At 57.2% G+C, this 122,100-nt stretch overlaps 1 protein-coding gene across 3 annotated transcripts; it reads right to left on the reverse strand.

Moving 5' to 3' along the window:
- Nucleotides 1-32,199: 32,199 nt before the first annotated feature.
- Nucleotides 32,200-94,942, reverse strand: SPSB1 (splA/ryanodine receptor domain and SOCS box containing 1). 3 transcript variants are annotated; one of them, XM_058304465.2, is made up of 3 exons: nucleotides 94,778-94,942; nucleotides 40,033-40,875; nucleotides 32,200-34,172 (listed from the first exon to the last, which is right to left on the reverse strand). In XM_058304465.2, the coding sequence occupies exons 2-3, from the start codon at nucleotides 40,724-40,726 to the stop codon at nucleotides 34,045-34,047; spliced, it is 822 nt and encodes a 273-aa protein (XP_058160448.1). In that variant the 5' UTR covers nucleotides 40,727-40,875; nucleotides 94,778-94,942; the 3' UTR covers nucleotides 32,200-34,044. The 3 variants fall into 3 exon arrangements, with proteins under 3 accessions (XP_058160448.1, XP_058160449.1, XP_004470656.1); XM_058304466.1 differs by lacking the exon at nucleotides 94,778-94,942 and adding an exon at nucleotides 85,581-85,598; XM_004470599.3 differs by lacking the exon at nucleotides 94,778-94,942 and adding an exon at nucleotides 58,476-58,657.
- Between the last annotated feature and the right edge of the window lie 27,158 nt (nucleotides 94,943-122,100).

Below are 122,100 nucleotides of genomic sequence, written 5' to 3' on the forward strand. Positions count from 1 at the left end.
CCCGGGCTCCTGGGAAACCGCTGGCAGGATTCCAACGGCCTGCAGGACTCTCACGCCCTCAGGCTGGGGACCGCCGCCCCGCCCCTTGGGCAAGAGATGGACACCCCCGTCACTCTTTCGTGCACTTGGGGGGGCAGGAGGTGGGGTCTGAGGACCCGTCCTGTGCACAGCCCGTTCTCAGCCTGGGACGCCCTCACCCGCCTCCCCAGACCGTCCTGTGGCCACATCTGCCCCCATGAATAAGATCCTGTGATTCAGAACTTCTCTATTCCCCCTCGGCACCCCGCAGTCCCCCACCCCCACCCCGAGACCGCTGAGCAGCTTTCTGATAACCACAGCTGTGTTTCCTTCTTGGTCAGAGGTGAACGGGAACAAACAGAGTCCCCAGGTTCTGCCCTGAGCAGACTTTCCTTGGCAACGGCCTTGTTTCCACTTAGAGGGCAGAACAGGTCAGGCTGGCCGAGCCCTCCTGGCCGGGGGCAGCATGGGGGGGGTGGGGAGCAGCTGGGCTCGCGACCCACCCCACCTGGAGTGGGTGGGGGCGTGGACAATGGCACCCAGAAACTGCTGCCTCCCTCGCCGGGGGCGCTGCGGCGGAGCTGTAGAATGTTCTTCCCGAGCCCCAAGGGGATGCAGCAAAGGGATGTGGTCATGTTTGTTTCCTGCGCAAGGGAAGACCCACTTTGGGTCCCTCCTCTAAAGCCCAGATCAATTCAAAAAACATTAGCAAGCACCTGCTGAGCGCAGGGTGTGTGCTTCGTAAAAGAAAACAAGGCAGAAAACAACCTTGTCATCCCACCCCTCAGCCCACACCCCGCACTTCCACGGTCCCCTCCAGTCTCACGGCAAACCAAGGCCCTCGGTCCCCCTCCCACAGAGAGGGGGCTGCTTTGCAGACCTGGCCTGGTGAGCTGGAATTTAAAGAGAACCTTTTAAAGGAACATTTCCTTTAATCCATTAAACATTTATCTGAGGTTGCTGTTGTATTTTTTAAATCCTTGGTAATGGCATAAGGGGGCCTCAGACTCCGAGGTGCCCCCGAATTGATGGCGGTCTGCCAAGGCAGCGGCAGGGCCTGGGGGGGGTGGGTTGCGGAATCGCCCTGTTTGTGAACTGGCCTGACTCTGCTGGCTGCAGGGACAGAGAGGCCAGCTCGGGGTGCCTCTGGGACGGGGGCTCCCCTGGAAGGGTAACCATGGACCTGAAGATGGGGAGCCTCAACCAGGCCCCCAGGCCCGCGGAGGCCTCCCCGCCCGCACCCCAGGGCTGGCAGCACCCGGGGCTGCCCCAGACGTGTCTGGCTGTCCCCAGCGGCTCTGCCCTTCACAGGCCTCAGCTGACCCCCTCGGTCCCTGCACATCTTCCCACTCCTCCCACTCTGTTCCCAGGAGCCAGGCCCTTTCCAGGCACCTGCAGACGCCCGGGAGGGGAAATGCGATTGGCCTAGCTCGCGGCAGGCGGCACCTTCCCTTCTGGGCGCCCCTCAGGCTGCTCGTGGGCCCAGCTTACCGTGGGTCCTGTGCCGCACGGGTTCCATTTGAGGACGCCCTGCTCTTGCTACGACCTACGTAGGGGCCCCTCCCCTCTCTCTCCCCCTCTCTCTCATGAGAAACTGCCCTGAGCGTTCTGAGACCCTACCTCCCGCACCTCAGCGGAGGGTGCAGGACTGGACAGAGCTCGGCACCTCGGTACCTATCCCTGCCCCCCCAATCCTGACTACCGTGATTGGTTTAGGAATAGGCACATGACCCAAGCTGGCCAATCAGAAATCAGAAGACTCCCAGGCACTTTTCAGGCAGGTTCAGTGGGGAAGCATGGCTCTCCCTGGCAGCTGCTGAGCTGGGAGGAAGTGAACGTTGGTTTTCAGGTAACCCTCACACCCCTTTTGTAGAGAATACCTTATGTCAGACATGTGGAGAACCACGGAGACCTGATGATGTCCTTTGAACTCCTGGATCTTGCTGTACCTGAAGCTGGCCCATCTGTGAACTTTTCAGATACAAGCCAATAGTTTTTTTTTGTTTTTTGCTTTTTACCTCCCTGAAGTTAACGTGGGGTTTCTGGCAGTTTTAAGTAAAAGACAACCCCACAGGGTTGTTGCTGCCACTCCACCAGTTGGGTATGGCTTGACATGGCGCGTGGGGTCTTCTATAACTTGGCCCCAATTCTTTCTGCAGCCTCGTGGCTCCCGGGTCCCCAGCACCCACTCCCCCCTCCCCCCCCCCACCCCCCAAGCTTCCCTTTAGCTGTGCTCAGTGTGGTAGACAGAAAGCTGGCCTCCTGATGGCAGACGTGTCTTCGTCCCTGGAACCTGTGAGTATGCCACTTTACATGGCCCGTGTTGCTGGACATGATGTGATGAAGTTCAGAATCTTTACATGGCCCGTGTTGCTGGACATGATGTGATGAAGTTCAGAATCTTTACATGGCCCGTGTTGCTGGACATGATGTGATGAAGTTCAGAATCTTTACATGGCCCGTGTTGCTGGACATGATGTGATGAAGTTCAGAATCTTGAGTTGGGAGATTATTCTGGATTATCCAGGTGGGCCTTGTGAGAGTGAGGGAGGAGGAGCCACAGGGACAGAAGCGGGCCACACAAGGCAGGTGCCCTGTAGAAGGAGGAGAAGTGGGACACGGGTTCTCCCACAGGGCCTCCAGAGGGAGCGCGGGGCTCCCATCGCCCTGATTTTATTTATTTATTTATTTTAAAATATTTATTTATTTCTCTCCTCTCCCCCCCCCCGCCCCAGGTGTTGGTTCTCTGTGTCCATTTGCTGCGTGTTCTTCTTTGTCCACTTCTGTTGTTGTCAGTGGCATGGGAATCTGTGTTTCTTTTTGTTGTGTCATCTTTGTGTGTCAGCTCTCCACGTGTGTGGTGCCATTCCTGGGCAGACTGCACTTTCTTTCACGCTGGGTGGTTCTCCTTACGGACACACTCCTTGCACATGGGGTTCCCCTATGCGGGGGACACCCCTGAGTGGCATGACACTCCTTGCGCACATCAGCACTGTGCATGGGCCAGCTCCCCACGGGTCAAGGAGGCGTGGGGTTTGAACCGCGGACCTCCCATGTGGTAGACAGACGCCCTATCCATTGGGCCAAATCCGCTTCCCTCATCGCCCTGATTTTAACCCAGTAAGACAGACCCTGGACTCCTGATCTCCAGAACTGGGAGATAATAAACAGGTCTGTTTTGAGCGGCTAAGTAGTTCATCACGGGAGCACGAGGCAAAGAACCTGCTCAGCTGGCTGTGTGCTCTCGCGCACCTTGACGTCTGCACCCGTGCTGGGCCTTTGGTCTAGCGTGCCCTTGACCGCACTGTCAGCTGTCCTTCAGGACTCAGCCCAGGTGTCCACGAAGCCCTCCTCAGCTCCAGGCAGCCACCGGCCCACGTGTCCGCCCCACTCCCACCCCCAGCGAAGCTGTAAGCCCCCACCTCCCTCTCCTGCTCACTGAGCACCTGCTGCAGGCCGGGTGCAAGCAACAGTCTCGTTCTCCTGGAGCTTTTGTCCTGGAGGGGAGGGAGACACAGGGGTCAGAGGGCAGGACCTCTACTCTCTCACCAGGGTGTCTGCAGACCTGGTGGTCAGGCGCACGGCAGAGCGAGGGCGGGGGTGGGCGTCCTGTCTGGAAGAGGCCACAGCTCCAGGCCGGGTCCTCCCCCGAGTCCCAGCACTGCCCCCACGTGAAGTCACAGGGTGTGGGTCAGTCTGAGTGGGCTTTGCTGGCTCTAAGCCCGGGCCCTCCCACACTGGCCAAGTCTTCTCATTGTCCCGCCAGAGCCCAAGGCACACTCTGGGACCAGAGTCACACAGGCCCGTTCCCCAGTCCACATCCTCAAGGTGTTCCTTCCCAGCCAGCCTGCTACCTGCTCACTCCCTGTCCCAAGCACAGTGGTTCTGCTCCAGGGGCGGATCATCCCCCAGGAGAGAACAAAGACACAAGAAAGCGATGGACAAAATGGCAATGTCAGGGGACCTTTGTGGGTGTCACAGTTCAGGGTGGCGGGTGCTCCTGGCATCTAGGAGGGCGGGGCCAGGGATGCTGCTGGGCACCCTCCAGGGCACACACAACGAGGAAGGGTCCAGCCCAACAGCAAAGCCCCGAGGCTGGCCTCGCACTTTTCACCTGTTTTTGCGGGAGAGTTTTGGTATTTGGGTTATGGAGGTTTGGCCCCTGGTTTCAGAGCTCCCCCGTTTTATGTTATGGGGATGTCCTGGCCAAGGGGCTCTCTGGAACGTGGTGTCTTCTTTTGAAGCCTCGTCCCATCCCCTGTGCCTTCGTCCTAGCGGATTGTACAGGTTGGGGCTGTGATATCTGGAGCAAGGTCAGAGTGGCAGAGAGGCGTGCTGACCATGGGCTGGCATGACAGTAAAGTCCCCAGACACGATCCCAGGTCGGTCAGCCCCTGCTCACCGCGGCCCAACTCAAGCAGTGTGAGAAGGACCTGAATCATCCTGGCCCCAGCCATCCTGTGTCCAAGCCCCTGTCCTGTGGCCACTGAGTCTCCACTTCCTGCTCTGCAGAACAGGAATCCTGAAGCCCAGGCCGTGGACCCATGAGGGAATGAAGTGTGGCTTCCTGCGTGTGCTGGAGTTGCTTTGAATCCCCTCTCAAGGGTGGGTGGCCAGCTCTGCAGGAATTTTGCGGGCCTGTTGTTGAGCACGGCCATCAACAAAAACGTATCTCAACTTACAATTAAATAAGTTATATTAAAACAGTCTCCTAAATACTCAAAGCTCATCCCTTCCTAATTATGTAAACATTTTACCATCTTCTTCATTCGCCACGAGGCTGCCGATGCCAAGGACCAGAAATGGGCTGGCTTTTATAATGGGAATTTTATTTAGGGTAGAATTCTCTGGTTTTGAGGCTGTAAAATGTCCAAATCAAGGCATCGGTGCAGATGCTTCCTCAGGGTCCCACCGTGTGGAGAAGCAAGATGCTGTGGGCACCGGGCATAAGGCTAGACTCTTAGCAGGCCTCCTCTCTCAGTCTCGGCCGCTCCGCTTACTTCCCGAGTCCTCTCTCACTTGGCAGGAAAAAAACGGCAGCTTTCCTTTTTCTCGGTCTGTCTCTCTCTGTGTCTCCATCGATATCAGACCCAGCAAGAGGGCAGAGACTCAAGCTGGCTCACGCCTCACTGCCTAGTCCAGTCAAACACCCTAAATCGATCTCATCATGTAATCTAATCAAAGGCCCCACAACTTAAATGTAATGCAATCAAAAGACCCCACACCCACAGGAATGGATTAGTTCATGAATATAACCTTTTCTTTTTGGGATTCATAGAAGAACTTCAAACTGTCGTAACTATTCTCTAGGCTCTTGAAGTTCTTTAAGGCTATCGTATCATTTCAAGATGGTGTGCCACTCCCCATTCAGTGATGTCATCTTGGTAGCTTGAGATCAGCCATGGCAGAAGTATTTACACCACGGGAATAGACAAATGGCTGCAAGTCAGACCTTGGTTTATTGTTTTGTTTATCTTTTAGACTTAAGACAATGTTGGAGAAAATGTTCCTAATGCAGATTAAATGTGAAAGTGGGTTGTGTCCATAGCAGTTACAGTGTGAATAGCACAAAAAATTAAGGAAATATTCTTCCAGGATTCAAAACCTGTTATCCAGTCCAGCAGGAAAGTAAAGTTCCAGTGTACGTCTTCGTTGTTTAACCTCTTCTCATTCTTTAATGAAAATGTAAGTCAGCCTTCAGAAATGCACTTGTTCATCGTTAACGTGAGATCGTTGCTGAATCAGGTAACAATCAAGTATTTATTTGTAGTAAGAGTTATACTAAACCGATGTATGCGTATTTATGGTTACATTTCCCCCCAGAGAGCCAGTTGTTAAACATTTACTCCCACAACCTGAATGCGGCTGTGCAGGTGAAAATTCTTAAAAGAGGATTCCCAGTGTCAGCCCAGCCGATGGTCTGGCAGTCAGAGCCTGGTGGGAAGGTGGTGCCAGTCTGCACGGAGGCAGGACTGGTCCTGGCGATGACGGCCTGGGGGTTCCACCTTCCTGCCCATCCTGACACTTTCAGTGGGTGTCCTTGGGGCCACATGACCTGTACAGACCATGTCCTGGGCACAGGGGAGCCACCTGAGAACTCCAGGTAGGAGTTTAAGTTTTGGGAAGGTCCAGTGCCCACTCATCTTGGGATATGGTCTGGAAACACTAGGTTGGGAGGTCAGAGTTGGGGTGTCAGCAGGCTCTTGGGGTCAGGGGTGGGGTGGCCTTGAGGGGCACGCTCAGAGTACAGCCTGGTAGGCAAAATACCGGGCAGTGGGCCATTTGCACTGAGTCACTCATTCATTCAAACAGCCTCCAGGAAGCACCCTGTCTATGCGTGGTGCTGGGCTGGGCATGAGTCATACATTCCATTCCTTTTTACTGAGCATCTACTTTGTTCCAGGCACTGCCCGGTGATGAATGAGGCCTTCATGGACTTACACTCTAGTGGGGGAGAGTGAAGTAATCAGGAAATTACAGCATGAACGTGGGGGTCGACGAATGGGGTGGGAGGGAGGTCTGTAAATGGGCATTATGTGTCTGTTTCAGGAGAGAGGGCTGCCAGGCCAGGACCCCTCACCCCCAAAGCCCAAGCACAGACCTTGTACACTAATGTTGATAGCAGCATTGTTCCTGAAAGTCAAAATGTGGAAACCACCCAATGTCTGTCAACAGATGAGTGGATGTGATGGTTAATGAAAAAAAAATTAGAGAAGTTGCAGGTTTCCAGAAAAATTAAGCAGAAAGTAGAGTCCCCATTACACCCCCCCCAAGTTTTCCCTATTATTAACATTTTGTTTTAGTGGGGACCCATTGTTACATTTGATGAAACAATATTGTTATAACTATAACTGTAGTCCATAGTTTACACTAAGGCTTATTCTTTGTATTGTACAGTTGTACATACATATTGTACAGTTGTACATATGGTCTTTTCAAATTTTTATTCTGTTAACATATATACAACTTAAAATTTCCCATTTTAGCCCCTTTCAAATAAACAATTCAGTGGTGTTATGTTCACAACACAGTGTTGACCTACCTACCGTCACCACCATCCATTACCAAAACTTTTCCACCCCCCCAAACAGAAACTCTACCAATTAAGCCCCAACTCCCCATGTGATGGTTAATTTTAGGTGCCAGCCTGGTCAGGCTATGGTGTCCAGGTGTTTAAACACTGGCCTCCTTGTTACTGTGGAAGTATTCCGTAGATGGGATTAGCATCACAATCAGGTGACCCTAAGTAAGGAAAGGACCCTGCATAACATGAGTGGGCTCCATCCAATCAGCTGGGGGTCTTAAGAGCAAGAACAGAGGGTTCCAGGGATCAGAAAAGGGTTTGCTCAAAACCATACCCCTCCCTGAGTTTCAAGCCCAAGGAACTTGGCATCAAGAATTCAACATCATTCTTACCAGAATTCCTGCCTTCCAGCCTGCTGACAAATTCAAACTTGCTAGCCACAAAATTGTGTGAGCCAATAACTTATAACAAATCACACACACACACAAGCACACACATCTCCTATTGATCCTGTGCCTCTGGAGAACCTGACCAACAAAATGGATAAGCAAAATCTGGTATATCCATTCAGTGGCCTATGATTCCGTAAAAAGGAATAAAGTTCTAACCCATGCCACAAGGTTGAGCCTTGAAAACACTGAGTAAAACAAGCCAAACACAAAAGGACAAATGTATGATTCCACTTACATAAAATATCTAGAACCAGAAAATTCATGGGCAGAAGGTGGCTGAGAGCCTACCAGGGGCTGAGCTGTGGGGGAAATGGAGAGCTAGTGCTGAATGGACAGTTTCCATGTGGGGTGATGAAATAGAGTTGGTGATGGATAGTGGTGATGGTAGCACAATGGTGGGTGTAATTAATGCCATTGAAATGTACCCTGAAAAATGGTTAAAATGGCAAATTTTATATTATGTATATATAACCATGATACATTTTCTTCCTAAAAAGTGTGTTTTGGACATGCTGACAACTTCTCTCCTACATAGTTAAACCTGTACCTTTTAAGATCACGGACAATCTCCTACATGACCAAAATTCTATTTTCCTACCTGGGAATTTAACTTTGATTCAGGGGTATGATATAATATTCCAATCATATTTAAATTCTCCAATAGTCCATAAAATTAGCTACTGCCCTTATTTTGTCTCAATACAAGGTGCAACCGAAAATCATCCCTTGCCTTTGGCCACAGGCCTCTTCAGTCTTCAGGCCTTCCAGCAGGGCCCGACTTCCCCTGCAGAGCCCTCATCCTGCTGCAGCGGCTGGCTCTTCCACCGTCCGACTAGCAGCTCTTTGAGGGCAGGTCTGAGCCTGGTGTCTAGAAAGCATGCAATGAACACTTTTTTGAAGCTGCATTGAAGAGACAGCACAAATCCCGTGTGCCCCTAACTACCCTTTCCCTTCACGGTAAGAACCTCTCGCGCCTTGGAGGGGGTGGTAATTGAGGAAATCCTTTCAGCTCAAACTCTTCCTCAGTGTAAATGTGGAAAGAGTGGACCACGGAGAGAGAAAGGGCAGCTCTGCCGGGCACATCGTGTCTGCCTGAGGCACAGGACCGCCCCTTCCCAGTTGGCATGGGGGGTGGGCAGGGTCAAGGTTGGGCAGCTCCCTGGCTCGTGGTGAGCTGTGGTCTCCCAGGGCCGTTGTTGCTCTATGTGCTGGGTCACCAGGCCCCAGGAGGGCTGGGTGTCCTGGTTAAAACGAGAGGGCCACGTAGACGCAGCCAGTGCTTTCTGGGTGACCAGCTCCCCGCCGGGGCCCTCTGGCTGGCACAGAGAGCCATGAGCTGGCTAGAACGATGGCCAGGACGGGGTCTTTGGAGGGGCAGGAAGGCCCGGCCAGCCTGTGAGGCAAGGGGTCATTCAGTGTCACCGCTATTTATTGACACAGCCGCGACTGTTCCCGCGACGGCGTGAATCAGAGGCACTGCCGGGAACGGTCCGCCAAGGCCAGACTCGCCCCGTCTGAACAGCTGCCTGCCGGCCCCTCACCCCGCTGCCCCAGCCCGGGGCACCAGCCCACCCACGGCGGGGGCGGCGTCGGGCACTGCAGGCTCAGGAGCGGGCGGCACAGGGCACCTGCATTCGTGGACCTGCTGCAGACAAACGCCCTTCCTTCGTGTGTTCAACAAATGTACACTGAGCTCCTCTTCTTGCCAGACGTGGTTCTTGGCACCGATTTTGGTTACTCGTTCTGCCATTTTTTTTTTTTAATTATTAATTTCCTTTTCCAGATGAGGGATTTTTTTAAGGATACATAGATCACACAAACTGTTACATTAAAAAATATGAGGTTCCCACATACTCCACTCTATACCCCCTCCCACTCCTCCCACATCCACAACCTCTTTCATCATTGTGGCATATTCATTGCATTTAATGGATACATTTTGGAGCACTGCTGCACCGCATGGGTTATTGTTTACATTGTAGTTTATACTCTCTCCCGGTCCATTCAGTGGGTAATGGCAGGATATATAAATGTCCTGCATCTATCCCTGCAATAGCATTCAGGACAACTCCAAGTCCTGAAAATGCCCCCATATCACACCTCTTCTTCCCTCTCCCTGCCCTCAGCAACTCCCGTGGCCACTGTCTCCACATCAATGCTACAATTTCTTCCATTGCTAGAGTCACAACAGTTCTATAGTAGAATACCAGTAAGTCCACTCTAATCCATATTTTATGCCTCCATCCTGAGGACCCTGGCATGGTGATGTGCACTCCATCTCTAAACCGAGAGGGGTTTTAGATCCTACGTGGCTGATGGGTGCGATTCTCCTGCTTGCAGTTGTAGACTCTCTCGGTTCCCTGGTGTGGTGGTTCATCATCCTCACCTCCCTGTTAGTTGACCTGGGTAAGTCCAACGAACTGGAGAATAGGTGTTGCAGCCCTGCTGAGGCTCAGGGCCCAGCTGGCACATGGGCAGTCCAGAGAGTCAAGTCTCCTGAGTGTACACCAACCCCAGCGCCAACCACAGGTTCAGTAAAAGTGACAGAAGAGGGATGTGTAGAGAAGTCACATCTGAGTCCAGCTCCATCACACTCAGGAACACAAATTCCAATGTAGGCCCCACCGGCAAGGCACTGAACTCCAGAGCCATCTGCCATGACCGTAGGACCTGGGTGTCTCCATAACCCTCAGGAGCGCCTCTACCTGGGGTTGTATCTACCGTTTTTGTGCACCTACTGTGCACTAGCCAGTGTTCTACCACTCCCATTATTTGCCCTTTGTTTTTCGAGCACCTCCTATGTGCAGGCAGGGCATGAGGATGCCCACTCAGGGCAAATGCAAAGTAAAGCGTAGATCCAGACCCTGGCCCTCCCTCCCCCTGGGCTCCTGCCACCCAGAGGCTGTCAGCCCGGCGGCTACACCTGCACGGGGCGCCTCCCTCCCTCCACTTAAGCGGCCTTTGTTGCTGGGAGACACATGCAAAACACTGCCCGCAGCTAGGCAAACCTGGCCTCCCCCCAGCCCTGCGGGCTGTTGCAAGGAGCAAGTCTCCTAATTAGAACCGGCCGGCCTGGCCCGCGCCCTCCCCAGGCCCCAGCCGACTTCAGTGGCCGTAAAACTTGCAAACTCTTTCCTGCAAGCTCCCGGGGGATGCACCCCGCAGGAGCTTGGACGGGGAGTCACTTCCCCTGGCCACGGGCGGGGCAGGTGCAGCCTCAGCTTCCCAGCCGCGGGTCCACGGCTGCGGGGTGCGGGCCTGGCCCACGCTCCTGCCCTCCCAGGGCCTGGCACACTGTGGGTGCCAGCAAGGGGCAGATAAACGAGGAGGCCCCCAATGTCAGGGGGCGGCCGCCCAGCAGCCTCACCCCCTTCCTGCTAAGTCGGTCCACACCAGCCTAGCTTTGCGTCCTTCAGGGTCGGGTCGCCGGTCTCCAGGGCTCGCCGGCTGCGTCTCTGGGCTTCTGTGACATTGACACAGACGCAGATGTGGTCGTGGTCCACCTGTCTGTCTGGAAGTGATGTCTATCTTGGTGTCTCAGCCACCCACTCTCCTCCCACGGGACTCAGCACAGAGCAGGGTTCTGGGGTGTTGGGCGGGTGGCTGGACTGGAAGCTCAGCTGGGGGCACCCAAACCCCGCTGGGGACACCCAGCTCAGTAGGGAGCCGGGCCCCTCTCCTCCAGAAGCCAGGGGTATCAAACCTGAACTCCTTCTCCCGGGGCACCCCCAGAGGCTGGCGTGGCCTGGGCCATGATGTCCCCAGCCAGGTGGACTGGGCTGATTCCAGCTCACACGGCAACTGCTGGCCAAGCCTGGGCCGAGGTTTCCACTTGGAGAAGGTCCCCATGGTAGGGCTGGCCGAGGACCCAGCTCGGAATCTCTGACGAATCCCAGCTGTCGGGCCTCTGGTCCCCGTGTGCAGAGGGAGCGGCTGGCACTGCACGTCCTCCCCCAGATTCCACCCTGCTCGGCCTGCGTGAGAGGAGGCCGGTGCCTGGCGCACCCTGATGTCTTCTGGTCCCCCTTCTGTACCCCCAGGCCTTGTCGGTTTGCAGGAGACACATCCCAGCCCTCCGAGCTGCGTGCAGGGGCTTCCAGCGGGAGGAGAAGGACTGGATGCTTTCTAGCAAGATGGCTATTCTTTCCTGAGCTCTTGGGGTGTCTGCCCGCACCCGAGGCAGTGAGATTCCCGGGGGGAAGGGCTGCCAACGGAGACAGGGACTTCAAAGGCCTCCTCAAGGTCCCCTGCTGGGGCCTCCTAAGCTGCAGGACGGGCCGAGCCGACAGCCCGGCAGCTGGTACAACAGGGCTCTGCTTGCAAAGGACCGTGCCCAAAGGCGGTTCACCAATCAGAGACAGCTGCAGAGTGGAGGGCAGGGGGTGGCTTCAGATGGCCTCCCCCGGGCAGGGCAGGGATGTCCCTTGTCCTCGGCCACCTCCCCAGGGGCCCTGGCCAAGTTCTTGGGAATCATTTCGTTCCTACTTTGTGGCAGTGCCATGCTGCATGCCCACTGGGGCAAAATGCAGACCTGATAGGGCTCTGGGTAACGACACTGAGCAGAGGAAACCAGCATTTATTAAGCACCAACCGTATGCCAGGCTTGGTGCTGGATGTCAGGGGGAGCGTGAAGGAGCTGGTGGGGGCGGTGGCCCCGGGGCTGGAGGAGGGCTGGAGGAGAGCGGGAGGGAGGTGAGTCCAGGCCGGACCTGGGAGCAGCTGGAGCCCGGAGGCCCTCTGTCCTGTGGGTGGGGCCCGGCGGAGCTTCCAGAGAATGAGGTCTTCGGTGGGCCGCGTCCCTGGGAAGGAGGGAGGGGGGTGGGAGAAAGGAAGTGGTGTCTGGGCCCGCGGCTGCAGCTGTATCCTCCTCGCAGCCTTTCCAGGTTTCCCTCGCCCGCCTCCGCCCGTCGCGCCTCTTGCCCCCGTGTGGTCCTAGCAGGGGCCCCGCGCTGCCCTGGCCCCTCACCTGCCCCCCGGTCTCCAGCGTTCCCGTGTGACTCAGGAGGGTGGAGAAGCTGCCTGGAAGTAGCCCAGCATTCTCTTTTTCCCCTCCCCGGCCCAGGGCCAGAATTCCCGGCCTTGTCCAGGGGACCCGGATGGCCTGGCAGGCCTCTAGGTCCTACAGGGATCTGAACCTGCTTCCACTCAGGAAAAACCTGGCCCGTCCCAGGGTGTGGCTGGGGGGCCTTGCCAGGGCCTCGGGCCAAAGGGGCAGCAGCCGTGGGGCCCGGGGAGCCCGCTTGGACTGAATTGAAGGTATTTTCAAACCTCCCCACTGCTGGGCCGTGGGGGGGTGGACAGAAGATGCTGGGCCCGGGAATTCATCCCAGGGGGTGAGTCTGAAGGAACTAGGGGCCCACTCCAGCCCCGGGCCCATGAGGCGCGTTCTCCGTGGAGCAGCCAGCTGAGGGCTTCGAAGGAAACAGCAAGGGCTACCCCCGCCAAGAAGCCCGGGGAGGCCTCAGGCCCCAGAGCCCAGTTTAACAGGGCTCACGAGCTTGATTCGGTCGCATTTTATTGTGGGAACATAAATATCACATAAAAGTTGCCATTTTAATCATTTTCAAATGTGCAACTCCTTATATTCACAATGTCGTGGTACTGTCACCACCACCGGTAACCAAAACTTTGCATCACCCCAAATGAAAACTCTGTACCCACAATTGTTAAGCAAACACTCCCGCTTTCCCCCAACATCTGCCCCTGGAAAACCCTCATCAACCTTCTGTCTCTGAATTTTCTGGTTCTAGATATTTCATGTCAGTGGAATCTTACAATATCCGTCCTTTGGCATCTGGCTTATCTAAAGCAGCATAACATCTTCAAGGCCCATCCATGTCGTAGGACATATCAGAACTTCATTCCTTTTCATGGCTGAATAATATTCCTCCGTGTGGATGTGACACAGTTTGTCCATTCGTCTGTGGATGGACTCTTGGGTGGTTTCCACTATCTGGCTATCGTCAACAGTGCAGTGGTGGGCAGTGGTGCATAAGTATCTGCAGCTCCCGGTTTTCGATTCTTTTGTGTCTACACCCAGGAGTGGGATTGTTGGGTCAGGTGATCATTCTGTGTGTAGCTCTTTGGGGGACTGCCGAGCTGGCCCTGGGCTTTTATGGAGGGGTACTCAAGGATGGCGGGTGGTGGCCCAAGCAGCTGGCCTCCAGGGCACCTGCCACTGCCTGGGCACTGCCTTGGGTGGCATTTTCCTTTCTTTCCTCTTCTTGGCTGGGACAACTCCCAGGAGGTGGCAAGCAGGGCCCAGCCCCTTGTGGCAAACAACCTCGCCAGGGCCCACGCACTCAAGCACTGGTGCCAGCTCGCAGGGGAACAAGCCAATCCCGTAGGCGCCAATTCTGGGAGGGCGAGCTGTGCCAGAATCAACCTCTCCTCTCCTGTCGTAAATCATTTATCTTTTTTTAAAATTTCTTTCTTTTTAAATCTTAAAGCTCTTGGGTGAGTCTGGACTTCTGCCCCAAGAGCTCCATAAGTGCCCCTGAGGAAGCGTGGAAGGATTTTGAGTCCTCTCTCTTCTTCCAGCACATTCTGCTCCCTGGTTTTACCTTCCTTGTGACTTCCTGGACATTTGCGGCTGAAATTTGTCCAGGGCACGGGGTTGCCTTGGTGTTCACTGCAAGCCAGTGGGCCTCCATGCCTACACCCCCCTGGCCCTTTGGGGGAAGGTTCTCTGTCTGTCCCTGGACTGAGCGCGGGACCCCGTGTGCAGAGGTCAGGGGTCAGGGGCCGTTTTCTCAACTGCAGCTGTGTGCTGTGCAGCTAGATGGTCCTCTGGGGCAGGACTGGACAATTTGCCAATAGTAAGAGTCAGGGCTGGAAGGTACGTGCGTGTGAATGGACGTGAGGCTGATCCTGATAGGGGAGGAGGTGGGCAGGATAACACGCACTGCCCGCGTCCACGTCCTAGTCCCCAGAACCTGGACGTAAGGACCTTACGTGGTCAAAGGAAATTTACGGATGTTACAAGTTGGGGAGCTGATTCTGGATTACCCAGGTGGCCTGGTGCCATCACAGGGTCCTCAGATGATGGAAGCAGCTGTCAGAGAGAGAGAGATTCGAAGATTCTGCGCTGCTGGCTCTGAAGAGGGTGGAAGGGGTCACAAGCCCAGGCCTCTAGAAGCTGGAGAAGGCCAGGAAAGGGCTTCTGCCTAGAGCTCCAGAACCATAGGAGAAGGAATGTGTACTCTTTGATGCCACCGGGTTCATGGCAGCTTGTTACATCAACAAAAAGAAATGAAATGGGGCCCCTGAGGCCTTGCCTGCCCTGCCTGGCATTCTTCGCCCTGGCGACAGCTCCTTGACCTTCCCCTGGGAACTCCCCCCACTTCCGACACCATGAGGGGGTACAGCTGACCACACCCCCAGCACCCAGCTGCTGGGTGGACAGAGGCAAGGAGCCCCCCCATTCTGGGATTTTTTGTCTAAAGTGTGGGGAAGGGAGACTCACTGAGGCGGGTGAAAGGAAATGAAAGCCTGGAGCTCCCAGCAGCCACCTGGCCACGCGGCAGCGAGAGCCGGCCTTGAGCCCGAGCACGGCTTGGGAAAGCTGGAATCCAGAGCTGGGAGACGTCTCGGGCCGTGCCCTAATCAAGCTGATCCTGAACTTTTCTGATACGAATCACAAATTCCCCACTTGGCTTAAGCCTGTTTGAGGTGCATTTCTGTCCCTTGCAACCCCAAGAGTCCTGTAATAGTGGCAGTTTTCCCAGGTGGGAGGGGCAGGGCCTGGGAAGGACCTGCCCGGGGTTAGCTCGTTGAGTCCCACCACAGCCATTTCAGTGCTCACGGGGGGTGGGAGAGTAGGGGGGGTGGGTATCTGGAATTATTGTGCTAGTCCCCAAACAACTTAATTTGTGGGGCTTCCATCAAAGTCTGAGTGGGGGGAAGCGGACTTGGCCCAGTGGATAGGGTGTCCGCCTACCACATGGGAGGTCCGCGGTTCAAACCCCAGGCCTCCTTGACCCGTGTGGAGCTGGCCCGTGCACAGTGCTGATGCGTGCAAGGAGTGCCATGCCACACAGGGGTGTCCCCGCGTAGGGGAGCCCCACGCACAAGGAGTGCGCCCCATAAGGAGAGCCGCCCAGCGCGAAAGAAAGTGCAGCCTACCCAGGAATGGCGCCGCACACACGGAGAACTGACACCGCAAGATGATGCAACAAAAAGAAACGCAGATTCCCGTGCCGCTGACAACAACAGAAGCTGACAAAGAAGAACAGGCAGCAAATAGACACAGAGAACAGACAACTGGGGCAGGGGGAGGGGGAGAAGGGGAGAGAAATAAATAAAATAAATCTTAAAAAAAAAAAACCCACAAAAAAACAAAGTCTGAGTGTGAACGTCCCCGTGTGAATGTCCTCTGTTCATCTGTGTGTTGCAATGGAAGAAGATGGAGATGTCTAGTTCCAGAGGCCCGAGAATTCTCCAACAGGCTTTAGTCTTCCCTTGGCGCTGAGGGATCAGGAAACGCTTGCAGGGCCCCCCTCCCGGGCCCCACGCCTTGAGCTCTTGACAGTGCAGCCACTTAGAGGTGTGTGACCCATGAGCACGGCGCTGGAGGGGCCAGGTGCTCCTTCACTGAAGCGAAACTCTCGCCACGCTCCCAGCATGCCTCTTCCCAGGGTGAGCGCCAGCCTTGATTCTCCGGGACACCCTCTGCAGATGGAGACCCTCCCCCGACCTTTTAGTCCACGGTGCTCTAGAGCCGACGCCGTGGGCGTGTGGCAGAGAAAGCCCGTGGCGGCAACCTGGAGAAGAGATGTGCCAGGGGCTAAGGGCGCGGCGTCACCGCAAGGGTGACCCCCTGCTGTCGCGTTCACCGGCGCTTCTGGTGGGCTGGGTCTGCTGCAGCTCCCCGTGTTCCTTTCCACATCTGGGGAGAACAGAAGAGCTAGCGCTGCCCCCGGGGCGCCTGGGGTGGGCGTCACCGCAGGGACCACCGGGCTGGGCTTCTTGGGCTCGGCCCCCCAGGCCCGTGTCCACCTTCCCTTGTGCTCGACCGTGGACGCTGACCTGGGTGGACCTCATGGGGCTCCCGTGCCCTCCGCCTTCTGGTTGGAACAGAGGGAGGGGGGAGGCCGTAGACAGGGCCCGTCCCTTGAAGGCCTGTCTTTGGGTCCTGGCGCTGCCCTCGGCCACAAACAGGGTGGCTCCAGACAGCCGGGCTTTCTCCCTCCCATTCAGGGCGGCAGCGGGGTCGGCAGAGCCACTGTCTCCCCGGAGGCTCGCAGGGTGCTCCTTGACCCTCCGGCTGCTGGCGGCCGGCTGCTCCCTGGCTTGCGGCAGCCTCACTCCGATGTCCCCGCCCTCCGTGTGTCTTCGGGCTGCTTCCTCGTCCTCGAAGGACACCAGCCGTCGGACTCGAGGGTCTGCCCTCGGTTCAGGGTGCTTTCACCTTGAGGTTCTGGGCTCACCCACCTGCAAGGGTCCTCTTTCCAATAAGGCCCCATTCTGAGGTTCTGGGTGGACATGGGTTTCAGGGGACACTAGTCACTCTGCTCCAAGCCCCCGTGTCCCCTGCGTCCCTTGACTGAAGGCCACTGCCTGCCTGAAGGAGTCCCACTCTGCACAGCTGCCTCATTCTGGGTTTGGGTTTTCGTTCTCTGGGCCTAGGGGTGGTGACAGCTCTGCTTCGGGCAGCCCTGGCTTCCTGCACCCCCCTTGAGCTGCCCCCACATCCTCCTTGAGTTATCCTCAGGGCACCACCTGTCCCCTGCTGGGACCCTGGTGGGTTTAATTCGACCCTCCCAGTCATCATCATTCCCCTTAGACAGGAAACTGTGGTGCAAAGAGGGTGCATTACTTGTCCTAAGCCGTGCCCCCGAGGTACATGGACCCTGGGGCTCCCCTGCCACGGGTGGCGCCCTCCCTCTCCCAGCCCCCCAGGGAAGCCCAGTCCTTCCCCCGAGTGCAGAGACGTGGAAAGAAGGGCCTGTCCCGGGGCTGCAGGGGTGGGAGCCCAGCTCCAGCCTCAGCCAAAGGGAGGGTTGATGGGCTTGGGCACCCTCAAAGCCCTGGGGTGGCCTGGCTGAAACACTCGAGTCCCGTGTGCAAAAGGTGGCCTCAAGTCGGCATGTGTCCCTCTCCATCCCTGGGCTCTGTGTCTCCCTGAAAGGGGCAGGGTGGCTCCCAGCTGCTCCCGGCTCACATCCTACCTGCTGAAAGGGAGCTGCTGAGCTGCTTTGCCATACACGTCCCTGGGAGGCGTCAGGGCTGGGCATGCGCCTGGCAGTGGTTCCCCAAGGGGAAATCAGGGTACTGCTGTAGCTTCCAGAAAGAGCAGGGCAGGGTACGAGCTGCAGGACTCCAGCCTGGTGGGAAGGGATGCTGAGGTTTCACCTGTGACCAGCGGTGAGGGGCAGAGGGAGGGTAGCCCAGGGGAGGGGGCTTCTCCCTCCGTAGCCCAGAGCTTCCCCGGCCCCAGAGAGGGAAGGAGGAGGCGGGCATCAGAGGCGGTGGGGAGGGGCAGCGAGCACTCTTGGGAACTGAGGGACAGGGGAAGAATTGCAGACTGCCACCCGTGGCCCCCTCCCCGAGGAGCCCCAGGGCCCAAGGAGGCCCTCCCCAGGGTGAGGGAGCTCAGATGGGCCCCAGCTGACAGCTCCTTCAAAGCCCGTCTCTCTCTGGGTCCCAGAGCTGCTGAAAGCAGCACACACACGGGGTGCTGAGAGCAGTGGAATTGATGGTCTCCAGCTTCTGGAGGGCGGAAGTCCAAAACCAAGGAGCAGCAGGGCCGTGGGGCCCCGAAACCCACAGGGGACGGTCCTCCCTGCCTCGTCTGCCTGTGGGGTGGCCTCACGCTGCCCTCTGCCTTTCGTCCGTGGCCTCCTGCCCGCTGCCTGTCCCTTCTCTTTCATGAGGACACTGGTCATGCTGGCTCGGGGGCCAGTCTTGTCCAGTTTGGCCTCATGTGGTCACATCTTCAAAGATCCTACTTCCAAAGAAGTTCGTATCCCTAGGACCGAGGGTTAGGGCGTGTGTGTGTCTTTTGGGGGAACACAACTCAACCCACAGCACTGTCCTCTTGGCCTCGGGCACCACGGCCCCCGGATCTCCCTGGCTGTTCCCCCAAAGGCTCCGATGCCGTGGACGAGCATTCTGGAAACCTGTCTCCCCCATTCTGGCCATGCGCCTTGGACCAGCCCTTCCGTCCTCTCGGCCTCAGTTCCCTCTGCTGTAGAAAGGGGGCCCTGCTCCCTCCTTGAGAGGAGGGAATGGGACTTGGGAGAGGATAAGGTTGCCCAGTTCTCAGCAGGCATTCGGCCAGGGCTGCGCTGAGCCTAAACTCCCGCCCCTGAACCTGTCTCGAGCTGTGGTGGGGGGCTGGGGCCGCCCCCAGTGCTTCAACAATCGGGTTCTGTCCTTAAGGGTCCCTCCTCGCTTCCTCACTGTGCAGCCGGTTCTCAGCCCCGTCGAGACGGGGACGCCATTCACGGGGCCCGGGACCCCCGTCTTCCCCCAGAAATGTTGCGGGAGAGGCTGCAGTGCGAGGCGTGCACGCTCAACCCGGGTCCGGCGCGGGGGGGGGCTCCGCTTCCTCCGGGCCATTCAGTGAACAAACACGGCTTGTGCCAACCAAGTGCCAGGCGGTGTGGGGCGCGGGGAGGGAGGGGCGGGCGGGGGCCTGCAGGCAGAGCGGCCTCCTTCTGACCCGGGCTCTGCCTCCTCCCTGCTGGACTCAAGGCTTTATCGCTCCCCGGGCCTCAGTTTCCTCTTTTGTAACAGGACAAAAGTCCAACCTCGTGGAAGTGCCGTGGGCGCCGAATGGGATGGAAGGTTCCGGGGCTTCGCCGGGGGCTGGTGCACAGGGACAGTCACAGAGTCGGGGACCTGGTAGCCAGTTTGTTTTGCAGCCCTCCCTGCCCCCGCTGGGCTGGGTCAGGTGCCCTTTCCCGGCCCTTGACTCACGGAGTTTCAGACACTTTCAGTTTCACGACGCGCAGGCCTGCGCAGTTTCGTTTTCTCTTTCATCTCTCCCTTCCCTCTTCCCCGCAGCTCCTGTTGCTGTGCTGGGTGAGGAGGGGCCCAGAAGACACGAGCCTCGCCCGCTGGAGCCCATTGCCGCCCTTGTGGGCCCCCTGGGGGGCATTCTCCCCTTGGCTCCCACCCCTGGCACCGTGCCCGCTGCCCCTGCTGCTGCCGCAGCCGTGCCCCAGAACCGCCCGGGAGCAGGTGCGGTGAGATGCCTTGGCACCTTTGCAGCCTGCTTGCCCCGACCAGGCCAGCGACGGGTGGGCGGCCCGCCCCCTCCCCCGCCGGGCCCCGCCCCGCCATCCCTTCCAGTCCTCTTCCCCGCGCCCGCGAGCGGCAGGGACAAGCCAGGGGTGTGCGCACGTGTTGACGGGGATGAGCAAATGCCGTCCTTGGTCCGTGACTCACCTGGGGCTCCCCAGTGACTTCCTTGTAGCCTGGGAAAGGCAGACGCCAGGGGGGCCATTGGGGGCTAGCAAAGCCGTCCCGCTGCCTCTCAGTAAATGGCAAGGGGACGCCGGCCCCTGCGGTGGGTTCTCTCTGAGGCCCTGGAGGCAGATGTAATTTGGGGGCAGCTGGAAGCGTCCCCCTCATTTCCTCTTACAGCGTCACCCGTTCAGTTGCATGCTGGGAGCAGAGACGTCCTCTCCTTTCGTGCCCTCTGTCCTTGCGTGGGGGCGGGGGGCGAGGAGGAAAACCCCAGTGTGTGCGGCCCCTCTAGGGTCTCCTTACCCGAGAGGACCCCAGGAGAGGCCGTCCGGAGCCAGAGGAGGGGAGGCAGGCCTGCCTCTGCCCGTGGCCGGCGGGCGGGACATGATGTGGGTATCGACACCGCCCCCCTGGCCTAAAGGGGCGGCTCAGTTGGACTCAGTGAACCCAGGCTCCATCCGCAGGACCTCCGACTTGCCCGGATGCTCCAGAGCTGCTGTCTTACCTGCTGCTCTGTCTTACCTACTCCTGTCTTACCTGCTGCCCCTTTGCTCTCTAGCTCAGTGCTCAAGGGCCCCGGGCCGGGTTTGGAGCTCTGCAGGGTCCCGTGGGGTTGAGCCTTCCCCTCCACATGCACCCAGAGCACTGGATCGGGAGCCTGCAGGGTGGAGGTGGAGGCCCAGGGCCCCCGGGATGGGAGCAGGAGCCCACCCCAGCTAGGCGCCCAGGGCTGTGAGCTGGCACTACGTGCATGTCCCTGGGCATCCGGCCAACAGTCCTAGGGGCCCCACGCCCTCTCTTGGTTCTGGGTCCATCTCCCTCTGCTTGCCCCCCGGCCCCAGGGCACCCCAGTCCATGCCAGAGGCTGAAATGAAGACTCCACTCACTGAGGAGGAGCCAGAGACGAGATTGGACTGGGTCTGGGGGAAGGGAGGGCCGGGGGTACAAGGCTCCCTGTACAGGCGTTCAGGCTGTGCACTGCACAAGGGTGCCGCCCTTCGTGGCACTGTTCCACCGTAGGCACAAACCAGCCCGAGTGGAGCACGCGGGCAAGCCTGGGATTTCAGACCAGGACCGGGGCCTGCCAACAGCTTGGGCGTGTCCCTCCACGGGGCCCCACGCTGGACAGACGCACTCAGGAGGGCACCTGCTCACCTGGACACGTCCCTCGCACACCCCTGCAGATGCGTACAGCCGTGCGTGCCCGCCCAGCTCCGGGGGCACCACCCGGTCTGCTGCTTGCCTTCTGCCCTCAGACCTGACCCCAGCCCCCTGTGGCTCCTGGGCAGCTCCTGAGCCCACGCCTCAGGAGCCGGGAGAGAACGCATAAATGAAGGAACGAACAGTGGAGCAAATGGACAACGGAAGGAGCGGACGAATGGTGGAAAATTCTGGCCTCGGTCTCATGGGCCGAGCAGCACTCTAGCTGCTGTGCTGGGCACAGGGGAGCACCCTTCGTGATCAGATTTCACCCCACACGTTCCTGGGGCTGGGTCCTGCTTTCCCTTCCAGGCCTAGGGAGTCACGGGTAAGCACTGACTTTGGAGGCCAAAGCTAAGGCCCCCACGGACCGCCTGGGCGTCTGCTGCCCAAGTAGCCCGTTCAGGCCAGGGGGTGGGCTGCTGTGTCCCGGAGGGGCAGGCGTTTTAGCCACCACAGACCCCAGCGGGGCCGGCGGGCCCCTCCGGAAGAGCCCAGGCCTCCCCCCACCCCCCCACGCCAGCGTGGGCTCTGCCAGGCTGCCCCGGGCGCAGGCACGTCCGGAGCTCTCCAGCGGAGCCGCCTCCCCCTCCGGGCCCTGGCGTGAGGCTGGAACACAAAGCTATTTTTATTTATGATCGAGTCCGTGGGCCTGCGTCTAGACAGCTGGTTTTATCATCCGAGGCCATCCTGGAATGCATGGCCCCATTTATTTAGAACAGAGGACAGCGTGGAGATGAAACGGTTTGTAAAAATAAGCCGGGAGGAGGCCGGGCGGGGCCGCCAAGGTAACCCCGGCCAGGTCGATGGCCCCTGTTTATTTTGGACGTGGGGATGTTTTCAGAGAAAACAAGGAGCGACGCCGCCCCGGGAAAGCCAGCCTGGCCTTCCCTCAGCAAATGTGCTCAGGGAGGCCCAGTGGCTGGCTCACGGGGGGACGACAGGGACGGACAAAGGAGAGGCCACCCGGCCGAGGACAGGCCTTCCGGAACGGCTAGGACTCTGTCTGCGGAAACCTCGGCCTCCCTGGGGGCCGGGAGCCAGGGCAGGTGGCCACAGGGGACCCAGCCGTCCCTCTGGGGGGCGCTGCCCGTGGCATGGAGACGAGGGTCCCTGGGCCAGACGATTGCTGGGCACCCCTAGGGATCAGGCCCCGGGCGACTGATCAAGGAGACACGCCCTGGTCACACGTCTACCACCTCATTCATTCATTCATTCACTCATTCATTCATTCATTCATTTTCATTCACTGGCTCCCTTGCCCCACAGGTATATACTGAGGATGTACAATGTGCCCGCGGTGACTCAGGCCTCGTTTACAAGGGGCTTCTAGACAGACAAGAGGGAAATGCTCGCAGACACAGACCTGCATCCCAAGGCAAAACGCTGGAGATGCCCAGGTGCTCTGGTCTTATCAGAGCCTTTGTTCAGCCCCCAGAGGGCCTAGCCCCAAACCGCCGGACCAGGGTGGCACCCCGCCCTCCCTGCCCGGAGCCTCTGTGCTGGACGGCGTTCCCAGGTCCCATGGGGCACAGCTGCCCAGATGCCAGTCCAGACCTGGCCTTTGGGTGTAGAGGCTCTGGGGCCCCTCCTGAAGGTCTTGGAAGGCAGGGGCTGGGAGGCTGGGTGGTGTGTGCCCCCGAGCCCGATGGATCTGGGCTCAAACCAGCCGCTCTGTCTGGGGGAACCAGAAGCCTCGGTGTCCCCATTCGTCCAACGGAGATGAGCACAGAACATCCGGCCCAGGGCAAGGGATGGGGGCAGAAGGTGCTTGGGGCAGTGGCCCCCGTGAGGGCATCGCAGCGTCAGCGTCAGCTCCACGTTGTCGTTTCCACGCTTCCACCAGGCCTGACCCAAGGTGGACGTCCCCAAAACGCTTGCTGACTGCACGGCCCGTGTGAGAGGCGGGCTGGCTGGACGGCGCCCCCTCCATGCGCATTCTCGGGGAGGACTGCTGGGCTCTGGTCAGGAATGTCAGTTTCTGGAAAAGGGTGGCCTTGACCCAGCCCTTCCCCAGGGCAAAGCGGCTGCAGTTAGGACTTCTGTGTGGACCAGAGCCAAGAGGGGGCGCGGAGGCGTGCAGGGGAGGGGGAGGCCAGGCCCCGTCGGGAGAGAGCTCCGGCGGAGGACAGAGAGCAGCCCAGCAGGACAGGAGGGGCTGCCGGGTCAGCGGGGTGCCCAGCCCGGTTCTTCCCCTGAGCCCCAGTTCCTGCCTCTGAGAAGAAGGGACAGCAGCCCTGGCAGGGTACGGGGGGCTGTGTGTGCTGGGCAGGGGCTGCCTGCTGCCCCAGCGGTGCTCAGGGCTGCACTGGAGGCCAGGCTGGCTCCTGGTCCCACGTCTCCCATGAGCTCGAAGTTCAGGTGCTGATGGAGCCCCTCTTTGGGCAGGGGTGGGGGAACTAAAGGAACGGGGCGTCTCCCAGAAGCTGGTGCAAGCCCGTCCTGCCCTCCCCTCTGCCCCGCTTCTGGCTGCAGGTTCAAGTGCACTCTTCAGCACTGCCCTGAAGGTTGCCCTGGCCCCTCAATGCCAAGCCCTCCACCCTAAGCCGAGACCTCCTCCTTTTCCCTTGGAAGAGCCCAGGGGGGTCCCCTGTCGGTGGCAGACCCAGCCGCAGCCCACCCTTGCGCCATTCCGCAGAGGCTCTCCCAGCCGGAGCCTCCTCTTGTCCATCTGACCCGCATCTCTCAAGCACCGGCTACATGCCAGGACCATGGCTGGCAACCCATGCCAGGCGACCACACAGACGTGGTGCCCGCCCACGCAGAGGCCCCATTTCTGCAGCTGAAGAGCCACACCCAGGGCCCAGCTTGGTCTCCTGACAGAACAAGGGCTTAGGAAAAAATCGCTGGGTGAGCTGGAGCAAGCCTGCTGGGTGCCCACACATCTGTCAAGGGACAAGGCCCAGCATGGGGCCAGGAGGCCAGGGTGGGGTACCCGGGAGGCCTTGTTGCAAGTTCCAGCCGTACCACTTCCCCGCTATGTGACCTTGGGCAAAACGAACGACCATCTCTGAGCTGCTGAGGTCAGAACAGCGCCCACTGTGGGGGGCTGCCAGGGGATTACACCTGACAATGCTTGCAACGTGCTTTTGCAGCGGACTCTCATGACGGGCTTATTCCGACAGCACTGATGCTGTTGTCACGTCCACTTCAGAGGAGACGCAGAAGCTCAGCGAGGTGGGGTCCCCGTCCTCAGACCCCAGATGAGTAGCAGGTCTTGGAGGGCGGGTCCTTTTCTGAACCTGCCGCCCCCAGGAGGAGGGCCCGGGCCGTGGGGCTCCTGCCAGGAATGACTCTTGGAGGAAGGAAGGAGCCTCAACCGGCACTGGGGCGGTCTGGAGCCTGGGATGGAGGAGACTGAGGCTCGGTTCCCCCAGTGTGTCCCCTCACGTGCCGGTGCCCCCGGGGTGCCAGGCAACAACAGGAGCAGATGCCAGGTTGGCCGCTCCCCCCCCCCGCTGAGCCATCGCGGCCACTCTGAGAGAAACAAGACCCCAGGGTGGGGCTCAGGGAGCCACGGCAGAGCCCCCCCACACGAGGCGGGGCCCGGCCTCCCCAGGGAGCAGAGTAGAGTGCACACAGCGAGCGGGTTTTGTGGCTGGAGCACCGGGCGAGGATCTATCTGGGCAGAGTGACCTGGGCTCCTGGAGCCTGGTTTAGGTCTCCTTCCTTGGCCGGGGGAGCTGGGGGTTGGGGGCTCGGTGGCACACGGCCTTCCTATGGTGCCCACTGGGGCCAGCACCTTACACAAAGGAACCCGATGAGGCAGGCCCTACGGCACCCCAGCTGAACAGAGGAGCCTCCATAAATGGTAAAAACGTTCTCCCCTGGCAAACTCCTATATTATTCAAAACCCTGCTTGGGCAACCCTCCTCGGACGGCCAGTGGAGTCCACTGCTCCCTCCTCTGCCTCGCTCTGAGCGCTATCTCCACGGTCCACTGGTCAGTGTCCTCCACTGAACTTGCTCAGGGGCCTGGGCTTCATAGCTAGAATCTTGGGGACACAGCCTGGGTCTGTACCCTCTGCAGGACAAGCCTCGGCTACGTTCCTCGTTGGTGGCCCAGGCCTCCTCGGGATGCGGGGCTGGGCTCAGCTGCTCCTCTTGGCTGCCCTCTGGGAAAACAACATCCCCAGCGACAACTCCCAGGATCCCGTGTGTGTGGGGGGGGGCGGTGATCAGAGCGGGCTCCCGGCTTCCAGGGACGCTGCAGGAGACCCAGGAGGCGAGGCCACGGGGCCGGCGGGGCTGCCCTCTGCCAGAGGCGGGCCTCTCCAAGACACTTGCCCACGAATATGTGCAAGTAAGACCTTGGCCGTGGGTGGGCACTGCCCCTCCCCAAAGAACCGTCGCACACTCAGGTCTCATCCGGTCTCTGTGGCACCACGAGCTGGGCTGGAGGGCGTCCTTGTTCCCACTTAACGGAAAAGGAAAGCGAGGCGCTTGAAGGGGGCGGCTTGTCCAGAGCATGGTGTGCCCAGAGCCCGACCCCCCAACCCCGGGCTGAGCTCGCTGCACGTCCACGGGCTGCTGCGGGCCTCACCCCTGCAGTGGGCCAGCCCGGGGGTGCCCCGGCTCCACCATCCTTTCTGGGCCATTAAATGGGCTTTGGGGAGAGAGGGCCCAGCTCGGAAAGAGGTGATAGCCGAAGGGAGCCAGGAATGGGGGGTGCAGTGACGTCACGTTCCCGGGGACTGCCAGGGAGGCAGGACCCCCAGGGCTCAGGCAGCCCCCCACCCCTCCTGGGGTAATCCCACCCCCCAGCCGCCAGGCCCCACTCCTCCCAACACGGGCCTCAGAGGCGTTCTCCCTCCAGGGAGAGCCAAACCCTCACACGGAGGAAAGGATGTTTTCCTTTCCAGTGGACAAAACATTTCTGGCGCGTTCGGGAGGGACTGAACGCTCTGTGCACTTTGGCGGGGTTTGTGATTCCTGGACGGACACAAGTGTGCTTCCCATGCGGCGGGACGGATTCCGCAACCCCCTCCCGCTCCCACCTCGCCCCACCCTCGTCCCACCCTCGTCCCACCCCTTCTCCCGTGTCACCCGCTCTGCTCCAGCGCTGGCTTCCCGGGAAGTCTCTCCCAGGGGCCTCAGGAAGTGAGACTTTGAGTCATGGGCCTCTGGCCACAGGTCTCTGCTTGTAGGCCTCCCTGGCAGTGGGAGGGACCAGGAAACGCCCCCAAACCCCAAGTCCCGTGAACCCCAACAGTCTCGTGTTAGGGAAATCCCAGCCTGCCTGACGGGCTTGGCCTCTGGTCTCACGCCGTGGCCTGGATCCAAAGGTCGGATCTACTGGTGCCTCCCGAGGACTCCTCGGCTCGCCAGCAGTTCCAGAGGCCTGGGAACCTTCCAGAGTCCCTGGCTGAGCTGTGCTCCCAGCCCTAGTGTCCTGTGGCCAGAGGGCAGTGGGTGGGTGGGACCAGGCCAGCGATGGAAGGACAGAAGGAAAGAGAACAGGATGCCCACTCTGTGTCCAGAGCTTGAGGACAGCCTGTCACGTAGGAGCTGCTACAGGGCATGCCTCCTTGCAAAGCTGTGCAGGGAGGCTCAGGACCTGTGCTAGTCTCTGCCTATCCCAGAGGGCCCAGCAGAGAACATTCCAGAGGCTCAGGGTCCCTGACAGACACCTGCCCTCGGGGCAGCCACCCTGGGGGAGCCGGGATGCTCCAGGAAGCAGGCTCCCCTGCGGCTGCACCCGGGGCAGGACAGACAAGGGCGATGGCAGAGCCCTGCACCCGCCGGGGCAGACTGAACTCCCGAGGGAGGCAGCCTGCTAACCAGTAAGCAAGCTGTAAAAACCCAGCTCAGACACAACATCTGGCAGCGGCTTCAAATAGTTCTCTGTCTGAAGTTGGAGCTGCTCACGGCCCTCCAGTAAATCAAACCATGTGCGCAGAGGAGCTCGGAGGGACCTGAGGCACCTCTGCTTGGCCGAGCCCCAGCCACGCCTCCCAGCCTCTCATGCTCTTTAAATAGCTGGGACCCACATTCCATCTCCTTGTACGATTAGCAGGCCTGGCGGGAGAGCTGCGGGGAGCCAAGCCTACCTCCCTACGCCCCGAAGAAAGATGGAGGGTGACGGGTGCTGGGTTGCCACAGGGACCGGGCACTTGGGTGCCATGCTCCCTGGCCCAGCCTGTATTTCCAATGACCTCTGTGTAACGCCCACCCTTCCCAGGCCTGGGGACCCACTCACGGCAGCCGGTGAGAGGGCAGATCAGGAGAGCGTCCTAGTTGCCCGTCCACTGGCCAGTCGGGAACGAGTTATGAGTTCTTCTCACCGCCTGGTCTCGGCCTGGCCCTGCGGCTTCCAAGCCAACCCTGGGTGCCCACCCTGTCAGAGGAACAACATTCTAGAACAAAACTGTTCTTGTGGGACTGACTGCAAGAGGTCAGGGCAGGAGGGGAGGTGGCACTGTAGCTGATGACGGTGACAATCCTTGCCTTCCACGTAGCACCCACCGTGGCTCTGGCACTGGGCCGCGTTTTCCGTCTGCATCCATCGTTTCGTAAATCCCCCCAGTCAGCCTACAACCCTTGCTCTAAACACGTGTGACGCGGGTTGAATGGTGGCCCCAAGGAAGATAGATGTCCACGCCCTAAGCCCTGGAAGCTAGGAAGGCGGCCTCGTTGGGAAATAAGGTCTTTGCAGGCGTGATTAAGTAAAGGCTCTTGGGTAATAGGATCCTGGGTTTCCCAGGCGAATCCTAAATCCAAACACAAGGCTCTTTGTGGGACTGACCCAGAGCCCCGAGGAGAAGCCACGTGGAGGCAGAGAGCGGAGGGCGGTGGCCACAGGCCCGGGGGGCCAGGAGCCATCGGGAGCTGGGCGAGGCCGGAAGGCGCCTTCCCAGACCCTTGGAGGGAGCCGGCCCTGGACTTCCAGCCTGCTGCTCTGGGAGAGGAGGAAGTCGTGTGTTGGAAAGCCACCTGGTCGGTGGTAATTTGTCACAGCAGCCCCAGAAAATGAATCGGAAATTGGGGCTCAGCGAAGCGGACCAGGGCTGCCGCTCGTAACGGCCCTGCCCTCTCCTCCCCGGTCATGGGGCTGAATTTTAGAAAACGGAGGGACGGAGGTTCCGGGGCCCGCTGAAGAGGCCCTCCTGGGAGTGTCGCCTGCAGAAGGTGGCTTGGGTGGACGTACAGGCTGTGGCCCCCCAGGAGGCGGGAGAATCTTCATCACCGCTGCTGTGGCCAAGCTCTTACGGGCCAGGCGGCTTTCCAAGGACGTGAGCGCCCCACAGCCAGGGCTCTTCCCCCTCTGCTTGACGGGGAGAGTGTGGGTGGGCAGCACTTAGAAGGCCCCTTGGAAGCCTGACACCAAAGGCACCTATTGGTTCCACGACCATGGGGCGCCCGGTGTCGGGAGAGCCACAGGCTGGGGAGGCAGACTGGGGGTCACCAGCGGCCGGGGGGAGAGGGGACAGGGGTGGCTGCTTAGGGGTCTGGGGTCTCCTTTAGGGGCATGAAAGTTATTTTGGAACTAGATAGAGGCTGTGATTGCACAACACTGGGAACGCACAAACTGCGTCCGAGTTGTCCACGTTAAAAGGGTTGATTTGATGTTACGTGATTTCCTAAAAGGAAGCCTTGTAGACAAGTGCGAGGGGCGAACCCTACCCCCGGCTGCCCGGCATTTGGCGTCTCAGCGGATCCCTGGCGAGGGAAGCGTGATGCCCGTGTCACCTGTGAGGACAGCGAGGCCTGTGGGGCATCTTGTCCAGCGCCTTCAGCCGGGTGGTGAGGGGGGGAGCTGGGCAGCAGGGCCCGGCTGTCCCCACTCCCGAGCCCGGGCCCCGTGTCTCGGTCACGCGGCCCCAGCACATGGCACAGCTCGAAGGCGAAGTCCCTTGGCTTTTTCGCCGCGTTCATGCCACGAGGGAGCAGAATCTCAGGTGGCCAGCGCTCACCGTCCTTGCTGAAATGCTGGGAAGGTGCTTCCCAAATGTGTTTTGGTAGAAAAGTCTTCCCAAAGGTGGGGCCGGGGGAACGTGGCGGGGTGGCGCGGGAAAGCTCGCTCCCTAATGCTGCAGAGAGATGGAAGGAGACGAGCTCCGCAGAGAGACGTGGCCCTGGGGGGCACCCTGTCCCAGCAGGCCATGCGGAGGCTGTGGGAGACACTCAGGAACAGGGCGCTTGCCTGAGCGACAGCAGGGAGACCCGGGGGGTCACCGAGCTCCCGGCTCAGCGTCCCGGGACTCGTTTCCTTGGGTCCACTCTAGCACTTCCCCTTGGGCTCCCGCCTTGCGCATTCCTTCTGTGCTAGGATGGGGTGCTGGCAAGGCAGTGCTCACTCAGGGTCGGAGGCACAGAGCAGCTAGAACTGGGTGGGTGTGGCAGGGGAGCCCCTTCTCCTCTACCATGTCAACATTCCCACGGAACCTTTTATGCCAGTGCTCCAAACCTCTCTTGCAGGACATCGAAGGGCCGTGGGGAAAAACCTGCGGGTCCGAATGGGTACAACTCTGCATATAATTCTGGGGGCCCCAGGGACCCCAGGGGCAATGGCCCCCAAACACCAGCCCCATCTAGGGGTGTTCCAAGAGGCAGATTCCCAGGCCCCACTGATTGCTTCAGGATTTCTGGGCGTTTGTTTTTTCCCAAGTTCGGAGGACTCGAATGCAGGAGGCATCAGTGAACATCAGGCCAAGATTCAAACCAGCTCCGGACCCCCAAGCACGCCGAGAAGCCCCCTTGGGGTCCGCCGCAGGCCCACCCTCCTGAGTGCTTGGGGGGCAGGCAGCTGGGGGAGATCTTTGCTCTTTCCACTCACTGAACACACCCCGAAGGTGCGGTGGCCGGGGCTGCGCAGGAAGCCAGAGCCAGGGCCAAGGTCAGGGCCACCTTCCGTCCAGCCAGTGGCCCTTGGCCTGTGCTCTTCCCCCAAGAACATTCCCCCTGCCCAGGAAAATCCTTATCAGACCGGCAGCGACAGCAGCAGCTGCTCTCCTGCCCGGGAATAAAAGATTCCAGTAAAGCTTTCTCTTCTAAAAAAAAAAAAAAAAAGAAAAGAAAAAAAAGATCAGTGTCCAATAGAGGACACGGAAGGTCCCGGGCTGGGCCGTTGCCGCCTGCCAGCAGCCCCGAGAAACCCTAGGAGAGCCTGAGCGGCTTGACCAGGGCTTGCTGGGGCAGGGCATCCTTTGTTGATTCTAGAGCCTGATCCCCGGCTCATGATTTCCTCCCCGGTTGCCATGGCCCCGTACAGAAAACACAGCAAACTCCTGGCCCCAGGCAGCTCATTTATTTCAAATATTCTTTGCAGCTGGAATCCAACCATGTTTGGGTGTCTGGACTGGAGCATGAACTAATTGCTCTGTCTTCGGCCCCCTCCCCAGCTGCCCCAGCCTAGTTTATGGTTCAGTCAAGTCCACATTCCTCATCTCGCAGAGGAGGGGAGGAAGGGCGGCGGGGGAGGCAAGCCGTGTGCGGGAGCCGGAGGGAGCCAAGCCCCGAGGCTGCTACCTGCTGAAGGCGGGCTATTAATTACCAGCCACGGGCCAAGTCCACGCAGACGGATTGATTGCTGCAGCTCCGTCAGCGCGGACCCCTGCCCCCCCCCCCAAGTCTCTGGGCAGCACAAAGGCCCTTGTTTTCCCTGCGTCTCTCTCCAGCTCCCCCCACCGCCTGACCCCCTCTTCCCCCTGCCACCCCCTTCAAAGGCAGCCGGAGTTCCAACTGCAACCCAGACATGAACTCCAACCTAAAAATAATTCTCAACCACCCCTTTCCTTCGACCGCCAGCCCCGGGGGTGCCCAAGGGAGGCGTCTGGGGGTCCCTTTCTCCCAAATCCACCTTGATCTTTGGAGGCTTCACCCGCGAAGAAAGCGCATTTATCAGGACGCTGGTGTAGGGCTGTCTGGTTCGTTCTCAAAGACAAATTCCAGGGAACTGCCATTTTCCAGAACAGAAACGTGTGAGCCTTTTAAACATGTTTGCACCCTTGCCAATGTGTTGGACCCTGTGCTAATAAGAGCCTCATCTCACCCTGGCTACCCTCCCATGAGAGAAGCACCGAATGACTGCCACTTTACGGGGGCTCGACCAAAGTCACAAAGCTAGCGGGCATCAGAGCCGGTTTTTGAACCCGGGTCTGACTTGGGGGAGCCCTTGCACTCACCACTGGACTAACCTGCTGAAATAATTTCCTTTTATCCAGCAACTTTGCGAGAGAAGGAGGTGACACAGTGCAAAGAAGTGGTCTCCACACTCTCTGAGGCACAGTCACCTAGGGAGGCAGGGCTGGAGAAATGCAGATTCCCGGGGCCTGGCCCCTGAAACATCACATTAGTCCATCTCGGGCAGGGCCCTGGAATCTGCATTTGAAACACTGCCTGGTGATGCTGATGCAGGAGATCTAGGGAAGCTGCCTGGAGGGTCTCAGAAAAAGGGACCTGGACCTTGGTCCCGTGGTCTTGGATCTCAGCCCAGGACAGTCTTCACAGCACGGCTCGGCCCCGCCCGACATGCCTTTAGAGTGAAAAGTCCCCGCAGCGGGCCGAGGGCGCTCACTCTGGCTAATGCTTTGGAAACTAGTCATCGGCATGTGATCAACATCTAGTAAAATTCTCGACTGCTCACTTTATCAGGAGGCTTTGCTCCCCAGCCCTCCCAACAAGCCAGCATTTCCCGTCCTCCCTGCTCAGGCTGGGCCCTGCCACGGCCACCGGCGAGGCGGGCTCACTCGGGCAGCTCCGGGCACTCAGGGACGGACGGACAGGCTCTGATAGCCAAGCCTCCGGGACTCCAAGGACCATCCCCCCACCCCCGGCTGACGCACGCCCTCATCCCAGCTGACGATGTGAATGGGGCAGAGGCTCTGGTTATGCTTTAGAATCCCCTTTGCTTGGGCTCAGCGAGTTCCAAGGTCCTGGCTGCCAGGTCTGGGAACTTCAGGACAGGGGCCGGGTGTTCTAGAAGCCGCTTCTGGGGTTCTCCTCTGTCTGGAGCTCCAGCCTGCATCCCTCCCTCTGCCAAAGGCTCATCATCTGCTGAAAAAGTGGGTGTGGCGGAGCCAGCCGGACCCAGAGGGACCAGTCAAGCGCCCCCGCCCCCCGCAGGCACAAAGGAGACTGCGAATGGGCTTAGTACGTTAAGAAACTTTCCTTTATTAGGTTACTGAGTATTACCAACGATCATAAAATGGAACAGGAGTTTCAAAACTGTACAAGCCAAAAAGGCTTTGGGCTGGTAGAAAAGAATGGGGGGGGGTGGGCTGAGGGTCCTGGGGAGTCGGGGGTGCAGAGAGATGCCAAAGATTCATTCAACCTCTGGGGGCGACGGCCGCGTCCAATCAACTGAGATCTGTACAAGTTCAATTCTCTCGTGTACAACATTGACTGAAACAGGAGGGAGGGGAAGTCTTTGCAAGTCTTACAGGTGAGGACACCCCCCTTGGAAAAACAAAACAAAGCAAACCTCAGAATAATAAGGGGGTAATTTACACTCCTCACCCAGAGTTGGCACCGATTTCGTGCATTAGAAAATGCACGACACTGGAAGATTTCTTTTGAAAGGTACCCTACAGCAGCTGTTGAAAACATCATTCTTACAAATATATATGGATATATATTAAAGATTTTAAACAAATAAAGTCATCTATTGTACCTGTACAGAAATAAGCCGACGGCGGGTTCCGAGGGAGCTGACACTGAGATCAAACTAAGGGGCGGCATGTGCGGGGCCGGGGCCTGCTACGTGGGGGGGCCCGGGGTCCCTCTCCTGCACGACCCGCTCCCACCCCCCACCCCCTGCCCCGGGGAGGCTCTGAGAGGTTCGTGTTTGGCCCGGAGCCCAGGCACGGGTGCCACAAGGAAGGGGCTCCTGCCTCTGCCATTGGGACTTCTCAGGCCTTGGGGTCCCCTCCCTGTCCCCTCTTAGCTCTGGTGACCCCGGGAGGAGGCCAGAGGCTCTGAGGATGTGCATGGGAAATTTCAGCCAGAAGAGCAAAACCAGACTGGAACCAGAAAATGCACAGAAGATGTAAGAAATCCAATCATGCGCAAAGGTCCATGAGTCGGGGGGCAAGCAGCTGCCTGGGGAGGCCCGGGAACCGCCGCTGGGCCCGAGAGCACCCTAAGACTCTCATATTGCATGCGATGCGAGGGGCCCACCAGGAACTCCGAGCGAGCCCCCTGGAAACGGCAGGGCAAGGGACTCAAACGGGGACACCTTTGCACCTGTGGTCGCATGCACACATGGCAGAGACGGACGAGGGAGGATGGGAACGCGCACCCTGGGGAGGGGGCGGCGGGGAGAAAAACAACCGCACACTCTGGAGAGAGGTGAATGACACCAGGTTTCCCTTCTAAATGGAATAAATAAATGGCTTTCGTTATTGTTAAAAGAATAAATACGGGTCCAGGGGCAGCAGCGGCCGGGACCGGCGCTGGGGGTTCATCTGCTTGTGGAACGTCCGGGCTCGGCCTCTGCCTGGTGTCCATCGTGCACTCCGATGTCCTGAGCTCCACCAGCTGCGGCATGGCCCCTGCCAGGTTGGACACCCGCTGCCGGGTGGCAGCCTCTTCTCAGCACCCTTTAGGGGTACGGGGTTTCTGCTTCAGGTGCCGTGGTGCTCCCTGCCAGCCCGACCGCCCCAGCACCTCTAGGTGGCTGCAGCCTTCTCCTGGCAGGGATAGGGGGCTCCCCATCGCACCCCGAGAGCAGATCAGAGCTCGGTGTAGACTCTGGAGGGGTTTATTCTGTAATCTTTTAAAAAGGGGGATGTGATACGGCAGGGGTGCCGCCTTCTGCCAATGTTGGGAAGGGGCGGAGGAGACTGTCCGGATGGGTCCGCGTACAACAGGGAGGGACGGAGAGGAGGAGCAGGGCTCTCCGCCCATAGCCGCGGGCACCAGTCCAGGGCACAGGCAGCGGCGGGCGGCCCCGGCGGCGGGCAGCGCGTGAGTTGGCACCAGGCGGTGGAGGCGGGCGTCACTGGTAGAGGAGGTAGGCCTTGAGGGCGGCCGGCAGCGGCAGTGTGTGGATCTCCCCGAGGCGCTCCTTCCCCAGGGCCAGGCGCACAGAGCGGCGGCAGAGATCCATGAGCGGCAGCGGCTCAGCTGGGGAAACCGAGGAAAGACAGAGAGAATGTCAGCTCGCCTGGCTCAGCTGCACGGCCCGGATGGTTTCGGGATGAGCAATACTGACCACACTGCAATACTCACAGTCACCCCAAACTGAGCTACCGTGGACATGTTAAGAGACTTATGCCCCAAGTCACACATAATGGGTGGCAGAGCGGGTGGGGGGGTGGTCCTGGGCCAGTCCGACCCACGGCTTGGCAGCGACCAGCCCATGGGAGAAAGCCCAGGACCCAGTGCTTCTGTGGGCCAGGCGGAGCTAAGCAGAGGGCCACCAGGACCCTCCAATGCTCCAGGCAGTGCTGGGGGTCTCATAGCCAGGAGGCCTGGGGCCCGGCTCTCGTGGCCAGCTGCCCCAGGGACCGGGATCGGAACCCCTCCTGGCTGCAGCCTCTCTCCCACAGGCCACTCTGTGGCAGGGGCGCCCCCGGGGCTCCGCCTTCTCAGAGGCTGGCTCTGTTCCCACTGGTCCCAGACAGACTTGGCTCCAAAAGGAGGGCCAAGAAGACCTCCTTGAGACTTCTGAGCACCCCAAGGCGCTGCCGGGGCATGGCTAGCCGTGCTCCCCCCGCCTCCCCCGAGTGGCCCCTCAGCTGCTCTCCTGCCCCATAAGCAGGCCCAGGTGAGCACACCTGGAACACTTGGGGGACCCCCACACACACTCTGGATATGAAGTGAGCCCACATGGAGGGAGCTCGGCTTCACCCGTGACCTTGAGACGCCTTTGTGCAGCAAAATAATGTCAGACCAAAAAACTGAAACCAAATCAAACCACCACCAGCCCTGCCCTTAGACCCCACTCCACCAATAAAGCATGGATTGAAGCTCTGTAATATTCACCAAAGTGCCCCAGAATATTATTAATAAAATCAACAAGAAAACTAGCTAAATTAGACCAAATCTTAGGCCTGGGGGTGGGGGTGGGGAAACGGGGGTGGCTGCTCACGGTGGGGGGCGGAGTTCTTACTGGGGTGATGAAAAGTTCTCAGACTAAGCAAGGTGGCAGTGGGACTGAAAACACCAGCGACCACGGGACCGTATACAACGTCTCGGTAATGCTGTTGAGAGCAAGACCCACTCTCAGCCTGGAGAAGGTGCTTACTAAAGGCCAGGTTCTAAAAGACGACGGGCACCTGCTCCTCCTCTCCCTGCAGGCAGCGACCGCCAGCGTGGAGGAGATGCGACGGCTGACATGTTCAGGGGAAGGCTTTGGAAAGGGGTCCTCTCCAGACTCCGTCCGCTGATTCAGGGAGGCAGGAGGATGAGCTAAATGACCGTCCATGTCCTCGAGGGTCAGGGAGTCCTTAAACCCCAAGCTGAGCAGGCCCCGTCCCACGCCCTGCTGGCCAAGCCTCGGGGGTCCCTCTGCATAGGTGTCCTTCCCCAGGCCCCAGACTCGACGCCTCACCCCAGTGCCACCCCGCACCGCCGCCGAGCCTCGAGCAGATCATTTCCTCTACCTGGGCCTCAGTTTCCCCATCTGTAGGACAAAGAGACCAGACCAAATGCCCCGCCCCGGGTCTGCCTGGCTGAGATCCTGAGGTCAGAAAATCCTTCTGCCAAGACTACCACCCGCAGACTTACAGAATACCTGCTAAAGCTCCTGTTTCACTGCACGCCACAGCATCGCTTCTGACCCGGGAGCCCACTTCACAGCAAACGAAGTGTGGGAGGAGCCACCCGCCCATGGAGGTCACCGGCCTTGCCATGTTCCCATCACCCTGAAGCAGCTGGATGGACAGGGTGGTGGACCAGCCTTTTAAGACTCAATGATGGTGCCAACCAGGTGGCAATGCCTAGCAGGGCTGGGGGACTAAATCAGCAGCCACTCCAGGGTGCTGCTTCTCGCAGTCAGGATTCACAGGTTGTGAGGATCCCCAAACGTGAGTCTGGAATCTGAGGGGAGGGCTGTCTTGGGGGGCACTGCCCCTTAGACTTTGTAGTTGGGCTAATCTCCTTCGCACGCCACGACCGAAGAGCCCAGGTTACGGATGAGCCGTGGAGACCAGGGGGCGGCGTCCCGGCCTCGGTCTGGGGGCCACAAGGACCCAGCACTGTGGACAAACCAAGGATCCCCCGGAAAGCCCACCTAGGAAGTTTCTAAGCAGAAAAGACAGAGTTCGTTCGCGCTGACCGGCCCGTGAATGGATGACGGGGGCCGCAGGCCTCTGCGCCAACCTCCAGGGACGCTTAGGCACTGGCTCATTTACATAATTTATATGAATGAGAGGGTGACCCTGAGAGCTGGGCAGAATCAGGAAGTGAATCAGGAGCTATTTATGGGGCAGCCGGGGGAGGAAGGGGAAGAGCTGCCTCCCACATGTCTGAGAAACGGCAGCACCTGCTGCCCAGCACCCAGTCCGTGACCCCTCGCCGTCCTCGGCAAGATTCGGGCCTACTCCAGCCTCCTGAGGGCACAGAGCTGTGCCGGTGGGTCAAAGGTCAAATGGCTTGCATCAGGAAACGTCCCTGACTCGGGGACCTCCGCGCGGGTTGTCGTGTCGTCATGGCTTACGCCCACAAGCGGCTTGCGGTGAAATTCCGTGGAATGGGTTCTAGAGAGTGGTGGACAGCCCTCCCTGGGACGTGGCCTGTGCTTTCCCGTCACCCTAAGCAGTTCTCACTACAAAGGACCCCTCGGTTCTCACCAACCAGGAGGGCGCCTGACATCTGCTGGGGGGGTGGGCCTCCCACCTCTGGGTGTCTGTCCTCCTATGACTAGTCTTTCTGGGGGTAGAGGGTCTAGAAAAATTTTGTGCTCCCCATCACCTCTCACCACCAGAAGGGAGCCCCTAGCAGGATGGGGGGTCGCCAGTGTCCCCCCCCCGCAAGGAGGCCCCCCGAGAGCCCGGTCAGAACGTGGCAGGGGAAGGAGCTGCTGTAGGAGGCCGGGAGGAGCCCCAAAGTCGAAAGAACCGAGGAAAAGAACTGGGGGCAAACCGTCGACCCTGATACCACACACCCAGCGCGTCCGGGAGCAGGAACGGGAGGTTTCAAATGCCAAACGTGGGGAAGATGCTGATTCAGAGGGAGGCGGCCTCTCGTCCGAGTGCGTGGGAGGCCATGCGGGGCATAGGGCTGGGCCCCCCAAGAACTCACTCGTCACCCCTGAGCGGCCCTCTGCCGGGAGGGCCTGCCTGGCACGCAGGAGAGACTGAGGGGCGGCGGGCTGGGAGAACAAAGCACCCTGCCGCACCCCAGCCCACACCCCGTGCTGAGGGCTGGACCCAGCCACAGGCCTGGGCGGGGGGGGGGGGGTAGGGGCTGGGGCCTGAGACGGCTTCGATGTCCCCATCCCCACGAGTGCCCCTCCTCCCACGGGGGAGTGAGAGGAAGTGCTGGGCTCCGTCTGTCCTGGGCCTGCGTCAGGTGGCCGCGGGCCTCGTGGGGACGGTCCGAGTCAGCTGCCCCACCCCCCTGGCCATCGGGCCCCACTCCCCCCAGTGGCTCTGGTCACAGGGGCCCCCTGTGACCATAGAAGGCCACTGTGCCCTCCGCATACATGACCTGGTGTCACACCTTCCTTCTCAAAGTGCCCTCTTCCCTTGGCTTGCAAGCCGCCACCTCTCCTGGACCCCACCAGTCACCGGTCACTTCCCTGCCCTGTCCTCCCCACCAGCCTCTAAACGCTGGCATGCCCAGGCCTCCCTGCTGTGGCCCCGGTAGCTCCATCTTCCCTCCTGCCCAGGACAAGCACCCCAGAGCCCCCTTGACGCCTCCCGTCTCACCTCTGTGCCGTCCACCGAAGGGCGCCTTCCAAATAGACACCAAATCTGACCACCTCTCACCACCCTGGCCCAACACCCCTTGCCTCTCACTGGGACGCCAGTCAAAGCCACTCTGGTCAAAGTGCCCCCCAGGTGCCGGCCTACACAGGGCCTTCCGCTACTCCCAGGGCACACACCGCGGCCTCGTCCTGCTGCAGTCCCATCCCGGCTGAGTGCGGCCGGAGGCACCGGTCCCCACCCAGCCATCACGGGGTCCGTGTTCTGGGCAGGAGGGGTCTAAAGGAACGGCAGCCGCTCACAGAGCTGTTTCTTCTCCTGGGCACCAAGAGCTTCGCTGCCCAGCAAATCTGCCATCTGTCCCTCTGACCGAGTAACGCGCCCATCCCCGGGCGGCGGCTGGCGAATTAGTGCCACTCCTTGGTTTCACAGAACCCGCCAGGCTGGTTCCCTAACCCAGCTCTGCGGTTACTTCCTCAGGGATGTGGCCTCCGGGCTCACGCGTCCTCACCTCTGCTCAGGACCTCCGCCAGGGGAGGTGGGCTGAGCCGGTGCAGCCCGGACGGGGCAAGCCCTGGAACCTGTGCCACGGCTGTCTGCCAGGACGTGGGTCACCGTCATTAACGGGGACAGGGAAGGAGGGAGGGACGGCTCCCACCTGACCGCCCTCAGGGATTCCTCTTCCAGTATCTTCCACAGCGAGGAGGAGGAGCCATGTGGAAACCTGAGGGTTGGGAGACTCTGGGACAGAGCACCTGTCCACAGGTGGGGGTCGGAGACCTCACCCGCCACTCACCTGGCCTGCAGGGTGAGGTTAGGGCTCAGGAGCGCCAGGCCAAACCTGCCCCTTACAGAGCTCAGGGCTGGAGGGAGCTCCCTGGGCCAAGCAGAACAGGTGCCTGGCTCTAGCTGGAAGGAGGGCCAACCACAGGGGTGGAAGGTTCCTGAACACTGGGACCTCCTGCCACTGCAGGCACTCGGCTGCCCAGCTGCAGCGCTCCCTACCTCCCCAAACCAAGCCAGTGTTGGCATGTGGGCTATCATCACACACAGTCTGAAAGGCCACTCCCTTTCCCACAGGGACACGTGGAAAGGGTGCTGAGGCTCGGTGTGTTTCTAGCTCAGGTGTCCTCTGCCAAAGCCTCCCCTGTCGTGACTGAACAAGCCCTTCTCGGGGAGCCATGCCCCAGAGGAGCCCACTCAGAAACCTCCAGCCCAGGCAGAAGGACCCAAACCAGTCCAATGAGTGAGTGAGGCCATGAGCTGTCACGTATGGGAAGTGGGCATGGCAAGGAACCCCGAGGGCCCTGGTACCCCCAAGGTCGCAAACCCTGGGCTCAATTATAAGCAGGCTACTGATAATAGCTCTGTAAAGACTATTTATCCATCCATCCATCAACCATTCATCCACCCATCCATCATCCACCCATCCATCATCTACCCGTTCACCCATCCACATATCTACTCATCCACCCATCTATCCATCATCCATTCATCCACCCATCCATCCACCCATTCACCCATCCACACATCCACTCATTCACCCATCCATCCACTCATCTACCTATCCATCATCCATTCATCCAGCCATCTATCCACCCATCCATCCATTCATCCACCTATCCATCCACCCATCCATCTACCCATCCATCCACTCATCCATCCATCCACTCATCTACCCATCCATCATCCATTCATCCAGCCAGCTATCCACCCATCCATCCACTCATCCATCCATCCATTCAAATACCCATCCATCATCCATTCATCCAGCCATCTATCCACTCATCCATCATCATCCACCCATCCACCCACCCATCTACTCATCCACCCATCCATCTATCCATCATCATTAACCTATCCATCACCCATCCATCCAGCCAGCCATCCATCCACCCATCCACCCATCCATCATCCATTCATCTAGCCACCTATCCACCCATCCATCATCCACCCATCCACCCACCCATCCATCCATCCACTCACCCACCCATCCATCTATCCATCTAGCCACCCATCTATCCATCATCATTAACCCACCCATCACTCATCCATCCACCCATCCACCCATCATCCATCTATCCACCTTGGGGACACACAGAGCAGACACTTACGGTCGAGTCCGTTCAAGTAGCGCATGCGGATCTCACAGTGGCCCCAGACAGCGCTCACGACTGGATACAGTTTTTTGCCCTTGAGTCCCCGGAATGCCACTCCCATATACTGTCCATCCACAATGAAGCTCAGTGTCCCATCGTCCATGTCCAGGGCCACCAGGAAGGAGTCAGGGACGATGAACGTCTCATCCGGCTCCAGAAAAGCGGGGTACGTCTGGCTGGGCTGGTTTTTGCCGTCGTGGTAGAGCCGGTTCCGCCCCAAATCCCAGCCCCAGGACTCATGGTTGTTTCCCACAAGGGTCGTGTACCCGACGGAGTGCAGGGGGGCATCTGCCGTGGCCACGCCCACCACGGCGTGCGTGCCCCGCTGCCTCATGGCCCAGGTGATCTGCCACACGTGCAACCCGCGTGTGTAGCCCACCTTGCCCCGAATGGCGTCCGTGCTCTGGGCCACCGGGTGGCGGTGGAAAATGAGCTTGTCGTCCTCCTTCACGAAGACGTTGAGCGAGCGGTCGTTGTTGTTCCACGAGTGCAGTAGCTGGACGTCATAGGACACGGGGGGCATGTCGAGCAGCAGGTCCAGGCGGGTGGGCTTGCAGTAATCCAGACCCTGCAGCTCCTGCTTCAGGGGCCGGTAGGAGGGGTCCCGCATGTCCACCGTCTTTATCCCCCCAGTGACCTTCTGACCCATGTCCGCCAGCGGCCTCACCGTGGGCCAGGCTCCGCGGGCAGCGGCATCAATCGCGGGGCCTCTCGTCCAGGTTTCCAATCGGCCCCAGACAAAATTCCTAAGGAAGGTTGCTAGGAGACCTCTTCAAGTTGTGGAGCATTCGGCCTTGCCTAATGGATGGAAAGAAAAACAGGAGACCGGGTGAGCAGGGGCTGCAGGAAGGAGGGGAAAAAGTTAACTGTGAGCACAGGGTCCGCAGAGACAGGCTGGCCACGGAAGCGCACCCCTGCAGCCCGGGTTCTGGGGCCCCCGGCACACCTGAGATGGGGCACCCCGGAGCCTGGGCCCGGAATGAAGTCTGCCCGTCCCGGGCAGTGTTGTCATAAAGGGAAGGGGCCATAGGGGCTCGGGTGCTGGGCGTTACCCTCAAAGATATTGGGTGCCTGGTCTGAGACGTGGGGGCAGACGCCCACCGAATTCACAGGGCAGGAGGCCAAGTTGGCATGGGTCCTGTGGGCATCTTCCCTGGTCAAAATGGGGTGGTGATTGCTCCCCTTGCCTTGCGGTTTAGAAAGGAAGAGAAAGCCCTTCAGGACTAGCAGCAGCTCATGGCTGCACCCCCAGTTCCCTCTGGGGAGGAGACCCCAGTGCAGGTGGGAAGCTCCCTAGGGGGCTGTGCCCTCGGCCAGGAAGGGCCCAGCAGCTCCTGGCTCAGCGGCTGCCAGGCAGGTCCTGTGTCCGGCCTAGACTGGGGGGTCACTAGCCAACCTTGAGGTCCCTGGGCTCACCCGGCAGGGGGGCACAGAGGCTTGAGCCCCCAGTCCTCAGGTGGTTCTGGACCCAGACTTGAGACACACTCCAGCATTTCCCCGCCACCCCGCCAGCCAGCAGTCCATTTTTTGCTTTTCAGGTAGCGACGCCCACCAGTGGAGGAAGTGTGAGCCCGAGGCACCCCACTTCCGCTCTGGCTTCCTGGTCCCCGGATCCTTGAGAAGGGAGCAGGGAGGCGGGGCTGCGGGACACATCTCACGGCACCTGCCTCGGTCCCCCCACCTTGTGGCACCCAGAAACGGCTACATCCAAGGAAGGGGAGCAGCAGGCCGATGCTTTTGGACTGAACCTGGTGCCCTGCTACTCCTGCCGTTTCCAGGGAAAGCAGCAGGCTCTTCCGGTTTCCTGGGCCTCACGCAAGAGAAAAGGACCTTTCTGCCATCGAAGCCCTCCTTGGTTTCTGGAAGGAGGTTTGGCCCAGGGGACAGGGAGCGTAGGCTCCTGCATAAATAAAGGCAGCCAAACGAGGGTATACAGCAGATACTGTGAGCCAGGCTGTGGACAGCTCAGCCGGCCGCTGGCAAGCGTCCTGCCGGGTCACCTGTTCCCAGGACCAGTCAGGGAACACGGGAAGCCGGCCGGGGGGGCTGCGGGGCTTCTCTCTGCTTTGCCAGCTTGCTCACTGGGCCATCGTCGGCCCGTGGCAGCAAGGACAAGGTGCCTGCGGAGGTGAGAAAGGCGGGGACCGACTGCACGGCCCACCAGCAGCCCGACATGGGTCCCGGGCTTGCCGGAGCACTGGCCGCCCCATCCGGTGGCCGGGCCCGCAGGCCCAGGAGGAGGAGCGCAATCTCCAGTGGGGCCTCCCTTGGATCTCCAGACAATGTCCTCAAGGCGGCCAGGCCTCCTGGAGGCTTGTTCCTGGCAGAATGTTCTGGCAACAGAGCACTCAGGCTCCCCTTTTCCTGGTGTGGAACTGAGGGTTCCCTGGCCGGCTGAGACCATCGTTTTTTCAGACACAGGCTAGGACTCCTGGGTCAAACCTGTGTAAAGCCAGTGCAGAGTGGCAGCATACCTCTGCAGTTGGGTGACCACCCGGTTCCGGAACATTCCGTGGATACAGTGACCTCACATCCTGGATCCCCAGGGACAATCCTAATTCCAAGCTTTCTGTCCCATTCACCCCTGGGAGCCACCAAAACCTCTTGGGGCTCCCGCCACACCTCTGCTGAGGGGTTCCTGGTGGCTTCGGGGCCTGGACACTAGGGTGGATAGAGCCTGGGTGGAAAGGTGGTCTTGGAGACTGCAGGAGGGGCCAGGCTTAGCTGCAGCCTTCCCTGGCTTCTCTCCCCACCGCCCTCCAACCCTTGTAGGAACATCCTTGGGAGATGTGGGGGGACAGGGTGGGGGTAGGCCAACCAGAGGTGGGGGGGGTCTCAAGCCAAAGCTGAATGACTTGAGGCGTAAGGGACTAGGAAGGTGGTGGGAGAGCCATCCAAACAGACGGAGACACCTGGAGGGAAATGGTGGGACTGGAGGACCCCAATGGGGAGGGGTGTGGGGAGGAGAAGAGGGGAGAAAGGAGGAGGTGGGGAGGGAGGGGGCTTCCAGGTAGATAACTTGGGCACTTCCACACATACGCCTATTTCAGTTAGAACAGGTGCGACGGTTAGGCTAATGTGCCAACTCAGCCAGGTAATAGTGCCCTGTTGTTCGGTCAAGCAAGCACTGGGCTAACTGCAATACAGGACATTTACAGGCTTTAGTCACCAGGGATTTTACTACATAGATAGCTGATGACATCTACATCAGCCATGGAGATTGCCATCAGCAATGAGCGATGGTTTATCAGATCGCTTGAATGCCTTAGAAGGGGAAGTGATCCCAGCATTCAGGGAGAATTTCCCAGCTCGTCTTTGGACGGTCAAGGTCTCCTGGAAACTCATCAAGCACCTTCACTAGACTCTCATGGGGGCCCTGGTTTGCAGCCTGCCTGCAGAACCTGGACTCGTGCCTCCCCACGGTCACGCGAGAGGCTCTTATGAAACCTCACACTATTTACAGATACCTCCTGCTGATTCTGGTTCCCTAGAGAACCCCGACCAGGGCCAGAGAATAAACACTGGCTCAGGGGCCACAGTCTCTGGGTCAACCACTCTACTCTGCCATCGCAGCGTGTAGGCTACACACACGAGCGAGACTGTGTCCAATAAAACCTTATTTACAGAACCAGGCGGGTCCATGGTCTGCCAATGCCAGAGCTAGACCCCAGGGCCCATGCGTGGGCTCCACGGAAGGGGCGGTCAGGCTCAGAGAGGCTCCCGGAGAAGATGCGACATCTCAGAGCGGAGCAGGTACCACCTGACCGGGAGGCCCCTGAGCTCTTCCTGCGCGGAGGGCCCACCCCTCCATTTGCCAAGTAGGTCCAGCGACCCTAGCTGCTGAGTCTCTAGCCTCTGGGGCCCTGGACACAAGGCTTGGAGCAGTGGGACTCCCTGGGAGGAGGAGGATGGGGGAGGGTGGCGGGCAGCCTCCCGGGTGAAGGTGCCGGCAGCACTCAGGGTGGCCCCTCCCCAGGCACTGACCCCCTTCCCAGGGCCCATGGACCACCCACTCCGTCACCTCTGAGTTGCCTCGGCGGCGGCCGGTCGCCGTGGCAACCCCTGGGCAGCTCTTGACTCATATGTCACCCGCCCATCCCCACCCCGTGTCCAGGCTGTGGCTAAAGCTGGCGTGTCCTTCTCGTCAGCTCCCTGCTGTCCACACTCAGCCGCCCCCTCGCTGAGCGATGACACCGAGGCCATCCCGCTGCCCTCCTCCCGGCTATTTATAAACGTGGCCGCAGAGACCCGCCCTTCCCCGGACCCCCCAGGAGCTTGCTGCCCGGCGCCCCCTTCTCCAACTGCAGCCTGGCAGGGGTGGCCCCTGTAGCCTCCTCCTGCTCCCGCCACCTCCCACTGGCCCCGCTTTCCTGGCACGGCCGGTCCTGGGGAAAAACTCATGGTGGCTCCGGCCCCTTACTGGGATTCAACCATGACATCTCTGAATTTCCGTTTGCCCGTCTGTGAGACGGGATGTCACCATGTGTCACATGTTTACTTAGGAGCCAAATGAGACAACGCTCAAAGAGCACCTGGCACAACGGGCGTGCTGGCCTTCACTTGCCCCCGGAACTTGCTCTGTACAATTAAGAGAGTGATCCAGTCTCCTGGGCCACAGCACTGGCCCTACGCCAGGCAAGGGCTCGGGGTGCGGGGCTAGGGCAGATGGAGTGTCCGGTACCTTCTAAACCAGGGCTCGGCAACCTTTTTCTTTAAAGGGTCAGATAGTAATATCTTAGGCTTGTGAGCAATGTATGAATGAAAGGGCACAACTACATTCCAATAAAACTTTATTTACTAAAGCGGGCAGGGGCTGCATTTAGCCCATGGGCTGTGCTTTGCTGACTCCTGCTCTAAAGCCAAGCGAAACCCTGCCAAGCCCCTGGCCAGAGGATGTGGACACCGAGCTCAGGGGAGCGGGGGGGCACCACCCCTAGGTGCCGGGCCACAGGGGCTTGTTTGGCCTGTGCTGCTCCTGCCGTAAGAAGTGGGGGGAGGGACGGGTCCCGGCAATGGGACCACTCCCCTTCCTGTCTTTCCATCTAGAGAAGCGAATGCACATGCCCAGGCCTCGCAGGGCCTGGAGGGGCCGCAGGAGAGACAGGAACTGCGAGCAAGCCCCCCGCGCATCTCCACGGAGGGAGGGTCTGCTCCCGACCTGGAGAAGCAGAGCCACAGGGGCCTGCGCTGCCCTGGGAAGCGATGCGAGGGGCAGTGGCCGAGACGGCGCTGCAGCTGCCACACCAGCCACATGTCACACACAAGGACACACACATGCATGCACACCACACGTTCACGGTATACACGCTCACACAGGCACACACACACACACAAAGAGCACTGCAGCAGCAGGGGCCGAGGCCGACGAGCAGGACGGAGGTGTGACTGTCCAGGCAGTGGCCTGGCTGGCAGCCCCAGCTCTTCACTCACAAAGCACGTGTGCCCCCGAGGCTGCATCTACCTGCACTCGTGTCCCCGAGGCTGTATCTGCCTGCACGTGTGTCCCCGAGGCTACATCTACCTGCACTCGTGTCCGCAAGGCTGTATCCACCTACGCGTGTGTCCCCGAGGCTGCATCTGCTTGCCCCTGCTCCCCTCAGTCTCAAGCTGACCCTCAAGACAAATTCCTGGTCTGTACCCATCTTGTCCACCAACCTCCAGTTGCTGCAAATAATGAAGAGTTACCAGTCTTTGGGGTGGCACAGCCGGTGTCACTGGTAGGGATCCAGTGCCTGGCACTTCCCAGAGACAAATGCACTCCAGGAGAAGGGGTGAGAAAGAGGTGAGGAGGGGTGAGGGGGGAAGAAGGGGAGAGGGGGTGAGAAGGAGGTGAGGAGGGGTGAGGGGGGAGAAGGGGCGAGAAGGACATCAGCAGGATTGGGGCTCAGCAGGAGGCTGGGGCCGGGGTCCCTGGTAGTGGGTCCCTCTCCTCATCGACAGGCTCAGATGCAGCAGGATAAGCACTTCCACCCAGGCTAAGGGTGCGTGTGCGCATACATAAGCACACGTGGACACGCATGGTACATTTGTGTGTGTGTCTGCATGCAGGTACACACACGCACACACAGGCCCTTAGAGAAATCCTTGAGCTCTAACTGCAGGACCCCTGTGGGGTGTTCCAGAGGTAAAACCAGAGGAACGGGAAGATCAAACAGGTCAAGGAAGACACGGTCACGAAGGGGCGTGCTGGGGAGCGAGTTCTCCGCACAACTCCCATAAACCACAGCTGCCTCTTCTTGAGGGTCACATCCGGAAGCGAAGGCCGGGGCTGAGGCTGCTCACGGTGGCTGCACGTGGACAGCCGCCTTCCGGGGAATGAAGGGCCCCACCACTGAAATCCCCGTTCACCCCCTCCTCTGTCAGGTGTGGAGAGACGACTTCGCCCTGTCCCTCATGTGGAAGTGACACTGACCCCTGGGCACAGTACGCGGAGGTAACACTGACCCCCGGGCACAGTGCGTGAAGACTCGTCTCCTCCCGCTGCTGGAAAAGGCGCCCCTTCCCTCGTCTCTGCTGGTCCCAGCTCAGCCCGACCCCTCCCACAGCCGGCCCCCTCCCCCTGCTCACCCAGCCCCCCCGGGGACTGGCCCCAACAAGCTGTGTGCAGGTGGGGAGGGTGCAGCGGGGAATGCGGGGGGTGGGGGATGGGGGGGCAGGGGACGGACAATGCAGGGGACAACACAGGTGTGGGGGCTGATGTAGGTGGGGTAGCTGGTAGGGGACAACAGGCTGTTGTAACAGGTGGGAATAATGCAGGTGAGGGAGATGATGCGGGGCGCTAACGCAGCAGGGGCTAAGTGGGGGGCTAACAGGGTGGGCTAACGCAGGCGAGGGAGGAATGCCTGTGGGGAGATAATGAGGGGAAGACACAGGCAGGGATAACGCAGGCGAGGGTGACGGGTAAGGAGAGAAAGAACCGGTGACCCGGGTCTCTGACTCACGCACTGGGGGGCTTGGCGGGGGAGGTGGCAGAGGGCTCAGTGCAGACAAAACAGAGCCACAGCCGGACAGTCCGCACCCCTGGTGGGGACATTCGGACTTCAGACACTGGCCCCTGTGGACGCTCACCTGGCTTGAGGAGGGCCCCGGAGAGCATGCACACACACACACATATTTGCACACACGTGCACACACAGGCGCCAGGAGTGTGGCAAGGCCCTTAAGACTTTGCACTGACCGGCAGTTCACTCAGGTTCGTGCGGTCCCAAGTGCCGGGCAGGGGGGACGGAAGGCTGCCACCAGCCCATGACACTAGCCCTGACCCTTGACACTATCCGACCCTTTTGCCCCCACTGGGAAGAAACCCCCGCCGAAGCCCACCCCACACAATCCTCACTGCAGCCAAACGTGCACTCCTGGTCCACGGTGACAGGTGAGGCCTCGCAGAGCCCCAAGGGCAGGAGGTGCCCCCGGAAGGCCTCGGCCATGGCTGTGGGGTGGGGCAGGGGCAGCCCCCGGAGCCGCGGGCCTGACGCGCTTCCTGCCCGAAGCCTCGCTGTCTTCCCACCGTGGTTTTTTTTTTTTTTAAAGATTTATTTATTTATTTAATTTCCCCCCTTCCCCTGGTTGTCTGTTCTTGGTGTCTATTTGCTGCGTCTTGTTTCTTTGTCCGCTTCTGTTGTCGTCAGCAGCACGGGAAGTGTGGGCGGCGCCATTCCTGGGCAGGCTGCTCCCTCCTTCGCGCTGGGCTGTTCTCCCTATGGGTGCACTCCTTGCGCGTGGGGCTCCCCTACGCGGGGGACACCCCTGTGTAGCACGGCACTCCTTGAGCGCATCAGCACTGCGCATGGGCCAGCTCCACACGGGTCAAGGAGGCCCGGGGTTTGAACCGCGGACCTCCCATATGGTAGACGGATGCCCTAACCACTGGGCCAAAGTCCGTTTCCCCCCACCGTGGTTTAAGATGGCCTCAGTCCAGGCCGGGGCCACCAACACGGGGAGGCTGAGCGCGGACAGGGCTGCTGGCCCCCCCTGCGCCCCACGCCCCTCCTCTGGACGGCCCGGGCCTTGGGGGGACAGGAGAGGGAAGGAGGCGGAGCAGGAAGCCGAGCCCAGAAGCGGGGGTCAAAAGGGTCCCCAAAGCACACTGTGGGGGAGGCCCCACACCTGGGGCAGATGGAGGGCACTGCCTGGACCCCCAAATCCTCAGCCTCTAGGATGCTAAGGCAGCGAGTCTCCGGAGGGGCAGCAAGGAGGCGTGTGGGCGCCGACGCACGTGTCAGCACCTCCTGGACACACACAGGTGTCAAAAAACAAGTCACCGCAGAAAGTGAGCCCTCAGCCAGGAAGGGGAAGAGGGAGCTCCGTGGGATGGACGGGGTTAAAGACGACTGCAGGAAGGGTTCCTGTCGGCATTGTATCCAGATGCAACCCCCTCCCGCAGCCATTCCAGGGGTGCCGCTCAGGGAACCCCTACAGCCTTGCGCGAGGACACGTGCACACGGATGCCCCGCGGGTCGCCCGTGCAGGCTGTGAGGAGGAGACCCCTGCTCAGGCCACGGAACCCTGGGAGAGAGTGAGCCGGGCGGCCCCGGCAGGTGCCGACTTAACAGAAAGTGCCGCCGTTTTTCCAGGTAGTTGCAGAATGCTATGGAGGCTGTGACCCCATTTCTTTAAGAACCGAATCTGAAGCGGTTTTGTCTGCACCTGCTTATACATCTGCAGGCACAGAGGAAGGTCTGGAAGTGTGAACGCCAAACCTTTCCCAGTGGTTACTACAGAGCGTGGGGAGGGAGGAAAGACTTCATACACGTTTCACCTCGAAATTTTAGATGTGCCTGTGCTACCTTTGTAATGTAAATGAATTTTTAGCAGGTGAAAAAGGCTGAAAAACACCAACTTAACATACCACATTTACAAGAAGAAACGATCCCCAAAGCAACTCTTAGAGGCGAGCGCTCCGTGCGCGTCAGCGCTCATGACGCCAGCGGCGGGTAAATGTTTAAGCACGCTCATCCTGAATTTTACTCATGAAGATATGTGTCAAGGCTCTGAAGTCAGCCGAAGAGCATTTAAAATAAAGGATCGCTCCAAAGAGGGACATTATTTTCACAGGGATTTCTCCTAGGATTCCCAATTAGACTGCTTCTAAATGACAAAGTTTCACTTACCCAGGAAAAAGGAGGCAGCTGCCGGCCTCTACTGGCCCAAAGCACCAGCACGGAACGGCCTCTGGGTCCCGAAACCACCCTGGCAGCCGTGCAGCAGCGCTGCACTTGGCCGAGGCCCCTCCGCAAGCCCCGAAGCCGGCTCCGGTGCCAGTGGCCCACCTCGGGAGGAGGAGGCGAGGGGCCGAGGAGCTCGGCGAGCAGAGAGCCAGGCCACGGGGATGCGACACCCACTCAGGCCCCTGCCTGCCCCCCACCCCCTTAACTCAAACCCCAACTTCGCAGACCCCACCGTTCAAAAGGGGGCTTGGGGCCAACTGGCCTCTACTAAACAGCATCCTTTTGTTTCGTGGGCTGTTGAACGAGCAGGAGCCTTTGCTGGAGACGTGTTCGGGGGGTCCCATGGGTGGGGTCAGGGAGGAGGGGGTGCACTGGGAAGGGGCCACTGAGTGGCACCCATATAGCCCCCTCTGAGCTCAGCCCCTCTCGGGGACTCCGAGTGACCCCCGAACAGTACAACCATTGTTTTGACCCAGGACGGGGAAAGAATGAAATTCAGGATGTGGAACAAGGTCACCCATTTATAAAGCTCCTTTCACCTGAAGATCAAATGAGCTCTGTGCCCTCCGCCTCCCCCTCCCCCACAGCTGCGGTGGCAGCCCAGGATTTTGCAAGAGAGGCACGCCCCAGCGGTGCCCGAGCGAGCGGCCTGTGATTGTGCCATTGTGGCGGCGTGCAACCTCTGCCCCGGTTGGGGGGGGGGCGCCTGCTCATTAGGGCTTCGCACTCCTGCCAGCCGGGGCTCCCTCCCCAGACCCAGGAGGGGAGGGCACAGGCTACTGGATGGGGACGTGCAGGTGGGGGGGCTACGTGCCCCTCCACCCCAGCGAGCCCACTTGAGGGATGCCGGCCCACCTGGGAGAAGCCAGGGAAAGACGCCTCCTGATGGAAAAGGTCTGGAAATAAGGGTGGTAGCTACAGTGCTGTGAACGTACACAACACACAAAAATGGGTGAAAAGGGTAAATATTATTTTTGCCACAATAATTTTTATCCTTTTTAAGGAATGAAAGGATCAAGATGAAAGGGAAGAAAAAGTCTCTTCTAGAACCATCAAAAAAAGATTCAAGCCTTCTGGAAAGTTCTGACAAGCGATTTTAGAGAGAAAATCCCACACGGTCCAGAGTGCTAGCCTCTGACCTCAAAAGACCAAAAATGCACCTGCCGTAAACACCTACAGAAGGCTCTAGATTACTCACGGCACTTTCAGAAAGGCCTCAAATCAGTTGAGCCGTGCCCCTGGGAAATGAGCATCACATTCATATAGAGACTGAAAATTAAAATAAAAAGTTATGGCTGCAGCCAAGTCGAGGCTGCGAGTGCAACAGCCTGTGCCCTCCTGCAGGGGACACGTCCTGCTCCCAGGGGACCTCAGTGACTCGGCAGCCTCACACGCTTGCCCGCCCTCGGGTGCCAGAGGGATAGACTCTACACTGCAGGCAGGGGGTTGGGGTCACTGCTGCGCCCGAAAGCACGGAAGCAGGAATCTGGCAGCACCACTTGTGCCACCTCCAGGGGCAACAGCTGGCACCTGAATCAGAGGGCCTGGCCATTTCCTCGCCCCCGCTTGTCCCCCAAGCTCCCGAGGAAGGCAGAAATGGGGGCTCGAGGCAGATGCCTGCATGTCCTCTCCCAGGGTGGCTCGGGGAGCCCCAGCTGGTCACTCTGGTCCCAGGAAAAGTACACTCGCACTTCCTTCCCTGGGGCAGGGGCAGAGCGGGCAGCGGGTAGGGAGGGTGCCCAGGAGGAGGGGGAGAGTACACAGGAGGGGGAGGGCGCCCAGGATGGGGGGAGGGTGCCCAGGAGGGGGGGGAGGGTGCCCAGGTGTGGGGGGGCGCCCGGGGCGGGGGGAGGGCGGCCGGGGGGAGGGGGAGGGCACCCAGGAGGGACAGGGCACCCAGGAGGCAGCAAAGGTGCCCGCAGGCCCGGCCTCCCCGCCGCTGGCCCCCTGAGGAGGCTTGCTCCGCCCCTCTCCTGGCCTGGAAGGAGGGGTCTCTGACCCTGCCAGGCCCTTCTCTCCATCAAAGCAGCCTCCTGGGATCAGGAAGTCTGACCAAACCCGGGCTCTCGGGGATGCCAGGGCCCCTATGGGAGCAAGTGACACCTTGGCTTCTCCCAGGGGGTTGGGCTGACCGGGAAGGGTCGCCCGTGGGGAGCTGGGCCTGGGATCATCCAACGTTCGCCCAGGGGGCCTGAGATGGCGGGGAGGCCCGGGGCGCACTGTGGCCTGGGGACCAGCCAGCGCGCACACGCCTCCCACCAAGGCCTGCAGAGCCAGGTGGCAACTCTGGGGCCACCTGCGGCTGGCAGAGGTGGGAGAAGGCACCTTTGGGATTTCAGCAGGGACTGTGCGGCTACAGCTTCCTGCGCAGTATTGGGCACACAATAGGTGCTTAGTGCACGCTGCTCCCTCCCTTCCCGTCAAAGCTGGGGATGCCTGGACAGACACGACCCGAAACACCCTGTGCCGGACGCACACGACATGCCAGGAGGGCATGCCCTAAGGTCTCCCAGTGTCTTGGAGGGTGCGGGAATGGGGACGGAGCTGCGGGCGTCCCTCCTCTGGGGGTGGGGAGAACGGCGGGGCGACAGGAAGGCCCCACAGGGGCCACAGCTCCAGGGAAACCCGTGTGGACGCACAATCCAAAAAACTCCAAATTAAGTGCCGGAAACCTCAGGCCAAGAGCAGGGCGGAAGCCCCAGAGAACGTGTACAGGGAAAGGGGCTGCCGGGACGTGTCCTCCAGCCGGGTTCTCAGAGGGAGGCCCTGGGCCAGCAGCGGCCCCAGAAACTCGCAAAATGCAAATTCTGAATCAGAAACTCTGGGGGTGGGGCCCAGCAGCCCGGGTTCTGAGGAACCTGGCGAGTGAACTGGGTGCTGCTAAATGAGTCTGAGAACCGCCGGCTCAGAGGCGTCAGCGCTGAACGTTTTGGAATTTCCAACCATGTTAAGTAAGAACTACCAGGCTTGGATTTATACTATAGTTTTTTAAGCTTCTTGTTCTATTATGATTTTTAAAACTTCAGATGTTCCACAGGCTCAAGAAGAAATCTCAATCCCAGGATATATAAAGTACAGAAGTCTCCCCCCGCCCCAAGGGTCCTGAGGGAAGCAAGACCCCTCCTGGCACACCTGCACAGACAAGGGGAGAGGCCCTTTAGAGAAGGGGACACCGCACACCTGCGGGCCCCAGATGGCTTTTCCCAAGTCAAAACATAGCAGCTCTCGGTGAACCGCATGCGCTAAGGGCTGTAAGTATTCCACTGGGCACGATCATCACAATTTCCACAACATTCCCTTACGGATGGACACCGAGGTTGCTTTAGACTAACGATGGCCACATGTAGAGAGGTAAGAATTTCACCCGCCCACGATGGCCTTCCAGCAGCTTCCTTTAACCTAGTTCACGCCACCCTTCCTCTCACCATCCTCGAACTCTTGGACCTTAGAACCAACCCCCGCCCCTACTCTGTTCACTTTTAAAAGAAGAAAAGCAAATGTCAACGCTTCCACCAAGCTTCTTGATCCTTCCAGCTGACCAGTGACCCGTGGCAGGCAGGTGTGCCTGCAGGTAGCGAGACCGAAGGTGCCTTACCTGGACCCCGTCCAATGAACTGGGGAAGGGCTCTCGAAGCAACGGGCCACCATTCCCTGTGCAGGATTTCATGTACCTGACCTGGACACTGGGGGAGGGGCCGGCCCCTGGGCGGAGCCACAGTGGCCCTCGGAGCGTCCCCTGCCCTCCAATCCCGTCCACCTGGACAGCTGACCACCTGGGTCTGTGATCCACTGGGAAGAGCCCCAGCAAGTCTCCAGGCGGGGGAACTCCAGGCCAGCCGGAGGCATGGGGGGCAGCTCCTGGGGGGCCAGCTACTCACAGCAGGGGAGGGAGGGGGCAGGAGCTGGCTCCCCAGCCCGGAAGTCGAGGGGAGTCCCACCGCCACTAACAGATGCTAACTGGAACAATCGTGACCAAGAGGTAGGGAAAGAGGCCCGCTGCGGCAGGTGAAACACACAATTGTGTGTGCCCTGAGATGAAGGCCTAGGAGCAGTTACACAGGCACAGGCCGGAGAAGAGCTGGAAGGAGCCAGAACGAAAATGCTGCTGTGCCTGGAGTGACCAGCTACTAGGAGCGGACTTCCCTTTAAGTTACCCAGTTAGGGTTGAAAAATACCAATGGATGAACACAAATGCCCATTAACTGATGAATATATAAACAAAAGCAGTATCGCCAAGCAACGGAATATTACTCAGCCACAAAAAGGAACGTGGTTTGATAGATGCTACAACACAGACAAACCTAAAAACATTATGCTGCGGGAAAGAAGCCAGACACAAAAAGGTCCCATATTGTTCGATCCCAGAAGAGGTAAATCCAGGGACAGAAATCAGATTGGTGCTTGCCAGGGGCTAGAGAGAGGGGGATGATGGAGGGTGGGGGGCTGGGGTATGACTGCTAAATGGCTGTGGGTTTCGTTCCAGGTGCTGGAAATGTTTTGGAAGGACGTGGAGGCGGTGGTTGCACAACGTAGTAAATGTACGGAATGCCACTGAACTGTTCACTTCAAAACAGTGAATTTTATGTTATGTGAATTTTACTTCAGTTTAGGAAGGAAAAACATAAATGGATGAGAAACGTCCACCTCTCCCAAATCCACAGGGGCAGGAGGTGGGTGTGGATGGGGGTGGTGTGGAACAGAGAAGCCTCAGTTTACAGAAACCTGGCCACGGAAGCAGGTGGTTAGCAGGGGCACGCACAGGGCCAGGCTGATGACGTATGCGCAAAGCTAAGAGCCTTCCAGAGCCGCGCTGAGTGGCCACAATCCAGTCCCCACCTCCCTTTTCTTTCCTCCAAAAGAAAAAGCGCAGAGCTGTGGTTTGGCAATGCCTGCCGCCTCAAGGCAGCACCTGTAGATCCAGTTTCTCCGGAGGAATTTGGACCCTGTGCCTACATCGCTGTGCCTGCGCTGGAGGGGCGGACCAACACACGCACAAGCGCGACGGACCGAGCAGGAGGCCACGGAAGAGCCGAGGCCACGGAAGAGTGGAGCTCACGGCATACCCTGGTCCCCACGCTCCCCACACTGGGAATGGGGCAGGATGGGGAGACTCGCCTGCGTCGCCAGGTCACCATGTGTCCCCAAAGCAGGTCAATGCCCAAAGCTGCTCCAAATCGGCCAAGGGCCCGCTGTCTGATGTCAGAACTGTGCCAGCCCTCCCTCTCCCCATCAGTGACGCCGGCCCCTGCCTGCCAGCTACGACACCGGGCACCCGAGCTTCTGCCCACAGCCAGGAGGGCCCTGAGCTCGTGCACAGTTTGACTGGACTTGTCGTCACATGAAAATCTGTTGCAACAGGTTGAGTTTCTGCAAGTCTCCTGAGGATTACCATTCGCAGACCTGGTACAGCCGCAGCATCTCATGCCATGGGCTGCCATTTCCCACAGACCCTTTTTTAGCCAAACTTGCTCATGCAAAACATGCCACATTGGCCAAAAGGGACTGTCCTCAAGGCCAAGACTTCTGAGTTGCTCTTTCACCCACCCAACAAGGACCTGCTAAGCCCCCAGGGGAAGACAGGCCTTCCAGAACCCTTCCTGAGCAGGGCAGCTCAACAAGGTGAAGGATTCCAAGAGGTGAGCCACACACCAGGTTTAAGAAACTAAGACGGGCTCCCCACCCTGAACTTCCAGAAAACATCTTCCCCAGGTGGAAATTGTTAAGAACCAACAAAACAGACAAGAGAGTCTCCTGCAGAAGGGACCCAATCCGAGGGATGGTCCATGAAGGCTGTGCTGATGAGCACGTGGAAGACATCCAGTGCCAATGACGGCGCCTGGGGAACGGCCCCAGGGCTGTAATTCATTCCAAAAAGATTTATTTGGCACCAACTATATACACAGAATAGGTGAAAACTGCTGCCCTCACATAGCTTACAGCCTCGTGGGGAGACAGATAATCAAGTGAACAATGAACACGAGCTTCAAGCTTCGCGGGAGAAAAGGCTGCTGTCTGCCTAGAACAGTGCCTGGTGCCCTGTAGGTGCTTCGTAAACAAGTAATCAGTGCCGAGAGGAAAAACGAAGCAGAGCACCGAGGGCAGGAGTCTGGCAGTGGCAGGGAGCGGGGGGCACTTCTCTTTTACAGCCATCTGCGGGCAGAGAACTGAACACAGGGAGGGAGCCAGCAGGTGACGGCGAGGAACAGGGAAGGGCGCGCAAGGGCCTGGGGCGGGCGCATATATGCCCTGCTGGAGGCAGGGCCAAGAGGCCATGTGGCTGCCTTGTGCGCCAAGGTAAGGGCTTGGGATCTTGTCCTCAGGGTGACAAGAACCCAGCGGGGAACGTCGGGCAGGCAGAGGATGCAGTCTGACTTCCGTTCTAACAGAAAACCTTCAGCAGCTGTGTTGAGAAGAGGCTGTTCCAGCCAGAGTAGAAGCTGGGGTGACGAGCTGGGGGAGCCACGCAATGATATAGCTGGACAGAAGGGGCAGGAGAAGGGAGAGCATTCAGAGCGTAACCCCAACTAGCTACAGGCAGGGACACCGGGCCTTGTGTCAGGAAAATGCTTCCTAAGAAGAGAGGTCGTAAGTGAGGACTCAGCAAAAAGTCCAGGAAGCCGGGGGCTCAGGAAGAGGGCAGTCTACTCCCCGGGCCAAAGGGCTCCAGGCTTGTTGAGCAACACCGAGGCATCGGGCCACAAAACTCGAGGGGCGAGGCACCGGGGCCCCTCGTCCAGCCTCGAGCTCTGGCTCAGCACCTTCACTCGCTACCTTAGCGGCGACACGAGTCACCAGCACGCTCTCCTGGCTGGTGGTCACAGCTTACAGGGTCTGTGAGCTTGGGAGATGCCACTACATCGTAGCAACACTGATATATTGAGGGAGGGGAGGATCTGGTGTCTGAACCTGCAAAATGTCGGTGGGCTCTGATGACCCCAAGGGCTCAGCCTGCCCCCAGGCCCCTCACCCAAGCAGCCTTGCTGCCTCTATCGAAGATGTTTTGTTGAAACAGGGTCAATGGAGGCAGATTTCTTGACTACCAGATGGAGGAGGCACTCACAGTCTGGAGTCAGGCGCCCTGGGTTAAACTGCCGCTCCAAGGGCTGGGTGGCCTGGGGCAAGTGCCCTGATGTCTTCGAACGACAGGTTCCCCATCCCTGAACTGGGGGGTGCCAAACTCACTGGTTTGCTTGAAGGATTAAACAAGGCATCCCACGGGAAGCCACATTAGCGATGCGTTTGTGATTTGGGGTGTGCAGGGAGGAAGGAAGGATTTCTTGTAGAGCGGTCTACAGCCATTGCCAGGGGGTGGAATGCAGTGGGAAAACTTCTAAATCCCATTCTCTGTCCCAACCCGGCAATCTCAGCGTGTCCATGACTCGGCTCCTGGGGCCACCTCTCGAGCCTGTTAATGTCAAAGAGCGGTCTCCAAGGGGGGTGGGAGGACTCAGGGGCTGACAATATCAAGGCCATCCAAGGCCTGTGGTCTCTCCCAGGGCCCCCTGCCCCTCTCCCTTGGCAGCTGCAGTCGCTGTGGGTGGGCAGGTGTGGGGTCCACCCCGGGGCCGGGACTTACCCAGGAATGCAGCTTGGATCTGGGCGAATGTTCCACATAGCACATCTAGGAAATGCAAAAGGAACAAAGGGGAAGTGGAGAAAAGGGAACTGGGCCTAATATCCATTTAATAGGTTAGTCTGAGATGGCAGTCAGGGCCAGGGGAGGAAAACACAAGAATGGAGACACCTGCTGTTCACAGCCACATCAGCCCACCTTCTGGAAGGTGAGCCAGCCCCGACTGGCCGTTGGAGCGAGACCGGGTCCCTGGCCTTAGGTACACAGCAGGACTACGAGGGCACGATGCTCTGTGAAGTCAGACAGGTATTTCCTCTGAAAGCTTGACTTTCTAGAAAATAAAATCAGCTTCATGCCACCTCTGCAGGTGAAGGGCGAGCAAAGTGGGGTGCTCCATGGCCCCCAGAGGGGGGACGGTCTGCCGCGCCCCAGCCCAGACCCCGGCCCAGACCAGGTGTGGGGCGCTCCGCCCCCCGGGCTGCAGCCAGCACCCTCCCATACCGCAGGCAGCCCTCCTCCATGCCCCCTCAGCACCCCCAGCTGCCTTCCTCTTGAGCAGCGGGGGGAGGACCACCAATCCTCTCCCGTGAACACACTGACTGCTTCTAACGCCGTCCCCAGTTTCCGTTCCCATATCAAAGCTGCTCTCTTCTGCTGAGCCGGCCAGGCCTGGGACCCACTTTTCCTAACTCGGCGCCTTCCCCCTGAAACGCGCCCCCGTGAAATCTCCGAGGCTGAACGGTCTCCTCGGCTGGTCAGGTGCAGGGATCCAGTGAAAGGTACACGGCAAGTTCAGCCCGCCACCGGGGTCCCAGCACCCCATGTGCGCCCCCTCTCCCGACGGACAGCCCCCTCCTCGGAAGCCAGGCAGGTCCTGTACACGGCGTCAACCCCTCCCCTGAGAGAGAGCCCCCTTGGGGCGTGGGGGCATCCCTGGGGTTTGTTAGAAATGCAGAGTCTCAGGCCCACAGCTCCTGCCGGCATCGGGGTGCATTTTAACCAGACCCCTGGGATGGGTACAGCCTGGTGGCTGGGTCGGGGACCCGGCCCGGAGGAAACGCCCCCGAAAGACCCAGGAGCTCCCGCCTCCCCAGGAAGCCAGTCCTGGAGGAGGGCTAACCCTGAGCCGACCGGTTGACACGAGCCGGGGTAGGTGCCTGCAGGGTCCCCGGGGCCACAGAGGGCGAGCAGGGAGTAGGCTGTGCACCACCCACCTTCTGGGGTCTGGGAAGACGGTTTGGGGCCGCCCCTCCTGGAGCAGCCCCTCCTCGGCGTCCTTGACTCCCACTAACCCAGCCTCGCCGTTCCCTGAAGGGCCCGAGCTCTCCCACGGCTTCCAGCGCGGCCACAGTTTCCAGCGTGGCTCCTCTACTTCCAACAGCCCCACCCGGCAGGACTCGGGCACCCGCCGGCGCCCCGCCTGGCCCCCTCCTCCGTGGAGGCTTCCCAGATTGGCTTCCACGGCCTGGCCTCCCCATCACCACCTCCTCCCCCTTCTCCCCCTGAATCTCCCCAGGACCCGGGTGCTGCCAGAACCCAGACGGACGGTCACTCATGACCCCGAGCACATGTCCTGGCTGGACCCACGCCCGGCCTGAGACATCCCCCTCCCCCACTTGGCCGGACAGTGGAGGCCTCCGGGTCTCCCTGACACCTACCAGAGGTTCCTGAGTTCTGGAATGTTCCAGGCAAGTGTCCGGGGAGAGGGCCCGGAGAGACACCCACCGGCGAGTTGGGGCGACCCGAGCAGGGGAGCGGCCTGGGGCAGGGGGCCTCCCTGCTGCAGCCCGGCCGGTCCCAAGGCCTCCCTTCCTGGGCCCGGCCCCGGCCTGAGCGGGCGCCGCCGTCGCCAAGGGGAAGCGGCCCTTGGTTACCGCGGCCCGGAGAACACAGAAGGCAAAACAAACAGCCGGGCCAGGGCTGGAGCGGGCTCCGCTGCTGGGAGCAGTGACAAGGACCCGGCCGCTTCTCCAAACCTCCAGGGTGGAGGCTGCAGCCCAGCGGGCGGCCAGGCCACAGCAGACCCCTCCCAGGACCAGAGGCCCTTCCTGGGCCGCACGCGGGGCAGGGGCTGGACCCCGGGGGGCCAGGAGCAGATGCGGGGCTCTGTGAAATCAGGGGTGGAGGTGGCACCCCTTGGGGACTCAGGCCTTTCCAAAGAGGGTCAGCGCAGGCCCCAGGCCAGAGGCGGCGACGACCTGGTGGCCCGGTCTCCTTCCAGCAATGGCGCCGACTCTCCTGTCCCAGAGAAACTTGTCATAAAAAGAACAGAAACTCGTGGACGAGCGAGAAAACGCAAACTCCTTACCGGGCTCCCTGCGGGCCGGGCAGGAGAGTGGCCAGGGGAGCCTGGGCCCACTTCTCCTCGCAGGGACCACCGCTGGCCCGAGGGGCCTTGGGCGGGGGGCCACAGTGGAAAAGGGAGGGGAGAGCTGAGGGACCTCTGGGTGTCCTCGTGCCCCCAGGGCCCACCCTGTGGGGACATGTGGGGGGGGGGTCCTGCCCAGCGCCCACGGGTTTATACTGAGACCTGACGGGCTCCAGCACCCTGACCCCAGGAAGGGGGACCCCCAGGCCTTTAGAGGAAAAGCTGCTGACCTGGGAGGGGAAGGTGGCCGTGGCTGCAGGTCCAAACCCCTACGGCAGGCCGCCGCCTCGGGCCGCCTGCCCCAGCTTCCCCTGAGCTGCGCTCCCGCCGCGCTGGCTGCAAGCTACAAGAGCCCCCGCAGCCTGGGGACCCTGCGGGGCGGGGATGGGAAAGGAGTGACAATGGATGGGAACGGATGGGAGGCGAGGCAGGGGCTCAGGGACTATCCACTCAGGTCCCCGGGGCCAGGCTGAGGCTTAGGGTCAGAGCTGCCCCCGGGCGGCCGAGGAGGTGCGGGGCAGGAGGCCGGGGTGCGCCCCACTGCCATGCCGCACCCCCCACCTCACCCTCTCTCCACGCCACCCCAAAGGGCTTCCTGTCCCCAGACCAGATAGGTCTTAAAATGAAAACAAAGTCGAAACCTAAATGACCAGACAGGCCGTGGGCTCCAAGGACCCAGGGGTGACCGGGCCCTTGCATGCACCTGCCCTGGGGTTCCATCCCCACAGGTCCCCGCAGGTGAGGGCACCTGGGGGGGGGGCCGGGAAGAAGGAGAGAGTGGTGGGGGGGGGAGCCTCGCAGGGCCGGAGTTTTCTTTTTTTTTTTAAACAAACTATTGTCTTGGGGGCTGGAGGGCCCCCTGCCTCAGACCCCCACCCCTGCGTTCTCCTGTCAAAGGAACTTGGCGGCCAACGCCCGCCCCCACCTGGGCCCTGGTGGCCCGGGGGCCGCCCCGGGGAAAGGCTGGCCTTAACATGGGGATTCAGAGCCCCAGCTCCCACCCTGACACTCCCGCAATTGCAACGGAACATTCTAGGTCAACCAGGCAGAAGCTACCAGAAAGCCCCCTTTTCCCACCCCTCCCCCACTTCGCCCCTCTCCACCTCCTGCTGAGGCTGGGACAAGCAGAACTGATGGAGAAGTTTCTTGCAGACCTCCAGGCTTGGACTTGGATCTCGGGGGTGGACTCACTGGACGCTGAGGCTGGACCCCTCCTTGGAGACCCCCCAGGTCTTGGCCACCGGGATCAGGCATCCATTTCCGCCTCCCCCACCAGGAACCTGGCTAGGGAAGAAGTCACTTCCCAGTGGATTTTTTGTGGGGTTTTTTTCCATTTAAATCTGTCAACTCGACTTTGCTTCTTGGAATCCTTCTCACATGGTGAATGAAGGCAGATTTTAAGCCATCGGGGGGAAAATAAAAGCTCCTTGATCTAGCCATTACTGATCCATTAAGCACGTGTGCATGCCTGCCCTGCAAGACCCTGCCTGGGGTGGGGAAACTGAGGCAAACCAGCCTCAACAGAGAGATCTGTGCTCAAAGAGGTTCCACAAGAGCAGGATGCATGGCGGGGCAGGCCGGGAGGGGCGTGGGAGCGTGGCGGGACCACGGGGTGTGACTGGCCCAAGGGACTAGATTCCAAAATCGGAGATGGATGGAAGGAGGTGTATTTGGGACCGGGGGTGGGGGCGTTGAGTTTGATTAGGGTGACAGGAACATTTAGGGAAAGAACGCGCGCGCGAGAGCTGGGAACAGTCTGGAACCAGATGGCCGAGGTCCTGATGCCACAAAAGGACATCAGGACCAGGCAGTGCCAGGCGGGGTTGAGACTGGCAGGCACCCGACGGGGAGGCGACAGCAGCCTCTGCAAGTTTGTCCCACCCCAGGGTGTCGGGAAGGGAGCAGAGAGAGCCATAAATGGAGAGTTAATGGCCTTCCTCTCCACAGTGCAGTGAAGTTTTGCTCCTTCGTGAGGTGTGCAGGACTGAGCGGTGCGTTCCGTAAACACGGCCACCGACACCCTCTCGTTGTCCCAGCTGGGGCCGCAGGGCACCTGCCGCCCAGCCTGCGGAAGTCCGTGGCCTCCTGCCCCTCCAGGGGCACTTCTGGGAGCCCGATAATCCTCCACTCCTCTTCCTTTCTTTTGCTTTAGGGGAGGGAGGTTAAGAACCAGGAAGAATTAGGACACTTCTTTTAGGTAAACAGAAATTTTAAAGTACGCCAACCACCCAAGAAAGCCACAGCGTGGGAAAGCACTGCTAATTTTTCACTCGCAAGAAGGAGAAGAATAAACACGTACTTTGGAAGAGTGCCGGGAGAATCAAAGACGGCAAAGGATATACATGAACAGACGCGGTGCCTAGAACACAGCAGGTCCTCCGACAGCACCCGGCGTGCCCGAACTCCCGCCGCGTCCGGGACCTGTCTGAGACTACAAACGTATGAATGCCTTGAGGTGGCAGCTGAGAATATTGCTGTTCAGGTGCTCAAATCCTAACCCCAAAGACCCCCTTCCAGTCACCGACCCAGGAACCAGGGGACCAGGACACTTTTAAAGCCCAAAGATGTCTTATGGACCACCCAAACAAAAGGAAAAAAAAGAATTAAGTGAGGCATAGAAAGCTGAAGGGATGAAATAAGAGACCCTCTAGCCCAATGCTACTGGAACAAATGGAAAATGCTGAAAACCCATCATCCCTGGCCTCGTGCCACCCGCCGCATTAAGCCACCCAGCGACGAGGGTTGTCCTAACGTCCACCTGCTTTTCCCAGGAGAGAAAATCAGCCTAAGCCGAAGGGAACGCCCCCATTTATTCGGCTAACAGGCTCCTCAGAGCTCTTTGCTGACCTCCTTTCTTTTTTTGGTTGGAAGAAAAGACAAGACAGACAGAGAGAAGGTCTTAAAATATTCCCCGGTGGCTTCCGGTTCAGGTCAAGGCTACGCAGGCTATTTCCCCCAGCTGAGTGGGTCCAGGTGCTTTCACACCCGCCGGTGCTTCGCGGACTTGACGTGGAAACAGAAGTGGACTTGAAAAAAGAAGATGCATTTACCAAAGGCCAAGCCCGAAACTGCTTAGAAGCCGAGACAGGTTGCTGTCCAGGAAATGACTCATGTCTCCCCGGTCCCTCGGGGCCACCAGTGGGAACAGAACATTGAACAGGGTAGTTCCTGCGCCGACGGCCGTTTCCCCCACGGACTGCAGACCCCGGGAGGCCGCTGCGTGGGGACTGCTGGTGCCTGCGCCGGCCCCGAGTGGGGGCTCAGCCAACGCTCACTGGCGGAGAGCCTGGGAAACAAGCCCGCGCGCCCGACCGCCCCTTGGACCCGATGCCCTCTCCCGCCGCTGCCACCCACGCTTCCTGTGGCTTCCATCGCCTTCCACGCTGTCGGGCTGCAGAACCCAGCAAGCTTCAGGCCCCAGCCGCTCCGGGGAACTGCTCTTTAAGGTCAATGCCTTCCAAATCGATAAATTGAACAGGCCTGAAAAAAGGCATCTCCTTTACCTCTCAACCACGTCTGGAATCCTGACATGCCCTTGACTTTTAGAGCCCTTTGGTTTCCACAACACGGTAAGCTCTGCTCTCCAGAGCTCCCGAGCCAGCTCCTTTGCAGGTGTCTCTTCCTGCCCCTTAAACACAGGTGTTCTCCAGGGACCCCTGCTCACAGCCTCCATCAGAGGACCCACCTGCCAGGTGGGAGCCCCTCTCCTTCCTGAACCAGCCAACAGCATTGCTTCCCCAGGGGGGCCCCCCTCCCAGTTGTACCTGTCAGCCAATCTGTGCTCATCCTCCCACTCACCCAGATTCAAACCCCAGGCCTCCTCGTTGCCTCCTCTTCTTGGCTTCCCACATCATCACCAAATGCTGCTAATTCCTTCCCTGAAATTGTTCAAAGCTATGCCCATTCAAGCCGTGCAGAATTTTCCCTCGCAAGGCAAAAAGTACCCAAACGGGACCCCTGTCTACCCAAACCAGTCTTCCGAAAATGCTCAACTTTCAAAATTATTTTGAAAATGTGTAATTAAACATACAAAAGAAACTCGGATTCTCAACACCCAAACCTAACAACCATCAAAGGGTGGTCACGTTTGCTTGGTCCTTTTTTTGCATGATAGACAAATGGTCAGAGTTGCTGAACAGGCAACTGAGAAAACAGTAAGTCCAAATGGCTACTGAACTTGTACAAAAGAGCTTCTACTTCCTCTGGAGGTAGACGGATACCGATGAAGTTAACAACGAGCCACCACTTTGCACCCTCGAATTACCAAGTAAATGGAGATGGCACCTACTGCCATAGCTGGGGGGTGGGGTGGGGTACATGTGGCCATGTATCTGGCAGAAATGTGACTCCAAGCGGCCCTGTGGAAAAAACCTGGCAGTAGTCCCACCCCTGGTACCTGAGCCCATAAAATGTACTAAAGATCTGTAAGAGGTCCAAATGAACAGCACCGCCACCAACAGAAGAGCAATCTGTTGACGACTCGGTATACCTGAGCCATGAGCTATTATGCAGCAACAAAAGGTCAAGGTAGAACCACGCCAGTTAAGCTGGAGACATTTCCAGGTGCATTCAGTGAAGGAAGGCAGGGTAGAATATGAAAGATGACTCCATTTTAATAAAACCATGGTATCCCCAAAGAGACACAGGTCTGCCTGGGCAGACGGGGAGGTTTGGAATATTCTGGAGCAAGAGGGTGGCGGGTAGTGACTGGAAGTGGCCCCGGGAGTTTGAGTTCTGGGGTTCGAGTGTGTTTGGTTCCTCCTGACCTGCAGGTGTGTTATCCTGCAATAAGAGGTTTGCATTAAGAAGACGAAGAAAACCGTTCAGAAGACACACGCTGGAATGTTAAATTTGGTTTGGGATTAGAGCGAGCGAGAAGAGGAAGAAGGAAAGGGGGTGATAGGCAAAGAGAAAAGACTCCCCCAAATGTGTCCAGGGACGGTTATGAACGCGAGGGCATTACAAGGGTGGGCGTCAAATGCTAAGGGTCTGGGTGACTGGGTGGGGGTAGGCTGGCGGTCTCTGTATGGGTTTTACATTATTTTTGCAACCATCCCTTAAGTTCGAAATTATTTCAAAATCAAAAGTCAAAAAAATAACACCACGTTAACAGTGGTGACCTCCGGCTGATTTTTACGCCTTTAGGTTTATGTCTTGTGCCTCGTCCAGAGTCTTCATGGCAATTATAACCAGCCATAAAGCTTACTCTGTCGGGGGGAAAAATGACTGAAAAGCACAAAGACTGAAAGCGCCTCACTCCATATTCTTTGCACACAGAATGGCTCGCTATGACGTGGCTAACTTCAGGTGTGCATCTGGGAAGAGGCTGCAGTCAAAGGCCTGGTAATAAGAATGGGCTTCAACGCCCTCCCGGAAACACGCCTGCTGCTGACTCCTGCTCGCAGGTCCTAGGGGCTCTCCCCACCCATAGGCGGTGGCTCCCAGGCATACAGAACCTGCAGACCCGAAAACACCCTAAAAGCAGCCACAAAAACGGACTGCCAGGTGTGGTCCCCCGCTCTTCCCGTTAGACCTTCCAACAGCACCCAGGAGGTGCCCCGCCCTAACGCAGGCACTAGCAAGTGTGTCAGCCACTGTGGCCGGCGAGCCTTGGGGGAAAGCCACCCTGGGCACGGAATGGTAGGAAGAGGCCTGAGCCGACGGGGGCATTTCCCTTTCTCTCTGTGCAGAACTGAGCAGCCACCTGCTCCCAGGCCGCTCTGCGTAGGCCACTGTCAACCCTGAGCCAGGGGCCCATTTTCTTCCCTGGACTCTGGGGCACAGCCTGAGAAAAGACTCTCAAAGCCTGAGAACATCAACTTTTCAGGAATAAAATGTCGCTATAGTCACACTTCCCCCAGAATGTTCTCTGAACACCTCCCACTCAACACACAACCCGCCCCGCCCTCCCAGCCTGGCGGTGGCCCCACCACTCTTTCGGCCACGACAGCCACCTGCCAGGTCTAAGCACCAACTTCTGACTGGCTGTCAGCCTCTCCTTCTGCTACACTCTCCCCTCCCCACTTTGCCCGACCCCCAGCTCCTCCACCCGCCCCACCCACCAGCCAGTATCACCTCCCCAAACGCCCTTCAGCCCTGGTGCACACCCTCTAGCCGTCTTATTTGGCTTCTCTCCCCAGTGCTTCTCCCCTCCGCCTGGACTGCCTGGGGTCCCCTGGGATGTGACACCCCTTTGGGACTCTCCAGGCATGCTGCCTCCTGCCACCCGAGCCCACCCAGGGAGCTCTCCGGTGCAGCCCTCTGAGCTCTGGCAGGTCTTTCTCCACATATCAGCAAGTCCTGGCAAACACGGGGCCACACCCGGCAAGGTTGGGCAGTGGTTCTCAACCGGACACTTGTGGTCCCCTGACCCTCTTCCCCCTGCCCCCCAGTGGCTGTCATGGCTGGGATCAGGTACCACTAGCATCTAGTGGGCGGAGGCCAGAGATGCTGCTAACCCTCCTACAGTGTGCAGGGCAGCTGCCTGTGGCAAAAATTATCTGGACCAAAGGTCCGTAGCACCATGATTGAGACACGTTGGAGGAAAGGATGCAGGGCATCCCCGGGGCAAACTGCCTTGGTGCAGCCAGAAGCACACCTGGAACACCGACAGCTGTGACTCTGAGACAGGACAAGAGGGGTTGGGGTGGGGAACTTCAACTCTAAGTCTTTCCCGAGCCAGGCTGGGGGCAACTTGGTGTTCACCCCTACGCCGTCACCAGGCTTCTGTGTTAGCCCGAACAAGAGGCTGAACCTCTCTGGGCCTCAGGTTTCCCCATCGACAAAATGGAAGGATCAGAAGAGATCCACTTTTCCCCAAAGTGAATTCAACAGATTCTTAAGAATCTGAAAAACAGTTTCTGAGTTTGAGGAATAGTGCTTATTCTAGTCCTTCCTGGAGAGGAAGGCCCATCCGCCTCTTAAAGGCTCTGAGAAGTCCTGCAGAAATCTGAAACTCAGTGGGTCTAACTCAAGCAGTTCCCAAACTCTTAGAGAGGGGAGCTCTCCTCTCACTGTACATCTTTTCCAACCATCCCAAGGGACGCTTGGGGAATGGACCAAAAGACCTCCAAATCCATCCGGCTCCACTGCACAACAGCTCTATGACAAGCAGGGCCCTGGCTGCCTCACTCAGCAACAGACAGAGCCCCTCCCCCCAGCCCCACTGACCTGGCTCCAAGGAGAGGGTGTGAAAGCGTGCCGCAGACATGAGCGTGTTTTGCAACACGATGTAAGGGGCTCATCCACCTGCCTGGCCTTGCGGACCAGGCCACACTGCAGAAACTCCTGAAGTCTAGGTCAGACTCAGGAGGACAAGGTCAGGGTACGCTCTTGGTGGGGAGGGGGGGGACTGAGGTTGGTTCACCACCCCGATGGAGCCTGTCCTCTTCATCTAGACCGGGGATCAGCAAACAGGTCCATGGGCCAAATCTGGCCCACCACCTATTTGTGTAAATAAAGTTTTATTGGAACACAGGCACGCCCATTTGTTTGTGTACTGTCTACAGCTGCTTTCATGCTACAACAGCAGCTTTCAGGGGCTAGAACCAAGACCGTGTGGTCCACAGAGAGTAAATATTTACAACCTGGACCATTCCAGGACAAGTTTGCTGAGCCCTGCTCAAGTGCTTAGGAATGAGCATCTATCTACCACTGAAGAAATGGGGTGCAGAGCCCTCCCCCAGCTGCCTCCAAGACCCCGCTGGCCCGGCTCAGGCCGCCCGTGCCCACGCCATGTGGCTGGGTGGACGGGCTGCGTGTACAAGGCGAGGGGACTTCCACTGGTTCCTGCTGTCCATGCTGCCACCTCCCACCTCCGGCTGCTCTTCTTTTCAAGTGCCCTTCTCAGGCCACCAGCCTTCCTGGAGCTCCTGGGACCCCCCAACAGAGCCGCAGGGTAGCAGAGTTTATCCCTTTATCATTATGCGTCCAATGAGCAGGTAACCCCCAAAAGGCACACACCTATTTATACATGATACCCACGCACCATATAGTCTACAGATAACGTGCATTAGGAAACATGAGCCAAAAACATTGCCATTAAAAAGGACAAGGTAAAGATAAAAGTGATGCTACTCTAGGCACGTCTTCCCACACCCACATGGGCTACCTTATGAGCGGCTCACCCTGGAGACGTGGGCTCACGGCGTTACCCCAGGCACCCTTGGGTGCTCAGCACGTGGCAGAGTGGGTTCAGCTCTTTCCAGGCAACGACGACTGGCCCATCTGCCCCAGGGGCCCCGGGGTGGGGGCAGGCCAGGGTCCGGGGAACTTGGGTGCCACCACCACCTGGGGGGCTGGGCGAGGGCTGCGGGCAGGAAAGGAAGGATTAGGGGCCTCCCCCGCCTGCCCCCGGGACGGCGCCAGCTGCTCCCGCGGCCACGAATGCCGTGGAGCATCCAGGGGGATTTTTGTGTTTTGACTCAGAGGCAATAAGTCTTTCCGACGAAGCCGACGCAGACTAAACTGCAGAGAGAAGGAAAGCCCCTCCGCGGCGGCCGGCCCAGGCTGACCATCTCTGGCAGGAAAGGAGGCGGCCAGGGGGCTGACGGCCGGGCCGGGCTCGGGTTCCAAGGCAGGGGAAAGCCACGACGACGGCTCCGGGAAGGCCAGCGCGACTCGGCCCTGCAGCTCCTGGAAGCGGGGCTGGGCCACCGCAGCCGGGGAGTGGCCGCTGCCCTGGTCCCAGACGCCCCCAGCTTCCCGGCTCTCCCCTCCGGCCTCCCACCGCTGGCCGCCCACCAGGGAGCACGCCGGGCCAAAGGCAGACAGTGCCTCGAGGGGCCAGTCTCACCCCCACACCTGCCCAGGCGGTACTTTCGGCCACTGTGCAAGGGACGTTGGGGGGTGACGGTCCAGACACCCACTGTTCTCTGTGGGGACTTGAGGCAGGGCCACGAGCTTCCAGAGGGGTCCAGGCTGACGGCCACCATGTCACAGGGGGAAACTGAGGCTCAGAGAAGCGACATGACTAGACTCTGGAGTAGTGCTGGGACTGACCCCCGAGTCTTCTCCAAGGGTCTCCTGGGGAGTTCTCCCCCAAGGCCAAGCTGAAGGGCAAGTCCAGGCCCATGGAGAGCACGCCATACGCCTTGCCCCGGCTGGCGACCCGCCCGGCCGCTCTCCCGTCGCCCAGACAAGGGACAGGGCAAGGAGGTGCGGGGACGCGGGGCTCGCCCTCACGGATGTCGGGGCCCCGGAGCTCTCCATCCCCGCACCCACCCCTCTGGGCAAGGAAAGGCGGCCCTGCCAGCACTCGGGCTCTGGGTCAGACGCTGGACGGCCTCGTCTCTTCTGCTCCTGGGGAGGAGTCGCGGTGGATGGGACTGGACACGGCCCTTTCACGCATTTCCATGGAGGAAACCACCCACCCACGGGGGGCTTCGTGCCAGCCCGGGCGGCAGAGCGGGCAGGCAGCCCGCAGCGCCACTGGCCGGTTTACAAAGTCAAGCTTCATAAAGATTCCACTTTTTCTAGAGCTGTTTCTTTCCCCGCCGAAGGTCCCGCTTCTTACCAGGCCTTGTCCCTTGGAGCCTTGGAAATGGGGCTCGGCCTCCCTGAGTCCCCCCAGCCTAAGTGAGGTGCTCCCCCCGTGTCCTCCAGGGCCAGGACATTGTCTTCTTCATCCACCGATTCCTCAAGAGCACGGGAGCCTCAAGGTCCTCGCCTCTGGGCCCACGGCGAGCAGGCGACACAGGACTGTCGGTTTTCCTGCCTGCTCTGCCCTCTGGAGCGCGCCCCCTCGAAGCCAGGTCTCACCCCGCCAGACTGCTCCAGCGCCGCGCGCCTGCTGAAGGAGCGGGGGAGGGGCCTGCCTCACAGCGACAGGACTCAACACGGGGTGTGCAAGGGGGGGACACAACTCACCACGGGGTGTGCAAGGAGGGGACAGGACTCACCACGTGGTGTGCAAACAGGGGACAGGACTCACCACGTGGTGTGCAAACAGGGGACACAACTCACCACGTGGTGTGCAAACGGGGGACATAACTTACCATGTGGTGTGAGAACAGGGGACACAACTCACCACGTGGTGTGCGAGGGGACACAACTCACCACATGGTGTGCAAGGAGGGGACAGGACTCACCACGTGGTGTGAGAAGAAGGGATGGGACACAAGCCCACCCAGGAGCACTGCTGCGCTGTGGCATCAGCCGCCCTCCACCTGCACGGCACCCTGCTGGGCCCCGGCTGCCCTCACCTGGTGACTGCGGAGGCTTTGCCACTCTCCTGAGTCTGAGTCCTCGGCCAGCCCTTGCCCTCTCCTCGTCCCGTCCACTCGGTGAAGAGCCCACGCCTGAAGCAGCCCCAGGTCCCGGGGACGGGCCTCCTGCTTCCCCCCCCTCCCCTCCTGTACTGTCCCGCCTCAGTGGCCTTCCCACCCCAGGGCCTTTGTATTCCCTGGGGCACCCACAGCCGGCGCAGGTGCTCAGAGAGCCAGTCCCTCACCGCGCCGGGCCTCTGCTCCATGGTCACCCTTCACTGCCGCCCTTCCCAGCCGTCCTGGTCCACGGCACGTTCCGCCCCCGGCACTCCCGTCCCCTCGCCCTCCTTTCTTCTTCTCATGGCGCTTTTCAATTACGGTCGAATCTTGTGACACGTGGTAGCTGTGTCCTAAAAAGTTGCTTCCAACACTGAATTAGCAAATCCTCAACTGTGGCCCCCAAGGAAAACACGGGGTTAGGTTCCGGCCAGCCTCTGGTCATGTTTTCATTGACAAGTCAACACATAACCTCGCTTCGTGTTTCCTTATCGCGAACCCTCGCCTCCCAGCGAACTCCCAGCCGGCAGCTGTAACTCACGCCCAGCAAGCCCGTCCGACGCACGCGTCTCCTCCAGACAGCACGGCCCGCGTCCCCGCGCCTAGGAACCCAGGACGGCGCCTCGGCACTGCACTGGGGCCACCTTAAACAGCAATGCCAGCAGACACACGAATCAGCATTGAAACACGGCACTAAACAGACTACAAAGGCTCACGGCGTGAGACGGGACACGCACTTGCCTGTCCTCAGCTGAAACAAGCGCATCGGGGGACTCATGTTATCTACCGCTCCACACATGGCCACGGAGGACCGTGAACATGCTGCCATCATGGATTTGGGGGGCTCAAAGAAATTTTCACAAGTAGGTGAATTTGTAAACGCTGAATCCACCGGCGACGAGGGCCGGCTGCAGGGCTCTCGGTGATCTCCCGTCTCACCGTGAGAATATACCGCCGCGAGGAACCGTCTCATTCCCAGCTGTTACCCAGCGCCGGGCACACAGAAGGTGCTCAATAAACGCTTGTCGAGTGAGCGAGTGGTGCTCCCGCCTCCAAGCCTACATTCTTTCCATTTTGCACCGTCGCCGGCCCGCGTTGCCACGCACCAGGGAAGGGCCGTCCCCGGGGACGGTGGGCCGCGTCCCTCCTCCTACGCCACCTTCCTGAAAGGGTGGTCAAGGTCCCACTGTCTGCCCTGACCTGTTCTAGAATGTTCCCCCGGGCACATTTTGCAGCTCCTCTACCCCCGGCCCCTCCCGTGGCTCACTCTGCGAACACGTTCCACAAATGCGCCAAGGGCTCCACGCTGCCTTCCCCAAACCATCCCCAGCACACGGGGCTGGCAGCACCCTGAAAGCAGGGGCACCTCGGCCCTGCCCTTGTCACGCCGGCTCGCTTCCAGAGGCGAGGACCTGCGCCAGGTAACACACCCCTGTCGCCTCTGGACAGCCAGCGCCCTAGCTGGGGAGCCCACCTCGGCCACAGGAGCAGAGGCGGGCTCTGGGCCAGGCCACCCCAGCCGCACGCACACCAGCCCTCCGTGCAGGGGGCAGCGGCCGGGGGGACGGCGGTGCCTCCGGAGAGGGCTGCCAACGGCCCCACTGCCCACCCCGCCCAGGACAGCTCGTCGCAGCCTCCCCCGCCCCGCTCGGTTTTCCAAGAAAGAAGGGGTCTGGCCTGGATCTGACCAACACCGGCCCGCGCCACGGCGGTCGGACGTGATTTCACGAAGGCGACCGTCTGGCCTGAAGCGGCTCTCGGGGGTCCAGGGTGACAGGAGGCACCACCGCAGGGCGCTGGGGCTCTGAGGCCGGCATGCACACCCCCGGGGAGCGCCCGCAGCCGCCGGCCAGCCCCCCCCCCCCCGCCAGCAGCCCCACACAAAGTGCCCTTTATGGGAGCAAGCCCGGCCGGGCCTGGCAGCTTCAGCCTCAGGGAAAAACCCAGGTTTGGATTTTCTCCGCGGGCACAACCGAGCCTTTGTCTCGACTCTGCCCCCTCCCCACTCGGGCTGGCGTGCTCCTCGGGGCTCAGGGTCCAGGACCCACGTCCCCGCCGAGCTGCACCTCCCACATTTGGGCCCAAAGAGACCGCCCCCCCCCCCCAGAGAAGAGCAAGGGGCCCGAGGGCAGCGGGGGGCATGCGTCCGGGGGCTGAACGCAAGCCCATTCCAGACCCACACCTGGAGGACCCACTAAGCGCTGAGCCCTGGGGTCTCAGTGCCACCCACAGCCAAGGGCAGGGTCAGGTGTAACAACACCAACAGCCCATGGGGACGCGAGTCGGCCAAGCAACAAACGGCTGGGGCACCCTGGCAAGAAGGACTGAGCTCTTGTCCCCTGGGTCTCAGTCCAGAGGCGCGGACTTCCCGGCTAAGAAGAGCATGAACGTGTGACAACCCGGAATTTGGCTCCTCACTTTGAGTTGGCCGAAAAACAAAGACCCAGGGCGGGGCGGGGGCACAGGGCTGCTGCCTGAGGAGGGACCTCGGTGCTGGACCCCAGGAGGGGTGAGCAGCGGCACGGGACTCCTCTTTGGGATCTGTAGCCTGGCTCCCCCTCACACCCCTGACCCTGCCACAGGGGGAGCGGACGCAGAAGAAATGCAGGGCAAAGGCCCCAGGTCAAGGTCCCGGGCTGCTGCGGAAACTCACTGCTCGTCACCCTGGCCTCGCGGGGCGGGCGAGCCGGCCTGGCCTCGTGCTGCCGAGGCGAAGAGGCCGCCCTGAGGATGTGCAGTGGCCCATTCCCCGGGATCTGGCCCCTCGGGGCCTCAATGCCTGAAGACACAGGGTGGTCCTGGGGGGGGGGGTCCCCCGCCTTGGAGGGGGACGGGTCTGTGCATCATCGAGACCAAACTCACCCCAAATTCAGCCACCCAGGGCCACAGGCTCCCAGCCCACCGCCGATTTCCAGGGCCGAGCTGGGTCCCGTGGCCATGGCACCCAGATTCCAGGGCCAGGAATCCCCCCCGAGGCCCGCTGAGGGGCCCGCGGCGCCGCCGCAAGCCGGTGGCTGAAGAACGGAAAAACCCCATTGCGGCGCGCCCAGGGGACGGGGGATGGAGAGGATGGCTGGGGCCCCACCTGGCCCCGGCCCAGCAGCCACGAGCCTGTCCGGTCCAGACACGCTGCACCGCCGGCCCAGCCAGGAGGGGAAAGGTCAAATGCTCAGACAGAGGCCCCCGAGGATGGATTTCCCCTTCGCCACATGGCAGAGGGGGGCGGTGGCGAAGGCACATCCGGCGGGCGGGCGAGGGGCGAGGTCCTCCAGGCCCATCCTGGGGAGGGCGGCTGCCCTGCCCCCGAGACGCACCGCCTCCCTTTGGTCTCGCCACCCCCCCAGGCGAGCATCAAAGCATGGTGGCCAGACAGTGTCACAGCGAGGAAGGTCGCATCGGGGTCACGGCTGGCGGCCTGGGAAGGGAGGGGGCTGCTCCCAAGCCCATGCGGGAACCTCCCTGCCAGCCCAGATGACTGACGCAGCCAGGCAACAAGCGGGGGGCCGGAGGAGGGTGCCAGGAAAGGGGCTGGGGGTCGCAGGGGGCTGGCGGGCCGCGTCACCCCCGCCTCCTGCCGGACACACGACGCCTGCCACTTTTGGTGCAATATTCCATTTTGTGGCGCAGTCTGCCAATCTCCAGCCTCGGCAGAACCAGCAGGGGGTCCTGACCTCCCCAGCACCGGGCCCAGGACCCCTCCCCAGGGGTCCACCTCCGCCCTCCCACCATGATACCATCGTCCCTAAGCCTTTGAATGGAACTCCCCCCACCTCAGCCTTCTTCAGTCAACTTCCAAGTCAGGAGTTTCAGTCCCATTTGCCAGTGCGTCTGTACCTGGGACCAGTTAGGGAGGGGAACAGGTCATTTCCTGACAACAAGAAGAAGTAGAAATCTGTTGAAAATGTGTAAAAATGAGAGGCAGGCCCGGGCTTTGGAGTTGAAAGCCCTGGGCTCAAATCCCAGCTCTGCCCCTTACCCTGCGATGACCTGGGATTTTTCTGAGCCTCGGTTTCCCCATCAGCAAAAGGAGGGTGACCACCTGCCTTGTAGGGGCATTCTGGGGGTTCAGCTGAGACAACACTGGGGCACAGTCAGTCTGGGGCACTCGCTGAAGAGAAGTAACGAGCTGCTCCCAGACAGAGCAGCTGAGGTAGGTCAGCACCAGGAACAAGTCCTGGGGATCTGGGTTCTGAATGAAGAGCTAATCGACCCCCTCACACCTACTAGGATGGCCATTACTAAAGAACGGAAAACAGCAAGTGTTGACAAGGATGCCGAGGAAACAGTACGCTGCTAGTGAGAATGCAGAAAGGTGCAGTCAAGAGAGATCCTCTAGGAGTTAGACTAGAACCACCCATGGCAATTTCACCTCTAGGTGCATACCCCAAGGAGTTGAACGCAGCGATTCCGACAGATATTTGCACTATTCACAAGAGCGAAAAGGTGGAAGCAACCGAGTGTCCATCTACAAATGAATGGATAACCAAAATGTGGAATATCTACATAAGGGAAGATTATCCAGCTGTAAAAAGGAATGGCATTCCAATACACGCCACAACACACATGTATCCTGAGGACATCAGGTTGCGTGAAACAGATCAGATGGAAAAAGATAAATATTGTATGATTCCACTCCTATGAAAAAACTAGAATATTCAAATTCAAGGTCAGAAAGTAGACTATAGGTTATGGGTGGGGTGAAGAATGGGGAGTTGGGGTGATGGGAAAGTTCTGGTACTGGGCAGTGGTAGCACAACATCGTGTATGTGATGAATCAGTTCATGGGAGGTGGGAGAGTGTGTTTCCACAACTAAAAAAGAGAGAGGGAAAGACTAAAGAGACAATAACAACTAAACACAATATATGATCCTGGACTGGATCTAATAACGGAGGAGAAAAGGCCCAAAAGGACATCGCTGGGACACAAGAACAAATTGGAGTAGAGATCAATGTCAAAAGCTCTAAACTTGGTAAGTGTGCAAAAGGTGGTTACATAAGTGAATATCCTCATTCTTAGGGAAGTGCGTGGAATCATTAAGCTGTCAAGGAGCATGAAGGGTGCAACCTGCTCTCAGCAGAAGTCAGACACATAAGTAGATAGATGGCAGCGAGAAACAGACAACGGTCGAGGACGATACGGCAACATGGCAAAACAGTGAAAGGGGGATTGGGCATCTGGGTGGGGGGTTTGATGGAGTTCTCTGCATGGCTTTTTTATTATTTTACAACTTTCCTGTAAGTTTGAAATTATTTCAAAATCAAAATTTATATTAATTCAAAAGCAAAACCCTGAAGAGGATGGAAGCTCAAGGAGAGCAGGTATTTAAGTTAACCTGCCAAAGGCTAGTTCCAGGTCTAAATGACCACATGCCCATCTGTGAAACAAAACCCCATGGCAGGTCCCCACGGGGTGAGCGCGGGCGCGAGAGGACACCACAAGCCCACAGGGCTGCTGACGGCAAGCGCCTGGTCAGCGGGGCCCGTCAGTGTTGATCTTGCCACTCTTGCACGCCCCGCCCCTCCCTGCCCATAAAATGCCGCCCAAGATGCCCCCTGTGGCCGGGCGCGACTGCCCCGGTACCTGGCAATGCCCCCGGCCAGCTGCCACCCGGCCTCCCCTGACGCGGTCCTGTGGTTCGCCTTCAAACATCTCTGTTGTCTGGCTGGTCCTGCAGCTGTCGGCACCGCACAGTGCCAGCCGTGGGAAACAACGGTGCCCCCCGCCCTCACCCCACCCCCACCCCACCCCCATGGGCCTCAGGTGTGCCGAGACACAGTATGAATGAGCCAAGGCCTGTCACCCTCTGCGGCTTGTGGCTGCTCCAGCAGCACTGTCACCCACGCCGGCGTCTCCGCAGCACCTGGCAGAATCCTCGGCACGCACAGGTGCTCAGGGGAGGCCTGAGGAGTTCAGCTGTCTGGGAACACTTTGCCAGCAGGTGCCACGGCAACGAACCAGGGCAAGATCAGCTCAAAGTCTGCCATCTCCCAAGAGCAGGCCCGGTGCTCGGAGGCCGGCCAGCGCTGTCGGGATATTTGGAATTCCAAACCACACGAGCTTTCTTTGCAGCGTCTCTTGCTTCACCCTAGACCTACCGCTAGCCTAGAAACACGATGCTCAGAAGGGCCAGCTAAGCCCAAAGAATGCCAATGTTTAAGGCCTGCAGCCTGGGACGCCTGGCAGACTAAACCAAGACAGTTTAAGAGCTTTTTTCAGCTCCGTTTACTTTTTTTGATGGGGTAGAAAGAGAAGGTTGCAAGGGAAAAAGACTTACCCTTTCCAGTACCTTTAAGGGCACTGTTACGTTTTTTGGCCAGAACCCCAGGTCCCCATGCCTGGCCCCGGGGAATGAGAGTTACGGGGACTCAAGCACGAGAGGTGTGGACGGAGCTGAGGAGAGCCGGGATGCCTGCTTCAGGGGTGGGGGGCTTCCACTGGTGCCCAGGGGTTCGCCTCCCCCCTACCCCACCACATGCAAGGTTCCTGAGCAGACGTCACCACGGACCCATCCCACTACAGGAGGCCACACGAGGTGCTGGCCTCAAAAACCCCAGAACATGGACAGAAACTTCCCCACGAGGAAGGAAAGACACGCGGACCCTGCTGGGCAGGGCACCTTCCAAAGGGAGACTGCCGGCGGCCGGCGCTGGGAGGGGCGGGGGCGCGGCTGGCATCCTACAGCAGGGACACGGCGATGACTGGAGACGATCCACCTGGACGATTCAGCCACCCCACCCATAAAGGAACCCGGCACCCACCAGCCGCCAGGTGAGCAGTGGCCAGGGGCCAGGTGAGCAGTGGCTCACACAGCACAGGGCGGCAGGACAGCAGAGCAAGAGCCACACTCATCAAGAGTGACGGTGAACATGTCACCACAGAATAAGAGCTGCTCGTCCATGGAGAGGGTGGCCAGCTGGTTCATTCATTCAACAAACTCCTATGAGCACCCACCGTGCCCCGGCCACACCAGGTGGGCACTGGGAACGCAGCTGCAGGCAACCAGGGACTCTGCCCTGGAGGATGTTTCAGACCCTTGGGGCTTTCTGCGACTCCCACCACCTCCCCAGGGGGCTCTATGTCACCCCCTGGACCCCTTACAAGCCCCCAGACCAGGCCCTGAGCTCTGCTTGGGGACGGCCCCAGCTCCCTCCGTGACTTGGGTGTGAATTGATTTCTCCTGCTCCACTATCTAAAACACCTGCAAAACAGGATGAGGGCTTCCTTGGAGAATCAAGGACTAAACTAGAAACACTGAGCAAAACTGCAATGCATACAAGCTGTTCCAGCAACGGGGGTGCCCCGGGGTTCCCAATCCAATGGGGAGATGGCCCCCCATCTGCACACGACTGGAATCAGGCGGGCGGGGGGTGGGGGGGGCAGGAAAGGTGGGAGGAGGCAAAGGCCCGGGAAGGGAGGAGCCGTTCCAGGGGGACACAAAAGCCAGAGCCAGGCAGGGCGCCGGGCCGAGGGCCACCATGGTTTGTCACCCCCAGCCAGCCTTGTTCTGGCTCTGACACCCCTGCTGGAAGAATGCCTGCCACTGGGTTTTCGGTCACTCTTTGCAGAAGGAAGTTTCTGCTGTGCAAAATTAGCAGGGAGTGAAGAGAAGTTCAAAGAGGAACGGGGCGGGGGCTGACCTGAGCAGGTAAGGCTGGCTGCCACTCTGAAGCCACGGACGCGGCGGGCTAGAAACAGATTCCCCGCCCTGCACTTTTGCTGTCAAGTCTCCTCACTGCCTCTGACCCCAGGGACAGGGCAGGCAGGTCGCCGGCCCCGGCCACGGTCTTCCTGGGAGGCGTAGGGAGAAGCTTCCCACCTAAGGGAAAGCCCATCCGAGTGGGCTGTCCAGCCTCGGACCCCCAGGGTGGCCAGCGCTTCGAAGCCCTGCCTCTTGAGAGGTGGCCTCACCAACACTGCAACCTTATCCCCCCAAAAAGGCATACCAGCCACCCCAGGCCCAAGAGGAGCCTGGACTTCAAAGCCCCGTGAAAGCCATGCCTGCCACCCCACTCCGCGTCCCCAGCACCCAGCCCGGTGCTCGGCCGCGGCTGCTTCACCCTGCGGCGGCTGCCCTGCAGGCAGGTCCACCCGCCAGGGGAGAGCGCGCGGAGGAAAGAGGCAGGGGCACAGATGCCCCGGGCCTCCGGGGACCCACACCCACCGTCACGCCATCCTCGCTGCCAGCCCAGACCCTGCGATCCCCACCCTGACCGAGCCACAGGAAACGCGTGGCTCCCCAGACTGGAGCTTCCCAGAACAAACACTGCGTTTCCCCAACTTGCCAGAAAGAGGAAAGTGAGCACAGCTGCTTCCCGTCCCCACCTGGCTGCCATCACACACACACACACACACACATATCCCTCCACTTTCGGAGGCCCCCAGGGGATGCTCAGGCAGACGCCACACCCGGCCTGGGCGCTCAGGGTGCTCAGGGCTCAGGAACCCAACAAAGGCAATGATGCGCGGAGCTGGGCTGTTCCCTGGTCTCCGGTCCGTGCGTCCCACGAAGGACAAACAGTGCCTGGCTCACAGGAGCCCATAACAGACATGCTGCACGGAGGCAAGGGCAAAGAAGACTAGAAATCACCCACCCCGTGGCCCGGGTGGGCTGCGGGCTCCTGTGGACGATGGCGGTCACCAGGAGCCAGGCACCACCTGAGAGCCCACAGTCCTGCATTACCAACTCCCCCTTGCGGCAGTGACAAATCTCTTCCATTCTTCCCTATTTCCTCCCTCTCCAGCTCTTATGCACCCTGAAAGCCCTGCATTAATGTCACCTCCTCCAGGAAGCCTTCTTAGACACACCTGCTAAGAGTAAACCCTGATCCCCCATCAAATCCTTCAGAACTCCGCACGCCTCCTGTCACCTCTAGTTGCCTCTGCCCCGTAGTACTCCAGTGCTCAAGAGTCATCTGTACATGTGTTCTCTTCCCTTCTAGAAAGCACACGAAGCAAGCCCTCCAAGTCAGGATTAAGGATTATAAATCCCAGAGCATCTTCACACCTCCAGTGTGGGATCCCATCTGAAGGGGGGCCTAGGCATTTCACCCACGAGCTCTTGAGCCAACCACAGGGTGTTGCACCCCATTTCACAGGTGGGAAACTGAGGCTCGGAGAGGTGAAATGGCACGCAAAGGTACTGGAGCCACGTCCATCGGACTCCCCAGTCAGCCTCTTAACGCTTCCAGCCTCATGCAAAAACCAAACACAGCTTCCAGGGATGGCACGGTGTCGCGAAAAGGCCAGACTCCCAAAGAGGGGCTGTGCTGCTCTCCAGCCCACCAAGGGGTGTCACCAGCACGCGCGCCTTCACGCTCAGAGTTAGCAGGATGCGCTGGGGGACCCGGGCTCTAAATTCCCAGGACAGAGGCTCCCATACCTGCCGACAAAGTGCTCCTGCCCCGGGCCCTAGGGACTCCTCCCCATGGATCAGCCCCTGCACCCCGACCCACACCCTCGGCATCCAGCAACGAAGGGGGTTGCGCCTGGCACGGCACCACACCAAAGTCAGTCTGCTCGGCCTGGCCAGAGCTCGTGCCAAAGCAGGGCGCATGTGGGAAGACAGAGAGCCGGCCCGATGCGCGCACACACACGCACACACACACGCACACGTGCACATACACAGCCTCTCTCCGCCCTTGTCCTCGGGAGCTGTCTTCTGCCTCTTTCTAGAACTCGACTGGGCACACCGCCGGCTCCAACTCTCCGGAAGCTGGCGGCCGGGCCAGCTGGGAAGCGTCGCCTTCCCCGGCAAGGTCCCCCTCACCTGGCACCTTCCTCTTCCCGTCGGGGGCAGCTGAGCGGGGAGGGGCACAGGGCCGCTGCCCGTCCCCTCCGTGCCTGTGTCCCCCACCCCACCCCCGCCCCCCGGCACCCTGTCCACTCAGTAAATGACTAAGCGCTTTCCACCTCGGCGCCCCTGTGCCAGGCAGCCCAGCTGGCGCACAACTGCGCTGGGAGACCCAGGGCCGCACGCGCCCACCCCGCCGTCGGCCGGGTCCTCTCCTTAGGAAAGAAAACCCCTTCCATGCTTTGTTTTGTTTTGTTTCCCCCTTAAATGAAACAAATCCGCCCACGTAGTTACTGGAAACTCAAACATGTGAAACAGAACCGTTTGCAAACAGAATTAGTCAGCTACTTGGGAGCCACGGCCCTCCTTAGGTGGGGCTTCTGGGCACCCACAGGACCCCTCTCCAAGAGGGCAGGACGGCCCAGCCTCTCGGCCCTGGGGTGCGGAGACAGCGGAACTTTTCAAGCCATGGGCGATGTGCCAGCGGCAGGTCAAAACCAGGGTGTCCCCTGAGCCCCGAGGGCGAGTCTGAATCTCAGTTTTCCTCTTCTGTAAAATGGGGATAAGAGAACCGACCGCAGAGTTTTCTTGGGACACGGAGAGGTCACCTAGGAAAAGGGCTTTGCGCACGCTGGCTCAGGGTCAGGTCCTGGCGCAGAGTGAACGGCATCTCCCCCAAATTCATGACTACAGGCGCCGCGGGGTGGGACCCTTTTTGGAAACCGGGTCTCGGCCGACGTGGTCAGTTAAGACGAGGACCCACTAGGTCAGGACGGGCCCTGGGTCCCATGGCCGATGTCATCCTACGACAACCACGTGAAGACTCACGGACACCCAGGCCGAGGCCAAGTGATGGCAGAGGCTGCAGTGACGCATCTACGAGTCAGAGAAGAGCCGGGGTCACCGGCCACCAAGGAAGCCGGGAGAGGCTGGGAGGGAGGTCAGCGGGCCCCGCCTTCGACCGCGGGCCTCCAAACGGCGAGAACACCGTCGTATCGCGCCCCCCGGCTTGTGGTGCCAAAACTACAACAGGTGACCCACCACGCGGGACTGCCTGGCGGTCTGACCGTCAGAGGCCACCGCGGGGTCTCTCGTCCAGGGCGATCTGTTTTACCCAAGACGCAGTGCGGCGAGCGGGGGCGGGAGCCAGGCTAGGCGCCAGGAGGTCTGCGAACTGGTCAGAGCCCCCCGAGCCACACCGGGCGTCGCTGGGCCGCCTGGCCTTGGGGCGGGGGGGCAGATTCATCCAACAGACCTTACATTGAAAGCCAGGCCAGGGCTGTTTTTGCAAAAACAAACGCACACTAAATTATTTGCCAATGTTTTAAAATTTCCGATTTCTGGCTCTCCTTCAAGGGAGGGGGGGAGAACCCAAGATGCTAGAACCCCACTGGGGTCTCCTCCCCTCCTCCGTGGGCAGACGACCTGTGTTGCCACAGGCGCCCCCCCCCCCCAACCAGAGCCCTTCCCCAGCTCCTTTCCTCGTTGGTGCCTCCTTCCTGGCCCCAGGGGGCATGTGAATTTGTGACCCAGTTTCAAACCCTAATTTTATTTAGGAGCACGACCTCAGCCACTTGCCACTAGAAATATCCGCAGGAAGTGTCCCTTGGGAAGGATGCTGAAGTCTGACGCTTAAGGAGACTTTTCTTGGAGAAAAACAAGGCCGATGCAAGATGCTACATCCCAGTCTCACGCAGGGAAACGCAGGGAGGAAGCCATGGCTTTCTGAAATTCTCTAAGGGACTTACAAGATAAAGATCAGAGGCCAGTGTCCCAGATCCTGGCGTCCATTTCGCGAACCTCCTCCCTCTTCTTTTGGTGATGAACCAAGACAGCCAGGTCCTCAGGCCCCGTCACGCTGACCTTCAGACGCAGGGGTCAAAGCCACGATGTCGGGAAGTGGACGTGGCTCAATTGATAGGGCGTCCGCCTATCATATGGAAGGTCCAGGGTTCAAACCCAGGGCCTCCTGACCTGTGTGGTAATCTGGCCCACGCGCAGTACTGATGCGTGCAAGGAGCGCCATGCCATGCAGGGGCGCCCCCATGTACGGGGTGTGCCCCGCAAGAGAGCCGCCCTGCATGAGAAAAGCACAGCCCGCCCAGGAGTGGTGCTACACGCACGGAGAGCTGACGCAGCAAGATGATGCAACAAAAAAGAGATGCAGTTTCCTGGTGCCACTTGACAATGCAAGCAGATGCAGAAGAACACACAGCGAATGGACACAGAGAGTAGACGGGGGGAGGGGAGATAAATAAATAAATAAATCTTTAAAAAAAGAAAAACTGAGACGCCGAGGAGCAAGCAGCCCACAGCCAGCGCCACGTCAGGAGGCACCAGGACAGTGGCTCGCAGCGCGAGGGGCCCTCCAGCTGCCCCGGGCAACCAGCCCGTTTGAAGGACACGGCCCGATCCGCTCCTCGCCACACAGAGATGGCAACAGTGTCAAGGGGCATTCGAGGACATTTGCAGGTTGTCCCGGTCCCTCCCGAAGGGAAAAGTACAAGATCCAGGGCGTGTGGTGTGCGTACCTCCCCAGCGGCCACTGCGTCATCCATGCGCCTTCTCCAGGCCCGGCTAAGGGCTGGCCTGGAAACACAGCTCTGGACCCGGGGCACAGCCCCGGCTCTCGTCCCACTGCTTGGCCTGGTAAAGCCTCCCTTCTCCAGAGGGCTCTTCCCCCCTCCTCGGCGCCATCCTCACAGCACCCGAGAACACCCCCGGCACGGAAGGCAGGCTGTGCGCTCTTGCTTGACCGCGCCTCGCGAGCCCCACCTCCCAGGCCCCTAGGCTCCGAGGCAGCGGGCAGTGGCCGGGAGCACAGACCACCTGCGCCTGCACCCCCGCCGGGCTCCTCGGCCAGGTGACCAGGGGTCTAGCCTTCTTGCACTTGGCTTTTCCCATCTATAAAATGGGGAGAGGAGCAGTCAGGGACCTAACACACCCAGAACGGTGCCTGGCACACAACCCCCGGCTTGAAAGACCTGCACAAATGCATCTTGTTTCTAGCAGCAGTGGGAGGAGGTGGTTCAGGTGCAGAGGTCCACGCTTTCGGCCTTGGGACCAGCCGCGGTGCGGGCTGCGGGCCATCTCCCCGCCCGTCCCCCAAACTTCACCTGGGCAGCCTTTGCCAGATGCTTCCAAAACTGTGAGAAGGGTCCACCGAGCGAGGTCGTCCAACCCTCCACCAGATTCAGCTCACGAGCTGCTCACTCGAGGAAGCTCCATGGCTGTGATGTCGCTACGGGCACCCCCAGGTCTCGGGGAAAACGCCCATCCCCCCACCCTGGGCACCTGCACAGCCCACTGGAAGAGAGAGAAGAAAATGAACTCAAGGTTGGTGGTGAGGGCTGCCGACTGTATCCATTTACCACAAATCATCAAAATTGCACATGCAACTTTGCATGGCATGTAAATTATGCCTCAGTAAAACTGTTCAGAGACCTGGTCTACACTAGCTCCCCTGTGTCCACTCAGCCTTGAAGAGACGGCTCCCCTCTGCCTGCAGTATTCAGGTAGGTCAGGTACTTCCTTTGTCTTATATTTTTTGAAAAAGCAGGGGAAACAGTTACATTAAGACCAAACTTCCTCGTCCCCAGTCCCTGGTGTTAAGGAGAGAAAAGCAGCTCCGTTTTTCTTGTTGGTCGGAGCAGCTATTTTATCCGGCCAGGGCATTTCATTTCAAGCATTCCAGGGAGGCTCCAAACCCACCTTCCTGTAAAGAAAATGGATGTCACATCCCCAAAACCCGAAACGCGGAGGGTGGGTCACATTTTACCCCCACACGCTGCGGCTCCAGTGGAAGCCCCTGGTCGCTGCCTGCTTGGCGCGAACACGCCGCCACCCGTGCCTGTCAAAAGCATTTCGGGGAGAAGGCGGAGGCCCGGGCTGTGGAAGAAAGACCACCCACCGGGTCAGCAGCCCGCAAGCCCGTTTCGACTTTCCCCCAACGTATACACGCAAACGACTTTCCCCCAACGTATACACGATCCTCTCACACACAACACAAACCCAAAAGGTGGCAGGAGGACCGCTCTGTTCAAACGGCCCTGTGTCCCCCCTGCCCGGCGCGGCAGTCTCGAGGCGCTGCAGGGAACCCAGGGGCCAGGGCAGGCGGTGTCCACGCACCGGCTCTTCCCAGGCAGAGGGGAGCCCCGACTTTCCAGGCTGGCTTTCCAAGGAAGCTCAACGCCCCCTTTTCAGAGTTGCTGAAGAAAGCAAAAACAGTTCAACCCCCACAGACACAAGAGCCTCGTCTGATCTGGTTCTGGGGCTCTGCTGTTGTCCTAGGCCAGCTCTGTCCAGAGAGGAGGACGCTAGAGCCGGGTGAACGAGCCCTGGTTGTTGAAGAGGACGAGATGATAGAGCCGGGTGAACGAGCCCTGGTTGTTGAAGAGGACGAGATGATAGAGCCGGGTGAACGAGCCCTGGTTGTTGAAGCCGGGTGATGGGACCTCGGGTTTGTATCAGTCTTTCTGTCCCTGCATGTGTGAAATTTTCCACACACAAAAAAAATACTAATACACACGTACACTGACAGCGCTGCACAACCTCCAAGGTGGTGACTCTTTAGCAGGGAGACACGGGGCCCCAGTCACCCGCCAGGCCTCAGCCCAGACACGGCCTCCCACATCGGGCCCCGTCTCTCTCTGTCTCTCTCTCTCTTTCTCTCGCTGCACCCTGACAGCGGACAGAGTGGCATTCAGGAAACAGCGGCCAAATGAAAGGGGAATTAAACAAATAAATAAAAAACACTCTATCCCAGCCGTCCAGATGCCCGAGTGTGCCGTGGCAAGGAGGAAGGTGGCCTTTCCAGAAGCTTGGAGGACAAGAAGCAGAGAGACAAAAGGAAAAAAAAAAACTGTCCCTGGAGGTGGACCGGAAGGAGGTTAAAAAAAAAAAAAGGAATCTTTTGAACATTCCATTTCTGCAGAAATGAAGTTTTTTTAAAAGACCCTGACATTTCCATGTAATTATAATCAGTTCCACACGGATGCTGACCCTGCAGGGCACTTGTCCCAAGCTTCACATATGCCAGGCGCCCTCTCTGAAAACCTCCAAACCGAGAAGGCCCCCCAACGTCTAGCGTGACTCGCAGAGCCCCCCCGCCCCGTCTTCAGGGTCCTTGGGCAGCGAGGCCCTGCTCCCTGGGGCTTCCTGAGCTGGCCAGCGGCTCAGCCCCGAAACCCACACAGGCCCCCCAAGAACGGACCGCCAGTCCCTCACCCCTCAAAATAACGGGCATATTCAGAATCCGGGGCTTGATCTCGGGGTCACCCCACCAGGCAGATCCCACCCCATGGGCCCCGTCTCCTCGGCGGCCTTCCCAGGGTGGGCCCTGGGCCGGGACAGCTTCGCACACCCCCACCCCCTCCCCCAGGCTCCCGGACTGCTCTGCGCACCTCCAGCGCTGTGCGTGGCAAACAGTCGGCACCCAATCAGTGCTGCCGGCGCACTCCCCCATCATGGGAGGAAGAACACGGGCTCTGGAGTTGGGCCAGCCTCGACACGCACCTGCTATCGTGCCCCCGGCCGCGTCACCCCAGCATCGCAGAAACCCTCTCGGAAGAGCGCTTCCCTCCTCTGCACACCGGGAGGGGGCGTGTCACGCACAGGCTTGGTTCACGGGTGAGAAACCTCCCCAGGGTGGCAAGTGCCGCGCCTGGCCAACGGAGGGCGTTCGGTGACAGATAAGGCCATTACTGGCAGAATCCTGCACGCAACCGAGAGGACTGGCTTGACGAAAGGCTCGCCCGAGAACGGGAGGGAATTGGCGGGAGAAAGCTGTCAGGAGCGCCAACGAGGCGCCACCGCTCCCTCCTGGCAGTGGCAGCTAGTGTCACCCCCCATGCTGGCACAACCCAGTGGTCCTCGTGCTCTGAACTGTCGCCCCACACAGCACCTGCTGCTGGAGAACCGGCAACCTGGGCAAAGGTGTACACAGAGCAAATGACACTCGGGGACCTCCGCTGGCAGCCACCGGCTACAGTCAGACACCAAGTGTTCAGAGTCATTCTGCCCCGTCCTGGGCTTAACTGGACTCGGAAAGCACTGGGAAGGGAGGGGAAAAGACCGGGCTGGCAAAAGCCGAAGCTCTGGTCACAGACAAGCCAGCAGGATTTGGAAGAGACACCAAATTTAAATCCTGCCAGAAACCAATTTGGCAAGAGCGCCCCAGCCCCCTGGGTGGCCTGGGGAGGAGGAGTGCCAAGACTTACTGACACCCAGCCTGAGCCGACCCACACGGGGCACACCTGGCCTCACTGCTGGACGGGGAGAGGGGCAGCGGCACAGGCTGAGCCTGCAGGGCGCTGAGGACCAACCACAGGGTGGGGGGTTTACCCGAAGAGCAACGGGGAGCTGCGGGTGAAGTTCAAGGAGGGAGCTGGCATCATCGGGTTTGCATTTTTGAAAGACCGCTGGCTGGCAGAGGACGGCGGCGGCGATGGTTGATCTCGTATGCCCGCCTGGCTGGGTGGTGGTGTCCAGTTGTTTGGTCGAGCAGGCCCTGGCCTGGCTCTTCCTGGGAAGCTTTTTCCTAGATGGGCTTCAGCTTTGCCAGTTGGTTGCAGCTATGCTGGTTGCACCCGCAGTCAACAAAGGAGACTGCCTGCAGCAAGGAGGGGCGTCTCCTCCTCCAGTGAGTTGGGGATCTTCAAGGCAGAACAGAGGATTTCAGAAGTCAGAAGAATTGCCGCCTCGCGGCTTCTCCTGGGGGACTTAGCTTCCCTTCATTAGGCTTCTGCCCTATACAGAGTTCAGATTCCCACATTGACAGGGGCATAAATCTCTTTATGTGTATAGTTATATATATAATGTCCAGCACCTGTCTGCCCTGCTTCTCTCGAGAGCACTGACTGACACGGTGGCTGGGTCTAGGTGGCAGGAGAGAAGGACAGATACTGGCAGTTCTAGCACAATCTTTAGTCCAACTGTTTGAACCGATCTGCTCCCCCCTCCAAGTGGCCCATGGCAGCGCCAGGAAGGGAAATCCTGAGCAAGCCCCTCCATCTTCCACGCAGAACCTAAGTGGCCAAAGCCTGCAGGACACGTTCGGTGTCCACGGCCCTCCAGGAGCGTCTCCCCGGGGGTCAGGCTCATCAGAGATGAGCCCGCCCATCTCTGCAAGGGGCGCCGTCATTTCCCCACAAACGAGGGACTGCTCTCGGCCCCTCCATCCCCTATCGGACCCCAGGGGACCCTGATTTTTCTGACCCGTCTCTTGGGCTCATTCATTTCTCCTCCCTTCCTTCTCTGCGGCAGGGCACGGTGGTCGAGGGGAGAACCGGGAGTCAGGCTCCTGGGGTTCGGCTCCCGGTTCTTCCCCTTAAAAGCTGGGTGCCCCTGAACTTGTCACCTGCCCCCGTGGAGTCCTCACTTCCTCATCTGTCAAATGGGGTCATGCTTTCCATATAGGTGATATTGATGTCATGAAGCCTGAGCTGGACATGCCAGCCCCAGGCCAGCACCTGCGGCCACTGTCACCCCACCACAGGGTGGCCTCGGGCCCCTGCCTGCCTTCTGACGCGGGCTCTGTTCCACCCCATCTCTCTGCACACCTGCACAGCTCTCCTTCCTACGACAGTGCCTTTACTGCGTTCAAATTGCCCAGCCTGGCTTTCTAGGTGCACTGGAAGTCTGGCTACCAGGGCCCATCCACGGCTCCACGCAGCCCCCACCCCAGCTCCGCCCCCACCCCAGCTCCGCCCCCACCCCCCAGCTCCACCCATACCCCAGCGCCCCTGGCCCCAGGTCTGGCCCTGGAGGGTAGCAGGCCTCAGGCAGGAAAACTGGCTACCCGCCCCCCCCACTCTGCTGTGCCCAGAATCTCTTCACATGGAAGAACCACTAAGCCAGCTGCTGCGGGAAGCCACATCGCCCGGAGGGGCCTCGGGCTCAGCCTTCCTCCTGCAGGGCCGGGACAGGTGAAGACGGTCGACCTCGAGTTGTCACCCGAGAAGCCCTTCGCAGCACCCTGAGGAGGCCAAGGGGGAGCGCAGCCTTCGGGAGCACCCCACGGCCTGGCCCGGCCCCCCCACAGGCACATCGGCCACTGTCCTGGCCTGGGGACAGAGTCTCCGAAACCGCCGGTCCACCCGCCTTGCACTGCCCGAGCGAGCTACCGAAAGCCCCGGGCCCTCTCCCGGGTCACTGGCATCATCCCCCAGGCCTGCGGGCCCTGCGGCCTCCCTGGCCCCGCTGCAGCCACCCTCCCCAGCCCCACTCCTGTGTGCTCACACGCCCTCACACTGCCATTCCTGAGACAGCCTCTCTCCCACAAGCCAGGGAGGCCTGAGAGTGGGCCCACCTCTGTCCTCCGTCCCCCCAGCTCAGCTGCAGACAGGAGGTGCTTGATAAATACCCGGAGGAAAGAACGAATGCCAACTGTTCCACTCGGGCTCCCGAGAAATGAGGCCGGCTTTGGGGTGTCTCTGACCCCCCTGGGGTCAGGGTGGCAGCCGGGGCCTGCGAAGTGAAACTTCCGCAGTCGGGGCCTGGAACCGAGCATTCCAGGGGAAGCCCGGCAGCGGCCCCCACCTCTGTGCGCCCACCGTGTGCAGTCTCGACGCCCGTCGCCCCCGCCCCCCCCATAGAGATGGGGGCACTGAGGCTCCCAGGTGAGGCCCTGACCCGGCAGCCTCCAAGCCTCTGCTCGGAACCACTGAGCCGCAGGCCCGGCCGCACTCCCCCGTCCAGGAGGTGCCCGAGGACCCTCCATGGGTGCTGGGGGGCTGCGGAGAACGGAGGGGACGTGCCCCAGTGCTGCCCTCGTGGAGCCGACGGCCCAACGGCGTGACCACCAGCTGCCCACAAGCCCCGGGCCTCGAGGCACAGACTGCATATCCAGCTTGGGTTCTAGGGCTACTGACCACGGGAGCAAGGGGCCCTGGGAAGAGCGGGGAGCAAGGAGCCCCGTCTTTAAAAAGTTCAGCCGTCAGGAGAAAAGTGCAGCTGGAAGCCGGCAGAAAACGTGCCTGGGGCAGCAGAATATAGATGACGATGGCTGGAACGACCAGGGTGGGGGGAAGGTGTGTGAGGGGGTCGAGAGGAGAAAGGAGGGGTGGGGGAGGGGCAGAGGGGAAAAGACCCCTGGGGGAGACAGAGCAGGAAAGCCTGGAAGGCAGGAGAAGCCAGTGAGGAGAGGATAGAACTTTCTAGGCTGGAGGGCGACACGCAGCTGAGTACACTGTGCTCCTGTGAGCCGGCAGGCGGGGCCAACGGTGACCTCTGCTGAGCAGTTTCAGTCGCAGGTCGGGGGTGGAAAGGCCTGGAAACACCGGGGAAAGGAGGAAGTGGAGACCAGGAAGTGAGCAGGTGAGGGTGGGGTGGCGGCAGGTGAGGCTGGAGGGCTCCTCTCGCCAGGTAGCAGGTCAGCGGCCACGTGCAGCCCAGAGCTCGGAGCTCCTGCAAGCAGCCGTCCCCCCTCACCACCTGCGGGCTGGAGGGTCCCTCGGGGAGAGCGGAGTCCCTTCGCCGCATCCCGCAAGCACCGCAGAATTGATGATGTGGGAATGCAGGTTGTGCAGCTGCCCTGGTCAGTGGCTAGGGAAGGTCCACCGACCCGGCAGTCCCGCTTCTGGGTACGCACCCCTAAGAACCGGAAGCAGGGACGCGAGCAGATGCTTGCACACCCAGGTTCATCGCGGCGTTACTCACAAGAGCCAAAAGGTGGAAACAACCCAAGTGCCCGTCAACCAACCAACAGTAAACAAAACGTGGTCAATCTGTATGACAGAATATGACTCAGCCGTAAAAAGGGAACGAAGCCTGACACGGCTGCAACAGATGAACCCTGACAGCATCGTGGGGGGTGAAATGAGCCAGACACCAAAGGGCAGGTGTCGTGTGAGTCCACGTCCGTGAAATAGCTAGAAGATGCAAATTCAGAGGCAGAAGGCAGGGAACAGGCTACCGGGGCTGGGGAGGGGGGAAGCAGGGAGTTACTGCAGAAGGGGTGCAGGGTTTCTGCTTGAGCCGATGGGCAAATCTGGGTCATGGATGGTGGTGAAGGTAGCACAACATTGGAGTGTGATTTCAACCACTGAACTGTATACTTGAAAGTGGTTAAAATGGGGGACGTCATGCTGCATTAATGCTACCCCAACAAAACTTTCTTTATTAAAAAAAGCAAACAGCAATGCTGCCCTCCCTGGAGCCTGTAACCACCAGAGAATGCAATAAAGAACCAACGAAGGAAGTGGATGCAGCTCACGCGATTGGGTTCCCGCCTACCACACAGGAGGTCCTGGGTTCAGTTCCCGGAGCCTCCTGGAAAAGGCGAGCTGGTGCGACAGGCAGGCACAGCGAGTTAATGCAACAAGATGACCCAACAGAGACACAAGGAGGAAAGACAATGAGAGAGACAATGAACCAGGGAGCTGAGGTGGCTCGGGAGATTGAGCACCTCTCACCCACATGGGAGGTCCCAGGTTCAGTTCCCGGTGCCTCCTAAAGAGAAGATGACCAGGCACTGAGAGCATGTAGCAAATGGACACAGAGAGCAGACAGCAACTGCAAACAACGAGAGGGGGGTGTGTGAATAAATAAAATAAATCTTAAAAAAAAAAAAAAAGCCAATGAGAAGAAGACCCGAAATCAAGCCTTTCCAGGAGGCTCTGGGGCACCCTGGCCCCCACCTTGGGGATCCCAGCACAGACCAAGTGAGGCGCGAGCTCCCCTCCCCCAGCACCGGCAGAGGTGCCTCTCCCCAAATCCACAGGCCTGGGTGGGAGGCCTAAGCACAAGGGCATTCGCACGAGAGAACAGCGTCTTCTGGTTTGAGATGAAAATGCCGGGAGCAAGGGTCTTTCCCTGGGCACACCCCAGCTCGGGCCAGATGCTCCCCTGCTGACAGCACCCACACCGCCAGGAGGGCCCCGCGGTGCCTGCCCCCAGCCCGGCCTCTCTCCTGAGCTCCACCTGCCATCTGGACACACCCTGCAGACAGTTTCCACTGGGGACAGTGTCGGGCACCCCACACCGTGGGGGGGAGGGGAGACTGAGGGCGACATCCTGAGCTCCCGGCGTGCCCAGGCCTGTGGGCGCCCCACACACAATTTCCCATCCCAGCCTCCAGCCGCCCGGAGCGAGGGATGACCCCGCTGGCAGAGGCCGTATTATCCCCTCCAAGTGCCACAACCCCGCGAGGTGGCACCGGGAGAATTCTCATTTTACCATCACAGGCGCCGAGGCTCAGGATAGGTGAGCACGCCGCATCCTCAGTTTGACACGCGAAGCAGGCCCATCTGCTCTCATCCACAAACTGGCCTTATCCTCCCCACCCCCTCGGGCGTGGACGCCTCCTCCAGGAAGTCCTCCCACAGCAGGGTGGCTCACTCCTGCTCTTTGCTCCCTGAGCCTTTTGCAGCTTGGTGGCCTGTTCGTGTACCCCCAGCCCCTGTCAACCAGGCATGTCTGCTGGAATGCCTTTGGGAGCATCGGCCTGGAGCCGGCCCTCTTCCTTGGGGTCAGCGGGGCGGCGGCGGGAAGCCTTCCAGTCCCTGCCCTAGAGCACGAGGGCACTGAAGGGAGCCCCCATTTCAGCCCTCCCAACCTAGGCTGTGAAAGGAGGCCCAGGGCACCCTTTCCCAAACAGGCTTCTCGTAAGGGGACCTCCGTGTCGCTGCTGGGGTTCTTGCTATGTGCCAAAAAGAAAAAAAAAAAGACCACAGAAACCAGGGACCCCGAGGGTTCTCTCCTCGTCTTCCTTTTCTTTTCCCTGGAGCCGGCTTCTTAGACCCCGAACGTCCAAAAGGAGGGGGTCTGGCCCTTTTGCCACTCGCCCCCAACACAGTCCTGTCACCTTTCTTCTTCCCAAGAGAGTCCCAATGGCACCCCAGGAATAAAGGATACATGCCAGCCAGGGGAGGGGAGCCTAAGCAGCCCCCCGGCCAGAGGCCACGCCCACCTCCTTTAGGGCTGCCAGTTGAGCCACCCAAGGACCCCCAGGGACCCCACTCTGGGGGATGTCTCTACACCACAGGCCCTAGGAACTCCCTAAAGCTATGTCTGAGCATGGCCACACGTGCATATGTGACACTTCCTGCAGAGAGCCACCCCCGGCTGCCCCAGATTCTTAAAGAGCATCCACGGCCCAAAGGCGAAGCCCCCTTGCCTCTTGGGCTGGGGGGAGGCACCCAGACCACAACCGGAGGCAGCAGATGGCATCGCCATACAAAGATGCCTTTTGACCACCCAGACAGGCACCGAGAGAGCTAGCAGCTCAGGGCACCACCACCGGGGCAGCCGCGGGGTCCTCGCGCCCCACTCGGTGGAGCTTCCCGAGAATGCGTTGATACTCTTCACGCCGCTAGCCTGGGGCCACCCCGCGCCTCCCCCGATGTCCCAGACGTGCTCTGCGGGTGACAGGCGCTGTTCCACCTGTCACCCGCACAGAAGGCTCAAGAGGGCTGAGCTCGGTTTGGGTGCGGCCCCGCGCCTGCTGACCGGCCACTGCCCCCTCCCTGAGGCCCAGACCTCAGCGGGCAGCAAAGCCGACACCCAGGTTTCACCGCCAGAACCCTCTTCCCGGCTCCCAGGCAGGCCAGACAGCCTGCGCCTGGTGGCGACGCGGTCTGGCTCGTGATCGTTGCGCTCATTTATTTTTAATGCTGGGTGATGAACAGAACTTTTTGAACACAAAACAAGCAAAAGTTTCCCAAAGGCTCCGGGGGGTGGGAGGTGGGGTGGAAGGGGTTGAATCTGCTTTTGTGTATGTTTGAAATTTTCCATAGCACTTGACATTAAAAATAGATAAACGCATGCTGCTTGAAGGAAAGGCTGCAGCAGGGGCGGTGGCACACTGCACAGGGCTAAGGGCTTGGCTGCCAAAATCTGCTTTAGAATTCAGCTCCCTTGCTTGGGCACAGAGCCCCGGGCAAGTCACCTGCACCACAGGGGGTGGGCGGCAAGGGGGCGTGCCACCCAGGGTCCTCAGCAAGCCTACAAGGTTCGGGGGCAAGGGTTCAGTCCTGAGATTCCTGGGCCAGGGGAGTGTTATACAAGTGTTTCTTGCTAATACTAGCGGTGGGGCTCGTTCAAAATCAAGTCCACACAGCACTTGGCAGCATCCGGCTGGAGCACCCCTTGAACCCTCTACTGCGAGGGTCGCTGCCAGGCGACTGGAAAAGGGGAAAGCAGCAAATTGAAAATCCAAAATAGCATTCCCCTTCCGTGTGGGTTTCACGGATCAGGCTGGTGGGGGGAGGAAAGGCTGACGCAGCGCGGGGCGGACCGAGGCACACCTGGACCTGCCCGTGTGCTTCTGTCTAATACAGATGCCAGTTCTCAAACTTTTCCGAAACAAAAAGATCAATCAAAGCACGCATGCCAGCCACAACCTGTTTCTCGAGAAGAACTGGTGAGAAATCCCCAGACTAAACTCGCCAACAGCCGGGAGGCGGGCTGGGTGCAAGAAGGGCGCAGAGCAGCGAGGAGCACGGCACCCAGCGTCCCCGGCAAGCAGGTGAGGGGGGGGGGGCGGGGGAGGGTGGCGCTGGCCTCAGCCAGCAGGACCCCCGCCCAGTCAGGAGGAGACATTCAACAGCTGGGCTGACTGCACAGGGGCGAGGTGGCTGGGGGACCGCTGAAGGGTGGAGCCCCTGCAAGCAGCCCAAGGAATGCAGCCGCGCCCACTCCAGAGGGACATCCCCAGGCCCAGGCAGGACCCCTCCTTCCTAAGAGCCCTGAAACCCGTGCATCCCCCGCAGGGCCCAGCCCGCAGAAGCCCAGGCAGGCCCGCCTGCTGCTCTTGGCCGACTGAGCGCCGGGCTCAAGGGGGTCCCAAGCTCTTTCCTCGGCCTGTGCGGTGGCCAGGCTTGGAAAGAAAAGGCTCAAAAGTTATTGCATTACGGCACCCCAGGGCACCCCGGCGGGCCACAGACGCACGCACACACACGTGCACGCACACGCTCCGTCTGCTGGGTAAAGGGCTTCCTGCAGAAGCAGCGGCGCGGGAGCAGAGGCGCGCGCCTGGTGATCTAATCCAGCCAGCGCTGGACAGCTGGAGAGGCGCTCGGTGCCTTGCCCATGACCTCAGTGCTGGAGGCAAAGCCACCGACAGCCCCAGCCAGGACTTGGGGGACTTGGTCCGCAGCCCTGGCTGTGCAGTTCGGGCAAGTCAGGCACCCCATCTGGGCCTCTGCCGGGAAGGAGGTGGGACCAGATGAGTGACCCGTGAGGGCTTCTCCAGCACCGAGATTCCCGGGGTGCGGGAGCTCGCCCAGGGCCGCCAGCGCTGGCCACTGCCCAGAGCGGGCTGCAGCAAGGCACGGACCGCGCGGAGGGGAAAGGGGGGAGGCAGCACCCCCTCCTCGCTGCTCGGCCGCACCCACCGACCAGGGATGATGCGGCCCAGGCCCCTCTCCCCACACCCACCATCCTACCCCGGGAGAGAGCCCTCCCAAGAAAGCAAGCCTTAGTCACCGGGATGGCGCCTTGACCACAAACACCTGTTAAAACTCAATCATGCCCTGTTTCTGATGCTCCTGGCCGCAGCGTTGGATTAAATATTACTCACGCAGGAAGCAGCCCCTGCCAGCTCACCCCCAACTGCCCAGTTCGTTTTCAAAGAAAAGGAGAGACGGAGGGCGAGAGCCTGGCCTGCCCGGCCAGCCGCGGGGCCGTGGTGGGTGTGCGGGGTCCACAGCCCCCTGTGACAACCAGGCACGAGAGTCAAGCCAAGCAGCTGTGGGTGACCTGTGGCCCCGCTGCCAGGTCACCGCAGATGGCCTCTCACACACACTCACACACGCGCACAGCTTCCTCGGAGACTCAGTCTCTCCCCTGGAGGCCGAGTCCACACGCCCCGGGTGCCAATTGCTTTGGGAGGAGCCTTCACGATCCCCATCACTAGAACTTGAACAAGGCAATCATCAAGCCCCCCCTCCCCGCCCCTCCCCACACGCCCACCAGGGTGCCAGGCTACTTTAGCTCTTCTCTTTTAATCGGGTTCTGACCAACTCGGGCCCTCCCTTCATGGCCGGGAGACGCCGCGGGGCCAGGGTCCGGGCAGGGAAGGGGGCGCCGCCCAGGGGTGCGGGCAGGAGGGCTCCCCGGGGCAGGCGGCTGCAGGCTGGACAGGAGGAAGCCCTGGGAGTGGGGGGGCGGGGGGCTTCGCCGCAGATCCGCGCCCGCGACTGGCGGGAAAAGCGAAACTAACTTTGCGGCGCGGGGTCGCGGTGCCCCCTCCCGGCTGCCGAGCGGTTGAGGGCAACGGCCCCCGGGAGGGAGCGGGGGGCCGCCGCCCGGTCCCCACTCGCGTCTGCAGCCGCCGAGGCTCCAACTCCTGCGCGACCGGCCCCAGTGTCCCCGAGACCCCGGCCCCGTCTCGCCCCCGCAGGTGGGGCCCGGGCCGCGGCGCCCCGCCTCCGCCCGCAGCGGCCGCCACGCAGGGCGGCGCCCGGGCCCCCTCCCCAGGGACCCGCGGCGAGCGCAGGGGCTCCCCGGCGCCCCCGCGGGAGGGCCGCGCCCCCCGCGCCCCGCTGCGCAGCCCCAGGTGCCCGGGCCCCCGCGCCCACCCCGCGCCCGGCTCTGCCTACCGCGCGCCCGGGGAGGCCGCCGCCGCCGCTCGCTCTCTGGGCGCCCGGGCCGCGCCCGCCGCCGGGGGGGAAGTCGCTGCTCCCCGCGGCCCCGGCGCCAGCGCCTGGAGCCTGGTTCCTGCTACGAGCGCGCGGGCCGCCCGAGCGCGACTTCTGGGCGAGGGAGGAGAGCGACCCGGGGCTTTAAAGTGGAACAGGAGCCACCAGCGCCGGGGGCGGGGCCGCTCCGCCCCGTCCCGCCCCCCGGGTCCCGCGCGCGGCGCGGCGGGGGCGCCGGGGGCGCCGGGGACCGGCCAGGTCGGGGCCCGGGCGCGGGGCGGCCGAGCGGTGTCACGGGCTCGGCGACCCCCGGCCACCCCCCGCCGCCGCCGCCTCCTCCCGGGCGCCGGCCGGGGGCGCGCGAGGCCGCGGGGGAGCGGGAGCGCGGCGCGCGCCCTGGCCGGCCCGGTCGCGGCGTCTGGCGCTGGCGTCCTTGGCCTTGGCGGCCCGCAGCCTCCCGGCCCCCGGCGGCGTCGTTGGGAAACTCCGGGCAGCCTCCGCGGGGCGTCAGGCCTGGGTTGCAACACCCGGAGGCCGCGGCCGCGCCGGGCCCCAGGCGCGCGGGCTTGCTAATTGCAAAAACAAAGCAAAACCAAACCTCCTTTCCGGGGGGGGGGGGGGGGGTGTGTTTCTGTAACCTCGGGAGCGAGGCCTTGCTTGCCTCATCTGCCAAGTCCGACAGTTTCAAGTTTTTAATTCTGGGGCGCGGGGCGGCGGTCCTGGGGACCAGCGGATAATCCAGGGGTCCCGGCCCTGCCGGACGCTCGCGACGCGCCCCCCTCTCAGTGCCCGCTGGGACTCTGGGTCTCCGGTCCCGGACCCGGGCGCCTGGGCTTCCCCAGGACCAACTTACAGCAGGCGCTCCAGGAACGTTTGTTGAATGAATGAGTAATTGCCTGTTAAGTGCCCCCTTTAAGGTGGAACCTGCACCCTAGGACTGGGAAGATTTTAAAGAAATTGTTTACGGCGCAAAAGTTCCTTCAAGTCACTGCCCCGTAGCATTACTCCAGAAGCAGCTCTAACGAGCGTGCTTTTCCGAGTTGTTCCTTCTTTCCCGTCCTTGGGAAGGCTGTAGCAGAGCAGGGAATCTAAATGGATTTTGTTGGATTCCAAAGTTTATTATTTTCTTACTGTGCTGAAAGCCAGTTTGGTTTGGTTTTGAACCTAGAATAAAAATCCTGAGGTTCAACTGGCTGCGGTGGGCAGGGCGGGAGAGGGTGACCCTGGGCCCTCTGTTGACTGTCCTGATGCAAGTTGTGTAGGAATGGGGACCCCCAGGCTGATGGGGTGGGCAGCTGTCACGACACTCTGGGGGTGCTTTGAATTTAACTGGCATGTACCTCCCTCTGCCCGCGCTGCAAATGGAGAACTTGTCCGAGTTATGGCACTTGGGAGAGCCATGGGAACTTTGGGGACCGCAGAAGGTCTTTCTGAGCGTCTCCGATACCCTAGAGGAGTCCAATTCCTAAAAATCACGGGGTTTCGCTGCCTGCGTTCGGTGCGTTTCTCTGCTGTGTTCCATGTGTTAAGATGTGTGTCCCTGGCCTGGTGCTGACATCTCGGTGGAGCTGGCCCTGCAGCCACACAGCCTGTGCTGGCAAGGCTGTCGGCTCTTCCGGAGCAGGCCAGGGTACGCTCTGTCCATCTGGGGCTAGAGACGGCCACGTTCGATGGGGCCCCGTGAAAAGGACAGTTCCCAATAAAGATTCCTGAGAGCTCTCACCCCCACCCCCCAGCAGTATTAATCTCAAAGCCCCAGCTGGGATCATGTTGGGTAATTGGATCCTGCTGACCTGGATTTCCCAGCAGAGGCCCTGGAGACCGAGGCTTTCTGCGCCCCGGCGTGCGGGGCAGGTAGGCTGGTGACGCTGGGCAGCCAGTTGGCTGGCACGCCCCACTGGGCGAGGAGCCGGGGAGCGATCCTGAGGGCCAGTGTGTGTGGCAGGGACGTGAGCTCATCATCTCAGCACCGATACTGTTGTTTGTTAAAAAGACACATAATCTTGAAATAATGTGACATCAGCTGATAAACAGCAGCCAGGAATTTGAAGACTGACTCAAGATTTAAACCAGGCACTGTATTCCACGGGGATGAGCAGGGAGGGGGGTGGCTCGGGGCTCCTGGGGGCACCACCCTCCCACCCCACCCCCACGTCATCACTTTCGTGGTAACAACTTGCACATTGCTTTGCAGTCAAAGGAAAAGAATGGGGGAAAACTGCTAGCTAACAGGCTAGCATCACCTCCTTTTCCGAGCTGTGCATCTGATAATGGTCCTGAGTCTGACCGGAGATGTCCTGGACACTCACTGGCCCCTCGAGAGCACTCCGGGCTCCCGTCCTCTCTGAGTCCCTTTGCTGATTGCTGATTGGAGTGAACTGTACGGTGTCTGGAGTTAGACGAGCGCCTGCACACCGCAGCGCTGCTGTTCACCAGCTGTGTGAGCGTGAGCGTGTTACCTAACCATCCTGCGTCTCAATGTCCTCATCTCTAGAACAGCTCTACCCGTTTCCCAGGATAGGGGCTGGGGGTTGGAGTACAAGAAACAAGTATTTATTGTGTACACCCTGGGCAGGGCATTGTGTTAGAGTCGAATTTGAGGAATTTCAAGGCAATACACATTTTAGAGATTATTATTGACAATTTTAAAAAGGTTTCATTGACACAAAGTGTGGCAAAATCAGCCAGAACAGAAAAAAACGCCAAAACATATTAATAAAATTTAGGCCTCGTCCCCATTCTGCATCCTTCGCCTAAGATATACCTATCATACGAAATGAAATTAAAGATGAATTTTGATCTTATAAATATTCATAAATTATAATCTGTTCATTCATTTTGTAAATTATTTGGCTTTAAATGTCTGTAGTTGTCATACAGGATTACATATTATCAGAGAATGACACCTTCTGGCAAATTGTGAGCTTGCAGCCTAGCTCTATTAGGTATTGTTAATTGTCAGAATAAAGGAAAAGATTCAGAGCCAAGTTCACTGCTTTAAATGAGACATTGGGCAATGACCAGGCTTGGAGAAAGTTCCTATGACTGTGAGAAGAAATTAATAAAGAGATGACCTTGGTCTTGCAACAAAAATTATTGCCAAGTTCTTCAAAAACACTTCCACGCTTTGGGCACAACGGCACGAATTTCTCTGCAGACCCACTCCCCAGTGAAACTGGTGAGGATTATGTTTATAAACAACTATTTAAAGCCTCTGGAGGGAGTGGGTGTGGCTCAAGCGATTGAGTGCCTGCCTCCCACGCGTGAGGTCCCAGGTTTGGTTCCCGGTTCCTCCTGAAGAAACAAAAACAAACAACAAGCGAAACAACTCAGTACGAGCAAGGACGGCCTACAGTACTTGAACCAAGACCCACTCTCTCCCTCCCCACTCCCAGCTCAGTCCAGAGGCCTGGTGAAGAGCACAGGGCTTTCCAGAAAGGGCAGGATGTCGCCATTTCTCCTCATGCCCCCAGCCGCCCACTGCTGAGGCTGAGTCCTGGGCAAGTGAGGCGGCGAGGTGAGGCTCCCTTCTCCCTAGGCCCCTCTCGTGGGCCAGAGCCTCTCCCTGGGGTGTGGTGCTGAAGCAGGCTAGGTAGGAACATAGAACCTGGAACCTGGCAAAAGGCCCGCTCAGACATCAATGCCCCCAAGATGGCTGCTGGAAGACCCTCGGGAGATTCTGCCGATCAGAACGAGATTTCCTCCGGAAGCCCGCAGAAGCCCCAAATATTCTCCAAGGGGTCTTATCATTGGGCCCTCCCAGGGAACTGATGGGTGGGGTAATCAATCAAAACAGCCAACAGCTGGAACTCCTCGCCTGCCATTAGCAAAGGGACAGAATAATTAATGGTTTTAAAAGCAAGCGCAAAGGCCTTTTGCTCTCTCTTGCCTTCGCCTTGGGCTGGTGCCTGTTCGTGCCTTATTCTGGCTTCTTCACCCCTGCCTGGATCAATACGCGAGTAAAACCTGGGCATTCGTATTCTATAGTGAGGAACTGTAGTCTGTAAATCTGCCCACTTTATTACTTTTCAGCCCCTTCCTCTCTACCTGGGACCTATGATCCGTTATTTTCTCCCATTTCTCTTCTCACCATTCCTTAATGAATTACTGGCCTAACTAACCCGACCACACTCTTGAAATTCACTTCCTGCAGTTTAGTCAAGAACCTAGACAAAATCTGGTAACAATGCTGCAGAGAACACTGGGGTCTCAAAGCTTTTGCCATAGATTGTGGGGCAGGGGTCCTGTGCCAGGAAAGGAGAGCCGAGGAGACCTGGGCTTCTGCTGATCCCGTCCACGAAGTGCTCAGCATCTAAAGCCACGTGTCACCTGGAGAGACGTGCACCCCACATCTAACATCAGAGCCATGGCTCAGAGATTTTACCCAGGGAAAGAGGCAGGCTGTGGGACAGAAAGCTCCAACTCTCTCCCCACAAGAACTGACTTCTTTTGCAACAGAGCCTAGAGAAGTTCAAGCCCAAGGGCACTCTCAGAAACAATGGGGGTTGAAGTGAAAGGCACTTGGGAAGAGCTTGACAGACTCGTTGGAGAGACAGGCTAAACCTTCTGCCCAGATTTGCTAGAGAGAAACAGGGAGACAGTTGCAGGAGCCCTTCTGGGGTCAAATCTCAAACCTCAAAAATATCCTTTCGAAGGAGACTGAATTTGACTGGATCAGTTTGTGGAGTAATCTATGGCCCAGAGCATTGTTAAAAATTCTAGAACAATTATCTGGCGATTAGTGGAGCAGAACAGTTAATATGGTCCGAAAAAGAGACAATCAAGGAGAGCCCTCCACAACCGCCAGGGCGACTGTGGGAATGCCCAAGGCTGCTCCCTCCACGGAGCTATATTAGAGGTCTCATACTAGGGAGGAGGCAGGGATAGACTTCCCTAAAATAATCAGGCAGTGATTAAACAAGTAAACAAGCAAATAATAAGTCCCAAACCGTGAAGACCAGCATCCAGGTGCTACAATAAAATACTTAAAATGTCCAGTTTTCAACAAATTACAAGACACACAAAGAAACAGGAAAGTATGACATGCACTGGAAAAAAGCAGGCAACAGAAGCAGTCTGTGAGAGCAACCAGATTCCGTATTTAACAGAAAATGACTTCAAATTAGTTATTATAGATATGTTCAAAGAACTAAAGAATAACATAGAAAATAGGGAATACTATCACATAGAGAATACCAATAATGAAGTAGAAATGATAAGAAATGAACCATATGGAATTTCTGGAGTTGAAAATTACAATAATTGAAATGAAAAAGTCACTACAGGGGCTCAACATTCAAATAGAACTGCCAAAGAAAGAATTAGAGAACTTAAAGGTAGATGATTAGAGGCTATTTGGTCCAAAGAACAAAGAGAAGAATGGAGAAAATAAAGTGTCAGAGATATATGGAACATCATTATACGTACACATAAGGAGAGTGACAGAAGGAGAGAAAAGAGAGGAAGGAATAGAAAAAAAATTCTAGGAGAAATAATTACTGAAAACCTCCTTAATTTGTTGAAAAATATTAATCTACAAGTTCAACACACTCCAAGTTGATAATCACAAAGAAGCCCACAAAGAGACACATCAGAATAAAAATGCCACAAGCAAAACAAGAAGAAAATCTAGAAAGCAGCAAGAGAAAGCCACTCATCATTTAGAAGGGAACCCTGATAAGATTAACAACCAATTTATCAGCAGAAACAGTGGCAGTCAGAAGGCAGTGATTTAACAAAATTGCTCAGAGGAAAAAAAAACCCTGCCAACCAAGAATCCTGTATCCACACAGCTATCTTTTAAAATGAAGGTGAATTAAGAGATTCCCAGATAAACAAAAACTTAGAGAATTTGTTGTTAGCATACCCTCTTACAAGAAATGCCAAGGAAGTTCCTTCAAGTGAAAACAGGTGACTCCAGACAATTATTCAAAACCATATGAAAATAACAAGGAATACTGATGAAGGTAATTATGTAATTATATAAACCCATATAAAAGTGTATTTCTTCACCTTCCTTCTCTTAACAGATTTAAAAAGCAGTCGTTGGGGAAACGGACTTGGCCCAATGGTTAGGGTGTCCGTCTACCACATGGGAGGTCCGCGGTTCAAACCCTGGGCCTCCTTGACCCGTGTGGAGATGGCCCATGTGCAGTGCTGATGCGTGCAAGGAGTGCCATGCCACGCAGGGGTGCCCCCGCGTAGGGGAGCCCCACGCGCAAGGAGTGCGCCCCGTAAGGAGAGCCGCCCAGAGCGAAAGAAAGTGCAGCCTGTCCAGGAATGGCGCTGCCCACACTTCCCATGCCTCTGATGACAACAGAAGGGACAAAAGAAACGAGACGCAGCAAATAGACACAGAGAACAGACAACCAGGGGAGGGGGGCGGAATTAAATAAATAAATAAATCTTTAAAAAAAAAAGAAGAATACATAATGGAGAATATAGTTATATAGGAGTAACGTTTCAATATCTAACTGGAATTAGGCTGTATAAATTATAAATCCAAAGCTAATTCTGATAAATTAACTTGTATGTGGTAAGTTCTAGATTAACCACTAAAGAGATAACTAAAAAAATATAATAGAAATCATTAAAGAAATTTAAATGCTGCATAAGAAAATATTCACTTAATGCAAAAGAAAGCAGTAAAGGAGGAAAAGAGATGCAAATGAAACCTGAGTCATCTCAGAAACAAAAAGTAAAAAGGAAAGATGGTAAATCCAACTATATGAATAACAATGTTAAATGTGAATGAATCAAACAATTCTATCAAAAGGCAGAGATTGTTAAACTGGATAAAATAACAATTATTTGCTGTCATTTTAGATTCAATGATACAAATAAATTGAAAGTAAAAGGATGGAAAAAGATATATTATGCAAACATCAAACACAAGAAAGGTGGAGTGGCTATATGAATATCAGACAAAACAGAGTTTTAAAATGTTATTGGAGGGAAGCGGATGTGATTCAACTGACAGAGGATCTGCCTAACACATGGGAGGTGCAGGGTTCAAACAGGGTTCAAACTCAGGGCCTCCTGACCCGTGTGGTGAGCTGGCCCACACACAGTGCTGATGTGCACAAGGAGTGCCATGCCACACAGGGGTGTCCCCTGCATAGAGAAGCCCCACGTGCAAGGAGTGCACCCCGTAAGGATAGACACCCCAGGCAAAAAAAACACAGCCTGCCCAGGAGTGGTACCGCACACACAGAGAGCTGATCCAGCAAGATGATGCAACAAAAAGAGATACAGATTCCCAGTGCTGCTGACAAGAATGCAAGTGGACACAAAGAACACACAGTGAATAGACACAGAGAGCAGACAATGTGGGGGGTGGGGAAGGGGAGATAAAAAAATAAATCTTTAAAAAAAATAAAAATGTTATTACAGCAAAAGAATGACATTTTCTAATAATAAAAGGATCAATCCGTCAGGAAGCTATAACAATTATAAATACACAGTTACCTAAAGAGAGAGTGCTATGTCAGCCTGATGGTTCTGTAATGTCATTTCATAGATGGAGTTAGATAATTAGTCAGTTAATTTCATCTACTGCTATTTGCATCAACAAGGAGCTTGCCCTCGGCAATGAGGGGAGTCGATTCATTCAGCTGGAGACCTTAAAGCCAGAACTGAGGATTTCAGAAGTCAAAAAGAAGAATTGCTGCCTCTTCTTCAGCCATACAGCTTCTCCTGGAAAATACAACGTCACCTTCACTGGAATCACCAGCTTGTGGCCTGCCTACAGAATTCAGACTTGCCAGTCCCCATGGTCATGTGAACCAACTCCTGTAATTTCTCCACTCCATTCGATATATATACGTATGCTCACACACACGTACACGCATATATAGCCTGTCAGTTGTTTCTCCGGAGCACCCTAATATAAGCAACAAAATATCTGAAGCAAAAACTGACAAAATTCAGGGGGAAATGACAATTAATAGTAGAGACTTCAATACCCCAATTTCCATAATGGCTAGAACAACTAGGCAGATGATCAACAAAGAAATAAAGGAATTAAACAACACGTAAACTAAGTAGACCTAATAGATATCTAGAACACTCCACCCAACCACAGCAGAATAGATATTCTTCTCTGAATTCGACCATATGCTACGCCATAAAACAAACCTCAATAAATTCAAAAGGATAGGAATAACAAAAATATGTTCTCCAACCACAATGGAGTGAAATTAGAAATCAATAACTGGAAGAAATTTGGAAAACTTGCAAATATATGGAAATTAAGATCACACTCCTAAATAACCAGTGGGTAAAAGAAGAAATTAAAAGGGAAATTAGAAAATAATTTGGGATGAATGAAAATGAAGACAAAGCATACTAAAATTTATGGGATGTAGCAAAGACAAGACTCAGAGGGAAATTTATAGCTCTAAATGCTTACATTAAAAAAAGAAGAAAGATCTCAAATCAGAGACCTAGCCTCACAACTGTAGGATCTGGAAAAAGAGCAAACTAAACCCAAAGTGAGCAGAAGGAAGGAAATAATAAAGATTAGAGCAGAGATAAATGAAATAGAGAATAAAAACCACTAGAGAGAATTAACACAACCAAAAGTTGGTTCTTTGAAAAGATCAATAAAATTGACAAACCTTTGGCTAGATGGACAAAGAAAAAGAGAGAGGATGCAAATAACCAAAATCAGAAATGAAATGGAATACATTACTGTTAACCTTGGAGAAATAAGAAGGATTACAGGAGCAGGTGTGGCTCAAGCAGTTGAATGCTTGACGTCCCACCTGGGAGGTCCAGTGCCTCCTGAAATAACAAAAACAAACAACAAGCAAAACAAACAAAAAAAAACAACTCAGGGAAGCTGGTGGGTGTGGTTCAGTGGTTGAGTGCTGGCTTCCCACATGAGGTCCTGAGTTCAATTCCACCCCTGGTACCTAAGAGGATACTATGAAAAGCTATATGCCAATAAATTAGATAACCTAGATGAAATGGACAAATTCCTAGAAACAACAAACTACCTAAACTGACTCAAGAAGAAATAGAAGAGCTCCATAAACCAGTAACAAAGAGTTTGAATCAGCAATCAAAAAGCTTCTGACATAGAAAAATCCACGACCAGATGGTTTCACTGGTGAATTTTACAAAACATTTCAAGAAGAATTAACCAACAATCCTACTCAAACTCTTCCAAAACATTGAAGAGTAGGGAACACTCCCTAACTCATTCAATGAGGCCAGCATCACCAAAGCCAGATAAAGATGCCACAGGAAAAGAACATTACAGAGCAATATCCTTACGAATATAGATGTAAAAAATCCCAGATAGCATGACACTGGTGCAAGGACAGACATATAGACCAAGGGAATAAAATTGAGAGTTGAGAAATTAAACACTAGGTTGTATATATTTTACTACAATAACTTTTTCAGTAAAAACAAAAACAGGACTGTACAACACAGTGAACTTTATTGTAAAAAATGGACTATAGTTAGTACAATTATAAAATTTTTCCTTCATGAATTGTAGCAAATGTACCACATTAATGCAAGGTGCTAATAATAGGGTGGTGTGGTTTGAATTTTGTGACTCCCAGAAAAGATTACATTCTTAAAGTAATCCATTTCTGTGGGAGTGAGGCCCTTTGATTGCATTAGATTCAATTAAGGACCCTTGATTAGATCACTTTAGGGCTTTTGATTGGACTACATCAATGAGGCGTCTTGCTGGGTTATATAAACTGAGAACACACAGAAGAGACACAGAGAAAGGGATTTTGACCTGGCCATGTGAGAGAGGAGACTCTGGGTTTGCCTATAGTTGCAGAAAGGTTGCAGAAAGACTTATCTCACTCAGGTTGAGTCTTAATCTTCTTGCTGGGGACCCTTGTATGAGAACGAAATTCAAACAGAGAGCCTCAGAAGCAAGAAGCTGGAAGCAATGAAGCCAGAAAAGGGAGAGACCAGCAGGCACCGCCTTGTGCCTTGCCATGTGAGGGAGGAGTCCAGGATCCTTAGCAGTTGGTCTTCAGGAAGACGGTATATGGTCTTGATGATACCTTTACTTGAACATTTTCATGGCCTCTGAACAGTAAGCTTGTGAGCTAATAAATTCCCATTGTAAAAATCAACCCATTTCTAGTATATTGCTTTTTGCAGCCTAGCAAACTAGCACAGATACCATTTCACACCCACGAAGATGCAAAGACATAGGAACCCTGGTACAGTGTTGGTGCAAATGTAAAATGTGCAACTGCTGTGGAAAACAGATTGGTGGTTCCTAGGAAAGTTAAATAGAGAATTACTATATGACCTGGCAATCCCACTTCTAGGTATATAATCCAAAGAATTGAAAACAGAGACCCAAACAGATACTTGCTTATGGATGTTCATAGTGGCATAATTCCCAATTGCCGAAAGATGGAAGCGACCCAAGTGTCCAAGCACAGATGAATGGATAAACAAATTGTGGTATAAATACACAATGGAGTATTATTCAACTCTAAAAAGGAATGGTGTTCTAAAACATGCTACAACATGGATGAACCTTGAAGACATCATGTTGAGTGAAATAAGCCAGACAGAAAAGGACAAATACCGTGTGATCTCACTGACATGAAATAATTGGAATAAGCAAATTCATAGAATCAGAAATGAGAATAGAGGTAACCAGGGGCTTGGGTAGAGGAGGGGATGGTCAGTCAATTAACTGGCACAGATTTTCTGTTTGGGTTGATAGAAATGTTTTGGTAATGGGTGGTGGTGATGTTAACACAACATTGTGAATGCAGTCAACACCACTGTAATATATATTTGAATATTTATTGTATATATGTTACTAGAATAAAAACATTTTAAAAAAACCACACATTTGTCTAAGTGGATGCAGAAAAAGTCTTCAAAAATACCCAATATCCTTTCACGGTAAAAGCACTTTTAAAACTAGGAATAGAAGGGAACTTCCTCAACCTGACAAAGGGCCCGATGAAAATCCTTCGGCTAAAATCATACTTACTGGAGAAAGACAGGATGGTTTCCCACCAAGATCAGGAGCAGCGCAGGGATTCCTGCTCTCACTGCTTCTGTTCATAGTGCTGGAGGTCCTAGCCAGGACAATTTGGTGATGAAAAGAAATAAGGGAAACGGACTTTGGCCCAGTGGTTAGGGCGTCCATCTACCATATGGGAGGTCCGTGGTTCAAACCCCGGGCCTCCTTGACCCGTGTGGAGCTGGCCATGTGCAGCGCTGATGCGCGCAAGGAGTGCCGTGCCACGCAAGGGTGTCCCCCGCGTGGGGGAGCCCCACGCGCAAGGAGTGCGCCCGTGAGGAAAGCCGCCCAGCGCGAAAAGAAAGAGCAGCCTGCCCAGGAATGGCGCCGCCCACACTTCCCGTGCCGCTGACGACAACAGAAGCGGACAAAGAAACAAGACGCAGCAAATAGACACCAAGAACAGACAACCAGGGGAGGAGGGGAAATTAAATAAATAAATAAATCTTTAAAAAAAAAAAAAAAAGAAATAAAAGACATCTACATCAGAAAGGAAGTAGTAAAACGATCTCTATTCAGAAATGACATGCTCTTTACATAGAAAATCCTAAGGAATACCCTAAAAATGATGAAAACTAATGCCGAGTTCAACAAGGCTGCCAGATACAAAATGAATATACAAAAATTAATCATATTTCTATACACTTGCAATAATAATCCAAAAATGAAAACAAGAAAGCAATTCCATTTGCAAAGCATCAAAAAACAAAATGCTTACGAATACTTTTAGTGAAAGAAGTGCAAAACTTATACTCTGCAAACCACAAAACACTGATGAAAGTCATTAAAAAGATCTATATAGGTGGAAAAACAGCCATGCTCATAAATTGGAAAAATCATTATCGTAAAGATAACAATAACCCCCAAGTTGATGTACAGGTTCATTGCAATCCTTATCAGAATCATAGCTGGATTCTTTGTAGAGATTGGCCAGCTCATTCTAAAATTCATAAGGATTTCAAGGGATGTAAAATGGTCCAAACAATCTGAGAAAGGATGAACAAAGCTGGAGGACTCATACTTCCCAATTTCAAGACCTACGACAGGGAAGCAGATTTGGCCCAATGGATAAGGCGTTCACCTACCCCATGGGAGGTCCAAGGTTCAAACCCAGGGCCTCCTGACCCATGTGGAGAGCTGGCCCACGTGCAGGGCTGATGCGTGCAAGGAGTGCCGTGACATGCAGGGGAGCCCCATGCACAAGGAGTGCGCCCCATAAGGAGAGCCGCCCAGCACAAAAAAATGTGCAGCCTGCCCAGGGATGGCGCCGCACACACGGAGACCTGACGCGGCAAGATGACACAACAAAAATGAGACACAGATTCCCGGCGCAGCTGACGAGAATACAGGGGGACACAAAAGAACACACAATGAATGGACACAGAAGGCAGATGACGGTGGGGGGAGGGGAGAGAAATAAATAAAAAATAAATCTGAAAAAAAAAAAAAAAGACCTAATACAAAGCAGTAGTGATCTACAAAGTGTGGTATTGGCATAAGACAGATATATAGATCAGTGGAATACACTGGAAAGACCAGAAACAAGCCCATGCGTCTGTGGTCGGCTGATCTGCAACAAGCATGCCAAGTCCATTCACTAGGGAAAGAATCGGCTCCAACTGATGGAGCTACAAGTTAGACTGCTACCTTACACTGTATACACAAATTAACTCAAAATGGACCCAAGACCTACATGTAACAACTAAAACCACAAACCTCTTAGCAGAAAACATAGGGTTCAGTCTCCATGACCAAAAGCACAAGAAACAATAGGAAAACAATAGGTAAATTAAATTTATTCAAAATTTAAAACTTTTGAGCTTCAAAGGACACTATCAAGAAAGTGAAAAAGGCAACCCCCTGCATGACAGGAAATAATTGTAAATCCAATATCTGAAAAGGGACTTGAAGCTAGGATGTATAAAGAACTCTTTCAACTCAATAACAAAAAACCTAATCAATTTAAAAATAGACAGAGGATCTGAATCGACATTTCTCCTAAGAAGATATACAAATGGTCAATAAGAACATGAAATGGGGAAGTGGACTTGGCCCAGTGGTTAGGGCGTCCGTCTACCACATGGGAGGTCCGCGGTTCAAACCCCGGGCCTCCTTGACCCGTGTGGAGCTGGCCCACGTGCAGTGCTGATGCGCGCAAGGAGTGCCCTGCCACGCAGGGGTGTCCCCCGTGTAGGGGAGCCCCACGGGCAAGGAGTGCACCCCGTAAGGAGAGCCGCCCAGTGCGAAAGAAAGTGCAACCTGCCTAAGAATGGTGCTGCCCACACAGAGAGCTGACACAACAAGATGATACAACAAAAAGAAACACAGATTCCCTTGCTGTTGACAACAACAGAAGCGGCCAAAGAAGAAGACGCAGCAAATAGACACAGAGAACAGACAACTGGGGCAGGGGGGTGGGGGGAAGGGGAGAGAAATAAATAAATAAATAAATCTAAAAAAAAAAAAAAAGAACAAGAAACGATGCTCAATAACATTAGCCATCAGGGAAATACAAATCAAAACCACCATAATATACCACTTCATACCCACTTGGATGGCTATGATCGAAAAGACCAACCAACAATAGCAAGTTTTGGAGAGGATGTAGAAAAATTGGCACTAGAGCCCTCATACACTGATGATGGGAATATGAAATGGTGCAGCCACCTTGGAAAACAGTGTGACAGTTCCTCCAGTGGTTAAACATAGATTCACCTTATGAGCCAGCCATTCCACTCCTGGGTGTACACCGAAGAGAAGTGAAAACATCTGGCCACACAGAAACTTGTACACGAATGTCCATAAAGTAGAAACAACACAAATGTCTGACAACTGAAGAATGGATAAACAAAATGTGGCAGATCCAAATGCTGGAAGACTGCTCAACCAGAGCAAGGAAGGAGGTGCTGATACGTGTGACAAATGGGTGAACCTTGAAAACACAGTGCCGGGTGAAAGAGGCCAGTCACCAAAGCTCACATATGGTGTATTCCATTTATATGAAATGTCCAGAATAGGAAACTGCGGAGAGACAAAACAGATCGGTCGTTTCTTAGGGCTGGGGAGATGGGGGTTAGGGAGGCACTCGCTAAAGGGTACAGGGGTCATTTTTGAGGTGATGAAAATGCTCTAAAATTGACTGGTTGGTGGTTGCACATACATGTGAATATACTAAAAAACATTGAAATGTACACTTTATTGTATCTCCATAAAGCTGTTTAAAAAAAAAGCACTTCTAGAAAACTAACAGTGAGCAAGCCATCATCTTGGTCCCTGAATTAACTCTTCACAAGGCGTTTTTAATAGTCTTTCGATTTTTTTCCATGGGAAGACTTGAATATTACCATAAAATTCTATTAAATGAAATAACACCCTCCCTCAACTATCTGTTCATTTGGTCTTTGGGGATCTATTTATTTCTTATTAAATACTGAGGTATGAATAAATACTGACTGGTGCCTGTTCTGTGTGCTGTTGAAAGTGGGAAACAAAAGGGACCAGGATCCCGGACTTAGAGAATTTCCATTTGAGTGGGCGAGACAGACTATAAACAGGTAAGCGGACTAGTAAGTGAGATAATCTCAGGTAGTAACAAGTGTAATAAAGAATCAGCTCACATAAACTTACCAGGGTCTGTTTTTCTTTAACTTAGAGAATGAGAGAGAAGTCTGTATTCGGTGACCTTAGCTCAACTTGGAGACCTTTAAGACTCTAGCTAAAGATTCCGGAAAGGTCACCCATCTGTCCCAGATGACAGATCAAAGGAACCGCTCACATTCTCCCCTCCTCCTCCTCCCGCCTATGCCGGGCTTGCCGTGTTTGACGGACACCTTTACAACCAGTCCCCAGCCGGGAGCCAGCTGCATTTATTGGGTGTGGACTGTCGCCCGCCGTGTGCTGAGCATTTGTGAACGTTTAGCTCGGATCCCAGGAGGCTTCAGTTTAGAGAGTGAGAATGACTCAGCTCCCCCCACCTCCCGGGGAAACGCCAAGAGCGAGGAGCGTCAGTCCTGCCCGCCTCCTGCCGAGCTGGGCTTATTCAGGTGGGAGCCGGCGACCCACGCTGTGAGCCTGCCTCTTCCTCAGCAGGGGTGTCCTGGCTCTTCCTCTCCAGAGGATATCAGGTTGGAAGAAGAAGGGACTAAGGAGCCCAAACCTATAGGATGATAACAAAGCTTTAAAAAACAAACAAACAATAACTTAAAAAGCCAATATTTATTGAGTACTTCCTCTGTGCCAGGTGCTGTGCTCTTCGTCCAAGGAGGTACGTACCAAGATTGTCTCCATTTTACAGATGGGGAAACTGAGGCACAGCGTGGTTAAGTAGATTGCCCAGGGTCATCCAGCTCAGATGTGGCCAAGCCCAGGCTTGAACCCAGAGCTGCTCCAAAGCCCATGCCCTCTGTTGGCCCAGGGCAGGCTGAGTGTGATGCCCCCCGTGAGCACAGGGCACCAGGGGCTCCCAGAGGCAAAGAGGGAGGGTGAGCCCTGCCTTCTCAGCCCCCAGAAGGGGGCTTGGGGACAAGCCTGACCACGCAACAAGCACAGGGACAGAGACGGCCTCTAGGGAGTGGTTCTGAGGTCAGGCAGAGGCGAGAAGGGTGGTCAAGAGATGGGCGGGGTGTCCCACGGCCCACGGTGGGCGGGGGTCCAGGTTCTGTTCATTTTACCTGCTAAGTAACTCCTAACACTGCCTACCCTGATCGTCTCCCATGCCAGCCCTCCCATCTTCCCACTGGCATTCTGCATCCCAGGTCCCTCCAACCCTCTCCCCACTCAGCACCCATCACCATCTTGGCAAAATGCAAATCCTGCTGGACCCATTATGGATTGTGTCCCCAAAAACATTTCAAGCCCAAACCCCTGTCTAGCAAGTGTGACCCCAGTTGGAAATAGGATCTTTGAAGATGAAATTACTTAAGATGAAGCCAAACTGGGTTAGAGTGAGCTCTGGTCCAGGGTGACTGTTGTCCTTAGAAGGAGAGGAAATCTGGACTCAGACAGACAGACAGAAGACAGCCGTGTGACAGAGGCAGAGATAGAATTACGCCACAAGCCAAAGACCAGGTGGATTGCCAGCAAAACCCCCAGGACCCAACAGACCCCAGACCCAAACCCCAGGCCTGGATTTGAACCGTGGCCTTCCAACCTGAGTCAGTGAACACCTGCTGTTTCAAGCCACCCACTTTTGACACCTTGCAACAGCAGCCCAAGGAAACTCAGAACCACTGCTCTTAAAACAGAGTCCAGGGACGTGGATGTGGCTCAACCAATTGGGTTCCCGTCTACTATACAGGAGGTCCAGGGTTCGATGCCCAGGGTCTCCTGTTGAGAGCAAGCTGGCCCACACAGAGTGCCGGCCTACATGGGAATACCTCCCCACGTGGCAGTGCCACCCCATGCAGGAATGCTGCCCCGCACAGGAGTGCTGGCCAGTGCGGGAATATTGCCCCATGCAAGAGTGCCGGCCGACAACGAGGGCTGGCACAGCAAGATGACACAAGAGATGCAGAGGAGAGAAAATAAGAAGACGTAGCAGAACAGAAAGTTGAGATGGCACAAGAGAGTAATCGCCTCTCTCCCACTCTGGAAGGTCCCAGGATCGGTTCCTGGAGCCACCTAATGAGAATACAAGCAGACACAGAAGAACACACAGCACATGGACACAGAGAGCAGACAATGGGGAGAATGGGGCAGGGGGAGAAATAAGTAAAATAAATCTTAAAAAAAAAAAAAAAAAGAGTCCAGACTTCTTAACAGGCCCACCAGGCTCTAGATGGTCCAGCTTCTGCTCTCCCCCCCCCTCCCCCCGCCTTTCCTGGCTCCCCCACCCTCCTGCCATCCTTCAGCTCCTCTCAGTTCCAGCTCCCTCCTGCCACAAAACATTGCCCACCTCCCTGCCCGGACTTTCCTTCCTTCCCTGCCTCCCAGAACCATCCCCTACTCCTCCTCCAGCAACCAGCTCCCAGCCTGTCCCCTGTGGCACACCCACAGCCCCCGTGGGCCTCTCCCTCAGTACACATGTCATTGGGGTGATTTTTATACTGATTTGTCTGATTCTTCAATTAATCCCATCTCACCAGACTGTACATTTCATAAGGGTCTCTATTTGCTTCCCATTGAACCAAGGCCTTACTCAGTCCCTGGCATATAGGAGGTCCTTTTATCAGTCAGTCATTGCTGAGTAACAAACATCCCCAAATGCAATCATTGCTTTCTGTTCATGTTCCTACAGGGCAGCCGAGGGTCAGCTGGGCCGACTGGGCTGGCTGCTGCTGCTTTGGGCTGCCTGCATCTCATGTGCTCATTCCAGGGCTCAGGCCAAAGGGGCAGCAGAAACCTCAGGAAAGTCCTTCCTTGACTGTAAAGGTGCCAAGAAGGAAAACCCGGTGGTGCAAGCGCATTTCAAGCCTCTGTGTGAACTATGTCCGCTCACACCCATTGGCTAAAGCAAGTCATGGGGCTGAGCCCCAGGTCCCAGGGCAGGGAAGGACACTCCTCCCATGGGGGACAGTAAATATTTGCTAAATAATAGTCTAATCTCCTGCATTCCTCACAATAATCTAATCTCCTGCAGGCCTCAACCAATATTTGTTAAATAAATGAAGATATTTGCTTGAGCAGGATGGTGACATACAGAAACAAAGGGAGAACACGGTGGGGAATTGGAGGAGGGTCCTGGGTGCTCTGCAGGTTTGGCCTGCCCTGGACTGAGGCTTCGCCAGGTGGCATGCAGGAACACATCTCCGGAGGTGCCCAGCAGAGGCCGGTGTGGCGCTCCCATGGTCGGCCGTGGGCGTGCACGACAGCGTCCACCCACCAGCTCTGCGCGGCTGCCGCCCCCGGTGGAAGTGTCGGCCCGGCCAGTGGACATGGGGGCTTCTCGGCCAGGACCATCTCCTCCCTCTCCTTGCCGCTCCGTGGTCTCGCCCCTGCTTGGACCCGGTTGACGCCTCCCGCTCTGCCCTGGTCCCAGATAACCCCGGAGCGGAGAGGCAAGACGGCGAGTTCTCTGGCCAGCCCCCTGCCCAGCAGGGCGGTTACCACACAGACCCCTCCCCGGAGTCCAGAGGGAGGTGGGCCAGCCCTCCCCTACCCACCTGGAACATTAGCTGAGCAGCCTCTGCATCACAGAACCAAAGACAGTCAACGCTGGAGGGATCCATATCCTTAAATATCCAGGAGGGCCGAGTGGGGAAACTGAGGCATGCAGCCAGGAGTGACTTGCTCCAGGCTGCAAACCTAGAGGGTGACGAAAGCTAGAAAGACCCTCAATGCTTTAATTTAAATTCCAAGACCAGACACAGAAGAGTTTAAAGTCTCTCTTCAGGCCACTGACCTCAAATAAACTCATGTGAATCTGGGGACTCCTCTTTCCCCCTGAGTAGGCCCAAGTTTGCTCCCCTGGTCCCTAGAGGGCCTCTTTTATTACTATTATTTCTGTTGTACAGGAAATTGTGCAACGGCTCGACCATGACTGGCTGTGTGACCTTGGGAGGGCCCCCTAAGCTCTCTTGCCTTTGGTCCCTCAGCTGGAAGGTGGAGATGACAATTGACAATGCCTCGTCAATGTGGTAGCAGAAGCCTCCATTGCGGTGCCCGTCTGCTGGCCCAGGTATTTCTGCAGGTGCGCCAGCTGACTTCCCACAGGTGTTCGGTTAGCGCTCGCCTTGAGCTCTAACCTCCAGTCTCTCCCTCGTGGGCTTCCCTGCGGATGCTGAGGCTAGAGAGGCTGTGGGACCCTGGTTGGCAGCCACGCGCAGGCCACCCAGAGGTGCAGAGTGGTTCACGCCCACAGGGACGAGCTTTAGCCGATGGGTGAATTCTCCTCCGCGAGCTGCAGTGTCTGTGCCTTCCCTGAGCAGCCCAGGAGGCAGGCAGCCACGCTCGGTGGAGCCCGACTAGATAATGTTCCCTCCTAACGCCTCCTCTCCTTCCCTGTCACTTCCTTCCGCCGCCCAGGAGGACCACCCAGCCCGCTGAACAGCGCAGCTCGCAGTGAGCCTGTGAGTGCTGCCTCCCAGCCCTGCCCTTGCCATCACCATCGGCTCAGTAGAACATTCCCAATAAGGAGACTTCTGCTTAAGCGTGGCCGACCAAACACACGTATCACCCCCTCCCTCCCCAAGTTTCATTCAAATGAATTTTTCTGAGTATAAACGCATAAGATCAAGAGGCTGGGAGAGGAGATGACACAGCTGAGGGATGGCCACAAAATCTCGCAAAGTGGGCAAGTGGTCGCTGGGTTGGCAGAGGGGAGAAAGCGCCTACAGGAGGGCGCAGTCCACACAATGTGCCCTGTGGAACGCAACCCGGGGAGGTCAGGGGCTGGAGGCGTGGGTCCCTCTGAGCATGGGTGTGCCAAATGGAGGGCTTGAAAATGCACCTGGAGGAGCTGGCGTCCCAGATCCCCTCCCCACCCAGATGCAGCCAGGCTTCCCCCACCCAGCCTGGGAGAAAGCTGGAAAACTAACCCGAGGGGCTCTGGGCTTGGAGAGCGCGCGCTGAGCGGAGGGCTGGAGGGGGAGGCTTCTCACTGAAAATGCGGGATGAAGCCTAAGTCTGCCCACGGAACAGGGATCCCCGTCCCCTTCCCTACTCCAGCTCCCGAAGCACCAGAAGCCAAGCTTTTGCCCACAGGCAAGAGATGGAGGAGGCTTTGCTAGGAAAACGGACTGTCCAGGAGCAAAGCCTGCAGAACCTGACATTTGCAGGGCCCTTGACAAACAAGAGATGGCCCTCCAATGAAGGCCACCTGTGGTGGTTTGTACCCCAGAAAAACTTGTGCTTAACCTAGCCCGTTCCTGTGGGTGAGAACCCGTTGTGAGTAGGACGTCGTGATGCGGGACGTCAGTTCATCAGGGTGGGTCTGAATCCTAGTCCTGGAGTCCTCTACCAGCAGAACGCAGTTCCAACAGGGAGCACCCAGGAGCTGAAAGCAGCGGAACCCAGGAGAGAATGGAGAGGCCCGGAGAGGCCACCATGTGTCTTGCCATGTGGCAGAGGAGCCCAGGACCAGGGACTGCCCACAGCGAGACCCCGATCACCAGTCATTGGGAAGAAGCATCACCTTGATGACATATTGCTTTGAACTTTCTTTTAGCCTCAAAAGCATGAACCAATAAATTCCCATTGTTTGGGAAGCGGATGTGGCTCAACAGATAGGGTGTCTGCCTACCACATGGGAGGCCCAGGGTTCAAACCCAGGGCCTCATGTGGAGCTGGCCCACGTGCAGTGCTGACATGTACAAGGAGTGCTGTGCCACGCAGGGGTGTCCCCCACATAGGGGAGCCCCACGTGCAAGGAGCATGCCCTGTAAGGAGAGCCACCCCGCGTGAAAAACGCACAGCCTGCCCAGGAGTGGCGCCACACACACGGAGAGGTGATGCAGCAAGATGACACTACAAAAAGAGACAGATTCCCAGTGCCACCGACAAGAATGCAAGCAGACACAGAAGAACACACAAACACATAGCAAATGGACAGAGCAGACAACAGCGGTGGCGGGGGGAAGGGGAGAGAAATAAATAAAAAATAAATCTTAAAAAAAAAATCCCATTGTTTAAGCGGACCCATCGCATGGTATTTGCTTCAGCAGCCAAGGAAACTAAACACCCCTGCACACATCCTCACTGCTTTTCCAAGCTGCCTTTTAAGGCTTGCTGTTAAATGTAAATGGATAGCCAACGATGACCACACACATGAGGAAAGTCTCTGTACCAGTCAGGAGAGAAGAGGTTGTGTATGATAGCAAGCAACCCCCAAAGCTAAGAGGCCTCAAATGGCAACCGTTCATTTCCTGCTCACGCTCCACGTTGCCCTGAGATTGTAGGGCATTTCTGATCCACATTGTCCTTGCTCGGGGACACAGACCAACGCAGCCTCCACTATCTGGCAGGGTGCAGTAGCCAAGGGAAGATGTGATGATTCCCATAATGACTCTCTACCTTTATTCATAATTTTTAAAAAAATTTTAAATGACCTGAAACTTACACAAAAGTTGCAAGAACAGCGTAAAAAACTTCTTTCTTGAACTCTTTGAGAGTTCTGATGTGCTGCCTCATCGCCCCAAATGCTTTGTGTATTCCTACCAGAGGCCACTCTCCTTGTCTTCATTTGTCAGAGCGACTGTGACAAATATCGCCAACTGGTTGCTTAGGCCACAGGAACATGTAGAGGCCAGAAGTGCAAAATCAGGGTGTCGGCAGGACCTCGCCTCCCTGGAGGCTGTGGTGCGCAGGTGGTGGCTTGCTGGCCACCTGGAGCAGGCGCTCTGCCTCCATCACGTGGCCGCCTGACTCCTCCGCGTCCGAATTTCCTGTGGTCACATTGGATTAAGGCCCCCCCGAGTCAGTTTAGCATCACCTTCTCTAACGCTACCTCCAAACAGCCACTTGACAACTGCGTGGATTCACAGGCCAGGGGCGAGGACTTCAACCTGGCTTTGTGGGGGACGTGATTCAACCCACAAGAGTCCTACATACTACGCCCATCAAAGCCAGGAAATTAACTTCGGTGCTTTATTACCATCCAGTCCTTGGTGCCTATTCAAGTTCTGCCGATTGTGCAACCAACGACCTCCCTCGTCACAGCTGTGTGGAATAATCCATGTGTAGGCCTAGACTGTAGTTGCCCAGAGAGGCTGATAAAGCTTCACACCCCTTTCTCCTAGGGTGGGGATGGAACTGCAGCTATGGGCAGCAACCTATGCTGTGCAGGTCCAAGATGCCTGCAGTTGCCCCAGTAGAATTCTGACTATTCAGTCTGTGTCAGGCAAATGTACCTGCAGTTACCAGGGGAGGCTGCCGTCAAATTTGGTTGGAAAGAAGCCAGTTCCTACTGTCCATTGCTGTGATTTTCAGTCAGCTCCACTTCCCCCTTATGCTGGGGGCAGAGTTAAAATGACAGCTACCGGCCTCTTTCTGAGTTGGACAGGTTTAAACCCTACGTGTTCTTAGGGTTACACTTTAGCCAGTTAACATACTAATCAGTACTGAAGTTGGTGCCCAATTGTCTCTTCCTCCTCTGATTTGTGAAGCAGAACTTCTAATTCCAACTGCTGAATAACTCCGGAGGCAGCTTGTGCCTCCAGTGGAGTATGGGCACCAGCCACTGTGGCGTGGAGTGCTCTATTCATGAATCTTCTCTGCAGATGGGCAGTCTCCTCCTTCCATTCTTTCAGGGATGTTGCAGGATGTGCTTCTGGTCTCCTGGGTCCCCCAAAGAGGTGCTTTAAATAGCTCTGAGTGACTATTGACTGCCCTATAGGACGAGTTGAATCTAGGAGTGCCTTATTCTGCCACCATCTTGCTGGTTGTCTTCCCCTGTAGTTTTTAATCTAGGCAGACATAAGCGCTTCTTTTGTTTAAGACAAAGGACAGAAAGAAATATGGGGGAGCATTAATAGGTTCCATTATACCCAATAAATTGTAAACCTCCCTAGAGTGTAGGGATCCTGCTTTATACTCCTTACAAAGGACAATGCTCACAAGAAGCTCGATTAAAATCTATTAATAATGATAATGTATCCTTTCAACAAACATTTATTCAGTGACTATTTTATGTCAGATACCATCTTAGACATTGGGGCTTGTTTTGGTCTGCTAGTTTGTCAAAATGCAATATACCAAAAATGGGTTGGCTTTTACAATGGCTTCTATTAACTTATAAGTGTACAGTTCTGAAGCCATGAAAATGTCCAAATCAAGGCATCACCAGGCTCTGCTCTCTCTCTGAAGACCGGCTGCTGGCGATCCTGGACTCCTCTGTTATGGGAAAATAATTTAAATTGCATTTGAACTTTGTATGACCTGTTCCTTTTTGTAAATGCTGCACCTGTTCCATTGTAGATGTTGCAGTTGTTTCTTATTTTAGATGATGCAGTTGTTCCTTATTATCATAGATGATGTTGCAGTTCTGATAGCAAACAGCTGCTTGGTAGTTTCCTAATAAATATGATGCAGAAACTAGGATTGAGGCTCTCAGTTCCAGAAGCTATGAGTCCCCTGGTCCCATTTTTATTTCCTCTCATGTCCCTCTCTCTGTCCTTTATTTCTTTAAGTTCTGTGTTGCCTTCCCTTCGAGCCAACCTGTCACTGAGCTGATCTCAGCAACTGGTGCCCAACATGGGGCACGAAGGGAAGGCTTGCAGCAAATGGTGCCGAAGGGAAGAAGGGTCACCTCAAGCCAGGTCACGTGGTGATTCTACACAACTTTCTGAGGACTGTTTTCCACACAGAAGGCACCATTTTACATTCCCACCAACAACGTACTAAGTTCCTCATTTCTCTACATCCTTACTAAAACTTATTTTCTTTCTTTTTTTTTAATGAGGTACTGGGGATTGAACCTGGGACCTTGTACATGTGAAGCATGCACTCAACCATGGAGTTACATCTACTCCACTCTTTTTTAAATAACTGCCATTTTAATGGGTGTGAGGTGGTATCTCATTGTGGTTTTGATTTGCATATCTTTAATGGCTAATGATGTGGAGCATCTTTTCATGGGCTTTTTGACCATTTGTATATCTTCTTTTGCAAAATTTCTAAGTCCTTTGCCCAATTTTTTAAAAAAAGATTTATTTATTTATTTATTTCTCTCCCCTTCCCCCCCCCCCCCCACCCCGGTTGTCTGTTTTCTGTGTCTATTTGCTGCATCGTCTTCTTTGTCCACTTCTGTTGTCAGCGGCACGGGAATCTGTGTTTCTTTTTGTTGCATCATCTTGTTGTGTCAGCTCTTCGTGTGTGCGGCGCCATTCTTAGGCAGGCTGCACTTTCGTGCTAGGTGGCTCTCCTTATGGGGCGCACTCCTTGCGCGTGGGGCTCCCCTATGCAGGGGACACCCTGCATAGGGGACACCCCTGTGTGGCACGGCACTCCTTGCGCACATCAGCACTGTGCATAGGCCAGCTCCACACTGGTCAGGGAGGCCCAGGGTTTGAACTGCGGACCGCCCATGTGGTAGGCAGACGCCCTAACCACTGGGCCAAGTCCACTTCCCATTTGCCCAATTTTTAATTGGGTTGTTTGTCTTTTTGTTGTTGAGTTGTAGGATTCCTTTATATATTCTGGATATTAAACCCTTATCAGCTAAGAGGTTTCCAAATGTTAATTCCCATTCCTTGAATGTCAAGAGCTAACAGATGGAAGGAAGAAAGGAAGGAAGGAAGGAAGGAAGGAAGGAAGGAAGGAAGGAAGGAAGGAAGGAAGGAAGGAAGGAAGGAAGGAAGGAAGGAAGGAAGGAAGGAAGGAAGAGAGAAAGGGAGGAAGGGAGGAAGGGAGGAAGGAGAGAAAGAGAGAGCACATGAGACAAAGATAGAAAGGGAGAGAAGAAAAGAAAAAAGGAAATCACCCTTCCCACTTTTCAGATTGGCTGGCTGGTGGAGCCCTACCTCACACCATATAAAAAATTAGCTCAAAATGGATCAATAGCCTAAGTATAAGATCCAACACTATAAAACTCCTAGAAGAAAACACAGGGAACCATCTTCAAGACCTTGTGTTAAGCAATAGTTTCTTAAACTTTACACCAAAAGCACAAGCAGCAAAGGCAAATAGATAAATGGGACTTCATCGAAATGAAAAGCTTTTGTATATCAAAAACTTCATCATGAAAGTAAAAAAGACAACCTACAGAAAAGGAGAAAATATTTGGAAACCACTTATCTGATAAGGGTTTAATATCCAGAATATATAAAGATATCCTACAACTTAACAACAATGAGACAACCCAATTTAAAAATGGGCAAAGAATTTTACAGACATTTCACCAAAGATGTACAAATGGACAAAAAGGCCATAAAAAGATGCTCCACATCATTAGCCATTAGGGAAATGCACATCAAAACCACAATGAGGCGGCAGACTTAGCCCAGTGGTTAGGGCATCCGTCTACCACATGGGAGGTCCGCAGTTCAAACCCCGGGCCTCCTTGACCCGTGTGGAGCTGGTCCATGCGCAGTGCTGATGCGCGCAAGGAGTGCCCTGCCACGCAGGGGTGTCCCCGCGTAGGGGAGCCCCACGCACAAGGAGTGCTCATAAGGAGAGCCGCCCAGCACGAAAGAAAGTGCAGCCTGCCCAGGAATGGCGCCGCACACATGGAGAACTGACGCAACAAAAAGAAACACAGATTCCCGTGCCGCTGACAACAGAAGCGGACAAAGAAGACGCAGCAAATAGACACAGAGAATGGGGGTTGGGGGTGGGAGAAGGAAAGAGAAGTAAATAAATAAATAAAACTTTAAAAAAATCACAATGAGATACCACCTCACATGAACTAGAATGGCTTTTTTTTTTTTTAAATGAAAATAAGTGTCAATGAGGATGTAGAGAAATGGGAACTCTGGTACATTGTTAACAGGAATGTAAAATGGTGTTGTCCTTTGGAAAACAGTTTGGCAGTTCCTCAGGAAGTTTAAGTGTAAAATCACCATATGACCCAGCAATCCCTCTTCTAGGTATATACCCCAAATTATTGAAAGCAGGGAATCAAACAGATATTTGCACACCAGTGTTCATAGTGTCATTATTCACAATTGCCAAAGATGGAAGCCAGTGTCCATTAATAGGTAAATGAATAAACCAAATGTGGTATATACATACAATGGAATATTATATAGTCATAAAAAAGAATGAAATTTTGATGCATATTACAGCACGGATGAACCCTGAAGACATCCTGTTGAATGAAATAATTCAGACACAAAAGGACAGAGGTATGATTTCACTTACATGAAATAAGTAGAATATGCAAATTCAGAGTAAAAAAATAGAATAGAGGCTACCAGCGGTCCAGGAGGGGTAGGGAATGGAAAATTAATGCTTAATTGGTAGAGTTTCTGTTTGGGGTGATGGAAAATTTTTGGTAATGGATGATGGTGATGGTAGCACATTTAAATATAATTACCACCACTGAATTGTACATAAGTATGTGGTAGATATGGGAAATTTTAGGTTATTTATGTTACCAGAAAAAAAATCAGAAAAAAAAATTTAATTTGTGATAGTTTGAGATTATTTATGGATCCCAAAAAGAGAAAAATTATGTTTGTAAACTAATCTATTCCTCTGGTAAGACAGACACCCTTTGTGTTAAATTCAGTGAGGGGCCTCTGATTATCACTTGATAAAATCAATTTAGGGCTCTGACTGGGCTCCATCAGTGTGGGGTGACTCTGATTGAGGCCCCGCCCCCTGGTGGGCCAATGTAAAGGGACACGCACTCAAGAAGACACCTGGGAAGCGAGAGAGCTCTGTCATTTTTGATCCTGAGGCCCCAGGGAGAGATGAGCCATTTGCCTGGTAGTTTGCAGCTGACTTTCTGAAGAGAGGAGAGCAATTGAGCAGCTGAGAAGGCCCAGAAAGAAAAGAGCCCCATGCCAGAGATGGATAAGGAAGCCTGAGAGGCAAGCCCTATCCCAGCCTACAGCTGACACGGGGGAGAAGCTGGCCCAGGGAGCCTCAAGAGGAAGGAGAGGGAAGCGGACTTGGCCCAGTGGTTAGGGCGTCCGTCTACCACATGGGAGGTCCGTGGTTCAAACCCCGGGCCTCCTTGACCCGTGTGGAGCTGGCCCATGCACAGTGCTGATGAGCGCAAGGAGTGCCGTGCCACGCAGGGGTGTCCCCGCATAGGGGAGCCCCACGCACAAGGAGTGCACCTCGTAAGGAGAGCCACCCAGCTTGAAAGAAAGAGCAGCCTGCCCAGGAATGGCGCCGCCCACACTTCCAGTGCCGCTGACGACAACAGAAGCGGACAAAGAAACAAGATGCAGCAAAATAGACGACAACAGAAGCGGACAAAGAAACAAGATGCAGCAAAATAGACGCAGAGAACAGACAACCGGGGGGGGGGGGGGCGGAATTAAATAAAATAAAATAAATCTTTAAAAAAAAAAAAAAGAGGAAGGAGAAGCCCAGGAAAGAGAGGCCAGGCAGAGATCGGTGGCCATCTTGCTTCAACATGTGGCACCTGACTTTGGTGAGAAGGCAACCTTGTGTTCTTTTGCTGTGTAATCTTCTGTGTCCGCTTGTATTCTTGTCAGGCACCCAGAATCTGTGTCTCTTTTTATTGTGTCATCTTGCTGCATCAGTTCTCCGTGTGTGCGGCGCCACTCCTGGGCAGGCTGCGCTTTCTTTCATGCTGGGCAGCTCTCCTTATGGGGCACACTTCTTGTGCGTGGGGCTCCCATACACGGGAGACACCCCTACATGGCGCGGCACTTCTTCCACGCATCAACACTGTGCATGGGCCAGCTCC

Source organism: Dasypus novemcinctus, chromosome 9, assembly GCF_030445035.2.
Source record: "Dasypus novemcinctus isolate mDasNov1 chromosome 9, mDasNov1.1.hap2, whole genome shotgun sequence".
In the NCBI taxonomy this organism is placed as follows: Eukaryota; Metazoa; Chordata; class Mammalia; order Cingulata; family Dasypodidae; genus Dasypus; species Dasypus novemcinctus.

Excerpts from the sequence above, each read along its gene's own strand:
- SPSB1 (XM_058304465.2), bottom strand. The coding sequence starts at position 40,726 with ATGGGTCAGAAGGTCACTGGGGGGATAAAGACGGTGGACATGCGGGAC. Across the intron at positions 34,173-40,032 it reads CTACTTGAACGGACTCGACC|CTGAGCCGCTGCCGCTCATG; the intron begins GTAAGTGTCTGC and ends CGGTTTCCCCAG.